This window comes from Taudactylus pleione, unplaced genomic scaffold (assembly GCF_031769625.1).
Source record: "Taudactylus pleione unplaced genomic scaffold, aTauple2 ptg000018l, whole genome shotgun sequence".
In the NCBI taxonomy this organism is placed as follows: domain Eukaryota; kingdom Metazoa; phylum Chordata; class Amphibia; order Anura; family Myobatrachidae; genus Taudactylus; species Taudactylus pleione.
In genome coordinates, this window is record NW_028284420.1 from 872274 (window position 1) to 1016452 (window position 144179).

General features: G+C 45.1%; 1 protein-coding gene across 2 annotated transcripts; it reads right to left on the reverse strand.

Moving 5' to 3' along the window:
* Window positions 1-2741: 2741 nt before the first annotated feature.
* On the reverse strand, window positions 2742-69209 carry CDC27 (cell division cycle 27). 2 transcript variants are annotated; one of them, XM_088442298.1, is made up of 19 exons: window positions 68989-69103; window positions 61882-61957; window positions 59944-60091; window positions 52273-52398; window positions 51247-51344; window positions 50694-50851; window positions 48914-49125; window positions 48576-48687; window positions 48361-48476; window positions 31445-31544; window positions 25423-25630; window positions 24463-24635; window positions 19121-19273; window positions 18389-18597; window positions 18109-18226; window positions 5803-5931; window positions 5623-5697; window positions 5042-5222; window positions 2742-4585 (listed from the first exon to the last, which is right to left on the reverse strand). In XM_088442298.1, exons 1-19 carry the CDS (start codon window positions 69013-69015, stop codon window positions 4503-4505), a joined length of 2502 nt encoding a protein of 833 aa, XP_088298424.1. In that variant the 5' UTR covers window positions 69016-69103; the 3' UTR covers window positions 2742-4502. The 2 variants fall into 2 exon arrangements, with proteins under 2 accessions (XP_088298424.1, XP_088298427.1); XM_088442301.1 differs by lacking the exon at window positions 61882-61957 and having other exon boundaries at window positions 68989-69209.
* Window positions 69210-144179: the final 74970 nt, after the last annotated feature.

Genomic DNA, 144179 nt, shown 5'->3' on the forward strand with positions numbered 1-144179 from the left:
GAAATAGGGAGACTGTGGGGTACCATCAGTTGTCTCGGGAACCCCTGCATGGGTGACGACACCACTGACTGCTGGGACAATCCCATCTGAGGGAACGCAGGTTGCAGAGCTAACTGGCCCACTAGGGTTGAAAGCGCTTTAGCGAAACAAGCCCAGGGCGGTTCCTGAACCGGAGCTGTGACAGTAATTGGCCACGCCAATAAAAAACACTGTCGACATAGCCCCTCCGAGCTACCCTCCCCTATAGGTACCTTACACGTAGTACACAGAAGCTGGAGAGGAAAATCACTCTCAGACATGATGGCAAGTATGTGACCCCTCTCACTGATACACGTTAGTATAGTGGGAGAACCGCCCTGCAATCACCGCACCGCAAGGGCTTTAGCAGAAGAAGAGCAGGGACAGTGAAAAGGCTGACAGTAGAAAGTGAAAGTACAGGCAGCAGACACATACAATGCAAAGAAATCAATCCCTGCACTATCAGCGCTGATCCTCAACTACGCAGACAGAGTCTGGTAGGACACAGCGCTGCATGCACAGACCTGTTCCAACGGAGAGGTATGCCGGGGGACCCAGACCACGATGCCACCGATCAGCAGCGTCCACCATGCTTTCTTGTAAAGATGGCCAGCGAGGAGCAGAGAGGAGGCCGGCCTGGGGGAGGAGTGCTGCCACAGGGCCAATCGGCAAGTACAGAGAGGCTGTGTGCAGCGGGGGAGGCACCGGCTGTGTACAAGGAAGGCGCGCTCCCCTGGCATGCAATTAACCCCTGGGACGCCGCAGCGCTACCGCTCAGCTGCAGTCTGCTGTCCCATGGAAGCGCAGGTCTGTAACCTGGCTCCACGCTGCAGCCAGTCCCCAGGGAGCCCCCTGCCTGGGGACTCCGGACCATGTTCCAGCGGGGACCCACCGCGGGACCCCGCTGCTTACCTGCTGTCCCCCTTAAATCCGGCCATGGTCCCAAACATCTGGGGTCACCGCTAGCTGTGACCCCAGATGCCTACCAGCATCCCCGGATCAGTGCCGGCGTTCTGGTACCGGCGGGGGTGTAGGGAAGACAGCATGGACGTCAAGAATGACTGTCCATGCTGTACTTCCAGATGGGCAGCCACAGCTGCCTTGAACAAAACTTCAGGGCTATCCTCCTTAGCCCCCCTCTCAACAGGTGCATCCGACTCCGAGCCGGGCACCAACGAAACTGAGATGCCTTGGCTCGGGGGCGGGGTATAGGAAGGGGACCCTAGTGCATCATGGGAGGCTGAAAACTCAACTCTGCCTGACGTCATCACCTATACCCCAAGGTATCCTGTGGATAGCCTATGGACCCTGAAGTAGAAATATGGATGGTGTCTGGAGAGATAGATATATATATATATATATATATATATATATATATATATATATACACACACACACACACATATATATATATATATATATATATATATATATATATATATATCTGTTTTATTTATTTATTATATAGTAAAACAAAACTACTTGCAAATACATACATATGTACAATATATATATATATATATATATATATATATATACACACACACACACACACACACACATTATATATATACATATATATATATACACACATACATATATATATATATATATTCTAAACAAGTACAATGGCTGGCACTCCACATTTATAGCACCAAGGAATGGCTCTGGTGCCTTCCACAATGTTCCCTAAGGAGCAGCACATGCAAAGTAAAAATGAATGGCGGCACTCACGGGTCTTGAAAAATAATGATACACAGACAACTGTGTCACTCTTGTTCGACGTTTCAGTCAAAGACTTTTATCATGTTCTAGCTTTCTCTGGTCCGCATCTTGGACCAGTCCCTGCATAGATCTTTAGGTCTCCCTGATAATTGTATTCCATGATTTCACGTTGAAAATAAGCAGAATAGATCGGCCTTATTTTTGGACAAAGAAGGTCCAGAAATCAGACAGCTCTTGAATAGAATCCCAACACCATATACTGTGATTAGACTAAAGAAATAACCTTCCTCAAAAGTCAATCCTTTTGCTTTGTCTACTGGTTAAAAACCATCTTGTATGGGGAGCTTAGGAAATCAGTGATGTAGCTCTGGACTTTGACTACTCTTTCCCAGTCATCTCAGATAGAAATTAAACTGCTGAAGATAAATAGGTCAGCTCCCTCACCGATGCTCATGGGAAGGCAGACAATCCAACATGCTATGAGTTTAACAGAAAGTTTGGAGACTAGACAACTTCTCCCAAATTTTTACCCTCTATGTGAAATCCAGGACCTGTAGATTTCCTCACAGCGCTCCTAGTAATGGCACCCTAATGGAATAACACAGTGCCTGAAACACAACACAGTGTTTTTAATATGGTGCCTGCAGACAACACAGTTCCTCACAGCGCTCCTAGTAATGGCACCCTAAAGACGTCATTTTTTAACAACGTGTCTGATCACAAAACACAGCATTTTCTTGAACACAGTGCCTGAACCACTGAAGAACCAGACCCTCTACCCATTTATATTTAGAATGACTGTAACCACGTTCACTGCAATTCATTGTTGTTATAAATAATCAACCACGGCAAAATAACTCTAAACAGGTCTCGGTTCGCAAAATGGATAACGCAGTGTTGTAAGATTACTGAAATTTAGTAAATGCACACATAGAGGAAAAAGTGGAATGAACGCCATGGACACCTGCTTAAGTATCAATTAAGTAACTTCTCCAGGAACATTTTTAAAAAGTTTTTATTTGGATTTTTCACATCCTTAAATGATTCGCAAAATATATTAAACAGGAACCTCCCAACCCAAATAATAGAACACTGTACACTTTCTGAAATAAAAAAGGGGAGGGGACAAAAATAAAAATAGGTCACAGCCACACAATAAAAGGGGTCCCGCCCCACCAGAGAGACCAGTGCCGCAGGGCAATTGTCCGTTACAGGGTAGCTGGCCTGGCTGGTAGTGACGGGCGTGTAATTCATTAGACATCATGCCAGTAATGTTAGAGGGAAGGTGATCCTCCTGATTTCACCAAATGCAAGATGACCAACAATGGACTTGCCCAGAGCACTGGAACTAGAAACCTAAACAGAGAGGTCGGTGACAATCTTCCTACAGAAAACCCAAACCCACTAGGTAGGGTAAATGAGAAATGGAATTTGAGGGCGTTATGTCAAGGGGCAGTCCAAATGTTATATAGCAATTAGCTTTTAAGGAGTATGCACAAAATTAAAAGTAGTGGGATGGTGAGAATTAAACGGAGGTAAAAAAAACTTTTAACAAACTGATATAAAATATGTTTATCTCACCAAGGTATACCCATCGCCTCTACACTGAAAGTAGCCATTTTATGAGCTAACCAATCACTGAGGTGTGACATGATGTCACTTGTCCCGAATAGGCTAAAAATGGCTACATACACTGTATGAAGGCAATTAGTACTATAAAGAGTTATCCCTTTTCTAGCAAAGCGTAACCCCATTGCCTGTACCCTTCTTTATTTTCTGGGTCTATCATCTTGCACAATAGCACATGATGAATGGTTTAGCTTGTAGAATACTACAAATATAACGCTTGTAAAAAAAAAAAAAAAAAAAATAGAGTAGAAAATATGCTGCGGGGGTGATTGGAAGATTATGGCTTGTCCCACTCCATAGCGATGAATTATGGAAATACCTTACATTAACCCAGGCCATCCATTTTAACATGTAGTTTGAGAAATCTAAGGTGGCTTTAAGTGTTGGATGAAGGCTGCAGGAAGGAGTTTTCGGTCTTAGGAAAAGATACACCCAAAGGGCAAGGCCTGGTGTAAGATTCCTGTAATGTATATTTTAAGGGGGGAGTAGGGGGGGATCTAACCTCAGTCTGTAGTTGAATGGTTTATGGATTCACTGTAAGGATAAGTCAGTCTGCAAAGAGTCTCTCATCAGATGACGGTGGAAAGTTTAGATTGCCTCAGCCTCTCTCGTCATTCGATTCTAGCGCTGAATAAATGTTATCCAAGCAAAAATTCTCCTAAATTCTGTCCTCATTGAGGGTGGAGGGAGGCACTGAATTTGAAGGTGTTGTGAAATAGCATCCCATCCATGAAGTTGAGGGTTTGGAAGGCTTTAACAGCAAGCTTCAAGTCTGAGAAGAGAGCCTTGTGACTCTTAATAATTCAACATCTTCTTCGGCATGAACAGGCCACACCTGGGGCTTAACCCTTGGAAACACTAGGTGCCTTAGAAAACTGGAAAATAAGCAGGAATCCAACAGAGTGCTATCCACATATTGCACACAGTCTTTAATTATCTGCTGGGCTTTAAAAATCAGAAGTCTAGGGGACGAGGAATGGCTGACAATAGTAACAGAGGCAATGATGATGATACAAAATGGCGGCCTTAGAAAGGCATCTGAGAAGGCAAGGGTGAGGCTGGGGTGGTGTTAAGTAAAATAACAGTCAGACACCCCATTGCCACATGTCCGGTGGGGAGTGAGGACCAGGTTAAAACTCATCACTCTCAGCTGCGTGCAATTGTGTGTCATCTGCATCAGTCATGCTGCTCTCCTGCGATTCATCAGTTCCCACTACAAAGAAACAAACAAAGAGAGACCCATCAATTGTCATGATAATGATGCCAGCACAAGCTGCCTGCTTCTGATTTGAGAAATAGGCAGCCAGCTCTTATTGAGAGGATATTAGAGCAGTGTCTGCATTTCTTTAAATAACCTGGCAAAGATGATAAAAATAAAAAAAAACACATTTCTATTTGTACTGCATTCAATTCTGTAGACTGGACATAGCGCCCTCTTCAGGCCATTGCTACCTGCTACAATAATCTACAGCTTTCTGCAGCAGGCCATTCCATACAATTTCATAGATTCATTATCGAGGAGGTTATATAAATTTTCGTTTTCCAAGGTGGATTTATTTGACCACTGGAAATCTTTATTACGGGACAAAGAACAGAATCTGATCACTGTAGAATACTAAGATGGTCTGACAGGTCCATGCCATTCTTAGGTTTCATAGGTGTTACTCACCTGTTTCATAAGGGTAGCACTCACTGACTTGTTCTTCTTGGGTAACAACCTCTTCATCGTCTGGTAGATAACGTTTGTCTATGGCCTCTTTGATCTGGTTGTTAGCTCCTTTGGGATCCAGGTCCATTGCCCAGGAAAAGTTCATCAAAGCCAAATGTGTCTGACCTAGTTTTTTATACACCTGAGGGATAGGAGTTTAGGAGAGGAAATAAATAGAGAAGGGATATATTTACTAAAGATCGATTTTAATCGATCAAAATCGATGTTTTGTTTCTTGGGCTAAATCACACAGTTACTAATACTTAAAAAACTAATTCAAAAGTTCACGGTTACTAAATGTGTAATTTAGCCCCAGAAACACAACATCGTTTTAAATCAATTTTGATCGATTAAAATAAATTAAAATCAACCTTTAGTAAATATACCCCGAAGATTCAGAGGATGGTTAGCACAGATAATGCTATACTGTAGATTACTCAGCTACCACTAAGGGATATTTATCTATTATTATTATTATAGGTGTGAAATTAAAGTCTTTAATGTTTGATAGTGAAAAAGTCAGAAAAGCAGCATTCTCTTACCTTTCCTATCAAAAAATATACTAAGGATTCCTTGGGGACAATTTGTTTCAGCTCCTCCAGCTCCTGCAGTGCAGACTGGGAAACAAATAAATAAATAAAAAAAAAAAGTAAAAAAGTATTTAAGCAGAAAAGTAATTTGTATTTCAACCTACATTTCAAAAAAATACCATGAGAACATACCTTATATTTTTCATTGGCAAACAAGATAGAGGCTCGATGGAACTTGCATAGTGGGTTTTTGGGATCAATGGAAATGGCTTTGTTAAGTGTATCCAAAGCCTTGTCTGATTTTTTGAGTGCATGCTGCACCTAAATAAAAAAAGAAAAAAAAAAGAGAAAAGGTTAAAAAAACTTAGGCTAGGAACATAAAATGGGGAAAATCATGCAATTTTTAATTGAATACCCATCTAGTAACCCTGTATTTGTGGAGATCACCACCGACTTCAACTCCAACACGGAATATTTCTTCAGGGCTGATAAGTTGGATACGTTTAAAAGCAATAGGCAGTTGTTAGACCAGCTTAAATGGACATGGCCACTTCTGTCAGCATTCAGTGTTCTCTGTACTGTTAGTCATGCACACACATCTAATACAGGCAAACACAGTCTGTGAATAACTCCCAAATACACTTGTTCCACATTTGCATCAACCAGTGAAGTGGAAACAACTTGATTTTTGTACTTGCCTTAAAATAACTTTCCCTCAATCCAATGGGAGACACTAGAACACTGAATAGAGTGCAATGGCAGGATCTTGGGTAATTTAAATTTACTTGTAAAAATTCAAGCTCCTTACCTTACATAATCCCATTGGATGCCAGAGATTCTTTTAATTTAACCCAAAAACAAAAGCGCACAGGACAAGAGGGGAGAACAATAATCATAAGAGCAACAAAGGAACAAAACACTGAACAAAAACAACAAGAGCATACAAATCCCATTGTGTGCAGCACCATACATCCAATACTAGCATTCTTGTTTGCAAAAGTATTGAATCTGTAGAATTGTGCTCACAAAAGACTTGGTGGCTGCCTGTAACAGCTGTTCAAGCCCATATCCTGTGTCGTGTAAGGGGGTTCCCACCGATCTGGTGGAATATGCTCTCACATTTTCAGGGACATGTTGTTCCCCAGTGCAAGCCTAGTGAATTGTCACAGTAAACCACTTGGCAATGGTTTGTTTAGATGCAGGCCAACCTCTTATGGATATTATTAAAAACCAACATGTCATCTATCAAATTCTTGTGCCCAATGGACAAAGTTTTAATGCACTTGAGAGTCTTTCTTCAGGAAACTTTTACTGGTCTAAAGCCAGGATCAAAATGTCCTGATTTAGATAGAGCTTGGAGAACAACTTGGACTGAAAAGAAGGTCTGGTACTAAAGAACAGAACAGTATTCATTGAAGGTCAGGAATGGAGATCCACATCCAGTCCTATAGGAACAGCAGTAACCAGTCCAACAGACAACAGGATTTTTGAACTTACCAGTAAAATCCCTTTCTCCAAATCCATGGGGAACACTGGAGTATAGATGGTGGTGTTGGGAGCCTGGCACTTTAAATCCTTGCTGATTTGAACTTGGCTTCTCCCAGTTTATACCCCACCTGACCTCAGCTTATATTTAATCAAGCCCAATAAGAAACAGAGGAGAAAGGAAAAACCGAAAAAGTACAGGAAGAAGATTCATCAATCTAATAAAGACACACTAGTTTATTACTAAGAACAAACAACGCAAACAAAGCCTGAGAACAGGACAGCGGAGGGGGGGCATCCAGTGTCCTCCATGGATTCAGAGAAAGGGATTTTACTGGTAAAGTACAAACATCCTGCTTTCTCCTTTGTCCATGGAAAAAATTAGAGTTATGGTAAACTTACCTAGATAACTCCTTTTCTTCGAGGTCCATAGGGTCCACAGGGATACCATGGGGATTATGATGGTTGGAGACCAGGCACCAAACAGGTAAGCTTCAGCTCCCAGGAGGTCTCTGGTCCTCCTCCATATATACCACGCCCCTAGCCATAGGACTTCAGTTTAGTTAACAAGCCTCAAGGCAGGAGAATGAAAGAAGAGCAATCGTACACCAGAAACACACTTACACAAAATGAGGGAATCTGTGACCGAAAGAAAAAATTACCCATGCAGCCAGGTGCGTCAGGGTGAGCGCCCTGTGGACCTCGAAGAAAAGGAGTTATCTAAGTAAGTCTACCATAACTAGTTTTCTACTTCAGGGTCCATAGGGGTCCACAGGGATACCATGGGGATGTCCTAAAGCAGTTCCCCTAGGGTGGGGGACGCTCCGGAGCAGAAAGGAGAACTCGTCCTGAGGGGCAAAACTATCAAAGGCATAAAACCTAAGTGTGGACAGAAGACCACGTGGCTGCATTGCACAATTGTTCAGCAGAGGCACCACGACTAAATGCCCACGATAGCCCTACAGACAGAGTAGAATGTGCCGTCACTGTGCTTGGGACAGGGAGATCAGCCTGTGTGTACACCTAGGAGATAGTCATCTGTAGCCATCTCACCAGAGTCTGCTTATTAGCTGGCCTTCCTAGTTTGTGAAAACCATATAATAGAAAATCAGATACTCTTTTTGCAACAGGGTTTGTGCGCTCCACACAGATATGGACAGTACAAACTACATCCAGGGAGGCTTCATCTACAGAAAGATCTGGAGCCTGAAAAGCTGGAACTACAATTTCATAATTTACATGAAAACGGGACACTACACCTAAGGAAGGTAACCCTCCCTTTATACGAAGAACAGCTTTATCCTGGTGAAAAATAAAAAAAAAGGAGAGCAACAAGAAAGCGCTGCCAATTCAGAGACTCTGCAAGCAGAAGAGATAGAGAGAAGAAAAAGTGTCTTCGCTGTCAACCACTTCAAATCTACAGAGTCTAGAGGTTCAAATGGAGGTGCTTGTAGCCCCTTAAGAACCAAAGAAAAATCCCGGTGGAACAAAAAGAACAAAAAGGAGGCTGAACTCGCAGAACTCCTTGGAAAAAAAAATTCTAACATCTGGTAATGAGGCAATCTTCCTCTGGGACCAGACTGACCGTGCAGAAACCTGTACTCTCAAAGTAGCCAGACGGAGACCATGGTCTAAACCTGTCTGTAGAAAAGCCAGTATCCTTGAAATCCTAAATACCTTAGGACCATACTTTCTGTGGGAACACCATTGACCAAAAGAATTACAAACTCTGTAATATATGCAGGCAGATGCAGGCTTCTGTGCCCTAAGCATTGTTTGAATTACAGACCTGGAAAAAAAACTCTAGTTCTTAGGATGGAAGATTCAAGAGCCACGCCGTCAAAGCCAAAGTAAGTCCGAATGACGGCAGGAAACCTGCGTTAGCAGATCCTGCCATAGAGGAAGAGGATACGGACTGTCTATTGACAGATTCTGTATGTCGGTGAACCAATAATGTCTGGGCCAAGCCAGAGCCACCAGTATTACTGTTCCGCCTTCCTGCTTGAATTTCCTGAGAACTCTTGGGAGGAGGGAGATAGGAGAAAAGAGATATGCCAGTTTTAAGCCCCATATTACTGCCAGTGCATCCACGAAGGTTGCTTATGGATCTCTGGACTTGGACCCGTACCTGGGGACCTTGTGGTTGTGACATGACACCACGAGATCCATCTCTGGTAGACCCCATTTATTTTCCAAGAGCTGAAAAACTCCCGGATGGAGAGATCACTCTCCGGCGTGTATGTCCTGGCGACTTAGGAGAGTCCCAAATGAGTACTCCCGGTATGAATTTTGCAGAGATGACGTTCAGCCCAAATCAGCACCCTTGTCACTTCTTTCATGGCTGCGTAACTTCTTGTGCCTCCCTGATGATTGAGGTAGGCCACTATTGTCGCATTGTCAGACTGGATCTGGAAAAGTGCTTTGTATACTGCTCGCAGTTCCAAAATGTTTATTGGCAGATGACTCTCCTGATTTGTCCATCTTCCCTGCAAGGTGTGACGACCTGTCACTGCTCCCCATCCGCGAAGACTGGCATCTGTGGTGAGCAACACCCAATTTGGAATCCAGAATGGGCGCCCTTTGTTCAGATGATCTTTTTTCTCAGCCACCACAGGAGGGAGTGACAAACCTCTGGAGTAAGAAGGATCCTTTGGGACTTTATTCGATGACAGGGTCCGTTCCACCTGGAGAGAATCAATCTTTGCAGAGGCCTGGAATGGAACTAAGCATGTTGAGGTGGATACCAGTGATACCAGGACCTGCATTGCTAACAGAATGGATACCCTATGCTTTCGAAGAAGCTTGCTTATTCGCAACGATAGGGCCACAATCTTGTCCTCTGGCAGGAATGCTGTCTGTGCCTGAGAATCCAGAAGAGCTCCCAGATGTACCATCTGCTGTGTTGGAGAAAGTGATTTCTTCCAATTGATGATCCAGCTGTGCTTTTGTAAGCAGGCTATGGTCAGATGAAGATGGTTTTGTAAAACAACCGGAGTCTGTGCCATTATCAGAAGGTTGTCCAGATGTGACAGAATTCTGACTCCCTGACGCCTGAGATAGGCTGTCATGACTGCCATTATTTCAGTATATACCCGGGGAGCAGTAGATAGACCAAAGGGTAGAACCTGAAATTGGTAATGTTGCTGAAGGACAGCAAACCTAAAAAATTGCTGGTGGCATGGTATAATAGGAACATGCAGATATGCATCCTGAATGTCCAGGGAAACCATGTAATCCCCGAGCTCCATTGCCAAAATAATTGATCGGAGAGTTTCCATTCGAAACTTGGGTACACGGATAAACTTGTTGAGGGTTTTTAGAGAGTCAGTATAGGACGATAAGCCCCATTAGGTTTCTGAACCAGAAATAGATTGGAATAATAACCCCTTCCCTGTTGAGACACAGGAACCGGGACTATTACCCCCGCCTGTAGCAGGGAGTGAATGGCTTCCTGAAGGGCCAAAGCCTTTACTACATCTGCTGGAGGATCTGTGCAAAAGAACATCTAGGGAGGATGCCTCCTGAAAGTGAGGGCATACCCCTGAGAGACCATTTCTCAGACCCAGGCATCTGTTGTTTGATGCCAACAATCCGCAAAATTGAAGAAGTCAGCCTCCCACCCTGGGATCCCCTAGGAGCAGGCCCGCAGCATCAGGCAGAGGGTTTGTCATCCGGTTTAGAAGCTGGACGCCTTGCCGGGCCAGACCTCTTAGTTTGTCACCTTGATATTTTGCGAAAACTAGACGTCTTAGAAGAAGGCTATTCCCTTGCTCGTCCCTGAGAACGGAAGGACTGAAAAGACCCTGCCTAGACTTTATAGTCACCGTAGATGGCAGACCTGCTGACTTTGAAGCTTTCAGAGTAGCTATTATTTTATCCAACTCTGCTCCAAAAGTACTTTTACATAGGAAGATAAAACTTCCAGCACATTCTTTGATCCTGTACCAGCTTCCAGGATCTTAACCTGCGTGCCACTATTGAAGCTGCTGATGCTTTAGAACAGCGGTTTTCAACCGGTGTGCTGCGGCACACTAGCGTGCCGTGGCCGGTTGTGAAGTGTGCCGCGGGGCTGTCAGAGCCACCGGACACATTTTACTGTACTTCAGCATCCCAGGCCACTGAGCTCCTCTGGGAGACTCAGGTGCGACCGGGTAGTGACCTGCAAAGATGCGGCGGTGTGACATCACAGGTCACGCACGCCGCGTTGTCCACTGCCCTCCAGCCTGCTCTGCCAGCCAACGCCCTGCGCCAATCAGCCAGCCAGCGCTCTGTCCAGGCAGGCTCTGCAGCCTGCCTGGAAGCCCGCCCGCACGCGATCCTGCTACATTGTGAGTGACAAGGGGGGAAGAAATGTGGGTTTTGTGGGGACCAGACATTTTTTTCTTCTTCGTGGGTACCAGCCATAGTTTATTTTTTCGTGGGAACCAGTCATGTAATTTTGCCATATGTTTGCCTATTTAGTGGGGAACAATGTGTTTTGTTTCTGTGGGGCCAGCCATAGGTTTCTTTTTCTGTGGGGAGCAATTCTGTGGGGCGCAATGTGGTATGGTTGTTTTTTTTGTGGGGAGCAATGTGGTTTTTTTTTTCTGTTAGGCCAGCCAATGGGATTGTTTTATTCTTGTGGGGGCCAATGTAGTGTGTTTTTTATTCTTGTGGGGGCCAATGTAGTGTGTTTTGTTCCTGTGGGAACTAATGTAGTGTGTTTTTTCATAGTCCGCGCACACCACATCGCCGGATAGTGTGCCTTGGCAATTTTAAAATCTTGTGTAGTGTGCCGCGAGTTAAAAAAGGTTGAAAATCACTGCTTTAGAAGCTAAAATTCCAGCATCTACAGCAGCTCCTCCCAGATAGGAAGCCGCTTCCCGTATATTGGAAATATACATCATCTGCTCTCTGGTAGCATTTGGTAGAGAATTTTCCAATGCTCCCATCCATTCTTCAACAGCTTTGGCTACCCACGCTCCAGTTACCCCATGCCTCATCCATGAGCTGTTCACATACAGGAAACTGCATTTTGACCACCTTCCGGTGGCGATTAAACACTGGAGCCTTCTTACTATGAGCTGGTTCATCATCCTGAATGTCTAGGATTGATTTAACCACCTTCACCAAAGGAGGAACATCCACTGTAGATGGATGGTCCTCCTCCCCCGAGCTAGACCCTGGAGAGGAACTTTGCGCATCATCTGAATCCTCTGATGATGATGTGTCTGAATCCATATGTTGAGCAGATTGATAAAAAGCTAACTTGCACTTAGGTGCCTTACTAACTACCTTTAGATGATGGCTATTCTAGTCAGAGTATGGCACCAACATCCTTCCAGGAAAAATGCGTAGAAGGTGCAAACATAGCATGCGCTGAACACCCCATCGAAGGAGGCATAGTGGGAGCAGCCATACGATCCACAAACAGCTTCATTATCTGGGACAAAGAGGCTACCCAAGAAGGCTCTATCAGGATGCAGTCTGGGATCATCCGCTACTCCCTATTGTGCTGGCTTCCCCTGATCTTGCTGGCGGTCAGACGCCGGGTGCAGCGGCGAGTGGCGCCAAGTATTCTCCTTGGGGTCTGCTAGGACTTCCATGTGTACGTCCTGGTTCCGTGGTCCGGTCATGAGCACAGCCATGTTGGTCTCTATCAGCTGACTAGTCTTTCATCCACTGGTGCCCTGGCCAGCTCTCAGCTGACTCCTTCCCCCAATGGACAGCTACCTAGGGGTATAAAGCAGGACTCCAGATAACAGGAAGGGGCCTGTTCAACTTCATTCACTCTTCAGTGATTGTGGCTATTACATCACTCCAGGCAGAAGATATGCTCTGGTGTTTTTCTGCCTTAGGATTCCCAGTGTGCTCATCCAGCTCTCATGCTGGCTTCTAGTGTTCAGCTCCCATGCGGATTTCTGGTGTTCACCCCTGACGCTGATTTTCTAGTGTCATATATTCCAGCTCTCATGCCCATTTCTGGTGTAAACTATTTCAGCTTACACGCTGATCTCCTGCGTTGTATTACTCAGCTTACACGCTGATCTCCTGCGTTGTATTACTCAGCTTACACGCTGATCTCCTGCGTTGTATTACTCAGCTTACACGCTGATCTCCTGCGTTGTATTACTCAGCTTACACGCTGATCTCCTGCGTTGTATTACTCAGCTTACACGCTGATCTCCTGCGTTGTATTACTCAGCTTACACGCTGATCTCCTGCGTTGTATTACTCAGCTTGCACGCTGATCTCCTGTGTTATATTACTCAGCTTACACGCATATCCTTTGTGTTATAGTTATTCAGCTCACACGCTGGCCTCTAGTGTTATTGTCTACGTGCTGGTTTCCTGTGAATTATCTCTGTCCTTGTCCTGAGCCTGGATTCTGGTGCACTCGGGGCCTGATTCAGAAGCGCTCGCAAAAAGCGAGCGCTCGCTCTGAATCAGGGCGGGCGCTGTTTTTTTTAGTTGCGGCCTCCCGGCCACTCGAATAGTGCCCCGACTCCCATACAATGCATATGTAATAAAATAACAATCTACTCTAAATCAACTACACAAACACAAAGAAATGGTGGGATATAGAGCAGTATATACCTTAACCAAGGGAGAGGTATACAGGGAGACCGATCCAAACCCTCCTCAGACTAACAGCTACAAGGCGCACTAAGCGTGGACCGTGAGTCTCATTTACACGTAAAGGGTAGGCGGAGCAACCCAGAAGCGCAAAATCTTTCGTAGTTAACCAGACCAGCCGCATATCGTGGCAGCAGAAGAGCCTGCTGCCGATCCCCGGCGTCAGACAATAAAGCCTCGGTGGTGTAGGGAGGACGCGGACAATCCCAGGCCCTGACAGCAGCGGCTTCTGGTGTGTCTGACAGCAGAAGTACTGCCACGCGCGTTTCCCTGTAAGCGAGGAATCGCCTTACCTGACATCTCCGTGCAGTCCAGGTCGCAGCATTGCAGCTAGCAAGCTTAGCTGCAACCCGCCAAAATCACCAGCCCAGTTACTAGTGTTGTGGCCCGGCAGAGGTAGATGCTTAGTACTGCCAACCCAAAAACAAAACTAAATGAAACAAAAAATAAATAAAAAGCTTAGGACTGCCAGAGCAGTCCCCTGTTACGAAGGTGTGTCTGGATCCTGCCGCACCAAACGAACAACTGAAGTCCTATGGCTAGAGGCGGGGTATATATGGAGGACTCAAGACATCCTGGGAGCTGAAGCTTTAACTGTGTGGTGCCTGGTCTCAAACCATAATATTCCCCATGGTATTCCTGTGGATCCCTATGGACCCTGAAGAAGAAACACTGGATTTACAATGCTGACATCCTAAAGCAATCCGCACAGGAGGGAAACACTGTAGATGCACGAAGCACTCTGCACCCAAAATTAGCCACCCTGGACGCAAAAGTGAAAATTGGAAAAGGTGTGCATGGAGGACCTTCTGGCAGCCTGACACAGCTGAGCAACCAACACCCCATGTCGCGTAGCCCAAGGGGCACCCACACACCTCGCGGAGTGAGCAGAAAACTTGGAAGGAACGGACCGTCCCTGGGAATTGTAAGCCTGATATAGTTGATTGGATACACCACAAAACTTGTCTGCTTAGAAGCTGGCCATTTCACTTGGTAGAGTCATAGATGATAAACAAGTTATCAGTCTACTGGTGCATCAAGGTGCTCACCACACACAATCGTAAAGCACGAACCACATCCAAGGCATGTACCTCAATAAAGGATAACCAGAACCACAATAGGCTGGTTGATGTGAAACCTATATTCATATTCGTATGCAGCTCTGCCTGGTCATCATGGAACTTTAAATAAGGAGGACTACACAACAAAGCTGCAAACTCAGATTCTCTCTTTGAAAGCTGCTTTCTTTTTAGCTATTGTCTCAGCCAAGAGAGTGACTTCAAATCCACAGATTCAAGTTGCTCAAACAAATCCGATTGTAGAAACTGTAGCACAAGGTTCATGTCTACGGAGCTGTAGGAGAACGAAACGAAGGCTTCAAATGGAGAACTCCCTGCATGAAGGTCTGCAGTTCAGCTAGCAAGTCTAGTCTTCTTCGGAAAAAGACAGACAGACAACACTGAAACCGAAACCTTTAGAGAGCCATGACGCAGGCCTGCTTCCTGGCCTCCCTGGAGGAACAGGAGAAAGTGGAAGATGGAAACTGATCTCTGTCACACCAAACCACATAAGCCCCCCAAATACGGTGGTAATGTGCAGCAGAAACTGGCTTCCTAGCCCTGAGCATAGTTGGAATAACAGCCTCATGAATATCTTTTGCTCTTAAGACGTAGGTCTCAATAGAAATGCCAGCCAAGTTAATACAAGTTTAGACACGTCGTGCTACCTTAACTTAAGCTTCCACACTGTGAGCAGCTGACCCATCCACCTCCTCCAGCACTGAAGACATGTCCTGATCCAAATCTCCTAGAAAGTCATCTTCTCCCTTGGATGGAACTTCAGAAGTAGATTCTTCCAGAATTGTAGGTAGTTGCCATACTGTGAAGTTTATATGTTTAGTTGAGTTGTCTGGGCTTCTAGAAGAGCCCTCTAATGACCTCTCCACCTGAACCAAAATACGTGCGCAAAAAGCGCACTTCTCACTTGAACCACTGCTCTCTAATTTCTCCCCTGTCCGGCCCTATTACTGCAGTCTCATTCTACAACACTACAGTCACCACAGCCCAAGCCACCACACACCATCTCAATGATCCAAACTCCAACCCTGGCACATAAAAATAGATTCAACATCTGTAAAAGTGCTCCTGTGCCACTTATACAATGAACAAAATCTCACTCCAATGCAGAAATACTCCATTATAAATGTGGCTGCCTTCTTTCTATAAAGCAGTCTCCAGAGCAAACCTATTTTAGGAGGACGAATATCTGCCCATTCGACCAACACCCGTGGTCTCTTTGCCAATCAACTTGCTTCTCTGACCACCTCCACAATTTTCTGATCTATACCCTCCTCCTCTAGTTCTTGCTCTCCTTTTAATGAAGACAACTTTTTCTCACTATTCTCTACTTGCTACACCACAACCTGTCCCCTCATCACAACACGGCTCTGAAAATACCTGCACAGGTTCCTTATTTCCTTTAGAATTAAATCCAAGCTTTACACCCTCACCAGCTTCCCCACTTTATAGATATCCGACTTTGCAATGAGATACGTTCCGCCTCACCCTCTGCTATCTGTATCTAACCCATGCCTCTCCTCTTTTTGGTATCTCCCTGCCTCCAAGACTTCTCCTGTGCTGCTCATCCCCTTATGGAACTCACAACCCCACCTGGCCAAAATTTTCTCCAACCAAAGTGTTTTCTCAAAATTCACCTCTTCATTATAGCTTATTTATCCCACATGATACTATTCCTGCTGCATATTCTACCATCTGCTTCCCATGACCATTCAGTGTGCCACTAAGCTCTTTTTGTAGACTGTAAGCTATAGTGAGCAGAGCAGGCCCATCTCAACCCTTTGGCTTACCTACATACCTCCTTCATCAACCTCATCTGTACTAGTTCTCTTTTTCTGTGCGACTGTATTTTTAATTATTTATAACTGTATGGTGCCTTACAAACAATTGGGGATATCCTATGGAAAAAATATCCAATATACCCTTTACATTAATTTATATTGGGATCAATCCAGAAGAAGTGGAAAACAGAAATTGCTTGACCATTTAAAAGAAATTAAATTTATTGTCATCTATCATCCTTATGTACCAAAAGTTCAAAACCATAAATATTTGTTTTACTAGCTTCCATTTAGAAATGGCAGCCATCTTTAAATCATGGTGGACAGTCATTTTCAGGTTTGTATTCAAATGCCAATATCTCCGGACTTGCAAGTTGTATAGAATTCAGAGAAAACTATTGTTCTCCACAAAACTTCTATTGATTAACTTAACTAATTTTTAATGACTGAAAAAGACTGCTCAATCAGAACAAAATAATTGTGCATAAATGACTTTTCAAGTTGCCTCTATCTCAGCTTGTAAAGAACTCTCAGGTTTCAGTTTTTGTGGGCGGTACATACACAGTATACCATCAATTTGTATCAATAAAAGCTGAAGTCTGCGATTTGTATCCAACTTTATGAGACTTTGAAAATTATGTTTTTTTTCTAAATCTTACCTATTTTAGAGCTAAATGTCTCAAATTCAGGGGTTCCCAACCACGGTCCTCAAGGCACACTAACAGTCAAGGTTTTAATGATAGCTATACTTGAGCACAGGTGACTTAATTACTACCTTGGATACTTTGATTTAACCTTCTTTGCTCAAGCATGGATCGCTCTAAAACCAGGACTGTTGAGGCACACATCCACTAGCAGACTGTGAAACGACTGCACGATTACGACACTGTAATTGTGATGTCGTTTCAGTCTGTGCTGTGCCTACCCTGAACGTTCAGTGTAAGCACATCAATCATGCCCGAACATGGGCAATCTGTCGTTATCGGCAGATTGACCAGCATGTTTGGGCAATGATTGATGTCAGAAACGCCTAGAAATTAATGTGCGTGATTTGTGCACGATTACTGAACGATTATGATGTCGTAATGATGCAATCGCTGAGTAATGTCGCGTAGTGGATACGCGGCATAAGTGTGCCTTGAGGACAGAGGTTGGGAATCACTGCTCTAATTGGCAACAGAGCAGAGAAATATTTTTTGACTCAAGGTTAATATAATAAGATACTGGGATTTAGTGGTGGTAACCAAGGAAAAAAAATATTTTTAATAAAATGGTCAAGCAACCAGAAAATTAGAAGTGGACCACTTGAGATGGACTGGCCTATTGTTATTCATTTCAGATCTCAAAAGTTAGAGTTAAAAGAAGAAGAGAGGCAACTTAAATCATTATTCTCTATTAGGATAACAGACCCATCAATTATGAAGGAATAAACACTGACATCACCTTAGAATTCTAAAAATTATTTTCTACTGCTCTAATACACTACAGTATGCATGAACTGCAGGTGACTCACTTTACTGGAAAACTGAAAAGAAACTCACCACTCCTATATGACACAGTAGTACTGAACTTTGTGGGTTGATATCTAGTGCTTTCTGGAAATGCATCTCTGCCAAGCTGAACTTCTCCTGCTTATAGTAAATCATTCCAAGACCATACCTGTGGCAAGAAGACAGGAGGGTATGTATTAATCAGAGTATGGATGTTTGGTATCATCTATACTGAGCAAGGAAAAGTACTTCACTGTTGTTCTGTGACAACAATAGTACTGCACCTTAACATAATAAATTTATTAGGTTGTTAAGGAAGGTAGAATCTCACCATGCATTGTAGTGTCTTGGATTAACACGGATGGCGTTTCTGAAGCAGGCAAGTGCTTTGTCCAGCTCCTCTGTTAGTACAAATTCATGGCCCAAGAGCGTGAAGGCATATGCATAGCCAGGATCCACCTGAATAGCCCGCTGGAAGAACTTAATGGCAATGTCATGTTCCCTTTGCAGACTGAAACAGTTCCCGGCAGCACACCAAGCCTGAAATTAGAGTGTGGAGCTAGCAGTTACCCAATTTAGCTTGTCCCACTATTTTCAATTACAAAGACCCATACCAGATAATCAACCCAGATATGTTTCCACATACTATTTGGACAACAGCATTTGCATAAAGATATTCTCATGGTTACCGCTCTTTAGCTTTTGTCAGCACAGCGGTTAACACTGTTGCCTTAAAGTGCTGGGGTCATGGATTTATTTCTGACCAGGGACCTGTTAGTCTGGAGTTTTTCTGTACTTCCCATCTTCATGTGGCTTTCTCCTGGGTGCTAAGGTTTCCTCCCACAATCCAAACACATACTGGTAGGTTGTGTTCATGTGGTAAGAAATCTAAATTGGGTCAACTGGCTGACAGGGCATGCTGGGCTTTTTACTTTATAAACAGCTGGGGCATTACATGGTATTTTGCTATTCTTGCTCTATACCGTTTCATAATGTACTTCAGACCCTTAACTTGTCCCTCCCGTAAACTACAGCTTCCTATTTAACAATCAGACCATAGTACCTCTGGGGAATTTTTGTCCATATCTGTGAGATCCTTAGAAAGCACAGACAGTGCAACATCTTTCTGTAAATGCCAGAGTGTGGTGGAGTAGATTTCCATGCCCTCGACGCGGTAGTTTTCAATCCTGCGCACCTCAGAGAACACACGCTCTGCCTGCACAAATGGAAGTACTGGCACTTAGACAACATGGAGAGACAAAATTAAACCTAAAATACAAAGTTATTTTTAGAACAATGGGCTATTAACAGACAATAGGCTAGAAAGTGAAAGCTAAGAAAACTAGAAAAATGCAATATAGCTACTAATAAAATAACTAAAGAGTACCTTTGCAAATCTGAGTTACTTCCTCATTAGTCTCTCCCCCCATTCTCATCCTACAAATGATGCGAATGCATGTGAATGAATGAAGATGGGCAAAGTCCCCAAATATGTGGTAACAGGTAATAACAAAATTAGGTAATTTTCCATATCATCCCATCATTTAATGTGTAATGGGGTATGTGGAGACACAAGTTGACCGACATGTGCCATGATAGGTTAGAAAGTAGAGAGGGAACCTCAAACTCCCAGCGACTAGTCCCCTGGTCGACATCTATAGTCAAGATTGTTCTATATAAATTTAATGCAGGATGTCTGTAGGTTGGCAATGATCTGACATCGGACCCTAACCTGCAATGTCTAAAAAAAAAAAAAAAGGGTACAAGATTCGGGGGAAAGATAATCATTTTCATTATGCTAATTTTGCCAATTCAAGATATGAAATGCTTAGTCCAGTGTACAAAGTCCTGACTGATTTTGGTGAGGAAAGGCGGGTAATTAACTTTAGATAGATGATCATGAGTTATCTAGGAGTCAACATTTGCTAGGAAGAATGGAGTGAAATCTCCACTGGAAATGAAAGTTCAGCTGTAAGAGTTTCAAGAGGGGTACATCCAGCATGTATGTTTAACTTGCATCAGAGGGGGATACAAAGTCAGACAACGGTTTAAGAAACCTTGGCAGCATTAAGCAGTTGTAGCTACATTAGTCTAATTGTAATAATATGCTTTCAAGAGATGTCCTCTTTTATGGAGGTCAGCGATATACGTTTCTCAATTGTTTGACTTGACATGGATCATATAAAAATTATATATATAAAAAAATATTGGGACAGCAAAATGGCTACTGACAGCCATTTCTATTCATAGTTCTTATGTGTGTATCAGACATGAAGTGGTATCAGGCATGAAATGGTACAGGAATGTGGAAGCAGACAGGCCATAAATCTTTTAGGCGTTGTCTACTGCGATATACGCCTGCGTTAAGTTTTAGAAAGATCTTATCAGTAGTTGACCAATAGGTCAATAGGTTTGAAGTAGGTTTATAGCCATATTAGTAAAGTTAGCTGGGTATGACAAGTAGGATGCTATATAAGCAAAGAACAAAAGAAGCTGCCAGTGGCCTGCCCTAAGCCTGGACCAGACTGCAGCTGGTGGCCAGGAAATTGTTCAGCTCTCCATTCTGAGAGACGAGGCTCCTGGATCGTGTAACCATTTATATTCCGAAGCAAAGTAACTATTATTCTTTTATATCTTATTTGTTGTAATAAATTGTATCTTTTTTCAAGATACTAGTTTGTGTGGCTTGATTAGCCTTCTGTATCCAAGAACCTTATTTCGTTCCACCGGGAAAAACAGAAGATGGAAGAAAACACAAGGAGCATCACTTACAATAAACCGTGCTGAAGGTGGTGGCCATCCACACACAATCGTCAATATTATAAATCGGCAACACTTATAAAAACAAAAAACATGAAACAATTATAAAAGATGTCGCACCAAAGACATTTGTAGATCTCACCATTTATACAATTCTCCTTTGCAGAATCAAATCTGACCCTGGCTGTTGTACGCAATAAATATTTTATCCCACCTACGGTGAAAAGTTGAAAGAATGCTTGAAGCGCCGATACTGTCAGCTGTAGGTGGTGGTGAAGTTCCTTTGGAGATCCTGCCAACAGCAACAGGTCGCCCAGGTAGGGTAACAGGCAGACCCCCTGCAGCCGCAGATGGGCTGTCTTTACCGCCATAATTTTGGTAAACACCCGAGGTGCAGTAGTGAGACCAAACGGCAGAGCCTGAAACTGGAAATGTTGTTGCAGAACAGCAAACCTGAGAAAATGCTGGTGAGCCGAAGTAATTGGAATATGCAGGAATGCATCCTGAATATCCAGTGACACCATTAAATGCCCAGGTTCCATAGCCAGTATAATTGAGCATAGGGTTTCCATCCTGAACTGGGGTACCCTGAGGAATTTGTTCAGGGACTTGAGATTGAGGATAGGCCAAGGGGATCCGTTCGATTTTTTGCACCAAGAAGAGATTGGAATAATAACCCGTTCCCCTCTAGGGCAATGGGACAGGTACTATGACCCCTGCGTGAAGCAAGGATTGTACGGCCTTCTGGATTTGTAAGGCCTTGTCTTTGTCCGACTGAAGGCCTGTGCAGAAAAACTGATCTGAAGGCCTTCTGCGGAAGGAAAGGGCGTACCCGTGAGAGACCACTTCTCTTACCCAGGTGTCTGTGGTGGTCTGACACCAGTACTCAGCGAACTGAAGAAGTCGGCCTTCCACCAGGCTGAGGGTTTGTTGTCAGGTTGGCAGCCGGACGTCTTGCACTCCAAGCTTGCTGCTTAGGCTTGGCAGTCTTCTTGGAGACTGACGGCCTAGGAAAGGACCTTTAGGTTTACCTTTGGACTGATAGGTCCAAAAGGACGAGGTACTAGATCCAGAGGGAGTAGGAGCAGAAGGCAGACATGCAGACTTAGCTGCTGCCAACTTATCCACAATTTTATCCAAGTCAGGACCAAACAAAACCTGTTATAAGTTAAACACCCTAAACCCTTGTTGGAGTCAGCATCCGCTCTCCAAGAATGTAGCCACAGGGAGCGGCGAGCTGCAATCGCCGCAGTCGAAATTCTGGAATTCAAGAGGTTGAAATCCAGAGCAGCCTCGTTAATATGTAGCTGAATCTCGGATGTTGTCCACTAGAGTCACCTGCTCGCTGGTAGTATCTGAAGACAAGGACCCTTCAAGGGAGTTCGTCCAGACCTCCATAGCCCTGGCTACCCAGCAGATAGCCATGGCCGGCCTGCAGGTTGCCCCTGAAAGAGAATATATGGATTTTAAACAAACCTCCACCTTCCTATCCGTAGTATCCTTTAAGGACGACATGGATGGCATAGATAGGGTTGCACTTTTAACCAAGCGCGTCACATGAGAATCCACTGCTGGGGAAGTTTCCCATGTGGTAAAATAGTCCTCAGCAAAAGAATATGCATTGGCCAGACGTCTTTGAGGCTGACAACACTTTCCAGGTGTTTTTCATGTCACTTCCTGGTGGTCTACCAGCTGATCAGATAATGGAAATATGGCAGCGGTCACCTTTATGTCCTTAAAATAGGCATGTTTGGACTTGGGAGCTGGAGGATCGTCCTCCTCTATTACCAAGGCCGCATCCAACCTGGAATATAAAATTTTTAATTAGGCTCCACCTCTCGTGCAGAGAACTCGGGAGTCAGAATCATCTGGAAGCTCCCAGTCATCATATGGTGTAGACTGAGATGACGGCTATTGTCTTTTAGTCGGTCTAATTTGGGGTGCACCCCCCTGCAGCATATCTGTAAGGGTCTGCACCGTAGTAGAAAACATATTCATCCATGGAGGATTAGAAACAATCTGTATGGGTGCAGCCGGCTGAAGCAGGCTTTGAGAGGGCACAATCGGCTGCTGTGGAAACCCCAACTGGGGAAACACAGGAGGGGTCCAAGCGTCCCGCAATGGCCGTCATTAGAGGGGCCTGGGGGAGCATAAAATCTCACACATAACCCCTCATGTATTATGTCTCCCACACCTAATCCTGCAGAACACTTTTTACACGACTGCCGGACAGGAGTCAAGGTTTGCACATCATCCTCACTACCAGACATAATGCATAGGATAGCGTGTACACTGTAGGTGACCCACCACACAGAAGAAATAAACTGAGGCTAAATACACACCTTGACAACACTTGTAAGGGTTCAGTGAGAAAAAGCAAATGGCTGACAGAAGAAAACAAACGCAGGCAGACAGCGCCATCAGAAAGTCACATACAATGCAGAATAAAAACACCTGCACAAATGGCAGTACTATTCAACTACACAGACTTAGTGTCTGGTAGGCTATAGTGCTACATACGGTGACCACACACTGGGGAGAGGTATGTAGGGGGACCCAGGCTCCGCGCTCCTCAGAAATATTTGCCAAGGAGAAAATGGCTGCCAGAGATCCTGGAAGAGGCATTCCTGTGGGAGGAGAGCTGCTGGAGAAGTGGGAGGCACATGGCAGAGGGCGCTGTTAGGAGTAGGGGAGAGGCACAGGGCAGGGGAGGCTGTCTGGACTTGGAGGGCGGTGGGCGCACAGTGAAAGGCTGGCTACATTAGGAGTACTTACCTCAGCTGGTCCGGAGAGAGCAGGGGCCCAGGTTGCAAGGCCGCAGCAGTGCAGTTATGCGCTGGCAGCCAGCAAGAAAGCGTCGGAGACATTTCAAATAAGGCACTGGCCGGCGAGCCAATCACAGCTCGCGGACCAACAGCCAATCAGGAGTGGCCGCTCCTGATTGGTTGCCGTTCCACGAGCTCTAATTGGCTCGCGGCTGGCAGCTTATTTTGAAGGCTGCCAGTGCCTGCGCCGCGTCTTCTCTGCTAATGCTGACCACCGGGCCCCCTCTCTCTCCTGGGCCCGGGACTACAGACCCGGCAGTCCCCCCCTGATGCCATCTATAAAGTCTAGCGAATGGCTAGAATCATGTTGCTAACTTCCAGCCTGTTGGGAGAGCTGTCCTCCTAACTAAAATGAACAACCCAACTTAAAACCTTCTCTTCCTCACCAGAGGAGCCGTCAAAATTCTCGGCACCTGGCAGGGGGAGGATGGAAAGTTTCAGCTCCAATAGTGTAACTATTGAGTGCCCACTACTCAGCCTCCCCTCTAAACCCATAGACTGCAGGGTCCCCCAGATAGAACTAAAGAGGAATAAACTGTAATATTATATTATATATAATACGATTCAGGATCATAAGTAAAAGTTAGCACACATACCCAACACAGTAGGGGCAAGGTTGGATAACACAAGATTAATATAGAATCAAGATTTACTACAATGAAACAGATTTTTTTTATAAAAACATTAACATTTATAGAACAGATGACACACAAAGACTTGGCAAGAATACGTAAATAAACCTCAACCAAGAACCACAAATTTCAGAGTGCATACTGGTATCTCACCACAAACAAACAAGATGTGAAAAGAAGAGACTTACCTGCAAATACTCTGCCAGCTCAAAATAGGCTCTGCCGATCTGACATAATACCCAGCCTGTGTTGTAGTGGTGGGAAGGGAGGTGGCTTAGGATATTGATTGCCTCTTTGCAGTTGTAGGAGCACAAGGCCACATAACCTTTACCCATGTCCCTCAAGAGGCTCATTAAGCCTTCTGGAAAAACAGAGTGGAACAAAATGTGAAAACATCTATTCTTAACCAATATACAATCTGTGCCTTTGTGTCATCCTGGGTGCTTTATTCAACTCCTTTTGTGGAACAACTAGTCCTCCCTCTCCCCCTAAACATTATACACTTCCACTATATGCTCCTTCCCAAACTAACACCGTTTTAATTCAGACACCTATTTCTTAGGGGGCGAATTAAATTGTTTTAGCCATGGCTATTTCTTTTTGGGGGCCTGACAAAGCAATTCAATTGTTGCTCCGCTCGGGTACGCATGGCTGCTGCACACTTTTCTGCTCGTACCCTCCCAGTGTGCCGAGCACAAATGTGGAATAAGTAGGCAGTTTGGGCACACAAAACAGGACTTTAAACTCACTGCTTTTGGGCGCATGCATGTGGCACTGGTGCCCTAATGGAACAACAATTGAATTGCTCTGTTGGGCACCCATTGCGTTTGGGTGCCCAAAAACATTTGGATTGCCCCCTTAGTCTTCATGTTACTACCAGGGGACTACTAATTTCCATTCTAGATATCCCATACTCTCAAAGTCCTAAACGTTTAAGATGTGCCTACCAACAGGCCTCTTATCTCAATTCCTTAACCAAGGTCCTTTTACCTGGTGTATCTACCACAAGGAAGGGCCTTCAATTGAGACTCCTTCACATATGCTTCTCTGCCCAGCATTCCTCTCCATAAACATAAGCATCATTGTGTGTTTCAGGATGGGCAGTGTCCAGTGCAGGAACCTACAGACTACTCAAGGAGAGTTCTTACCTGCTGCTGCTCTTTGTATAGTTAGAGCCTGAATCTGAGGGCCCACATTGGAGATCTTTCCTTCAGAGATGATAGAGGCATCCAACTTGCTTATTTCCAAACTCTCATTCAAATTGGTCTGAGTTACGCCACTTTTGTTTGTTTTGCTTTTGGTTTTACGATTTGGGATTTTGGGAGGAAATTTCATTTTCAGCTTTTTACTGTTTTCCTACAACAGTGAAACCAAACATTCTTACAAAGAATAAACACTTCTTTACTTATACCATACTCTACTTCATCTTATAGTGAGCCAGCGATAAAACCTGTAGCATTACATGTACAAAATTGTAATGACATTTGTAAATTTGTATGTCAGGTGGACATTCCACACTGGATTGTGTTATTTAGGGCTGAACCTTGTAACTACCTAATTTATACTAGGGTATTAAATATATTTTCAATACATGCATGGTTTTGTGTAATATATATATATATATATATATATATATATATATATATATATATATATATATATATATATATATATATATATATATATATATATATATATATAAAATCTATCCACAAATTGCTCTTAGCCAACATACTAACTATATTTTCACAGATGCTGCAATCTCATCTTCATCAGTCAAATATCAAAGTATGGATAATCATCACCTTACTTGGGGCCTGATTCAGGAGGTCCATGCAGTGGTGATTTCGGACACAAGCGGCTGATAATTTCAACCCGCGCATGTGCACGAGTTATACTGCGAATACGTTCCAATGGTTACAGCAAGGAGACAGTACAATTTTGAACACGAGAGTTGCGGATTTTAGAGAGCATTCCTGGTAGGTGGGAGGTAATGGGTGGGTGTCGCAGTTGCATAGAACGCCATGTTCAGCTGGCGAAATTGCACCTGCCATAGCGCTGGTGCAAACTTTGATGTAAATACGCAACGACATGGAATATCACCACTGAGAGTCTCAGAATAGGTTGCGGCATTAGCATAAAGGTGCAGACGTTTGTGGATAAAAATGTGGTTTTTGGAAAGACACAGCCGCGAAAAAAAGACGCAGACGCAACTCTGAGTCAGGCGCTGGATTTGCTTAGCGCAGCCAATGCTACCCTGTTCCTTGCAAACTATCTTGGTGCTGTAGCCCAGCCAAGAGGCATAGCCAGAAATGGATAGAGATGGAACCGTGGAAACTCTCAGAAGGCACTATGATCTTTCCCTAATTTTGAACAGGCAATTAGATGTCCTTGAAATCCACGGACACCATGAACTCATCCTAGTCGGTGCTTTAGAGGACTGATCACAAAGACATTGGAAACTTTGGAGATTCCAGGATCAGAATGTGTCAGGATCAGAATGTATCCACATACTGGATTAAAAAAAAAAAAAAAAAAAAAAAGAAGAAGAGGCCTAAAAGTAAAAAAGTCCAATCTATTCTATGCATCAGACCTGAAATGACCCAAAACACAATGTTAGGACACCAGGAAGACCATAGATCATGTCCGTGTGGGGACTGCAGGCTGAAATAGTACCAGCTCCTTACAGTTTCAACCACCCGAGATGCAGACAGGCTCCCTCCATGTGAGTTCTAGCTGCTACAGTGACCATCCCACTCCGAGAAGTTGGCCAACATTCGGAGTGGGTATGCGACTAAAGAAGATTCCAACCGCTGTACTTTCACTGCGGGCTCCATGCAACCCGTAGCAGCTGCCAGCAAAAGAGGCACAAACAAAAACCTGAATAAAATTAAATTTACAGCTGATTGAGGCAGCCCTAGAAACAAACTCCAGCTCCTGCAGGAATATTAAAAAAAAAAAAAGTATGTTCTTACCTGGTTAAATCCTTTTCTTTGAGCTCCATAGGGATTATGCTGGGGAATAGGCTGGCAGTAGAGTCTGGGGGCACCAAACAGTCAAACCTTTGACACTCCGGCAGCTGAGGCTCTTCCTCCCCTATACTCAGCAAGTTCGCAAGTCCAAGGCAGGAGTGAGAAGGAGAAGGAAGGCCGACACACACACACAGAAACAAACCTAAGAAAAGGACAGGGGAACAGGTGAACCAGGTGCGTCAGGGTGGGCGCCCTGTGTCCCCAAAGCTATTCCCCCTAATGGAGGAGATGCGAACAGGAAATCTTCCACCCGCAAACTGCATCCGCAGAGTCAAAGGTGTTAAAAGAATAGAATCTGAGAAACGTATTAGCAGAAGACCACATAGCTCTTCTGCAAAGCTGCTTGGCAGAGGTACCACGACGAGCAGCCCAAAAAGTACCTACCAAACTGCTGGAATGAGCCAGGGCAGGGAGGTCCGGGTACGCGTAGTGAATGGTCAATGAATGAATGCCATAAAGTACAAAAAGGGAATCAGACTTACAGACATCCCTAGTACGGTCCGCATTGATCCGTAACATCTAAAGAGGCCTCCTCTGCAGAAACATAAGGTGACTGAAAAGCCGGGACCATAAAACTCCTGACTGATGTGAAACCTGGAAACTACCTTCGAAAGGTAGCCTAACAGAGTCCGAAGAACGGCCTGGTCTAATTGAAAGGCCAGAAATGATAGTGCGCTCAGGTCTGACACTCTCTGGGCAAAGCAGAAAAAAAGATAGTCTTCCACGTGAGCCAAAGAATGTCCACTGAGTCTAAGGGCTCAAAGGGGGAAGACTAAAGACCCTAAAGCACCAAAGTCCCATGGAGCTACCGGAGGAACAAACGGGGGCTGCATGTGAAGCATTCCCTGCAAGAAAGTCTGGACATTAGGCATCAAGGCAATCTGTCTCTGGAAGAGAACTGAAAGGGCTGAAACCTGTACTTTCAAAGATGAAAGGTGTAGCCCCAAATCCAGACCCACCTGTAGGAAAGAGAGGACTCGGGAAAGCCAACAGGATCTGGGGTTAAGGCCCCTGGTTGAACACTAAGAGAGGTATGTACGCCAACCCAGATGATAAATCCTAGCAAAGGAGGGTTTACGGGTATTCAGCATGGTACGAATGACTGACCACGAAAATCACTTAGCTCTCAAGATGGATGTCTCAAGAGCCAACCTGTCAAAGCGAAATGAACCTGGTCCGAGTGGAAGCATGTGCCATGTGACAGTAGATCCCGCTGTAGAGGAAGATGCAAGGGAGAGTCAATGGAGAGGCCAATCGGGAGCTAAGAGGATCACTGTGCGCCTGCCAACTGCAACTTGCAGAGAAACCGCAGAATGAGTGAGATCGGGGGGGGAATATGTACATGAGATTAAAGGCCAACCGAGCCGTCCACAGGAAGAGCTCCCGAATCTCTGGTGCAAGAGAAGTACATTGATTGCTTGTGGTTGTGTCAAGACACCATCAAGTAGGCACAGCAATGAACCAGAAGTGGAAAGACGTCCAGATGAAGAAGAGCCCACTCACCAGAGAGAACGTCCTGGCTGCTTAGAAAGTCCGCTTCCTCCGGGAATGAACACCACTAACAGAGCCGGTAGATGACACTTTGCGAAGCTGAGAATGCAACTCACCTCCTTCATGGCGTCGTGACACAGAGTGTCGCCTTTATGGTTTGTGTAAGCGACGGCTGTCGCATTGTTGGACTGTACCTGGACTGGGCGATGCTGGAGGAAAGAGCCTTGAAGACAGCCCGTATTTCCAGGACGTTGACCAAAAGGTGGCTCTCTTGATCCGCCCAGCGACCCTGGAAGGACTGCTGGCAGGTCACTGTCCCCCATCCATGAAGACTTGCGTCTGTGGTGAGGAGGACCCATTTCTGAATCCAAAAGGGACAGCCCTTATCTAAATAGAACCACTGAAGCCACCACACGAGGGAGAGGCGGACCTCACGAGATAGAATGATTGGCTGTGGTTTGATATATTCCAGCGGGCCAGAACCTCCAAGTGAACCCAGGATCCGCATGCAGGAGTGTATTGACTCACGGCGGTGATGTAAGAACCTGCGAATCCTGTCCTGTAGTTCCCGAACATTGTTCACAAGGAGGAAGACCCTCTGAACCCTGGAGCCCGGCAAGGCCCCCAGATGAAGCATCTCCTGAGATGGAGTCAAGGAGGGTTTCCTCCAATTGAGGATCCATCGGTGAGATTGGAGACGATCTATTGCAAAATGGAAGTGTTCTCTGAGGACATCCGGGACAGGAGAAGTAGACCATCCAAGTAAGAAACCTTAGACCACTTATGGGCCGCAAATGAGCTGCCATGACTGCAAAGACTTAAGGAGCCGTGGAAAGACCAAATGGCAATCCCTGAAATTGGAAGTGTTCCTCCCAGACTGCAAACCAGAGGAAATGCTGGTGACTGAGCCGGATAGGAATATGTAAATAGGCATCTTGAATGTCCAAGGAAGCCATGAAATTCCCCGGTTCCAGCGCCAGAATGATTTTACGCAGAGACTCCATGCGGAACATGGGGACCCGCAAGTACCCGTTGAGGGACTTCAGGTTGAGGATTTACCAAAAGTTCAGCTTCTGAACCAAGAAGAGGTTGGCACAGAAGCCTGAGCCTCTCTGAGAAAGGGTTACTGGAGCAATTAACTTGGAAGACAGTAGAGAGTGAATGGAATTGGTATGATTCCCGTCAGCGGCAGCCCGACAGGAGCAGAGTGCGAAGCAGTGGAAGCCCGACAGCACTGGAAATCCCGATCGTTGATAGGTATGTACTAACCTAACCCTCCTTAGGGGTGCCTAACCCTAACTTCCCCCCCAAGTGCCTAACCCTAACCATCCCCTTCCCCGCTGCCTAAGCCTGTCCCCAGGGGGGGGTGCCTAACCCTTAGTCCACCCCGGGGGTGCCTATCCCTAACCCTCCCCCCCCCCTAGCCTAACCCTAACCCTCCCGGGGGGGGTGCCTAACCCTAAGTCCCCCCCGGGAGCCCTAAACCTAACCCTCCCCCCGCGGCTGTCCACTCGCGGCGCCCGGCATCACTACGATCGTGGTGCCGGGCGCCGGTCTCCCGGCATCGGGGAAATGCGGGCGTCTACATCTAGACGCCCCGGCATTTCAACCATGCCGGGATAAGACAGTTGGGAAGCCGGCTGCCGGTATTTAGGCAGTCGGCTTCCCGATTGCTTCCCGAGAGTGAATGGACTCCCGCAGTGCTTTTGCTTTTCCTGGATCCCCTGGAAGACCTGTGGAAAAAAATCTTGCCGGAGGACACTCCCGGAAGGTAAGTGCATAGCCCTGTAAGACTAAACTGCGTACCAAGGCATCTGTCGTGGTCACCATCCAGGCCTCGGAGAAAAGCCGAAGCAAGCCTCCCATACAGAGGTCCCCCAGGTGGAGACCCACCCAGTCAAGTAGCAGGTTTGTCAGCTGGCTTGGTTGCCGGGCGACTGGTAGACCAGGGCTATTTGCTTCTTGGCTTGGAGGAAGTACTCTGGAACCTAGAAAAAGACTGGCCTTTATTTTTCGCTCCTTTCGTCCGCAAGGAAAAGCCAGACACTAGTGCCTAAGGGTCTGTTGCAGAAGGATGAATCACTGTTTTGGATTCTGCCAGTGTGGCTACAATCTTGTTCAATTCTGGACCAAAGTAAGGGCCTTCTTGGAGTCTGTCAGCACACCAGAAATGAAGCCAGAGGACTCTCCTAGCCGACACGGAGGAAGCCGACACCTTAGAGGTTAAGATAACTGTTTAGTTACCAGACTCTACTGCCAGCGTAATTCCTGTGTTTTCCTAGGGAGTGAAGAAGAATCAGAAACTTCTGGCCAGACTTCCTTGATGTAGAAGGGTGGGAAGGTGCTTGGACATTTGTCGCAAATTTTAAAGTGCCCAAGCTCCTACAGCTGCGCTCTATACGACAGCATAATCGAGTGACCCCCATGGATAAAAGAAAATCTGATCACAAAATTTTTTTTTTTAAAGAGCTATAATTTAGCATAGTAAAGAAACTGATAGCTTAAATAAATCTACAGTCTTAATATTAGATTAGCTAATACAAAATAAAATACAAAAATTACCACCTAACCCCTCCCCCCCCCCCCCCCAAAAAAAAACAAAACAAAACACAGTTATTGTACTTATAGACTTCCAGCAAAATCTTACCTTGGTGGTAGAACTGTCACTTGTAAAAAGGCGGGAGCTACGTCGTGGTAATGCGTTAGGAGGGGCAGCTATTGTTGGGCTCAGTACCTGGGGTGTAGTGCTAAGAAAAGGGGAGAAAAAAAAAAAAAAAAAAAAACACACAAAAATTACCACAGAGAGGTAATGGGAGGATTTCAGCTATCCACCCTCATTAACGCAAAGTTCTTTACTAAGATACATTAGCCATACACAAATAGCGTGCCCACTAGACTATTTTAGTGGGACACTGCTCCCTGTCCGATTTCAAAAGGACCTTTTGGCGGTACCCCGCTAAAAGAACATGGTGGGTGCTGGAAAAACAGCGGTGCAGCAATCACCACCGGTGAATAGATGCTGTGCGCATATGCATAAGAAAGGGTAGAGCTTGGGAGCAGCCCTGCATGTCCGTAAGTGCTGGGCATGCCCCCAAAATTGATGGAAAGGTGAGATTTGGCGTGTTTTAAAGACATGTCCCTCTTTTCGTAGCCATGCTCCATTTTCAGTCGTGTGTTAGAGTGCCCTTTCTAGGTCCTGCTCTAGACCTAGAGTGAACACTACAACAACTTCCACACAGGTTAACAGTTGGGTTTTCTGTAAACAAGTGTTTTTCCCCAAACTAGGTAGACTAAAAAAAAAAGCCCTGTACTCCCTACACAGTACAACTTAGCTTTGACAAAACCTTTGAATAATGGACATGTGCACACACACATACACGCTATATATATAGCAACATATACATTGGAAAATAAGTACTGAAAACAGAAACATGTAGAGGCTTGTTAGTAAATGGATCTGCCATCTGCTAGGTTTCCTCAGTTTCCCCCCTCCCATTATATTTACCAGTCTGTTCATTCCGACAGCCAGGGATTGTGCTTTCAAATCCAGCACAACCACAGATGCATATTAAAAAAACCTCATCATCACATTGTCAATAGAATGCAATATTTCAATATGTTTTAACTATATGTCTGTGTGGGTTCGGTATGCTTTACTGCCGACAGCATTGCCGGCGGATCAAATCCCGGCAGCCCGACAGAGGAGGAAATCCCACTCGTCCTAAAGGCAAGAAGTATAAACTAACCTAATTCTACCCCCAAACCCTCCTTTAGGGTGCCTAACCCTAACCTCCCCCCCCTGTGCCTAACCCTAATCCCCCCTTCCCCGCCACCTTAACCTAAGTCCCCCCGGGGGCGGGGGGGTGCCTAACCCCTAGCCTGACCCTAACCTCCCGGGGGGGTGCCTAACCCTAACCCCCCATTTCCCTAGCCTGACCCCAACCTCCCGGGGGGGTGCCTAACCCCAAGTCCCCCCCGGGAGCCTTAAACCTAACCCTCCCCCCTCCGCGGCTGTCCGAGCCCGGCGTCCCTTCGATCGGGATGCTGGGCGCTGGTCTCTCGGCATCGGTAAAATGACAGGCGTCTAGATTCAGATGCCTGTCATTTAACCCTCACCGGGATTAAGCAGTCGGGAAGCCGGCGGTCAGCATTGTGTCCGCTGGCTTCCCGAACGTATACCGTCTGGGGAGGGAGAGGGAGATATATTTTTAGGGAATCGAGTGTAAGGGTGCTATCGGGAGGGATGTGTGAGGGAGTGGAGGAGACAATATAGCACATGGTATCCATTTTGGATAAGCCACATGGCCTATAAACACAGACTAATGTTGGAATGTGGGGGAAACACCCTTATCCTATTCCAAACTGTGATCAATTTAACTCCCATGATACTACAGTCTCCATAGACCACAAACATATGATACCTGACCTATTTGAAAATACAGTCACATCCATCCCTAAAACACTGATACCAGCCTATGATTACATCTATGATAATATACAAGCTTATTCAGACATTTCTGCAATACTACTATAAATACACAAATTGGATATTGGATGTCGATTGCTAAGGAAACATGGCAGTATGCGGGGTAGAAAAATACATCCTTAAGACACTGCACTGCTTGGGTAAGAGGGCACCATTGTATACAGCAAGATCTAACACAATAACCATCTGCTCGTAACCTGAAAAATACATACTACAAACGACTACAACTCTGATATATTTCAGGCCAAGACTCGATTATATAAAGTGCATCCGGAAAGTATTCCCAACACTTCACTTTTTCCACATTTGGTTATGTTACAGCCTCATTCCAAAATGGAATAAATTCATTTTTGTCCTCAAAATTCTACACACAATAACCCATAATGACAACGTCAGTGATCGCGAAAACCGAAAAAAAAATGTGGGTCCCAGGGACCCCTCACTTTGTAAAAATGGGGTCCTGCTCCACTCTTTTTGGGTCCCATCACATATTATGGGGGTTAAGGGCAAGCAGCAGTTGGGGTAGAGCTGGTGCTAAAGGCAAGGAGAAGTTGGGTTAGAGCTGGAGCCAGAGGGCAGTAAGGGCATACAGAACTGGGGATAGGGAGGGGTAAGAGCAGACAGTAGTTTGTGACAGTGCTGGGGCCAAGGAAGAGGTTAGAGGCAGGCAGTACGAAGGGTAGGGAGGAGGTTAGAGTAGATAGCTGGGGTACTATTGGGACCAAGGAGGAGGTTAGAGCCAGGCAGTGCTTGGGTAAGGTGGGCAGTGCACACATTAAACAGTCAGGGTAAATGGGAAATACACACAGTTACACAGTCAGGGTTAGGGGGTCTGCACACAGATACACAGTCACAGTTAGGGGGGGGTGGCCACAGCTTCACAGTCAGGGAGGTTTAGGGGGGGATGCACATGGTCACACAGTCAGGATTAGGGGGGGCTGCACTCAGTTACACACAGTCAGGGTTAGGAGGGGGGGTACAGTTACAAAGTCAGGGAGGGTTAGAGGAGAAACACATGGTCACACAGTCAGGATTAGGGGGTCTCTGCACACAGGGTTAGAAGGGGTGCACTCAATTACATTGTCAGGGTTAGGGGAGCTGCACCCAGTTACACAGTCAGGATTGAAGGGGGTGCGCACAGTTACAAAGTCAGTGTTAGGGGGTGGGGGTGGCCACAGTTACACAGTCAGGGAGGGTTAGGGTGGATGCACATGGTCACACAGTAGGAGTCAGGGGGGCTCTGCAGTGATAACACTGTAAGCTGTAAGTGACTGACCTGTCTGAGTTCAGGGTCTTTTCTCTGTCACCAGCCGTCAGAGCAGCACATCTGAGTCCTCCTGACCTCTGTCCCTGGATGCAGAGTCCATCCATTTTCTGAAGAACGCGTGGGAACAGAGCATGGTGTCAGGCAGCAATTAAATCAGATGCTGCCGGCAGTCATTGGTTGAGGAGACGCTGCCAGCAGCTATGGGTTCAGGATAATCCACCGGCGGTGAAAGGTGCAGGAGATGCCGCCGGCGGTGATTGGCTGCTGCTGCAGCAGCCGGCGGTGATTGGCTGCTACGGCTGCCTGGGGTGACTGGCTGCTGAGGCCGCCGGCGGTGATTAGCTGCTGAGGCCGCCGGCGGTGACTGGCTGCTGCAGCTGGCGGTGACTGGCTGCTGAGGCCGCCGGCGCTGATTGGCTGCTGAGGCGCTACAGGCAGCAAACTCAGCCAGCGTGTCCTGTGGGACCCGCAGGGATTTAAAAACCGGGTCCAATTCTTGCTGTAGCGCGTAAAAATGCGCTATAGCGCGTATTTTGCGAACCCTGCAACGTGTAAAAAGATTTTTTTAGATTTTTGCAAATGTAATAATAAAAAAAACAAAAAACACAACACTAAGAAATCACATGTACATAAGTATTCAAGGCCTTTGCCATGAAGCTCAAAATTGAGCTCAGGTGCATCCTGCTTCCACTGATCATCCTACAGCTTAATTGGAGTCCACCTGTGGTAAATTCAGTTGTTTGGACATGATTTTGTAAGGCATACACCTGTCTATATAAGGTCCCACACTTGACAGTGCATGTCAGAGCACAAACCAAGCATGAAGTCCAAGGAATTGGCTGTAAACCTCAGAGACAGGATTGTTTTGAGACACAGATCTGGTGAAGGGTACAGAAAAATATCTACTGATTTGAAGGTCACAATGAGCACAATGGCCTCCATCATCCATAGATGGAAGAAGTTCGGAACCACCAGGACTCTTCCTAGAGTTGGCCGGCCATCTAAACTGAGCGATAGGGGGAGAAGGGCCCTAGTCAGGGGGGTGACCAAGAACCAGATGGTCACTCTGTCAGAGCTACAGCATTCCTCTGTGGAGAGAGGAGAACCTCCCACAAGGACAATCATCTCTGCAGCAATCCACCAATCAGGCCTGTATGGTAGAGTGGCCACACAGAAGCCACTCCTTAGTAAAAAGCACATGGCAACCCACCTGGAGTTTGCCAAAATGCACCAGAAGGACTCTCAGACCATGAGAGACAAAGATTGAACTCATTATGGCATTATGTATGGAGGAAACCAGGCACCGCTCATCACCAGGCCAATTTCCATCCCTACAGTGAAGCATGTTGGTGGCAGCATCATGCTGTGGGGATGTTTTTCAGCGTCAGGAACTGGGAGACTAGTCAGGAAAGAGGAAAAGATGAACGCAGCAATGTACAGAGACATCCTGGCTGAAAACCTGCTCCAGAGTGCTCTTGACCTCAGAATGGGGTGACGGTTCATCTTTCAGCAGAACAACGACCATAAGCACACATCAAAAGGAGTGGCTTCAGGACAACTCTGTGAATGTCCTTGAGTGGCCCAGACAGAGCCCAGACTTGAATCCAATTGAACATCTCTGGATAGATCTGAAAATGGCTGTGCACCGACGCTTCCCATCCAACCCGATGGAGCTTGAGAGGTGCTGCAAAGAGGAATGGGCGAAACTGCCCAAAGATAGGTGTGTCAAGCTTGTGGCATCATATTCAAAAAGACTTGAGGCTGTAATTGCTGCCAAAGGTGAGAAACAAAGTATTGAGCATAGGTTGTGAATACTTATGTACATGTGATTTCTTAGTTTTTTTTTAATTTTTTAATTAAAATTAGCAAAAATCTCAAAAAAAAACTTTTTACATGTTGTCATTATGGGGTATTGTGTGTAGAATTTTGAGGACAAAAATTAATTTATTCCATTTTGGAATAAGGCTGTAACATAACAAAATGTGGAAAAAGTGAAGTGCTGTGAATACTTTCCGGATGCACTGTAGTATTCAAGAATGTATAAAACTATAAAACATTGTAAAACTAATCCCACTAGTCTCTACATTTAACTATTCCATCTCCATCAAATGTATCTATAGTTAAACTCCAATCCAACCAAAACTACCACATACATTATATACCACACAAACCACCACAGAACCAAATCATATAATTACACAGTAAACAGCATATACTGCATGCTGTTTATATTACACAAACTACTACAGAACTAAACCAGAGGTTCCCAAACTCAGTCCTCAAGGCTCCCCAATAGTGCAGGTTTTAAAGATATCCATGGTTGAGCACAGATGACTTAAGGTGCATACACATGTAACAAATTTTTTAACGATTTGTCATTAATGACATCGTTATCGATCAATAAATCGTTCAGTTTCTGAGTTATAACGATGAACGATAATCGTCCAAGCGCGCTCCTGTTTGTAGTTTTCCATTTCAGACTGTCCAACATAACGATTTTCATTAAGGGAAGGAACGTTTTTCGTTCATCATTGAAAAAAAATCGTTCATTACACTTCAAAAATCGTTCACTTTTTCAAGGGAAAATCTGACAGAAAATCTGAACGAAAATGGTTGGCTATAAAATAGTTATGTGTGTATGCACCATTAATTAGTATCTGTCAATTTGATTTAATCATCTCTGCTCAACCATGGATATCTCTAAAACCTTAACTGTTGTGGTGCTTTGAGGACGGAGTTGAAAAAAAAATTTCAGGGAGAGTGTGAAAGCAAAAGTAGGCAAGTATGGAATAAGGAAATATTCTGTAACAAGGTGCCTGCAGCTACTCACACTCTTTTAGGATTTTGGCACTAAGATATTCACTAGGTTTTTGCCCTCCCTCCTATTCCAAACATCCTGTGTATGCTTATTTTTTATAGCCACGTCCCACAGAAAAGAATCAGAAAAACACTCACTCCCCCCAAAAATATTTAAAAACTCTTAAGAGGAGGAATAGAGCGCAAATGAGAAGGAAAACACAAAAAACCCTGTTTGGGTGGTTGCACTTTGTTGCAAGATCTGGTGAGGGGTGCCGTCTCATAGGGGTAAACAGCAGCACTTCCCATACAGCACTAGTCCAGAGCCTTTGTACAACTATCCACAGCTAGTTTTATTTGGCAGAATAAAATATATGTAACATAACAATAAATCCTAGCCTATCCAGCTCTAACTAACATAACGTTCCTTCTCTCCGGGTGGAAGGACCCAACGTCCAACTTACAAACAAAACAGCACTAAGCTCAGCATTTACATCAAACAAAACCAGTGTCTCACAGCAGGCATCCAGACTGTTTCCCCAAGGCAATGAGAGACTGACCAGAGAAACAGACACACCATTTATCAGCCTTTCACAAGTGGTCTGGCATTCAAGGTTGCTCATTACCTGGTGATTACCACACACAGAGAAGTTAAGAACCTGGGACATATATACCTCCCATCAATAACTTCCTCAGTGCCTTTATCACAACTTACAGAATTCTGCTGCACAGCACCTTTCAAACAAAAAAATACTTTTTTTTTTTTTTAGCATGAAGTCTGTCAAAATGTACAAAACGACCATGTGGTTACTGACACAGCTACTTCAAGCAAGGCTCCGTGTAAAGCGCTCCACAAGGTGCCCACTAAATTGGAAAACCAGTACCCACTAAACTGATAAAAAAAAACCTCTTCATATTGTAAAGAATAGGCTTCCCCTCCTTAATGTAAATGGAGCAATTAACAGACATGATCCATCTGGCCCTTGATTGTTCACACATAGGCATGGTAAAAGACCTGCATATCACCAGTTTATCGAAACTCTAGGCTCATGCCAATAACTTATTTTATCAATCACAAACCGCTACCGAAGATGAATTTTGACTTAGTGCCCATAACACAATGTCTTGGAACTTAAAAACCATCTTGAAGGTGGCATGGCATGGTATTTGAACTCGCCAGACACGAGTACCTACAGCTCTGTAAGTCTTACTTGTACATCTGTGGAAAACCAGCATAAAAACCAGAATTTTCTACTTTACCTGGCTCTCCACATTCACTAGCGGGGTATATTTACAAAAGTACAGGTTTTTAGATGTTGACATGTTGCCCATAGCAACCAAATCAGGATTCTAACTATTATCTTCTAGACAGTGCTAGATAAATGAAGTAGAATCTGATTAGTTGCTATGGCCAATAACTCCACTATTCAAAACCCACACTTTAAAAAATATACCCCTAGCACTTCTTCCAATACCACTTGGCAGCATCATTTGTAATATCCAAGCATAAGATAACAAAGGCCTTTTGTTTTCTCACCAAGTTTTCCTGAAGAGAGTCCCCCTAGTTGTCTGTTCTAGCCAATGTGCAGCTAACAGCAGGTTCAACTATTTGGGTTTACTTATGACTGTTACTAGTCTATTGCCTAATGAAAGGGCGCCCTGCTATCTCTCACCCAACAGTGCTGCTTCTGGGGCCTAGGATTTCTCCCCGTTCCATATATATTTGCACAGTGTTTTGAGGACTCCCTCCTGGATTCCCATATTTTGCTGTGGACCTGACACTCTCTACTGCCACCACCACACCAGACATGATTATAGGGCCCTTCTAAAGAGTTGAAAAGGGGCCTACTAACAAGTTGCCCAGAAAATGGAGCATTGTTTTACTAGCCCCCATACCAAGACCATCCTTTTATTGCCTCTGGGACATTGATTCCACGCAGACTCATGTGGGGCAGCAACTCATCTACTGTCCTTTAACAGCTATTACTTGTCCATTATTACTAGGTACTAGTAAAATCAGAAGGCATATCTACTCATGAGCTTAAAATATCTTCCATTGACATAAAGTAATCAAATTTATGGAACCAGTCTTTGTGTGTGGTGGATTTATTAGAATTCCTAAGTATGGAATGACGGAGCGTGCTGCAATACTAAGATGGCAAAGCAAAGATTTCTTATACTTGGCCTCCGGTATTGGAGAGTGGTTGAGTAGCTAGAATGCAGGACCTGTAGGCACAGGGGAGCCTAGAATTTGATGGGATATAAAGATAATGTCAGTCCGGAAATTTGTTAAGCGGGCACAATCCCACCAAAATACTATGCAAAGAGCCTAAAGGCAGAGGAGCATCTCTAGCAGTAACTGGAAACTGATGGGAACATGGCGTGAAGCAAAGAGGGATGCCTGTACCAGCGCATTCAAATCACTGTTTCTTTTACAGTAGTACAAATGGAGCTGGAGTGAGCTTTAAGAAAAATAGTCTGCTATTCCTGGTCGGAGAAGGAGAGGCAAAATAAATTTTTCCCAGGCTTTGGCCCATGGTGGAATGGAAGAGGCCCGATTTGTTAATAATAATTGGTATAGGATAGATACTGTGTGGGAAGGGGAGTGGGGGGAGACACAGAGCTACTCGAAAGTAGTAAGGTCTCTCTTAGGTCAACACAGAGGTTAGGAAATGGCGAACTTGAAGAAATTTGCAAACATCGGAGTGAGTGATGTCGCATTTTTCTTGGATCTCAGAGAATTGTTTAATGATAGAAGCACTCACCAGTTGGCCAACTCTAAAGAGGTCCGCAGTGGTCCAGTTGGGGAAGTGGGACAGATTCATACCTAGTGGGAACCTGGTATTAGCCAGAAATGAAGTGAGAGGGCCAAAGCTCGAGGAGATAAAAAGGAGTGGCGGCTTAAGGACTTCCAGAAGGAAAAAAGTAGGAGATATCGTTGGGTGAGGAGAGATTTTTGGAAGAAAAGGTAGCCATGGTACTATTTCTGAGTGTTGCCTTATGAAGCAGCTTTCTAAAAGGTAACCCATTGCTTAAAGTCCCTGTTTCCGGTCCACTCGATGATTCTATTTAGATATACGGCATGATAGTAAGATTTACTATCCGGAGGTTGAAGACCACGTCTAATTCTTGGTCTTTTCTGAGACCAAATGAACAGTCTAATCAGTAAAGCCAGCGAGCAGAACCAAAATTCAGGCACAGCCATCGGTAGTGCCTGAAGGTCATAAAGCAATTTGGGAAGGGTGTTCATCTTTTCTACGCTAATTTTCCCTGGCCAAGAAAGCTGCTTCAGATGCCAATGTTTATAATCTAATGTCAAGCCCCTTTTGAAGAAAAAGAAGAAGACACGGCAAATTAAAGGATGAAGTTGAAGACCCACGACCTTCACACCGGTTTCCTAGCCCTAAACATGGTAGGAATGATCGCCCGTTGGACACCATGGCTTCTTAGGATGGCAGTCTCTACAGCCACGCCGTTAAATGAAGCAGACATAAATCCAGGTACATGAACGGACCCTGCTGCAGAAGATCAGACCACAGTGGAAGGGGCCAAGGTTTGTCTGCTAGAAAAAAAGAGATCGGAATACCAAACCAGACAAGGCCAATCCGGAGCCTCTGGGATGACTATGTACGACTTTTGTTTGATCCGCTTGAGAACCCGAGGGAGAAGCTGAAAAGGTGGGAACAGGTATACAAGGCTGTACGGACAAGGAATCAGTAAAGCATCTGCTCCCACCACTGCTGGATCTCTGGTCCAGGAGCAGTAAAGGGGTAGTTGAGGATTTGTCTGGGACGTCATGAGGGCCATCTGTGGCCTCCCCCATCGGTGAACCAGTTGAAGGAAGACCTTGGGACGAATGGATCACTCCCTGGAGTGACGATCCTGACGACTGAGGTAGTCCGCTTCCCAGTTGTCGACTCCCGAAATGAATACTATGAAGATGGCCTCGATGTGTCTTTTTTCCCACAGAAGGATGCGGTTCCCCCTTGTCGATTTATGTACACCACGGCCATGGCGTTGTTGGATTGTATCCGAACCAGAAGTCCTTGTAGAAGAGGAGCAGCCTGTATCAGGGCCCTGTAGACTGTCCGCAGTTCGAGAACGTTGATCGATCAGAGGGATTCCTGCTGCGACCAATGCCCCATGGAAGTGATTGTTCAAGGCACAGCTCCCCATCCGCAGAGGCTGGTGTCCATAGTGACCAGGGTCCATTTCCAAAGCACCGACCCGCTAACAGATGGTCCGTCCGGAGCCACCAGAGCAAGGACATGCGGGTCAGAGGAGACAGACGCACCAGCCGATGCATCTGTAGGTGGGACCCCGACCATTGAGACAGACGATCCAATTGAAAGATTCTGGAGTGAAATCTGCCAAATTGGATGGCCTCGAAGGAGGCCACCATCTTCCCTAGGAGACTAATGCAAAGATGCACCACACTTTTCTGGGTCTGAGCACCAAGCGAACCAGCTACTTGATGGCTACAGCCTTGTCTATTGGCAGGAAGATTCGAAGCAGGATTGTGTTCAGAATCATACCCAGGAACTGAAGTCTCTACGACAGCATCAACTGAGAATTCTGGAAGTTGACAATCATCTGTGTTGTATGAAAATCTTATGTGTAAGAGACACTTGGCGAAGAAGGACTTCTGCCGACGGAGCCATGATGAGCAAGTCGTCCAGGTACGGGACCAATAGACACCCCACGAGAGCGCAGATGAGACACCATGACAGCTATCACCTTGGCAAATACTCTGGAAGCTGATGAGACCCTGAATGGCCGGGCCTGGAATTGGTAAGGAGTCTCCTTGATGGCAAATCTGAGGAAAGCCTGGTGGGGCTCCAAAATCGGAACATGCAGATCGGCATCTTTGAGGTCTGTCTAATGACGCAAAAAACTCTCCTGCTTCTAGTCCTGCAATCACAGAATAAAGGGACTCCATCTTGAACCTGTGAAATGAGATACACTGGTTCAAGGATTTCAGATTTAGAATGGGTCTGACTGACCCACCCGGCTTCGGAACCACAAAAAGGTTTGAGTAAAACCCCTATTTTCTTTGTGCAGTGGGAACTGGAACCAGAACTTCGGCCAGCAGAAGTTCGCCTGACGCAAAACTAGTTGTTTCAAAGGATCGACAGGAAACCCTATTGTGAAAAATCGCACTGGAAGAGTGAAGGCAAACTCGATTTTGTATCGCTGAGATATCAGACTGCGAGCCCAAGTGTTGGGACAAGTCTGACTCCAAGCCTCCGAGAAGCGCTGGAGACAAGCACCCACCTTGGCATCCCCGAGGTGAGATGAAAGCCAGTCATGCCACAGGTTTATCTGCTGGCTTGGGATCTGGACAGCGGGCAATGGTCACCTGACATCCTCTAGCGTGACCTCCTCGACCTGTTGAAGAACCTCGAGGTCAACCCTGAAATCTCGCTGGAGCCCAAAAGGAGCGAAAAGGACCTTTAAAACAAGCGACATGGAGGAGGTGCTAATGAAGGTAGAAAAATACTCTTACCCTCAGTGGCCAGCGAGATCCACTTGTTCAGCTCTGGGCCAAATTAAATATCACCTGTGATAGGAAGAGCTTCAACAGGGTTTTTTAGACTCAGAATCCGCTTGCCAGACACGAAGCCAAAGTGCTTTGCGAGCAGCGACCACCGAAGCAGAGATCCTAGCGCCTACCTGGCCCGATATCTCTGCAGGAGTCTCCCAAGTATACTGCGGATTCCTGAATATTCTCTGCCAAGGTAATCAGATCTGCTCACAGAGTGTTTGACTTTAGACCCTCCGTCAATTGTGTCGCCCACTTCTCCACTTGTTGACCCAAGATCCGACCAGGGCCGGTCGGAGAAGTACACCTGCAGCAGTATAAATGGATTTCAGCGTAGTTTCTAATTTTCGCTCTGAGCTTTCCTTCAACATAGTAGCTCCTGAAACGGGTAACGTGGTTTTCTTCGACAGACGAGATACCGAAGAATCCACAGGTGGCGGAGTCTCCCAAAGATTTCTATTTTCTGCTGGAAGCTGATAAAGGGAGAAAAAAAAATGCCTAGGAATCTGGAATTTACATTCTGGATTCTGCCAGGCTGCCGCCATCTGTTCGTCTAACTTGGGAGAAACAGGGAAGATGACCGAAGACTTTGAGGGGTATTCAATAGGAAAGGTTAACTTCCCTGGCGAAGTTAACGTTTCATATCGGAGTTTTTTTCTGCGTAAAAGGTATGGTGCGCGCTCCCGCTTATCCCCGTATTCAAAATAAAATTAACGAAAACGGGAAACTCCGAAGTTGGATTTGTGTAAAGTTACAAATTTTTCCTTAAAATAATTGTAAGACCCCCCTAAAGTTGTAAAAACATGGGGGACCACTATGGGTACCCCCGTTTTAGCCTTTAATTGAAAGTCGGGGATTTAAATAGCCGCAGCAGGTGTTGTTTTTCTGACATTGAAGAAGTGATGCAGAAGAGCACTTAGGTTATTTTTTTCGTTTTCTTAAGTGGTCCCATCAAATTTGGGGTACATGAAAATGGGTACTAGCATATTTTTAAGTCCCTAAAGTCAGTTTTTAAAAATTCTGCATTTGTGCACCTGCCGCTATAATTGTATTCTAGAAAACATCTGCCGCATACTTGCAGAATAGCCCTGAACCTATTTCCCTATTGTTTAACAATTTTTTCCCATTTTTTTTGCACCCCAATTTTTACATTTATTTTTTGGGGTGTCCCTATTTTTTTTAAAACTTTTTTTGACACAGTTCTTTTTTAAATGTCAATCTCAGGGGTGCAGGCTATTTTTTTTAAGCCTGCACCCCTAAACCCCAATTCTGCCCTTTTTTTCGACACCTATTCAATGGTGAAAAGTTATCACCGTTTTTTATCAAAGACTTTTCAAAACTGCGATAAGTCTATGAAATTGAATACGGTGTAAAACTAAAACCAGTGATATTAACGCAAAAAACTATGTTATCGCACCCATATTGAATACCCCTATTTGTGTCTTAGCAAACAAGGAGTCATCCAACGATTCTGGAGCTTCATTAAGTACTTCCCTCACTGCCAGGATGAGTGCATCAATACCCTGCATTGCTTCAGGTTCCTGTGAGGAAGCCTCTATACATCGAATTCATCCAGCATCTGCCTGTCCTCAATTTTTGACAATTAAATAATAACTATAAAAGGAATAGGGCTGGAGACAGCCCCATGTGCACCGGCTCTCTCGGGCACATTCTAGAAACTGGGGCTGATGGGGCATAGGGGGAGGAGCCAGTCACACTTTTAGATTCTTAAAGTGCCAGGCTCTACTCAACCACCGTCTATACCCCACTGTCATGTAGCTCCAGTGTCCCCTAGTGGACGAAGGAGAAAAATAATTTGTTGCTGTTTATATATGAAGTCTGTTGAGTGCCCTCTCTCCACATTCAGTTCTTGAAGTTGATGTGTTGATAGCAGGAAAAATGGGCCAGCGTTAAAGGATCTCAACAAGTCTGACAAGGGCCAAATTGTGATGGTTAGATGACTGGGTCAGAACATCTCCAAAATGTCAGGCCTTGAGGGGGGCTTCCCGGTATGCAATGGTTAGTATCTACCAAAAGTGGTACAAGGAAGGGCAACCGGTGAACTGGCGACAGGGTCATGTGTGCCCAAGTCTCATTGATGCACGAGGAGAGTGAAGGATAGCCCATCAGGTCCGATCCCACAGAAGAGCTACTGTAGCACAAATTCTTGAAAAAGTTAATTCTGGCTATGATAGAAAGGTGTCAGGATACACAGTGACCTGTCTACGGCTATGCAGCAAGCTGTGATGCAAAGTGCCCATGCTGACCCCTGTCCACTGCCAAAAGCACCTACCCACTTGCTCCTCATCACTTTTGAAAAAAAAAAAAGTGGGTCCAAGGGACCCCTCACTAAACAATGGGGGTCCTACTCCACAATTTCTGGGTCCCATCACAATTTATGCCTCACTGCCTGTAGCATGTAAAAATGCACTATAGGACATATTTTGCAAAGAGAATCACATGGGGAGAAGGGAACAGGGGCACAGGGGTGGGAAGGCAGGGTGCACAGGAGAGGCAGAAGGAGTACAGACATGGGGAGAAAGGAACAGGGGGCACAGGGATTTGGGAGAGTACACAGGAGAACAAAAGGGGTACAGACAAGGAGAGAGGGGGAACAGGGGGCACATGTGGGAGGGCAGAGTACACAGGAAAGCAGAAGTGGTACAGACATAGGGAGAAGAGAACAGAGCACAAGGTGACAGTACACTATATTTAATATTTTTTTTTACAGCAGTTGCTATAATATAAACCTGTGTTAGCTGTGTAAAAACAAGAATACACCACAGCCTGCCCCATCAGTATTTTAACTACAGGATACCAGGGTCTGCTTCCTTATATTATAACAGGACCCTACAGCCTGCCCCACATGTACAATTGTTTGCTCCACTATTATTATAACAGGATACAAGTCAGTCTCCCCATATAATCATACCAGGGAACTAGTGGGTGCTGCAGCTGTATTCTAACAAGGCACTAGAGAATGCTCCCTTGTATAACGCAATAACATTAAGACACCAGGTTCTGCTCTTAATGTGCTATAATAAATATAAATACTGTTTACCTGTGTAAGGGAGGCCTGGGGGGAAGTTAGAAGGAAGCAAGGGAAATCAGGTGGTACCCACAACCGGCGGTGATTGGTAGGTGAGATGCTGCCTTCGGTGATTGGATGAGAATGCCGACTGGCAGTGATTGGCTGCTGCGGCTGCTCTGTGTGCGCCACAGCAGCCAGTCACCACCAGCAGCATCTCCCCAACCAATCACCGCCAGCCGCGATTGGCAGCTCTGCGACGCGCACACAGCGTGTCCTGTGGGACCCTGTCCCTCCCCTCCTGGATCGCGTAAAAATGCAATATACCGTGTATTTTGCGATCTCTGACTGTTTATTTCTCTCATCACTATGGCATACATGGTGAGTTTCCCCATTGTGCACTGGGTGTTGAATTACCATGACGCCATGCCTCGAGAGACCATTGACGACACTCGGCAGCAAAAATGCTTGGGCGCCATGGCTAATCTGATTCCCGGTGTTCAAGATGAGGTGTTCATACACTTTTGTACTCTGACGAAAGGGTTATCCTATCATTGAAACGTTGATCAGCTCTATTGCCTACAGAATTATTTGTGCTGAGTGTCGCCGTTGACACATAGTGTCCAACCAATATTCTCAGGAGAGTGCAAGAAGAAATCCGACTAAAGTGCCGCCAGCAATGAGGTTATCCAGCTTAGTGCGGCACTAACAGCCTTGCGGCCGGCACTTCTCGCAACTAAACACCCAGGTTAAGCTGGGAATACCGGCATTCACCGACTTAACTACTTCCAGTCTGAGTAATTATCGCAGTGAAATTAATAGCTACGGGAGCTCCCTCCCGATGCTATTCAACTCCCATTGAATTGAATTGCCCCCAATGAATGAGAAGTTTCCACTTCTTTTGTGTTAAAAAAAAAGGATAAATTTGGTACAGCACATGCATCTTATAAAAACATGACCCAATTTTGTGTGAGAACTTTCTAAAAAGTACTTCCATTGTCCAGTCAAAGCACCATGCACTAGCCACCACGTACTGGTGACTAAGTGGACCTTAAGACTGTAAGGATCAGATTTTAATTCCCCAATGTAAGATCCTGCAGTCACCAGGGTGACTCTTCTAGCTATTGTTTGTTTAGAAGGAGGTCAACTTTTTTGGGGGGAATCATAAGAGAACCAAAATATCAACAGTTTTCCAAACCTCACCTGTCCTCTTGACAAACATCTGCAAGACACTAACATTCAACATCCTTTGTAGATGTATTCTGACAAAAACCAGGATTCACTCAAACGGATGAGGTTGTAAAGCCACCAACTCTAAAGTCCCTTCCCAAGGTAATGGTAGAGAACTATACGAGACCTTCTTGAAAACAATTGCTTCAAAAGGCACACTGTTAAGGGCGGTCACACTTTCCTCAGTGTTAAATGATCCACGAGCTAGAGGAAGACACCAAGACAGACCCCCATCAACATCCTGAGAATGTCTCTGTAACCTGATCATTTTGGCCAGTATAGTGCCACAACAGTACCTGGAACCTTTATCTTGTCCTTGAGCAGAACTGCTCCATTCAAGATGCCATCACATCGATGTCTAGTTATCCCAGTTTATCCGTAATGTGCTAAAAACTATTGAATGTTCCCACTTGTCTGCTTCTGTCCCCACTGCAATAGCACTGTGAGACGGAATCGTGATGGGCTTTGTCACAAAAGAATTTGTCAAGGAAATAGGGCATATAGTATCACCCTTAAGATACTGCATGCACCAGAAGGTGCCCTACAAGTGCGAGGTCCCCAACCAACACCTGCAGCAGTTGCAGCTGCCTCTCTCCCAGGCAGTAGCAATCAAATGACGGGAGCAGGAAAGAAAACACACCAGGACTGCTATGGTTCCAAGATAAAGTTGACAGCTCCTAGTCACTACCACAAACTGAAAAGGCTAAGGTGTAAGGCAAGTGAATTAAATAATAAAAGTAGAGGCTGCCAATGCAGACTAGCAAAAAAGTACCAGTCATGTGGGCACTCTAAAAATAAATAAAAATGAGTCCCTGTAGAATGGATACAGAGAAGTGAGGATTACAATTATTGTGAATAAAGTGCCAGAATGGTACCCAGTGGTACTAGTATCTCCATTGGATAAAAGATATCTAATTACTTCTGAACATCTGTTACATATTCAACAATAAAATGATGTCTTATAATAGAAGATAATGTGATGTTTGACAACAATTCTTCCTTCTGACATTTAATGGAAACATACACCCAAATTGATTTCCATTTTTTCCCCGTTAACAAAAGCCTTGCAATCTACTGTATCGATTTCATATAAAAAAAGCCATTCTACAAATCATTGTACTTAATCCTTTCATTTCTGTTCTTATGGCACAACCCTGCCAACCAGTAGTTAACGACATGTCTGTGGTTTATTTTCTTTCTTTCAATAAGAATACCTGGTCTGAGGTCCAGAGCCCTGAGTCTGTACAAGAAGAACAGGGGTTACGTCCCTGCTGTTGCCGCTTTGTGAAAACACTGACTTTGTTCCTGCTTGGCTGATTCTGGTCACAGACTGGGAAGGACAAAAAGAAATAGGTCTGTAAGAATTATACCAACCAAGGCTAGTTTGACATGGGTTATTAGTGTTATAATAATAAGAAAAATTACAGACCTTCTTAGCAGGGGTACCAGAAGATGGCACATCGAGGACACAAGAGGAGTTGTAGGTTTGTAAGTATGACCCATCTCCTGGGCTGGGAGTTTCTAGTGGCAAAATCCCAAAACTGCAATATGACCAGTAATGAAATCAGTATAGTCTAGAGACCAATAGCTATTGCATGTTTGCTTTTCAAAGTTCTGTTCTAAACACAGGTTTAACTTTAGTCAACTCTAAGCTGCCATCTATAGTTATTACATGTTTCACTTGCAAATGCCCCAAAGGTAATAAAAGTCTCAGGCAGCACACAATGGCATTGAGGACAAAAGTTACGCCAACAGTAATGTCCATACCTGGGGGTGAGTGGGCTAAGTGCTGCCGGCCCTCCTAACAAGCTGCGTCCACTCTTTGGTTTGTTCTGAGCCTGTTTTACCAAAATAGACGTACCGGTTCCCAAGGGCAGAGAGTCTGGTGAGATAACTGTTGGGTCTATGTAGGACATCGAGGAGTCTGTGTTCAATGAGTATTTTATATTGGATGATTCCAGGTTCAATCTATTTAGTTCCTTCAAGAGCAAGAAACAAAGACAGCAATCTTTAAGTCTTTTGTAAACAAAGCTACTGCTAGTGAAAGGTAAAAATCTCAGACGATCTTTTCCCTTGAATTATTGGTGAAATGTACCAAGACATTATCCCCTTTTAAATAAGATATATAGGCTTCCTCCACCTCCACTGTAATCTCTACAACTTGTCAACAGAAGATAACACCAATGATGTGTTATGAGTAGCAATTAATCCAGTAAAACAATAGCAACTTTAACAAGCAGCAGCAATATGTTTCTGCACTGTGGGCCTGATTCAGACCTGCTCGCTAAGATGCATACTCTCGCTGCTGCCGATGGTATGCAGTGTGTATGCATTGTGCGCATGCGCATACATTAGCGAAAGTTCACAATGCATTCGCTTGCTGCACACAGACAGCCCAGCAGAGGGAATGACAGGGAAAGCCGTTTGTAGGTGGTAACAGGGTCTGGCCATTAAAAACGGGGGGAGCGGAGGTGCAAACGCAGACGTGCCTGAGCATCTCAACGGCGTTTTAGAGGTGTGCATAATTAAAAGACAGCATCATAGTACACATCACCTGGCTTGTTTTTACATTGAAGTGCTCGCAGTGCTTGCAGCAGGTTATGGCCAACCTCAAACGCTGCGATAGCATCCGATGTTACCAGTTGTATTGATGGTTGCATACACTACCTGGACATGACGTTCACAAGTGGGCGTCTAAAGACAGGCTGGTGGGTGTCTGCATACATTTTGTGATCGCTCTCTAAGAAATACTGGGCATGCTAATGCATTGCTGTGTGATAACACTGCCTACGCAATTTGCATACACATTGTGTGAGCGGCTCTGAATCAGGCCCTGTGTCTCCAGTGATGTAGCTCACGAAAGGTAAGGCAGTCCATGAAACTTAACTGGCCACCCACTCCGTAGTTTATCATCCAATATCAACAAATGGACAGATATAGCAGCGTAGGGGCCCCAAAACAGCTCATGTTCAATAATAAACCCATGAAAAAGAGGGAAAATCCAGTCACAAGTTGACTGCTATCAGGTGGCTTGTGTAAGTTCTTTCACAGCAAAACACAACAGACAACTATACAAGTGGTCAAGTTGAAAATTGAGTTGCTCATTGGACTTGCCAGGTGACAGGCAGAGGTAGCCCATGTGTGGCCAAATGTAGATCCCCTAAGAATCACTTACATGAGCAGTAGCTACCTGTCCTTAAATATTGGCTAGAAACCAGTGCATCAAACAGCTCTTCTTTCCTATCTGTTCAGAAAGGCTGCCAGTGGAAAGAATTTGCAGACAAATGGGGTCACAAGACTTACCCCAAGTCCCATCATATCAAGGGAAAAAAAATAAAAAATCATCATCATCGTGGAATTACCCATACCCAGCACAAGCAAGCAAAGTGTAAAGTTCAAGATCAACATTAACATTAAATACATCCTAACATTCAGGTTACCATTCTTCAAGGCTGCATAATAACAGTGCCCATTTATAAATGTCCCCAGCAATCTCTTCTTGGTCAACATGAAATTAGTAGCAAGCCAGTGCACGATATACACTTACTATAGTGTCTTGGGGTGTTTCCATTAATACTGTGTCGGCTTGCCTGTGGGATAGGATGTTGTGGGTGTTCACCATTAATGTGCAAGTATTAGGGAGGCAGCTACTAAAGTTCTGAAGGGAGGTCAGTTTGAAGGTCTGCTCAGGGTCTGGCTTTTCACCTATTGAACACAAAAAGAAAAAACAAAAAGAAAAAAAAACACAAAAACACATTTTGAGCATTCTTTACAAAAGTATTAAACATACATAAGGAATACAAATATACATTTATGCTATTAAAACATGCAAGGATTGGGAAGGTCTAGTCTAGCAAGCTATTTGTCTTGTGTATGCTTCTCAGTAGTGTACTACTCCCTTTTCATATAGCTCATCAACATATGTTGTAAATCTTGAGGTGTCTATATACACTTTGCTATGTCTATGTGTGCATCACTAAAAACTTCCAGCAGGATGCTCTCTCTCTCACTCGGTACAAGTAACTTATCTCCTTCATTTACAGCAATATCTTTCAGGTTAATAACATTTGTAAAACAAAATATGAAGAGAGCAGGCATACCTATTTCACATAACGATTCAAATGGGGACCACAGAAAGGGATTTAGACTAAGGCTCTTTTGGTAACATTCTGATCCTTTGGCCAACCGATCGGTTTTGCTGCAAAGACATTAATGGCATTAAAACATAAATTAGTGGGCACTATCAATTACTTTGATGTAAAGATTTTCAGAAACCGCATATTCTGGTGCCAAACAAAATCCTTAGGCCAAACCCGTCAACAGATTATCTAGTTATATTTGCTTTACTGCATAGTGCCTCTTGCAGATTATTTTATAAAGTGTGCTATGATCTTCCATGTGCAAGCTTCTGTCAGCTCTAACAGTAGGAGAGCTGTAAGGTATACAGGGAGTAAGCAAGGGATTGAGGAAAGTCAAGTTTAAAAGCTAGACCTGGTATGCACATTATTAATTCATATTTATGGACCAGGAAGACTTGATGAATTAAAGAAATATTGCTGAATGCCATCACTGGATTCTAGAATATTGCAAGACTTAACATACAGATGTGCCCTTGCTCAATACGCCATGCTGTGCAATATGCATGGCGTGAGTGAGCCGCCACGTCCCATGCAACTCTGCTAGCGTTGGGCATCCTTTTTGCCGAAAATGCAAGTTGCAATGCGATGCGACTAGGGCGCACCAGGAGACTAAGCGGATTCATTTGATATGTGACATTTTTATATCAGTGTGCAACGGAGACTGTAAATGGGGCTGGAAAAAAGCTACTGAATTGTAGCACTTTGCATGCTGATTGAGAGACTTAGTCGCACACAAATATGCAAAGGTCACATATCAAAGCACAGTCTCCTGGTGCATCTTCGAAGCATTGCACTGCACATTTTCAGCAAAAAAAAAAAAGATGCAAAAAAGATGCCCGGCGCTAGCTCTCACAGGAACAGGCAAGTCAAGAGGGGCTGTTTGGCGCGACTGCAGCAGAGACGAGTGGGAACACATCTGTACATAGTAGGTAACATCAATATTCATTGCAGTGCACAAAGGGAGACATAACTGGAGTTCTAGCTCACCAATATACATGGCCGAGCAGCGACAGTGTAAAGCAGGCAGAGTCTCCAAACTCTGTAACTATCTCCTCCTGGCTCTTTTGTTTATTCAGCACACCACCTGACAAGATCTGCTCACCCTCTGCCAGTCTGCAAGTGAAGAGGAAACAATGATAAACAGGCCTAAAGGAACAAAACAGATCTCTAAAACATGACAAAGAATGAAGGCGACAAGATAGTGATTCATAACAGAAGACAACTAAGCGGAGAAAGCCAACAACAAAAGGGATTCTGGCAGTCAGAATGCCGACGCCGGAATCCCGACTCTTGTCAGAATACCAGTGCCAGCGTCCGGATCGCTGGAATCCCAAAGGTAAGTACTGGGGTTAGAGAGAGGGTTAGGGTAAGAGGTTAGGTTTAGGCGGCAGGGAGAAAACAAGAGATATGGTAAGAACTTACCTTTGTTATCTCTGTTTCTACGAAGTCCATAGGGTCCACAGGGTTGACCTTGGGGTATAGGTTGGGAACCAAATCCGGGCACCACGCAGTTAAAGCTTTTAGCTCCCAGGATGCACTGGGTCCACTCTCCCTATAACCCCACCCCCAAGCCAGAGGCACCTCAGTTTGTAAGTAGCCAAAGGCCGGAGGAGGAGAGAAAAAGAGAGAGAAAACTGGAACACTCAATAACCATACTCACCGAAATGGGAGACGGAAAACCGGAGACCAGCCACACAGCCCATATGAAGCCAGGTGCGTCAGGGCGGGCGCCCTGTGGACCCTATGGACTTCGTAGAAACAGAGATAACAAAGGTAAGTTCTTACCATATCTCTTGTTTTCTACTTCAGGGTCCATAGGGGGTCCACAGGGTTGACCTTGGGGATGTCCCAAAGCAGTTCAACCAAGGGTGGGGACGCTCCTGTGCTGAGAGGAGAATCCGTCGCCAAAAAGGAAGCATCCTGAGAGGCAAAGGAAACCAATGCCTAGAACCTTAAAAAGGTGTGGACAGAAGACCACGTGGCCACCTAGTAAGGCAAAACAGCCGAGGCGCCACAGCGAGCCGCACACGAGGGTCACATGGCCCGAGAAAAAACAAGCATCAACAACAGGAAGGCCTACCCATGGGTAGGCCCCTGAGGAAGACCTACGAGGCCATCAAGCCAACATTTGGTTATAGGCCGGCCATCCTTTCCTGTGAAAACCAGAAATCTCAGACCACCAATAAGGAGTCCGATTTCCGTAAGGAACCTGAACGGATCACATAAATCCAAAGAGGCCAGACCACAGTCAATGAGGCCACACCAGCCGAGAGGACTGGGGACAGAATGGCCGTACCATAAGTTCCAGAATAATATGGAACCTGAAAACCACTAAGAAGAAACACAGGGCGAGAGCAACTCCCACCCTGACATGATGCCCTCCAGAAGAGGGAGCCACATGAGAACGCTCCCAATTCAGACACTCTCCTGGTTGATATAAACACCCTGAGAGAAAGAGAGAGCCTAAGCAATAGACCATGTAATGGCTATCACAACCAGCGGTTCCATTGACTGTCCCCGGAGGTAACGAAGAACCACTACTTACTCCCAAGGAGTCCCTAGGGAGGACAAATGGAGGCATAATCAAGAAAACACTCCAAAGGATGAACTGGATACCAGAGTGGAGCAATTCCATATCTTAACCATACTGACAGTGTAGAGATCCGCACTGTCAGGAAGACCAGGCCAAGTGTGAAACCCAAGCCAGCCGGAAGGAATGCCAGAATATCTGGAAATCCTGGACACCGGAGGATTGTATCGACACGTACAATACCATAAGATTTATGGCTGCCACAGTTTGTGGTAGGTCCCAGCAAAAGCTGATCCATGTGCTCTAATCATTCCAACGATGACAAAGCCAGGGAAGCCGTAAGACCACTGTAAGGACACAGTCAAAGACAAACGACCCAGGTCCAAGGCAAAACCAAGGACCCTGAGACAACAGGTCCGGGCAGTGAAGCATCAGGGATGGAGTATCGATGTAGAGACTCCGAAGATCCAAGTACCCCTGACATCTGGGGCAATCAGGAGCCACCAGCAGGAAAGCATCTCCGTCTCGATTGAAAACACTTCCAAAGACCTCGAGGAAGAAGGGAGACCGGAGAACACAGGTACACAAAGTGGAAGGACCACTTCACCGACAAAGAGTCGCTGAAGGTTGCTTCAGAATCCCCAGAGCTGAACTGTAACACCATAGTGTGATAAAGTCAGAAGGCCATGAGGGTCACCTCAGGGGGGCCCCCCCTGCTCACCAGGAGATGAAACCTCTCTTGGGGAAGAGACTAGTCCCCGGGATGCACGTCGTGACGGCTGAGGACTCCCGCTTCCCAATGGAGAGCTCCTGAAATGAACGCTGCCGAGATGGTCGGGAGGAGACCCTCGGACTATGTCCGAATATGTGACATACCTGTCATTGCCACCCAACGAACAGTGTTGCTAAAAAGGAAGCCACTGTCCTGACCCTGTCGGACTGAACCTTTTCAGGTTCACCGGGAAACAAGAGTTATGCCAGAGTAAGTTAATTGACAGGGTGGAATCGACAGACGTCCAACTGCACTGAAAAGGATTCGATCCAGACACTGTCCATAGCAAAGAAAACCCTGGACGAGATGGCCATAGCCACCCGGACAGGGACCGACTTGCCTCCGGAGAGAGCATCATCGTTTGAACAGTTATCCGACAGAAAAAACTCATTCCATCTGGAGATGAGCCAATTATGGAAAGGCCTGGAATGGAACTGAGCCCATTCCACCATGCATCCCAGAGTGTAAAGACATCTGTCGACTGCGCAGACAACCATGTACTCCTAATGGAAGAGAGGAGATTCCGTCTTACGCCAGAATTCTCAGATTCTGAGAATCCAGCAGGGATCCTAGATGAAGAATACCCAGAGAGGGATGCAGGGAGGACTTTTTCCCCGTTGATTAAACGTCTGCACCCTGAAGAAGCCACAGTCATCCTGACCTGGCCGTAAAGTACCCCGGTGATCCCGCTAAGAGCAGGAGGCCGTCCAGGTACAGGAGCATTGGGATATACTGAACAGAAGAACTGTCAGAAAATCCAAAACGCTGGTAAACCCCTGTGGGGCTGAGGACAGTCCCAACAGGCAGAGCCCGAAAAATTTTAAGTGTTGCTGTGATACAGCAAACCTCAGCCCATGCTGAGGAAAGGTCTCTGTAAGTACCCGTAGGCACGCGTCCTGTATATCCAGTGATACCATAAAGTCCCCAGGTTCCAAACATCGTATGATGGAGCATAGGGATTTCCTCCTGAGCCCAGGTAGCTTTAGGAACTGGTTCAGGGAATTGAGACAGAGAATAGGCCAAAGAGGACCATTCAGCCACCGCACCAGAAAGAAAACAGAACAACCAGTCCCTCACTGAGATAGTGGGGATGGCCTAATTAGCTCCGCTTACCGCAACAACTGCATAGCTTTCTGGATCTGTAAGGCCCTTGTAAAGAGGGCGTACCCTCCTACCCACGTAGCCGCGGCAACTTGACACTAATACCGGGCGAACTGAGAAAATCGGTATCTCCCAGTTGTAGGCCTGTCCCGTCAGGCTGAAGAGATATCCGTAGGTTCAGAAGCAGGATCGGCTGGCAGTCCAGGCCTGCTCGGTACTGGATATGTCGGCCCTTGTAGATGCCGACAGTCTACGAAGAAACAGACCTTTAGGCTGACCCAGAGGACAAAAAAGACTTAACAGACTTAGTCTGAGGCCTTGTAGTGGGCATAGCTGAAAGCGGTAAACTTGTCGTTAGTAATACTGCCAATGTTACTACAATCTTGTCAAGGTCAGGACCAAACAATATCAACCCTAAAGATGGTATCTGCACCTCTGCATTCCCAGAGCGCAGCCATAGGGTATTACGGAGGATACAGTCGCAGCCGGAACTCTGAAAGTTAGGAGACTGGTATCCAATATAGGCATTTCCACCTATGACAACAGCATATATTACGTGAGCGACCAAATACATTTGAACCCCCGACGTGTTGGAGGGGAAAAAACGTTACAAATGCATCAACCCAATATGCAATAGTATTAACCAACCATGCTATAGCCATGGTAGGATGGGTAACAACTCCTGAAAGCAAGTATACTGATTTCCGGCAGAGTTACCACCTACGGATCCGAAGAATCCGACCACGCAGGAATGGGAGGCGTAGTAACGTCTGTAATCAGACGAGTAACACGCCCATCCCCCCCAGGAGGGGCTCGTGATGACCCTCAGGGAATTTGGGACAGGAGGCCAAACACTGTTGTAACACCTCCTATCTGGCAACAGCCAGAGTCCCGCTATGCGATCCACCCGCTAGTCAGCAACAGGGAACCCGAAGGCACGCAATACTGAGGGTGTATGATACAGGTGCAGGTCAACATTCACTCTAACCAGAATGGACCTGCTACCAGCCCTAAAGCAGGGATAATAATACCTGAAATAGGCTTCCCCCCGTGTAAGAGGGAAAGAGCCCCGAACAGTACCCAGTTCACGGCAGAGCCAACTGGGAAGTAACCACAGGGCGTCAACCACGCCAATTAGCGTTTCGTAGAAAACGACATCCACCCAGGGTGGCTGTTGTGGTAATCCCTGCAAGGGGAATGACAGACTATTGTGGCACCAGGGGGAATTCATATACTGCGAAAAACCCCTGCAGGGAGCGGTAGTCTGTGTCACAGGGGAAGAGTGCAAGAAGCTGCGAGATACCCTGAGATGAAAAGGGCAGTATGGTGAAGTAACCCCAAGTGAGGTACAACAATGGGGCCCGCCCGGCGATCCGCAATTGAGAGGATCCCGAGAAAACAAACCGCCCAAGGGGGTCGTGAAAGAGGCCAGCACCAGATGACGCCACATACAGAACCCTTTATGAGTCAAATCCTCCGCACTAACACCTGCAGCACATGACTTGCAGGATAGTAAAAATGGGTGCAGTATAACGCTCTATCTCCTGGTCAGACATATCTGACCAATCTTGGCGGAAATATTAAGCAGCACTATACTGGTCCTGACTGATGCCAAAAATTAGCTGCAGGGACCCATTTTCAGCGTATGCAACACACAGTTCCATCTAAAATATGGCAACGTGCAGCACGCAACAGTATGTGACAAACCACACAAATATTAACAAGTATATAAATGTGAGGTCTCAGAACCACCCTAAGTACAGCTGTATTAGGGCAGATAAAGAAAAGGGATAGATATACACTGACAGGTGAGAGAATAAAGTACAGTCAGCACTAGCATAAGTCACATACAATGCAGATATATACATATATACATAAACATGTCATATAATATACTGCACTATTACACTGCATTCAACTGCCCAGATTCAGTGTCTGGGAAGGCTACAGCGCTGTGTACACTGACCTGATGGTGAGGTACGCAGGGGGACTGGACTCACTGCCATCTCCAGAGATTTCTGCTGCACCACAGAGATAAAATGGCCGCTGGAGACCTCAAAAGAAGCGTGGCCCGCGGAGGAAGCAGCTCAGCGACGCCAGACTATGGATACTGAAAGGCGCGCTGAGCTGAGGGGAGGAGCCGCTGTAACAGGGAAGGCTGCCTCCCCTGGCCGGCTATTAACCCCCGGGACGCCGGCTCCCTGCACCGATCGTTAAGTCCCTGGTGGTCTAGTGGACACACGGGGTATGGGGGGCCCGCCGCCACTGCCGGCGCCTCCGGTCTGTCCCCTGAGACCGGAGGCACAGGACTGCATTTGAAATGCGCGGATCACCGCAAGCGGTGATCCGCGACCTTACCTGCTCCCCGTGGATCCGGCAGCAGTCCTGGGCGCCCACAGAGTCCGGCTAGTACAGACTCTGGGGTCCCGCTGAGATCCCCAGATCTGTACTGGCGTCTCAGCGCCAGCGGGGTGACAGAGCGGCAGCTTAGACGTCCTATGGACAGTCCGACGCTGCCGCTCTGAAGAGTCCAAAGTCCATGGAAAAAACTTTGTCCCTAAAAAAATAAAATAAGCTTAGGGGCTGCTAATCAGCTCCCCCTGCGCTAACGGTGACCCGACTCCGGCCGGGCACCAACTTAAACTGAGGTGCCTCTGGCTTGGGGGTGGGGTTATAGGGAGAGTGGACCCAGTGCATCCTGGGAGCTAAAAGCTTTAACTGCGTGGTGCCCGGATTTGGTTCCCAACCTATACCCCAAGGTCAACCCTGTGGACCCCCTATGGACCCTGAAGTAGAAAGGGTTAGGTTTAGGCACTAGGGTGGGGGGGGGGGGAAGAGAGGTAAGGTTTAGCCACCGGGGAGGAGGGGTAATTACCTGGGGGCATCGGCATTCTAACCTGGTCGGGATGCTGGCAGGGCTCTCTTACCTCTATGCCTGTCTGTTATTACCCAGTTTTGTTCTATTACTGTTGTTTCCAAAGCACAACGGAATATGATGCATTATATAAGAAACTTAATAAATATATAATTATTTTTTTTTTTGTGTGTGTGTACTGGGTCTGAAGTATGCCTATTCCACTTCATATGTTGAAGTTGTGCACCTTAATCTGTGTATGGTTTGTGCCGTTTTGTTCTAGGTCACATAGCGATCTCTGGCATTGTCTAGGGGATGTGGTTCTAGTTTGTATCTACATTCTTTTAAATGCCATTATTTTTGTAAACACAGGTGAATTTTTTTTCCACACAGCATCGGATGTTGCCAAAACAACAGAACAGACACATTCTGCTTACATCACTGGCTGAGACCAATAGGGCGCACTTCAGAAAATTTCCGGTAATGCAACATTTCCTTGCTTACCCTTCTTAAGGTAAGAACTCAACGCTCTCTGTGTTAAGTGCTATGCTGGTGGAATTATGATGTGACTATTTTATGGTGAAATATACCAAGCCTCAGAGTGCCACTCATCATTGGGAAAATTAAACAATATTTATTAAGAGATGGCACCATGGCATATTTTTAATTGTTATAAGACAGCTGACCAATACAGGATTGCTGAAACAACAGTAGTCATACCATAACAATATGGGCCAAAAGATCAACTAGAAAATCAAATAGTGCAATAGTTAATCCTCTAGAGTGACATAATGAGTGCATAGCTCTTCCAATTTGTATATATATTTTTTCTATCTAGCAAACTACTGGTCTGTCACTCAGATCAGTCCAGAGTGATGCAGGAGAGGAAAGCTCAGCCCCACAAACACTGTTAAAAACATGGCGACTAAGGGGAGAAGACACTTTCATGTTGGACGGGATATAGTTTACAGACTACAAATATTTCAAATAGAACATTTAGCTCAACAATAAATTGAGCATCAATAAATGTGTTTCCTTGCTCATCACTAAACAAATTTTTGTGAGGTAAAAAAACCCCCAGAAGAATTACTGTAGTGGACCAGACAAGACATGATCCAAATGAATATGCATGCCTCCCAATTGATTCCACCCAAATCATCTATAGGTTGTAAGCTTGGATGAGCACGGCCCACTTTCCTTTGTCTTCTCTACATAATTATGCGAACAGCTCACTGTAATCATATATCTGCAAATTTATATACTGCCCGTACTTATGTATACTGTCATATGTTTAACCCTTGTTCTGCACCATGGAACCCTTGTGGGACCTTATGAATAAACAATAATAAAATATAGGAATAACAGAAACATGGGTAAGCGGGAGATGAGACTCATACTCACTTGTTAAGATCCACGCAGCATTTTGCAAGAAGATATTTACATTGAGGGGTGGCACAACTGTGGGTTTTCAGGAGCCGGTAAGCCTTGTATGCTTTTCCTGAGCGGTAATAACAAGTTGCTAGCAGAAATAATGCTTCTTCTGAATGCACTGTAAAAACAACACTAAATATTCTACATTCAAAACATACTGTATGACAAAAGTCACTCTGGTCTCTTACCCAGCCAGTACAATGTTCTGTTTAAGCAACACACCCTCCACATGTTGAGAAGAGCTGCCAGCACTGTCTGATTATACACCACTCTTTAGCTGTATGAAAAGCTAGGAAACATTAAGTGTATGACACCCCGGATGGTATTGGTTGCAGGCGCCTTTCATAGAATGGGAATCACTGCACTATTAAATATGGCCCTAACTCCGCCATTACAGCCCTGGTTTTAAGGATGTCCACGCTTGAGATCAGATGGTTAAATCAAACTGACCAAGGAACTGATTAAGTCACATGTGCTCAAGTGTAGATACCTTTAAAACGTGGACTATAATGGCGGAGTTTGGGAACCTCTGTAGTAGTGGGATTCTGAAACAGACGAGATTTCAGTGATTGTGCAGTTCAATTTAATGCAGCAATGTTTAGTAAGGCAAATCCTACCTGGACCAACTTGTGGTCTATAATATGCACTCTTATAGCGTATATAAAAGGTGCAACATGGGACTATTAAAACTCAATATTTTATATGGTTGGTGTATTCTTGTACTCACACCTAGAGGTGCCTGCCCAAAAAGGGTCATTTTAGGAATGTAGGTCTGAGTATACATGCCTCACAGTTTTTGTATTTTCATTTAAGTGTACTCTACCAGCAAGACTTTTCCAGGTCTTCTATGTTATAATATCGTTATGAGTTTTTGGTGATAAGCCTGAAGCTGCTATTTGGGTGGTGCTATTTGAGAAAGTGGCCCTCCTTTTTAGTTTTATAAGGCAGCATGGATCCATGTAGCCTGTGCCAAATTCTGGCCCTACCATCTATCACAACAGAAACTGAAATTCATCATACAAGGGGACATTTTTCCAAACTTCAAATGTCCAGTTTTGATGAGTCTGTGCCCACAGTGGCCTGTTTCCTGTTCTCAGCTGACAGGAGTGAAGCCGATGTGGTCTTCTACTGCTGTAGACAGCCCATCCATTTCAAATTGCTGTGTGTAACATTGCTATAACACATGGTTATTAGAGTTATTATCGCCTTCCCGTAGCTTGAGTATGTTTGGCCATTCCCCTCTGACCTCTCTAATTATCAAGGCATTTTTGTCAACAGAACTGCCCCTTACTTCTTGTTTTGCACAACATTTTCTGTAAAAGCTGGAGACAAGTTGTGCATGAACATCTCAGGAGATCAGCAGTTTCTGAGATAACCACTCCTGACACCAACAATAATTACATGGACATGGTCACTTTCATTACATTTTACCATTGTGGTCTGAACAACTAAAACTCTTGACCACGTGCGCAAGTTTCTATGTATTGAGTTGCTGCCACATGACTGATTAGATATTTGCATTAACGACCAGGTGTATCTAAATAAAATGGCCAGAGCTTAACAGCACTTAATGAAACTACAGTACACTTCATGTTGTTCTATATTAATGTAACAAAATAAAGCTACAAAGTGAAAACTGATAACAAAAGTTGTAAAGTGCACTGGCAATCAGGTTAGCAAATCTCTCCTGGTCCAATATTTGTTTGGAACGTCTTCGTAAATCCTAATTAGTTTTAGATGCAACACTGTTGGTGAAGGGCTATGTAGGCTCAGCAATGATTTAAAATAAGGTAATAAGACAGGGTAGAAATTATGAAAAAGTGACAACTGCAACTATTCAGCTTGTCCAGTAATACTCTGACAAATTATTCCATGGGTGCTACAGTGTATAAAGATTAGATCACATACCTTCTGCATAAAGTCTTTCGGCCAAGAATACAGCATCTCGATATGCGTAGTGATTCAGTGCTTGCCATATAGCAGCCTGGATGTGCGAGACACAAAAGGATATTGGAGAAAGGCAAAATTAGCAGAACATAAAAAGAATGGAAAAAGCAGAGGTTTTCATACAGTCCCAAGAGCTAAATAAACACAACTTTGCCACTTTAATGGATGCAGTGCTTAGCTTTTAATGCATGCTACACAAATGCAGATTTGGGCTACTAATTTGGTAATTTAACCAAATCTCTGAGCCAGGTATGGATGCATCAACTGGTTCCATACATAGATAGAGTATCAGGATTTAGTCTGTCACAGATTATGAAGCCAAATCACAGATGCATTTCGATCTTTGAAAATGACATTCCTCTTTAATTGTTATTTGCTAAGTTTATATGCCAGTCAGTTTCATGCATATCTGTGGGATCCGGTAAATAAGCCAGCAAAGAGGATGCCGGCGCTTAGAATACCGGCGCCGGAATCCCGACACCTTTTAGAATCCCGTCACTCCGAAGGTTAGTAGCGGGGTTAGGGTTAGGTTGCGGGAAGGGGGATGTTAGATTTAGGCACTAGGGTACAGGTTTGGGTTAGTCAGTTAGTCAGGGAGGGTTATGGGTAGGAGAAGGGTTAGGATACCTACCGACATGTGTTGTTAACCTAACCCTGTCGGGATGCAGAGTGCCGGCTTTCCGTACCCAACCCATGTCTGTTGTCCTTTGCTAGTCAATAGAGAAGTTCAAATCTGTGCAATGAATACAATAGTTTCTATATAGAAGATTTGCAGTTTATTCTCAGGTAATGAAAATAAACCAATCTGCCTGGAAGACAATTTACACTTGATAGATTTCCCTTCAATTTCAGCATCATTTATTGGCTCTTTACACAGCAAAAGTTCAACAATAGATTTCTACAATTAAATTTTCGAATAGCATTTCAGTAAGATGTCCATGTGTACATAGTGTTCATTCTAGCACCCTGCATCTGTTAAAACCCGTACAGTTCCTCTTGCCTGCATGTACAAACCCAAGTGTTTTTAATGTATCCCCGCTATCCCAAGCTAAAAACAATGCAGACCTAAATCCTGTCACCAATTTGGTAAAGAAGCCATCAAACAAAAAAAAACAAACTCAGAATATTCTAATCACAGTTGTGAAGGATGCAAACTGAGGTATCAGTAACAGACCAAGGTAATGGCAGCATCATTCTGTGTGTTGTGGATGTATAACTGAGGGGTCTGTACCATGACTAAAGGTAACGGCGGCATCATTCTTTGTGTTGTGGATGTAAACCTGAGGGGTCTATATCACGACTAAGGTAATAGCGGCATCATTCTTTGTGTTGTGGATGTGACCAAGGTAATGGCAGCATCATTCTGTGTGTTGTGGATGTAAAATGGAGGGGTCTGTACCATGACCAAGATAATAGCGGCATCATTCTGTGTGTTGTGGACGTGACCAAGGTAATGGCGGCATAATTCTGTGTGTTGTGGACGTGACCAAGGTAATGGCGGCAGCATTCTGTGTGTTGTGGAAGTGACCAAGGTAATGGCGGCATCATTCTGTATGTTGTGGATGAGACCAAGGTAATGGCGGCATCATTCTGTGTGTTGTGGACGTGACCAAGGTAATGGCGGCATCATTCTGTGTGTTGTGGACGTGACCAAGGTAATGGCGGCATCATTCTGTGTGTTGTGGACGTGACCAAGGTAATGGCGGCATCATTCTGTGTGTTGTGGACGTGACCAAGGTAATGGCGGCATCATTGTGTGTGTTGTGGAAGTGACCAAGGTAATGCGGGCATCATTCTGTGTGTTGTGGATGAGACCAAGGTAATGGCGGCATCATTCTGTGTGTTGTGGATGTGACCAAGGTAATGGCGGCATCATTCTGTGTGTTGTGGATGTGACCAAGGTAATGGCGGCATCATTCTGTGTGTTGTGGATGAGACCAAGGTAATGGCGGCATCATTCTGTGTGTTGTGGATGTAAAACTGAGGGGTCTGTACCATGACCAAAGTAATGGCGTCATCATTCTGTGTGTTGTGGACGAGACCAAGGTAATGGCGGCATCATTCTGTGTGTTGTGGATGAGACCAAGGTAATGGCATCATTCTGTGGGTTGTGGACGTGACCAAGGTAATGGCGGCATCATTCTTTGTGTTGTGGACGTGACCAAGGTAATGGCGGCATCATTCTTTGTGTTGAGGACGTGACCAAGGTAATGGCGGCATCATTCTGTGTGTTGTGGATATAAAACTGAGGGGTCTGTACCATGACCAAAGTAATGGCGGCATCATTCTGCACATTGTTGAGGGGAAGAAAATGCAGTGATTCTGATGTAACTTGTTGATGTGTTCTGTGTGGGGAGATATAAACTCCTATAATACTACCTTCACACATCATATCCCCACAGAAAACAGCAGTCACTGACATGGCCTCCCTCTTTCAGCCCAAGCATTTTTAGAACACTAGCATAGTCATCCACAAAACCAGATACAACCATCATATGATAATTTATAGTGAGATATCCACCAAATTGCATTTAATATTGCCCCCTAAAGTATCAAAATAGCAGGGGCTACATTTACTAATGGTAGTTTCTAAATTGATCTAAATAGATTATTATGTTTCAGGGGCTAAATCGCATATTTACTAACATTTAAAAATCAAAATAAAACATTGTCTATTAGTAAATGTGCGAGTTAGCCCCTGAAACACAACATCGATTTAAAATAAATCAAAATCGATTAAAACTGACCATTAGTAAATTTATCCGCAGTTGATTGACAACCACTATGGCAACTACTATTAAGATTCTCATTTCCCTAACAAGCGAATCTAACTGGTAATTCTACATCTGCTAAAACGTACACATTTCAGAGCTCTCTACGTATGACACTACAGGCTAGACAGGTATCACCAGAATTGCAGGAGACTGGGGAATCAGACTGCATCTGCTCTCAAATTAATTTCAGGCAATTTTCTTTAATATTTAATTCCTCTATATTTGTTCACAACTATTTATTTTAACTCTGTCCCAATGCTAAAACAGCAATTCCCTCCTTTATGATTTCAGAACTTTATGACAGCTGCACAACACTCCCTATTTCCTCTTTTAACAGAGTTGCTGGGATACGCACACTAACATGAACATGCTGTTTGAGGCAACAAGGGCAGGAAATGAAGATACAAACTGGATTTATTTACAGTAAAATACACATGCAAAATGTATTGCACATTGCTGGATTTGTCAGGAATCCTTTCAGAAAAGTAAATAGTCACGCAGATATTTTCAGAATTTATTCAGCTATAGTCCTTACTCGTCCCCTATGAAAATTATGGAAGGCCTTGCCCAACCTCAGCCATTATGTATACAGTATTTCTTAAACTGTCGCTGGGTGGCCTGCAGCGCCCTGCTTCCTGCTGTGCCTCCTTCTGTCCACACCTTCCCCCCATGGGCTACAGTGTTTCCGCGGAGTGTTCAAAGTTTTGGGGGGGGGGGGGGGGGGTGTAGTCAGCAGAGGGTGAATAGATGCCGTGCGCACAGCATCTATTCACAGTACGAGGAGAGCATGGGTGCTGCCCAGCATCTCCGTGAGAGCACCCTTACAGTGATGGAAATGTTGGACGTGCCATGAGGTTATACCCTCCCCCAATTGTCCACACCCCCTTTTCGGGCACACGCAGAAGTGCCCTGCTTCTTGATTGGCGCACTGTCTGATCATGAAGTTAGAATATAGGTTCACGGTAACTAGGTTGACAGCATTTTCATTGTGCGGGTATCGTAAATTTAAACATGCCGCTTGCCGACAAGAGCCACATGGTCAAAATTCTCTAAGTAGAATTACAGATATTATACTACAGAACTATGGGCCGGATTCAGGTCAGGACGCTGTTGTGGCATTACTGAAACTGCGCATGACCCGTTCTGCGCTTGTGCAGAAAGGATCCTGCGACCTTGCTTTCTGATCCCTCAAGCCACAGAAGGATTGTCAAGCTGCGCTGTTTGGGGCGCAGAGTACCTGGCTAGCGTTCCCAAAACAGAGAGTGTATTGCCCCCGTTTTCCTGGAGTGCGGAGGCCAGGGTCTGTGTTGGTGGATGCAGATTTCCTGGCTTTGTAGCTGAAGCTTACTCAGCCTGGCCGGATGTCACGAAGGCAGCAGCACCGAGGTAACATCTACAGACGGTACACTGGAATTGCTATCAGGAGGCGTTCACTTCCTATAGACACCTCCTGCAGTATTATTTTAATATTTGCTGGACAGTATTACAGAGCCACTTCCTATGCAGATAAAAAAGTACTTTTCTGTTTGATGCAAATAAAAATAAATTAACTAAAATTTTGGATAGGAGATTTTGTACCCCGATTATACTACAGGCCTGATTCTAAGTTGCACTCAATGCCGATGTTCTCAGAGTTCAGCGGGTTATTTTTTTTTGCCTAAAATCCCTAAAAACTTCTAGAGCACATATGTTGCACTGTTAGCGTTGCTGTTTGAGCGGGGCGCCACGCCCTGCCCTATTTCTAAAGGGCAGAAAGCACCCTGCCCTCTGGCGCAGCGCCCTGCTGAAACAGCCTGCGGGTTCTGTCCCCTCCCGTGGGCCGCAGTGTCCCGCGGGTGGGGAAAACGGCGAATCTGGCCCTACATCTTCTATTTAATTTGCTAACCATTTTCACACTCCAATAATGGGCAGTGATTGCAAAATACCCGCATCCCCAACCAATCACTGCAGCATCTCTTTGTCCAATAGGCACCTGAGACCTCCGGCTCCCGGTCACATATTGCTGCCAGCCTCTCTGTCCTGTCTCCTCACGGATCACTGAGTGTAGTCAGTCCCCAGTGTGAGGGAGACGGGGCTGCCATTTAGAAACCAATGCCAAGCCTGGAGACTGCCCCAGTCTCTCTCCAACGCTACCACTGCTCCTCTGGATCAGGTAGGGCAGAGCGCTGCTGCAACTATGAGGTGGTCACGCCTGCTGTCAACGGGAAGCCACACGCTACTCTGACGCTGAGGAAGAGGCAGCTATCGGCAAGTACAAGACACAGGTCTGAGCGTAACCGAGATGAGGAGGAAAGGAGGGGTGGGGGTGGGGTGTTTGTGCGTGTCTGCGGGGGGCACTGCGCGGCCCCTGGGTGTAGGGGCACTGCGCGGCCCCTGGGTGTAGGGGCACTGCGAACATCATATTGCTCCATTTAGTGCCCCAGCACTTACAACAATAATTTCCCTCAATCTACACTACTCTTCCTCCATGACTGCCCCAGTTTTGACACAGTTTATCCACCATCAGTGCCCTACTTGTGGTGGAACAATTACCTTCGAGTGAATAGATGACATACGCATTGAATCGGTTCATGCTGCAGGGAGAGCTTTGGGGCTGCCCAGCATCTATTTGAGTGCTGGGCATGCCCCCTACATTGATGAAAAGGGGGTGCATCTTAAGGACATGCCCCCTTTGTGAGTGACCACTCCCCCTTATTAGGCAAGGTGCAATAGTGCCCTTTTTACCCACCATCGCCCTGCCCTACTCCAGTATTAGAGTGAACTCTATTCCTCCATCACTGCCCCTCGTCTGCCTCCATCACTACCGTCATGTGTCACACACTTCCTCCATATCGCCGCGACTCTCCCTCCAGGACTACCCACATCTGCCAATGCGCTTCCTCCATCAATGCCCCTAGTCTGCCACAGCAATTCCTCCATCACTGCCCCTCTACTGCCACTGCTCTTCCTTCATCACTGCCGATTGTCTGCTACGGTGCTTCGTCTATAACTGCCCCTAGTCTTCCACTGCTCTTCATCACTGCCTTGGTTCTGCCTCCATTACTGTGCCTTATTTGCCACAGCTCTTCCCTTAATCACTGCCACATCTGCCCCGCTCTTCCTCCATCACTGTCCCTCATCTGCCACGACTCTTCCTCTAGTGTTCCCACTAGGTTGTTTTAGCAGGGCACTGTGCCCTGCCCCATTTGAAAACACTAAAATGCATCCTGCCCTTTAAGCGGCTCCCCGCTGAAACATCTGGAGGGGTGCCGTCCCCACTTGCGGGCCGCATTGTACAGCTGGGGTGGGGGGAGTCGCAGGGAAAGGTTTGGGGCTGCGCAGCATCTCCGTGAGTGCTGGGCAAACCCCCTACAGTGAGAAAAAAGGAGGTGTCCTAAGGACACCCCCTTTTCAAGTGACCACCCCTCTATTCAGGTGCACGTAATAGTGCCCACTTTTCTTCCTCCATCACTGCCCCTTGTCTGCCATGGCTTTTCCTTCATCACTGCTCCAGTCTGCCACACTTTCTCCATCACTGTCCCAGTCAACTGCGCTCTTCCTCCATCACTGCCTGGTTTGCCACATTGTTCCGCCATTAGTGCTACAAAGTCTGTGCTTCATTAGTGCCCCCATTTTATCTCTTATTGCTCCTGTATGCCCAGCTCTTCCCACACTACTGCCCATTTGCCCTGCTCATCCTCCATTACTGCTCTTTTGCCCTGCTCATTTTCCATTTAGTGCCCCGTTGGTACACTCGCTCACCATTGCTACCAAAGTTTGTTTTGCGGTCGCTCCATTAGTGCCCCCTTTTCCCCCCATTATACCATTTGCACTGCTTTACCCCTGTCTTGCTCCATGAGTGCCCAGGTTTGACCCATTCTTATTACATTTAGGGTACCCATTACCCATCTCTTTCTCCATTAGTGTGCCCGCTTACCCTGCTCTCCCTCCATTGTCTCCCATTCCTTCTTTCATTTAAACACATTTTCTAAACCCCATCTTTTTACCCCTTTCATCAAAACTGTAGTGTCCTTATCACTCCCCTCTAACCCTGGCCTTCCTCCTATCACCGGAGCCAGTCATACTACGCTTCCTCCCCCATGTCCCAGACCTGTTCTCATGTTCCCCTCCCCTCTACCCCGGTAATATGTTAATTATCTGGGCTCTCTCCTGTCACCACTGCCTACACACACACCCAGTCATGCTCATTCCTCGCTGTCCCTAAAGCGGCTGCCTCCCCTCCCCTCTCCCTATGAACATCACCAGGCCTTAAGCCTCGCTGTGTAGTAGGCTGATATGCCGGCTCGCCAGTTACCTGGACGGGTTCTTGCAGCACCGTCATTCTCCGGCCTCCAGCGTCCGCGCTCTCTCCCGCTGTCGGGGCCTCTCTCCCTGTCGGCAGCTCTCAAGACGTCACACGGGCGGCTCCGGCTCATTTAAACTCACAGCGACCGTTACCGGAGAGGCCGCCGGAGAAGGCCGAGTTCCGTCGGATATAACCGAATGCTGGCGAGGATAGCCGAGCATCAGCGGAAATACACGATTGCCTCCGGAGGTAGCCGAAAGTATGAGGCAGTGTCCGAAACACGCCGAACTGTCACGGAAATTGCCGAAGTGTTTTGCTGTGCATTCGGAAATAGACGAGAGCTCCACAGGCAGTGACAGGATAAGGATACATCGCCCTCTAGCAGCAATGATGAAGAAAGACTCCTTTGAAAGTGAGGAGCATATATTTGTGAATCTGACTATTAATATATGATACAATGCATGGCTCCATATAAAGGAAACCAAATGTGTTACAAAGTATAGATGAAGTTACAAATTAAAGTACTAGTAATGTTGTGTGGCAGTGGAGAATTTTCCTGTTCCTACACACCTGTAAGCGCTAAAATAGATACAATATAAGTTCATATTTAGATTACATATAGGGGTCTATTTACTAAGCCTTGGAGAAAGATAAAGTGGATGAATGATGCGCACTCCTGCGGGTCGTTAACGATATCCCCAGTCATCTGTACATGCAGTCCAATCTGGGGATATCATTAGTGATGCCATGCTGCCGAATGCAGCATGGCCCCGCTACCCGCCCGCCGTCGTTCGTTGTTGCCGGCATCAGCAAGTATGTATGCACTTGCCGATGCCGGCACCCCCGCAGCGCACGCTGCATCCGACATTGCTTTGTAAACACATTGTCCAGTGGGTACGGGGCTTTAGAAGCTTTTGCATGGGGAAACCTATTTAACAAGTATCGCAGTGGTATCTCAGGATGGCAATAATACAATTAACCACTTAACTGACAACATTTTTTTTTCTAAAAACCGCTCCGAAATTGTCGGGTTTTTTGATGAGTGCATTAGGTGAAGAACATCTATTTCAACTTATCCAAAATGATTTCATAAAAAAAAAAAAATTTTTTTTTTAATATTTGTAAAAAATAGTTTTTTGAATCATCGGAATACCACCATTGAAACATCGCGACCATCGCGACTTTCCATGTCACGGGCTTCAGGCTCCAGGTACACTTGGGGGTAAGGGGGGTAGTTAATTTACCTTTCTCCCAGCGGGTACTGGCCATTTACCAGTCGTTTTTACAGCGCCGGACCCCCACGCCAATGTGGGACTCCGGAGAGGTAAGTAATTCTATGGGTGCAGGGTGTGCGGTGCGGGGCCCCCCTGTTCCCAGGGGCCAATGTACCCCCCCCCACCCTGCATCCATTATAGATACGCCCCTGCTCTGGCGTCTGGGTCAGCGTGACCCAAGCTGCAGCCCGGACAGTGTGAGGTGGTATAACTCTGTAACTATCCCAAGTTGCATACGCAGGGCCCAACACATGTGCAGTTTCCTAAAAATGTATAGATTTCTATGCATCCAGAATTGTGTGCAGCTCTGAACCTGCTCACACACTCTAATATATTTTACAGGTGGATGCCAATGATGAAACTCTGACTTTTGCTGTAAGCGGTTTATGTAGTCATACACATACATCACTAATATAAGTGTATGGTCCGGGTGCCGGTTTATTTTTTTGCAGAGACCCGGGGATGCTAGAGAGACCTGCGCCAGGATGGAGGTGAGTATAGGATCTTTTTTCACAGGTATTCCCATTGGATTTCCACTTGGAGAAGGGGACCGATAGTCGGGCAGCAAGTAAGTATATGTGAGTGGAGTAGGTAGGTGTATTTAGTAAAGTTATACTTTGTATGGTGTGTTGTGGTTTTTCCACAATTTTTTTTACAGCGTGGGTTCGGGTGCCTGCTGGCACTGGTAGTTCCACAAGTGCCAAAGGGCAGGCATGCTGGCACCTGTAGTTCCACAGTAAAGACAATAGTTTCTAATTTTTATACACTACTATTATCCCCGTACCCAATGCTCCAGGGGTGCGGGGGAGAGCCCCGGGCTTCAGACTAAGGGGGTCATTCAGACCCGCTCGTGAGCAGCAGTACGCTCGCAAGCGTGTCGATGTTCCCCACTGCGCATGCGCACGACGGAGAGAGCTCCGTCGTGCGCATGCGCGAGACCCGGGGAGCGACTGGCTTTCCATCGTTCCGGGTCTTGCACCAAAGGGGGCGTGCTGTCGATGTTGATTGACAGCACGCCCCCTTTGGTGGGTGTGCCGGGGGCGTGCCTGCTAGACGGAGGCGTTCCCATGGGAACGCCTACCGTCTGAAGCCGGCCCCACTGACATCACTAGTGATGTCAGTGGGAGTGATTTTGGCTCTGATAGAGCCAAAATCACTCCAGGGCTTGTGGCAGGGAGACCCTACCGCAGGGTCTCCGTCGCAAGTCCGATGGTCAAGACCATCGCGACCATCTTTTTGGCCGCTCGCATATGCTGTGGGTGGTGACCCACAGCTATACGAGCGGCCAGGAGGAGGGCCCTGATTCAGAGCGAGTGCTCTGGTCAGAGCGTTCGGCTCTGAATCAGGCCCTAAGCCCGGGGTGCTCGGGAAAGGGGGGCCCCTACCTTCCCTGAGATCACTGGCTTGGGATGATAATGCTTTGGCTGGGGTGACCCGGTGATAGGGTCCCCTGGCTGTGGCATTACACCCTGGCCAAATTTGAGTCCGGTGCTGGTTTTAAAATAGGGAGACCCGTACACAATTTTTCCCCCTTATTTTTAAAACCAAAACAGGCTTAGCAGCCCAGTGCTGGTTCCTAAAATACGGGGTAATCCCCATATTTTTAGGGACCAGGACTGGCTGAGCAGTCCGGGGCTGGTTAAGCTTTTTGAGGGGAGGCCCTACGTCATTTTTTTTTAAATATTAAACTTTTTTTTACAGTTAAAACACACAAGCAGCTCACTGATATATGCAGGCTGCTTGTTGGGGAGAGAAAACACTGCAAACTCGGTGAGTAATCTCATTAAAAACTTGCACCTTGGGTGAGAAATCTTGATCTGCTTCACTATAGGCCAACTCAATCTTAGCTAAACTCGCTTCTTAGTAAATTTGAGAGTTTCAAAAGCATAAAATCACCCGAATTTTGGCAAAGCAATTCGAGTTTTAAAAAACCCTAACTCGAATCTACCCATGATACTTTTCAGAGCTTGCTCATGTATTGTGTTATACAAGGGGTTCCATATAAGTGGCCAAGAGAATCCTTATAACAATACATGTAACCATAAGGATCTTTGTGCCATACCAATGCAGGGAAATGGCAATGATTATACTATTTGTATGTATGATATCGGTATGTACTGTAATACCGACAGACGGGGTCCAGGCAGTCAGAATCCCGACGCCTGGATCCTGACAGGGTTAACATGGTGGTTGGTATGCTAACCCTCTCCCTGTCCCTACCCGAACCCTCCCTCTCTGGTGCTTGAACCTAACCTCTCCCCTAGTGCCTAAACCTAACCTCCCCCTCCCCGCACCCTAAACCCCCCCCTTAGTGCCTAACCCTCCCCCTAGTGCCTAACCCGTAAGCTTAACCCTCCCCCCCCACCCCGCTACTTACCTTTGGCACCCAAGCGGTCCGGATGCCGGTGCTGATAAGGTTAGCGTATGTGAGGTTCTGGTTTTGTTGTGGACCTGGGGTGGTGATAGGAGCAGACACAGAAGCAGATTTAAATGAAAAAGTGGAACTTTTAATGAGTGGCTTAGTAGACATGGAAATGGCAAAAGAAAAAGTCCCGGTATAGCACAGAAGTGCACTTGAGAACTGTAGTGAAGCTAATGGGAGAATGTCCAGATAGTGACAGGCAGGAACAGTCCAGTATGTAGGTTTTGTGAGGCTGAAGTGAATTTGCAGGCTGAAGTGAATTGCAGACTGAAGAAATAATGTCCAGAGGAAATCCAAGTGGAGGCAGGGTGCAGGGTAACAGCTGACACTGGTACTCAGGCAATGGGAGAGGTAATTGGAGGAGGCAGGGGAATCCAGCAGTGTAAGGAGCAGATTAGGTGAAACAGGCTTAGGCAGAGATTAAACAGGCAGGCGGACAAGCTCAGGAACTCTCTCTCAGCTCGCACTGAGAAACATGTTGCACTGGCAATGCAAGGGAGCTCTGAACTCTGAACTCCCTTAAATCCCCAGTGCTCAGCTGTGATTGGTCAGAGAGGAGCATGTGACACACCAGGAAAGGGCGACTAGGTCACATGCCTGGAGTCAAGATGGCGGCGCCCATGCCAGAGCAGAACAGAAGCACCACCAGGCCTAACCAGACCAGAGAGACAGTATGTCCGCACAGGGCTACGCACAGCCAATGCACCCCGCCAGGCACCAGCGCCACCGCCAGCCATCCCTCGCCAGAGCGTCCTCACAGGTATCACCCGCCGACCACCATGCCGAGAAACCCTGGTCGTGACAGTGTATATATATATATATATATATCTCTCTGATTTCATTACATAATGGGGGTAAGGTGCAATCAGGGAGATTGCTAGACTCTTCAGTGAGTCAGGGATATTGCTACTATTTCAGGGAGTCTCCTCTCCCTGACAATCAGGGAGACTTGGCGAGTATGCTTAACTGACAATTTTTTTCCCCAAAAAAAGAAAAACGGTCAGAAATAGTTTAATTGATCAAAACTGTAATTATAATGTTTAATAAATATATTGTACTGTGCAAAAGTAGAAGGCATGTGTGGAAAAAATGCTGTAAAGTAAGAAGGCTTTAAAATATAGAAATGTTAATAATTTATTTTATCAATTAACAAAATGCAAAGTGAATTAACAGTAGAGATATCTAAATCAAAATTAAATCAATATTTGGTGTGACCACCATTTTGCCTTTAAAACAGCATCAATTCTTCTAGGTACACTTGCACAAAGTCAGGGATTTTTTAGTATTATAGTCAGGTGTATGATTAACCAATCATACCAAACAGGTGATAATGATCATCATTTTCATATGTAGATTGAAACACAGTCATGAACTAAAACAGAAACAGCTGTAGGAGGCTTACAACTTTGTTGGGGAACAGCCAAACTCTGCTACAGAGGTAAGGTTGTGGAAGACAGTTTCATGTCACATGTCATACACCATGGCAAGACTGAGCACGGCAATGTAGTTGTACTGCATCAGCAAGGTCTCTCCCAGGCAAAATTTCAAAGCAGGCTGGGGTTTCAAGATGTGCTGTTCAAGCTCTTTTGAAGAAGCACAAAGAAACTGACAATGTTGAGGACCATAGACTCAGTGGTCGGTCAAGGAAACTTAGTGCATCAGATGAAAGACACATCAGGGTATATTTACTAAAGTGTGGGTTTTTAGAAGTGGAGATGTTGCCCATAGCAACCAGATTCTATAGTAAATATACCCCTACATGTTTATTTCCCTTCGAAATCAGAAGATGTCCAGCAGTGTCATCAGCGCAGAACTGGCAGAAACCAGTCAAGTACACCCATCTACTGTTTGGAGAAGTCTTGCCGGAAGTGGTCTCCATAGAAGAATTGTGACCAAAAAGCCATACCTTCTATGTGGAAACAAGACCAAGCGACTCAACTATGCATGAAAACATGGAAAATGGGGTGCATAAAAATGGCAGCAGGTGCTCTGGACTGATGAGTAAAAATTTTAAATACAGTATATCGCTGTAACAGAAGCCAGTTTGTTCGGTGAAGAGCTGGAGACCGGTACATTAATGAGTGTCTGCAGGCAACAGTGAAGCATGGTGGAGGTTCCTTGCAAGCTTGGGGCTGCAATTCAGCAAATTGAGGATTTGGTCAAAATTAATGGTGTTGTTAGGGTGACGAGGCTTCCTACACCTAGACCAAGGTATGAGAAACTCTGCTCTTGTATTTATCCAGCTGGCTGTGGAGATAAGTAAACTCAGCACACACTGTGACTAATTCAACTCAGCTCTGAGGGAGTTCCTCTTTAAGCTGCATTTTATAAGTTCAAGAAAACCGCTGTGTTACAAGCATTTGCCAAAAATGGTTAACAGCAAACTATACATTTCGTTGGTTAACAAGTACATAAGATGTTTCAGAGGGTCTTCATTCTGTCTTGTCTTCACGGAGTCCAAACTTAGGCCCTCATTCAGAGCCGCTCGCTATTTGCGGTCGTTCGTTCTAAAACAAGGGGTGGCTATTCAAATGAACCGTTCGCTAATTGCTGTCTGTTCACGCCTCTAAGTCTGAACGAGCGAGCAAAACTTGCGGTTGTAATTTTGAAAAATATGCCCCCTTGCCGCTCGCACCATACGTCATGTCCGCTATTTATTAGATTAATTGAGTACATCGAAAAGCGTATGAACTGCTCGCTATTCTTGTGGCTGGTTTTTTCAACCGCTATTTTGCGAGCAGTTCTGAGTAAAAAAAAACCAAGTGACGTGGTCAATGACGCTGCTGTATTAATTATGCACTCCCTTAAAACGCCCGTTTTGACCTTTAAGCACGCCTGCGTTCGAATTCCACACCCCCGTTTTTCAAGCACCTTCCCCTGTTACCACCCACATACGCCTCCTTCTGTCACTCAAAATAGCAGGCACTCGCTATATAGCGAACAAACAATTTTCGTCCGCACTGACTGGTTCGCGCATGCGTATTCAAATCCGTACGCATGCGCAGATGTGCGAACATCGGTCAGAACGAACGAGCGGCCGCTTACGAGCGGCTCTGAATCAGGGCCTTAGTGTCCTATTTCGGGAGTTCAGCCTCTGTATCAGCTACTGGTTCAATGTCATGATTTTTGTGTAAAGGAAAATAGGTTTCTTCCTAAGTACTGACGAAACTTTGCTTTAATAAACCATCTACAAATTATTATAGACCCTCACAATCCCCTCTTTTTATTAAAACATAGTATCCCTCCCTTATTGGAGTCATAGTAATTCCATAGTCACCCTAATGATGCTATGCAAGTAGATGCGAGCATCATTCATTACTAGAATACCAAGAATCCCGGCGCATCTTTCCCTAGAAAGAGGGGTTTCTTCCAACATCAGTACTACAGAAAACACATTTCTTCTTAGGTGCGATCAATGTAATTCTTTGACATGCTAAACACACTTTTTCCACTCAGAGGCACTCTTCTTATGTGTGACAAAGAGAGTCCCTACCAGTGTAGATGTCTTATTTACCATTTTCCAAAAACTATAGGATAGATACAAGGTTGTCTTAACAGCAGTGTGGGCCCTGGGCAAAGCAATGCACTGGGGCCCCTACCCACCCATTTACGGGAAAAAATGTAAATGGTCAATAAAATTAAACCCTCCTGCATGCCCACCAGACCTCCCACACATGCAGGGAGACTCTGTCTGACTGGTCTGAAGCCAGCGGGTGAAGTGAAACTGGGACTGAGGTGAGTACTCGTCACTGGGGGGAGATTGGGTGGGGGAGATTAGATCAGAATACAGTGCACCGGCGGTCGGCTTATAAAACTATCACAAATTTACCAACTGACCACGTTTGCAGGGGGTGGGTTGGTAGACCCCCTACAAGCTTTGGGCCCTTGGGTAACTGCCTAACAAGTCCAATGGAAGAGATGGCCCTGGATAAATAGTAATTCCACAGAATGAGCACAATAATTATAACTATTACTTGGTGAATGAGACCACTAAACATCCTTTTGACTTAAGGTGAGTTACCTGTGAACACATCCCACCATTGGTGCTGTAAATTGTCTTTTAATTGTGTGGCTACTTCCGCCAATTTCTCTGCTTCTACAAGTGTCTGCATTTGTGCATGATGGGCAGAATAGTTTACTTTCTGCAAGTGGTGAGCAAGTTTTTCTATATTATTGGCATTAATGATACTTTGGAGATTAACTGTAAGGTTATAGGGAGGTATCTCAGTCACCTGAAATTCAAACTGTACATCTTGTCTCTTCGCATAGAACACATAAGTAGTGTTCTTCCACCTGAGGTGTGTAACGTTAAATAAGCATCCGGAAAAAGGATTTGGTAAATTATAGAGGGACGTTGTATTCATATCTTATGTGGCTAGGCATACAACCTGAGGCTCCACCTCTAAAAGCATATCCACCTCTTTATCATGAAATTCCCAGTTGCATGCACTGGTTGGGTGTTCTAACTTACAAGGCTTATATAGCTGTGTTTGCTGAGGACATACTAATCCATCATCAGTATCAGTACACAGGGATAAGTCATGTGTCCTATTACTGGTGTCTATGTGTGTACCTCTCATCTGGGGAGTCCACAATTGAGTGCCTCCAGTAGTTGTCTACAAGGGGACTGGTAAGATGAAATACTTACACATCACCTGTCTCTGTGTGACATTATACACATGAACTAAACCTGTGCAAAAGTTGTCAGTACACAACATCTTACCCTGAATTTGTATCCATAAGGAAGATATATTAAACATCCTTCTGTATGCTTGTTCGTTACCTGTTGTTTCAAGTGGGTTCAATCTAAAAGATCCCAGATGGGTGGATTCCCAGAAATTATACTTAAATAAACAAACTGAATATAAAAGTGTAAATTTAATACAATACTTAGCTACAGTTGTCGATTCATTCAGTATATACAGCAATCACATCAGCAAATCCAGGAGCCCTTCTCTCAGCATCTAGAGACTGGATTATGTTCAAACATCCTGGCACTACTGCAGTCAGTGTTGTCCCAGGAATAAGGCTACCTCTATACTGACACAGTACAGCTTATATACTGTAGGTTGTTTCTGAGAGAAAAACTCCTGAGTAGGCATTTTAACAGGTATAAAGATAAGACAGTAGGGGGGCACTGTTGCCTCAATTATGAATATTGGAATTCATTTCAATTACAACATTTATTATTTTTATTTAGATTAGTTTGAAGGTAACATAATGTTTAATTTATACTAACTGTCTGGTCACATAACTAAATATTTGCAATGGCTAACTAGTTAGCATTCTAAAACATATTGACATATACTTGACTATGTCACAATCTGTATATGTTGCAAAACCGACTGAGAGCACTGAACATCAAAATGGCTTGAAAACTCTATTTTGGTTACTCTTGATACACTCCACCCTTGCTCTCAGGTGATATTGCACCATATACCTTCCAAATGACTCCTGTGTCAGTAATCATCTTAACAGGATACGATTTAACAATTTCTACACTAGAACAAAATTTTCCTAATAACCATATACCACATTTGATCACCAAATATATTGCTAAAAACATTATTAAAATATATCCTATTAAATGTAAGATTCCCATGAACCACCCTTTGATCCCACAGAACCAATTAGCTGGATCTAGCCAGGATAGCCATCCTGTACCATCTAGATCATACTCTGAGTCATTGTATTGTGTGCTTGATCCAAGTGTCCACATTTTTTAAGCATAATGTACAGTAGCTGAACCAACTGATTGTTCCAGTCATTAGTCATTCCATTTAGAGCCCTTGCTATTTTCTTTGCTCCAGTAGTTGTATAATTTCCATGTTGAGATAGGTCAGTCTCCGGTACAGTCATCCACACTGTAAGAATCACTTCCTCCATCACCGCATTAGATGCCCCCGATCAGGTCTTTGGTCCAGCAGATTGAAATATGGCATCTTGATGGTGGTCTATGTAGTTCTTGGATACAACCTGTGTGTGGAAAAAGAGATATAATTAGTATCACGTGTACAATTCCAGTGTCTACTTCCAATTCACATGGTACTTCTTGGAGAGTGTAGACGCAAACTGTGATAACTAGATTTTTGTAGACTCTTTTTTACCTGGATGATAATCTTGTGTGGGGGTGTTGGTGGTACTGGTGTCAATATTTTCTGAAAGGGTAACATGTCTTCCCCCACAGCCATTTAATTCAAACTGCACTCTACCTCCCCAAGGACCTTATCCCATCCCCTCAGAGTATTTGTGGGCATCTTTTTCCTAATCTTGTCCTTGAGTGGGTAATTCATGCATTTTATTAGGAATGCTGTCTGAGGGTAATAAGGTATATGGTACACCCAATACACTCCCTTCTCCTGAGCCCAGGCATGAACTTGATGTCCAGTGAAGTGGGTACCATTATCCGATTGTATTTCTTGTGGTAAACCATAATGTCTTTGTAGGTCTTCCAACATCTTCAGAGTGGCTTTCTGGTCTGTGGATTGGCTTGGCCTTGTTAGTAGGACACCAGAATAAGTATCAACTGCAGTACATGTAAACTTTACTTGTCCTTTTCCTTGTGGTAAAGGCTCAATAAAGTGCATTTGCCATACCTGGCTGGCCCACTCCCCTCTGTAGATGGAGCCCACATCACCAGTGAATTTCTTCCTGTAGTTTAACAATTGACAAGTCTCACACTTTTCCACTATTTCTCGGGCGATTAACTGTGTCATTGGTATACCCTATCTCTTGGCCAATGCATAGGTACCTTCAGCTCCTCAATATCCACTTTGGCCATGGGCCCATTCTCCAAGATTATACAATTCCAAATTTTCAACATCAATTAGGGCTATAGCGTGCACTTGAACCAAGGCATTGGCAATCTCATTTCCTTCCAATCCAGTGTGAGTGTTCACATGCCCTATGTGGACTCTTCCTTCATTACAACAGGACCACACATAGGGCCTGATTCAGACCTGCTCGCAAGATCTATGCACTCGCAAGCGGGTCGATGGTGGGGCAGTGCGCACGTGCAGCATGCGCAATGCATGTGTGCAAGCCCCAGAGCGAGAGAGAAATGCTCTCGCGCCGGGGCTCACTACAAACGTGGTAGCTATCGATGTTGATCAACAGCTCGCCCCGTTTTGTAGGCAGGGTGGGGGTGGCTGGACAAACAGAGGCATTCCTGAAGGAATGCCTGCCTTTGTGGGCGGCCCTACAGACATCACGAGTGATGTCAGTAGTGAGCTTCCGGCTCTATTAGAGCTGGAAGCTCACTGGGGCTTGCGGCAGACGAGACCCTACCACAAGGGTCTCGTTGGAAGCCCAGTGGTCACGATGGTGATTGCTAGCCCCTCTTGTCTCAACCAACCAGCCACTGGTAACTCGGTCCTGATGGTGACTGGCTGACTCTTGGTTGTAGTCACCACATGCTGCAAGGCAGTATAAGCCGCTAACAGAGTCTTCTCCAAAGACGTGTATCTGCATGGTACAGGGGCATATTGTTTAGCCCAAAACTCTATGGGAATTTTCTTCTCCCCACTGTTCATGCTCTTCTGCCATAGACCCCAAGACATTCCATGAATTGTCACAGTTACATCCAGATAAAATGGCTGATCTGACTGTATTGGGCCCAGAGCATTATGTGCCTTGATAGCTTGTTTTGCAGCTTGAAATGCGTCTTCTTGTTCATTGGTCCATACAAATTCAGACTTCTTTCTGGTTACATTGTAGATTGGTCTGAGAATGAGTCCCCAATGAGAGATCTCCAATATCCCAGTGTCCCCAGCACTTGTTGAGCTTCTTTCATTGTGGTGGGAGTCTTTAATTGAGCAATAGCATCCAACATAGGCTCTGGAATCTTCCTCTGCGGACCAGTCCACATCATGCCTAGAATCTTTACAGTTTGGGCAGGACCTTGTACTTTGTTCTGGTTAATTGCCCACCCTCGATCTTCCATGTAGGTGGTCAATTTGTGTAGATCTTCAGTTACCTCCTCTGCGGTTGCCTCGGACAACATAATGTCATCACTGTAGTGGTATATCTGACACTTCAGCTGTCCGGTCAGTCTCTCCAGGTCCCTGGACACAAGACTATGGCATATGGATGGGCTGTGTTTCCACCCTTGAGGAAACACTTTAGGAGCATACTGTCTCCCTTCCCAGGAAAAGGCAAACTGGTCTTGACTGCGTGGATCAATAGCAATAGAAAAGAATGCATTAGCCAGATCAATTACTGCATGCCATTCAGAAGAAGTATCTTGAATCTTCTGTACAATTGAGATCATGTCAGGAACTGCTGCAGTTAAAGGCTGTGTGGTTTCATTCAAAGCCCGATAATCCAGTCATTCTCCATGATCCATCAGGTTACTTCACTGGGAACACAGGGGCATTAAATGGGCTGATGGCCGGTCTGAATAATCCTGCTTCCACATAGGCCACCAATGTCTCTGTAATGTCTTTGTGGCCACCTGGTTTGCGGTGCTTCATGTGCACAGGGGTGTCAGGGACAGGGATATACACAGGGTCCCATTTAGCCTCACCCCTCACTACAATTTCACTGGCAAGAGGGTGCATGTCCTTATGGCACAACCAAACACATAGGTGCCTGAGGGGGTGTCTATGGACTGTACCTTCAAAATATCCATACTAATGATATTGTCTGGCAGGTCAGACACCAACACCTCTGCATGGAACCAAGGCCTTTTGCCTAGCCGCATCTTGCAGTGGCATCATGCATCCCATGTTTGAGTACCCCCCAGGCCTTCTACTGCTACCCATGTAGTGGCACTAGCTGGTACTTGTGTTCTGTGGAACAATGAGACTTCAGCTCCAGTATCTAACAGAGCTGTACAGTATGTAACAGTAGCCCCATTATCCCACAAAATTGCACATAACACATAAGGGCGTTTGTCTCTGGTTGTAATGTGCATATCTGGTATTTCACAGGCTGTGATCTCCTTGCCTGTGAATCCAGAGACTCGCCTTTCAGTCATAAAGGCTGTGGTACAATCCACCCTCCTGTTTTTTGAGTATCTTTTGCAGGGCGTGTCCCCAAAAATGAGTCTAGCTCTGCCCTTACCTCAGCATAGGGTGACAGCATGGAGAAGGGACTCCGGGGAGGAGCAGTTGGAATCACTTGCTCTGCTACTTCCTCATCTACCTCACTCTTTGCTATCTGCTTGGTGAGTGTTGTGTTACCACCCTTCTTCTTCAATGCTAACCACATTTTTAACAAGACATTAGTCCCAACCCTATCTATTTCTTTTCTTGGGGTACCTGCATTCAATAACTCGAAAAACATCTGTTTGCAGGATGCTTTGTGACGTGTATTACTCTTGGCCTGGGGTCCCTTTGGCGTTAGCTGTCTCTGTTGTGGTGCATCTGTCCCTAAATGTCCCAATTGACCTAACATGTGGCTCAATTGCCATACAGTCATACTAGCTGAGGCACCCACCGCTAAATATAGAGGGGCTTTCATGTTTGTTGGTGCTGACTTTACAAACACATCACACATCTCTTTATCCAACACACACAAATCAGGACCACCCCAGAGGGTTAGAGTAGCGCCTGTACCATCCGTGGTCACCACTTTCACAAGGCCTCACACACATCTCAGTAAACGCAATCTACGAATACCTTTTGTGGTGTTATGCCATGGGGCGGTAGGTATCAAAGACATTGGAGTTTTAACCACTTCACATATGGCTGCTCGTACTCCTATCAGTGGGGTCCATATACCACTCCTACTACGATACATCTGCAACTGCAAACGCACCCGGGGATCTATTGACAAAGTTCCCATTTGGGCCATCTCCCTGGCATTTAACTCAATGGACACTCCTCCCTCCTCCCACAGTCTGAGTACTCATTCTAGAAGGGATTCATTAGCCCCCTGATCTCAATCAATAGATCTCTCTGTTTCCAATCTTCCATTGCCACGGAAGCCCGCTGTCTCTGAAGCAGTGGCTTCCTGCTCCCGTACCCCTTGTCTCGTCCCTTGTATGTTTACAGATTCGGGGGAGTTTGTATTTAAAGGATTCCTCACAAACATTTGTACCCCTCCTCTTCCTGTTGTAGCTGTTGTCCTATCATTTTCTACCGCTGGTAACATGGAAGGTTGATTATTTGAGTCCATAGCTATCCCATCTGCTAGGACCTGTTGCTGCTGCTGTCTACTCTCCTGTGTGGATGTACAGGTAGTATGCCTAACAGGGCGCTATTCTACCTCAGAATCACTGTCTAGCTGTTCCCAATTCTGAGCAGTAATCAATGTACGTATTTGTGCAGCATCAGGTCTGATTTTTCTACCTTGCTTGTTCTTACTGTTCATTCTGTTTATCACATATTGTTCAAACTGAGTCTGCAATTCACTGGTACAGCGTTCCTGGGGGCCGTACACAAGTCCTCAGTACAGCATTCTGTTCCCTTAGCGAATCTCGCTCTACTGACATTTCCTCCATCTGTGAGACCAGCTCACAGACAGCGAGATTTAGAATTGCAGCCACAGCTCGACTCTCATTTACAGAATACATACTTAAATCAACATTTGTTAAAACTTCTAAAGGTGTTACAGTTCTGATTGGTTGCATGTATTTACAGGCAGTTTCCATAATGTCAGCCCAGGGTACGGATCTAGTCAGCCATGAAGAAAAACTTGCCCTCTTTCTTTTCTGGGGGTCCAAACGGGATCTCCTGTTTCAAGTGCGCACTGTTTCAAGTGCGTTCAATCTAAAAGATCCCAGATGGGTGGTTTCTCAGAAATGACACTTAAACAAACAAACTGAATATAAAAGTGTCAATTGAACACAATACTTAGCTACAGTTGTCGATTCATTCAGTATATACAGCAATCACATCAGCAAATCCAGGAGCCCTTCTCTCAGCATCTAGAGACTGGAATATGTTTAAACATCCTGGCACTTCTGCAGTCAGTGTTGTTGCAGGAATAAGGCTCTTTCTATACTGACACAGTACAGCTTATATACTGTAGGTTGTTTCTGAGAGAAAAACTCCTGAGTAGGCATTTTAACAGGTATAAAAATAAGACAGTAGGGGGCACTGTTGCCTCAATTATGAATATTGGAATTCATCTCAATTACAACATTTATTATGTTTATTTAGATTAGTTTGAAGGTAACATAATATTTAATTTATACTAACTGGTCACATAACTAAACATTTGCAATGGGTAACTAGTTAGCATTCTAAAACATATTGACATATACTGGACTATGTCACAATCTGTATATGTTGCAAAACCGACTGAGAGCACTGAACATCAAAATGGCTTGAAAACTCCATTTAGGTTAATCCTGATACACCTGTCATTAACTGTGTTTGTGCTTTGCCCTTTTGCATATGTTGATGCATGGTTCTATGAGAACATTCAGTCCAATTGAACAGTTTAGAAACATTTGTTGACAGGTAAAGTATGTTAAACAATGTGCTATTGAACACCTGTAAAAATTCATTATCCCAAGATATACTGGCCTGTAATGGGGTAAATACTGTAGGCATCCATGTAGCTTGCAGTGTAGCTAATCTTCTCATATCTTCTCCTGCATTATTAATTTTGCTGGCTAAAGTTTCTATATCTACACTATTAAGTAACCCTATACCTGTACCTTATGCTCCTAGCAATGTATCATACCATTCTCTCTTCTGCCTTTTGGATCTGGGAGGAAAGAAATATTGAATCTTAATATAGCGGTTTGTATTTGGGTAGCCACATTTACACAAGTGGAGGGAACTTTAACTAGCGAGTCATTCCTTAAAGTGGGTTTGTTATTTAGGATGTACATCCTCGTCATCATTACTGAATTATTTGGTAAGTGCGTGGCATTAGTGCAAACTAGCAGTACACCTCTTTCTATAGTTGTTGGGCTTCCTATGGGTATACCAGGGTCCATACTATTGACACACTGAATACCCTGTGCCCACGTTTTCATAAATCCTTTATAGCCCATAAACTTATCAGTACAACACTTAATTTTTATTCCACTTATGATAGTAATGTTATCATGCTCCCTCGGTGCCCAGTAGAGATGCCTTATATTATTTTGTCCCAAACTTTTTATATATATTGAACCTCCTGACCAGGTTACATTCAATTTGTGTAGCTGGTAAGTCTGGTTACCATAGACTACCCTAGAGTACTCTATTTGTCCTCCTGTTGGCCCCTGGTGTGTGTGCCATACCCCTAGACTAAGTATAGCCAACATTATTACACAAAAAGGATTCATGATGGTGGTTCAATCTTGACCATCAACTTCTTGCAATGTGAGGCGTGTATCCACATGCTTTTCCCTCCAATTTTTACTGAAGTTGGTGTAGTCAACAGAACCTGAGACGGCCCATCAAATCTTGGCTCCAGAGACTTTCTGACGTGTCTCTTAGTGTATACCCAATCGCCCGGTTCCAATGAATGTACACCAGGTACCGCTTCTGGGTCTGGAATGGAGGAGAAAACTAAAGAATGGATGTTATTCACTTGTTTACAAAGAGTAGCTACATAGTCTGTCAAATCTGCATGATTGTGCTGCAACTAACACCCTGCCTTAGGAGGTCCCAAGAATAGTAACTCATAAGGTGACAACTTATATTTTTTTCTAGGGGTGGTCATACAGAATATAAAGCTATGGGCAGACAGTCCACCCATGTCTTGCCTGTCTGTACCATCATTTTTTGTATCTTTAGTTTGAGGGTACCATTTAGTCTCTCTAGAAGCACACTGACCTGAGGCCTATAAGGGGTGGGAAAGGCTTGTTCAATGCCCATATCCTTCATGATATGCTGCACAATTTCTCCTGTAAAGTGTGACCTTCTATCAGACTCTATAGTTTCTGGTATGCCATATCTGCAAATTACTTCACTTATTAATTTCTTGGCTGTTGTTTTTGTAGTGGCTTTGGCAACTGACCAAGCTTTTGGCCAATTAGAGAAGAGGTCTGTACAGATGAGGGCGTACCCACCTGAGGCAACTGAATATAGTCTATCTGTAGTCTCTGAAATGGGTATAATGGCTTTGGTGTATGCCTTTGTGGTACTTTTACTGTCTGTCCTGGATTGTGTTTCCCACACACCTGGCATGATGCTACGTATGCTGTAGCTGCTGCATTAAAGCCTTGTGCTATCCAGTGCTGGAGCACCGTGTTAACCATCCTTTGAATTATGCCCTGGACTGTGGGCCAGCTGGGTCATCAGGGGATATAGAGCCCTTGGGAGGCACCACCTGGTGGCCTTAGCCCAATGCATATTAACACATGTGCTCCCTTTTTCTCCCAGCTTTTCTTTTCACCTTCTGTGGCCTGTTTTTGAAACTGGTGTAATGTCTGTATGTCCATGGGGTGTTTCTTTGAGTCTGTTTCTATACCATAGAGGGCTGGGATAGGTAACAGGGCAGCTTGCTTAGCCGCAGCATCTGCTTTGGCATTCCCCTTGGCATCAGCTATTTTCTTCTTGTTGTGTGCTTGCACCTTTAAAATGGTTACTCTACTTGGAAGCTGTAAGGCTGTAAACAACAATCTATTGAGATCAGCATGCTTAATGGGTTTACCAGCTGAGCCCAAAAAATCCCTACTCTTCCAAATAGACCCGCAATCATGGGCCACACCCCAGGCGTACCTGGAGTCAGTGTAAATGTTTGCTGTCTGATTTTCAGCCATTATACATGCCTCAATGAGTGCCCTCAACTCTGCTTCCTGTGCTAAGCAGGAAGGTGGGAGTGGTTGCTGAATCAATACCTCATCTAAGGTGGTGACTGCATACCCTGTTCTTGGGGACCCTTCATGATAATATCTAGAGCCATCTACAAACAATTCCCAGAATGGATTAGATAAGAGAACATCTGTCACATTCTCTAGCTCCTTCGTGTTCATTTTCATAAGTTCAAGACAATTATGTTCTGGAAAATATTGATTTTTGATTTTATCTGTATTTGTAGTACATTATCCCCCACATCATCCTCACTGTTGTGTTCCTTATTACCATTACCTTGTATGTTGTCAACAGGTATGTGTATGCCTCCCTCACTATTCCCCTCTTTTGAATCCTGCATTGGAAGCAATGTAGCAGGATTCAACACTGTGCATCTTTTAATGGTCACATTGGTAGGGCTTAGTAGGGCTACCTCATACTTGGTTATCCTGGCTGCAGAAAGATGCTTAGTTCTGGCCTGGTTAAGTATTTCTGTTACTGATTGGGGAACCTGTATTATCAATGAGTGGTCCAGCACTAAATCTGCTGCCTTGTCTTTAAGAAAACCTGCAGCTGCTACTGGTTTTATACAAGAGTTTGCTCATTTGATTATACTATCAAACTGCACTGAATAATATGCCAGAGGCCTTTGTTTACCACCTTGTTCCTGCACTAATACCCATTGACCATGTAATTGTGTTTCATGACAGAATAGCATAAACGGTCTTTCATATCTGGGTAATCCTAATGCTGGTGCTTGTGTAACTGCAGTTTTTTATCTGCATAAAAGCTTCTTTCTGTTCTGATGTTAATGTTGCCATTTGTATTTTGTGTCTGTCAATGCATCATAGAGGGACTGCATTATGAGAGATGCGTTGGAAATCCATTCCCTGCAATACCCTATTAGTCATAGAAATCCTCTGAGTTGCCTGGTGGTAGTGGGCTCTGGCACTTTCTGTATAGCTGATATCCTATCTTGTGTCAAATGTCTTGTAACTTGAGAAATACAATGTCCTAAAAGGGTGACTTGTGCTTGAGCTGTTTGCAATTTTTCTTTTGACACTCTGCAATTTTGTTCACACAGAAAAATAAGTAATGATTTGGTTTCACTTTGACACTGTCCCTCTGTATCTGCACATAGGAGCAAATCATCCACGTACTGCAACAACTGGGTGGTCTCAAACTGTGGTCTCCACCCTTGCAGTATGATGGACATAGCCTCTGTAAATGCAGATGGAGAGGTTGCCCCTCCTTGGAGTAATCTAGTCCAGCAATACTGTTTGCCCATACTTGTAAAAGCCAAATAGAGCTGACACTCTGATGTAAGAGGTACAGAAAAAAATGCAATAGCTAAGTCAATTACTGTGAAATGAGTTGCTGTTGCTGGTATTTGGTTTAGCAAGGTGTGTGAATTAGGCACTATAGGTATATCCACCAACAACCATTTGTTTATTCTCTTTAGATCATGCACCATCCGGTATTTCTGTTTACCATCTGCCCCCACCTTCTTTTTCACCAGAAATAAAGGGGTGCTCCATGGGGACCTGCATTCGCTTATAACCCCTGTTTTCTGATATGCAGTAATCTGCTGCTATATGGCCTTTTCCTGGTCTCTGGTCAGTGGGTATTGTTTAATCTTTACTGGCACTGGTTTTAAGGTGAGTGTTACCGGTTGTACATCCAGTAATCCCACATCTGTTTTACCCTTAGACCATAATTTTTCAGGGACCCCTGATAGCCAGTCAGGGACTATCACTTCTATCTGTGTCTGGTGCTGCAGCAAATATATTGCTGCTGCTAGCTGATATTGAAGATCCTGTCCTGTTTTTCCTTTCAGTATTGCATTACCATCCCTGTACTCAATGGTAGCTTGTAATACATTAAGAATATCTGCTCCTAATAAATTAACTGGAAAGGATGTGGAGGTCAGGAATTCTACAGGGACTTTAATTTCTCTGACCCCACTGCAACTTTTATGGGCTTACTAACATGTAAGAATATGGTATGTCCTGTTAGTCCTGTTCCAGGAATTGTCTGATTTGTTACATATTTCTTGGGAACATATTCTGCCCTTAAAATGGTTTGGCATGCATCATAGTGTCTATTATACAGTCAATTTGTTCCCCCCCAGGTAGTGTCAATAGTACTATTCCCTTGGGACCTGAGATATCAATAGTGGATTGTGGGGGACCTGGCACTGGATGGCCTATTCCCTATGGGCTATGCACTGTTTGAACCCCTACTCCAAATTGTTCCATTTTCTCTGCCCATTCCTTATATTTCTGACAATCCCTTCTCATGTGACCTGCTTTATGACTAAAAGAAACATAACCCTCTCCTTTTTGCTTCTTCTGGTGATACTTTCCTATTATCTCTGGTCTGTCTAAGCTTTGGTACCTTATAGGGACCATCCTGCATCAAATGAACTGTCACTCTCGGAACCTGACCTTTCTCTCTTACTTTCCTTTTCCTTTCTTCATTTTGATCTTCTATAGCTCTTAACACATCCAGTACAGCTGGAAGTGACATAGTGCCTGCTTCTGGTCTCTTTTGCTATAGTTCCACTCTCAAATTTTCAAGTAAGCCTCCCAAGAAAGCAGTTCTAGGCAACCAGTCATGGGTAGATTATCTTGAAAAACCCTATCTAAGTGTGACTGGTGTGTTTGATCATAATAATTCTTCACTGACTGTCCCACTCTTTGCCTGCCTTCAGGCACAGCAGGCATATGCTGCTGTTGCTGTTCACACCACCTCCTTAACCTAGTAACAAAGAGTGTTCCTGACTTAGGAGTTTTTCTGTTATCTGTTCTTGTGACTGCCACTACTCTTGCATCACCTATTGGCAGAGCTAGTATTTCTGTCAGGCTGCCTGTTCCCACTGTCATCCTACATATTTCCTGCAAATCTGCCCAAGTAGCTCCCCAAATAGCTCCTAATCTCTCCACATATCTGTGGAGAGCCATTGGATTCTTTTTGGTGTCTGGGGCTTTTTTTTACAATATCATTCATCTCTGCTGCCTTCCAGGGTCTATACTGATTTTGGGTTCTTACTCTTATCATAACTGCTGCATTCTGGTTCAAACACATCCTGTGTAGTTACAGGATAAGTCTCTACAGATGTGTTTTGGTATGGGGGTGGGCCTGTCCCTTTCTGAAAGTATATCTGTTCACCCCCACAGTGTTCACAGCTACAAGGATCATCATTATTACCTGTGGCTTGCTTTTTGCACACCTGTGTCCTGTGTCTGTTTTTATTAACCATCCAAGGCATTAAGGTGCCTGACCATCCTTGTATGGGAATATGGCTGAAATTTTCTCCTGCGTACGGCATTGGAGGAGGTGGTGGTGTAAATTGTGATAAGTGTGGAGGTGATAGATAATGAGGTGATCTGGTTAAGCCTTGCTGATCACATGGTTCCCCTGGCCAGGGCACTTGATTCCCACAAAATGGGCAATTAGTGTTAGCAATAGGTACACATTTATCACATACTGGGCATTTCCTGCCATACCTTACTGGTGTGGTAAATGGAGCCAAACTTGGGTACTTTGGGCTTAAATCAGGGGCTGTTGATTTACAAAAGGGGTCATTGGAACAGGTCTCACAGTATTTGGACCACAATCTTCCATAAACTCAGTGTCTTGTGTTGCCTTCTGTTATTTATGTATTTCTTTGGATACGTTTAACCAAGCCTGTACTTGCTTGCCAACTTTATTACACTCCAGCCAAGCTTTTTTTTTTGCAATGGTTTTCCATCTTACAGGATCTAGGGAATCCACACTGGGCATCCCTGCTTTCTGTAGTATCTCTTGAATATTTTTAAGTGCACTTTTTCCCTCCCTGGACATCACTCGTGATGTCAGTAGTGGACTACCTGCTCTATTAGAGCAGGAAGTCCACAGGCTTGCATGAGTCAAGACCCTCCCGCAGGGTCTTGACGCGATAATCGTGACCATCACCAGGCTGCACGCACTAGCTGTGGGTGGTCACCCACAGCTTTGCGAGCGGCCTGGAGACCAAAACAACCACAACAAAAAATTGCCCTGATTCACAGTGAGTGCTCACAAACAGCGAGCACCTCTGAATCAGGCCCTTAGTGTCCTATTTCGGGAGTTGTCAGCTGTTCCTCTGTATCAGCTGCTGGTTCGAACTCATGATTTTTCTGTAAAGGAAAATAGGTTTCTTCCTAAGTACTGATGAAACTATGCTTTAATAAACCATTTACAAATTATTATATAGCCCTCACAGTGTCCTCAATTGCGTGAAATAGAGGCAGGTACTTATCCATCATGCAATACCATCAGGGAGGTGTCTGATTGACTCCAAATTTTATTCTGCAGCAGGACAACGAACCCAAACATACAGCCATTGTCATTAAGAACTATCTTCAGCGTAGAAAAGAACAAGGAGTACTGGAAATGATGATATGACCGCCACAGAGCCCTTATTCAATATCATCAAGTCTGTCTGGGACTACACGAAGAGACAGAAGGATTAGAGCAAGCCTACATACACAGATCATCTGTGGTTAGATCTCCAAGATGTATGGAATAACCTCCCTGCTGAGTTCCTTCAAAAACTTGTGCAAATGTACCTAGAAGAATTGATAATGTTTTGAAGTCGAAGAGTGGTCACACCAAATATATATTTGATTTCGATTTATCTTCTGTTCATTCATTTTGCATTTTGTTAAATATATTTTATTTATATTTTATTTAAATATATATATATACCTAGGGGGAATTTTGCACTCATTATAAAAATTCCCACCCAGCAGTGGTAATGGTAATAGATCACAGTGGCAGTCCCCACCCCCAGTGTCAATGGCCTCAATGTATTGGTACCCCTCTACTCAAGCATGAAAGGTTGTGGAAGATCAATGTAGAACCAGAGACAGATTGAAGCACAGATGACACACCATAAGCCAACCATAAAGAACTACCTTATTAGGAAAGCAACTCAGAAAAGGATCATTACCCCATAGGGGTGAACAGGGATCCAAACCATCAACACCTAAAAGTGAGCTGCCAATCAAACCTTGCATGCCTGCACCAGAACGGGTAGACAACCCACAAGAGAGGAATCTGTAGGTAAAAATTGCAGATGGGTAAGAGTTATATACAGGTCAGTGGTTTTCATGTGTAGTGCGTTATCATTCACAATGAGTGATTCAAACTTGTTACAAATGATAGATGGTGCTCAAGCCAATCAGCTCCCAACTGTCATTTTTCTAACAGGAGAGGATGGCGGCAGATGTAGGAGCGGGGATTTGGGTAAGTGTTGTGTTTTGTGTGTCTGTATAATATATATGTAAGGGGCACTACTGGGGCAACTATATAAGGGGCACTACTGGGGGCAATGTATAAGGTTCACTACTGGGGGCACTGCAAAAGAGGCACTACTGGGGGCACTGTATAAGGGGCACTTCTGGAGGCACTGTATAAAGGGCACTACTGGAGGCACTGCATAAAAGGCACTACTGGGGCACTGTATAAGGGGCACTGCATATGGGGCACTACTGTGGGTTCTGTATAAGGGGCACTATTGGGGGCACTGTAGAAGGGACACTGTATAAGGGGGCACAGCATAAGCAGCACTACTGGGGGCACTGCATAAAGGGCACTTCTGGGGCACTGTATAAGGGGCACTGTAAAAGGGGCTCTACTACTGGGGGCACTGCATAATGTGCAGTACAACATGGGACATTGCATTAGGGGCACCACTACTGGGGGCACTGCTACTGGGGACATTGCATAAGGAGCACTTCTACAGTGGGCATTGTATGAGGGGCGCTACTACTAGAGGCATTGCATAAGGGGCACTACTACAGTCTGGGTCCATTAAGGTGCATATGGAATGGAAAGGAATTTTCCCAGAGTGGTGAGAAATGGTGGTATGTCATGTTGACATGCCCCATTTTACAGTGATCACGCCCCATTTTCAACCACTTTTTCGGCGTGTGCATATACTTGAGGGGGGGAGCTCCATTTTTCATCTTGCCCTGGGCTCCAAATACCTTAGTTATGCCACTGCCTCCACACAAGAGGGAGGCAAATAGCCAACAGTAGATAGGTCATTAAATGACCTTACAGCTTACAAAAAGCCTAACAAAAAAGCCTAAAATGTGTCTTATACAGTTCAATCCGGAGGCCACCCACTCCAGGAGCCTTATCATTTTCTCTTTTAAACATCTTACACATGTCATTATTTGGGTGCAGGGATCAATCTTTATACTATTTGCCTGCTCTTCTTGAACTAGCATTTTAATGGCCTTTGGATTGTACCCTAGATGGTGTCATACATATAGTAAATATGTTCCTGCTTAGTGGTATTAACACCTTCATTACTATTTAACTGGTACAGTTGATTTGTGATTTTTCTTATGCAAGTGTGTGTCTACCATTTGGAATAATACATTATTACCTTTAAATGTCACAACATGTCTTTGCTTGGTAAGCTTTTTCACAGACAACAGATTGGTGTCAAGATTACTCACATACAAATGTGTTTTCATACACTGTTGCTCAAGTTGTGGCAAAAAGCCTCTCTCGGTGCGCCACGTCCCGGGCAACTCAGCCGCACCAAGCATCTTTCTCACTCAATATATGCATATTAATTACATAAATAAAACAGCTAAGAGCTAAAGACTACATTGCTGGCTTGCACTGATAAATTTGATGTGCGACATCTATGTATCTGTGTGTGACTGAGACTGTATCTGTGTAAGAAGGGCTCCGTTAGAGTGGACATGGCTTTTTCTTATGCCAAATTCCATTGTGCTTCATCTATAACTTTTTATGTGTTTAAAACAAATTTCTGTGCAGTTATAGTCCAGCTTCTCTAGTAAACTGTGTGGGTGGTGTTTTGCTGCATCTGCAATGCGAATAAGATGTAAAATGTAATGAAAAATACAGTACGTTACTCCTCTCAGAAGATCTTAGTTGCAATTGGGCATCTCAGATGTATGATGACATATCTGTATTAGGCAGTCTTCATCATAAGCATCTTTCTGGTAAATGTTGGAGAGACTGGACAATAAATATAACATACTCCTATTCCTTCTAAGACCATGTAATAACCATTAGCCTTGGCTATTCCTTCTGAATAAATTTGAGAAAAAAAATTCTTATAATTTGCTATATGACTTGTTGCTCCTGAGTCAATACACCAATAATTTATTTCTGTGCCTGTGTTTGTATTGAAACCACATTCAGCATTAGAAGTATTTTCCAGCTTCTTTACAGTTCTTTATAGCACTCTTTGCTTTTGGCTTTGCATCTTCTTTATTTAGCTGATTCATTCTGGCTTTTCAATCTGCATTTAAATGACTAAGGCCCTGATTCAGAATTGGGAACAGAGTAAGAAATAGCAAATAACTATGTACCTAAACAGATCACTGCAAGGGGTGCAAATACATCCTTTTTTTGCATGCAGGGTAAATACTGGCTACTTTTGCATATAGCCCATAAATGCTGGACAGCTTTATTTTTACACTACAATTTAGATTTCAGTTTGGACACACCACTCCCACATCTAAATCTCTCTGCACATTTTAAATCTTCCCCACCTGCAGTGCAGCATGCTTTTACCAAGATGCATAGTTACTTGCTCTATCTTCCTTTATTCCCAAATATCAATAAGGCCCTAGATTTCTTGTACTCAAAACATTCAGGTGTTTCAGGTCTCTGATTAGTGTTTTTAACAAAACAGTCCTGAACTCTCAGTGCTGTATCATGCTTATTTGCACTTTCTATTTTGCGATTTAATTAATTCACAAGTTTCACTTTAACCTACTCTAATGTCAGTTTATCATCTGGTCTAGCATCAAGTGATGCTACAAGTGTCTCATAGCTGTATAGGAGACCACTGAGTAGTAGGGTTGCTCTATGAAAATATTTTATTTTTTCTATGCAGCACAGATGTTCTACCATTTCTAAGGTACATCTTATATTATCTTGCATGTGCTATGCTGTACAACTTTCTTATTAAATAAAGCTTATTGCTTAAGTTAGCTTTCATGTACATTTTCTGCAGCAAATCCCACATTTATCTTATCATTATATATAGTGAAAGATATTGTACTCTGGGCTTTCTCAGTTCATTCCTCTGTGACTGGGCCATGCTTAGCCTATTGTTTACATTTCCACATTCTGTACCTTCTCTTATAAGCAGCATCTTTACTTTGAATTTCCATATCTATTATGTCTGGTTATTCAGACTTATCTGCAGATATGCTATATAGGAGAAGCAGAAAGTATAATCAAACAGGGACTCTTAATTTAAGTATAAACAGGATCAAACACATGCAGGATCAAACACAAAGCAAATTTTAACATGCTTTCAACATAGAGGAGAAAAGAAGGAACATCTTCTTTAGGGTTGGGTACGTGATACCGGCGCTCATGATCCTTGTGGACAGAATCCAGATGCTGGCATCCAGACAGGGTTAGGATACAGACACCTGTTGGTCAGTATCCTAACCCTATCCCTCTCCCTCCCTCCCACTGCCTAAACCTAACCTCTCCCTCTAGTGCCTAAACCTAATCATCCCCCTAGCACCCTAAATCTAAACCCCCACCCTTAGTGCCTAACCCTAATGCCTAACCCCTAACCCCACTACCTACCATCGGGATGCTGTCGGTGGGATTCAGACAGGTGTCAGGATTCTGGCGCCTGCATTCTAAGTGCTGGAATCCCGCACACTGGGATTATGACCGCATCCCCTCCTATAACAGGGTTTGGATGAAAACATCCCCCTTAGCTACTTTCTTATAGCTAATTCTTTCAGCAGCTTGAAACTGATGACATCTGCATTTATAATAAACAGGGTTGAGAACAGTGTTTGCAATATCAAAATTATACAAGCCTAACAGTATCATAAACTTATACTGAGACAGAGCCAATAGAGGCACCTAGCACACCTGAGTATAAATGCTGAATTATCTGCATCTGTCCTGTCACATATTTCAATGAATCTCAGTGCAGAAATACTCTGAGGGCTCTGTCATCCAAATAAAGCAGTGCTAGCCCCACTCCTTCAAACAGCAACACACTCAATCCCCAAACACTTGATATAGCACAGCATCCGGCCACTCTCCAGAAGCCACTTATCAATGTTTTATATGACTCAGAAGGAGCATACCATATTGAAAATTGGATTCACTGTCAGGTTCAAGTGGCTGATCATTAGGGAATATAGTCATGTGACCGGCAGCCGTCACAATCCCGACAGCAGAACGCTAGGCTAGGGTGTTATTATAGGTGTCGAAATACTGATGCCTTTCATAATCACGATGCCGGAACGCTGAGGACATCCCGAATGGAAGTAAGTCTGGGGCGCCCTTAGCATTAGCCGCGGGAGGGGAGGGTTAGGGTTAGGGAGTTTAGTGGGGTTAGGGTAGGGAGATTAGGGTTTGGTACCCTTAGGGGGGAGGGTTAGGGTTAGGCACCCCCAGGGAGAGGATAGGGTTAGGCACCCACCCAGGAGGGTTAGGTTTAGGGAGCGGTAAGAGGGGAGGTTAAGGTTAGGCACCCCCGGGGGGTAGGTTAGGGTTAGGCACTAGGGGCGAGGTTAAGGTTAGGTACCACTAAGGGAGGGTTAAGGTAAAGGGGGGACAGGGGAGATTAGGGTACTTACCTGCCTCTGTCGGGATCTTGATCCTGTCGGGCAGCCGCTGTCAGGAATGGTAGAACAGCTGCCGGCATTTCAATCTCATTCCAATCATGAGACCTAAGGTATTCTGGCTGAAGGAAACCATGTACATCGAAATGGTAAGTGGGCTTGAAATTCTAGTAAAAATAACACATATCATTGTGTATACTTTGTAAGGTGCTGCGGAACACTTGTGGCGCCATATAAATAAGTGATAATAATAATAATAATAATAATAATAATAATACAATCATTTAATTCCTCTACTAACTCTTTCCTTGGCCCACTCTTCCAATATGTTTTTGGAGTGTGAGAGGAAACTGGAGCACCTGGAAGAAGACCATGCAATCTTTTGGAGTACATATATGAGGCAGTAATGGTAAGCATTATGCCAACTGTGCTACACATTTCTAGTACCTTTACCATTTCTAATGATTTGGGCATGAGGAGGATGTGGTAGTCTATTGCAAACTTTAAAACCATAAATTCAACACCAGACTATCATTGTTGAGAAATCTGATCATAGGCCCTTGCTCATTTTCAGCCCTGGGCCTGTGTAGCACTTAATCCGGCCCTGGATGGGCATGCATCATAGTCCACTTATATGTATCTTCCTGAGATGCAGAATGGATTATGGGCCTGATTCACTATGGATCGCTATTGTGATCTCAGCTTTGATTACACATGGAGGTTTGCTGTGAAAATACGCTAATGAATGCAATCGCAAAGCTGTCGCAAAGCCAGCATAGAGACTTTATATGTGCCTCTTTTATTATTCCCTATGCATGGTCAATTCTTATCAATTCCATTAGGTGTCAGCCATTCTACAGTATTACCATTTAGAGATGAGCGGGTCTGGATCTCAGAGAACCGGATCCGCCCCAACTGTGCCATCCGGGATGTAATCAGTGTCCGGCTCTGGTTTTCCCGTCTAACTCATATCCCAAAATGAGGCAAAACGTCATCAATCGGCTATCAGATTCTCGCGGGTTTTGGATTGTATATGCCCACGGTGATCGGCACCATTTATTTGCTGTTAGGGCTGTGCTTTGTCCAAGGGGGGCTGTATTGTCCAATACAGTGGTGTGCAGGGGTGTGTGGTCCAATACAGGGGTGCTGTGCTGGGCCGTGTTGTCCAATACAGGGGTGTGCTGTGCTGGGCTGTGTTGTCCAATACAGGGAGAGTGTGCTGTGCTGTGCTCTGTCCAGGGGGCTGTGTTGCACATAAAGGGGTTTGCTGTGCTGGGCTGTGTTGTCAATCCAGGCAGGGTGTGCTGTGCTGTCCAGGGGGCTGTTATTTTTATTTATCATTGGTTTGCTAATCCAGGGGTGTGCTGTGCTGTCCATCAAGGGGGGTGCTATCCATCTTTTGTGCTGTCCATCCAGTGTGCTGTCCATCCACAGACTGTAAAAAAAAAATTAAACTAAAAGTTTTTTAAAAAATGTAGGGTTAGGCAACACAGGGGGGAGGTTAGGGTTAGGCACCCCTGGGAGGATTAGGGCATGGGAATGGGGAGGTTAGGTTTATGCACCCTTTTGGGGCTTAGGGTTAGGCACCACCAAGAAAGGGTTATGGTAAGGGGGGCGGAAGAGGGGAGGGTTAGCCTACTTACTAGCTGGCAGGATTCTGAAGAGTCGAGCTTCCAGTGTCGGATTTTATATTGTAAGTGGTAGTGCAGTGAATTCATAAAAAATATTTTGACACTGTAAGTGTAAATGCAGTGTAATATTCAACACTTATTATGACACTAAGTGGTAGTGCAGTGTATTCATAAAAATATTATGACACTCTAAGTGGAAACGCAGTGTAATATTCAAACGTATTGTGACACTAAGTGGGTAGTGCAGTGTATTCATAAGAAATATTTTTTTTCACATTGTAAGTGAAAATGCAATGTATTCAACACATATTTTGACACTAAGTGGTAGTACAGTGTATTCATAAAAAATATTTTGACACTAAGTGTAAATGCAATGTAATATACAACATGTATTGTGACACTGTAAATGGTAGCGCAGTGTATTCATAAAAAACACTTTGACACTGTAAGTGGAAATGCAGAGTAATATTCAACACATATTGTGACAATGTAAGTAGTAGCGAAGTGTATTCATTAAATTATTTTTAACACTTAATGGAAACGCAGTGTGTTATTCATAAAAAACATTGTGACACTGTAAGTGGTAGGGCAGTGTTTAATTAATAAAAGATATTGTGACACTGTAAGTGGTAGGGCACTGTTTAATTCAGAAAAAATATTGTGACACTGTAAGTGGTAGGGCACTGTTTAATCCATAAAAAATATTGTGACACTGTAGGTCACAATATACCGCAGTGTAATATTTAAAATTGGTACAAATTGACATGTGTCCTGTTCCCCACATACTAGTGCTCGAGCTGCTGTCAGTGCCACCAGTCATGACGATACTAGTCCGTCTACGTCATCTACTAAAGCCGATGCCCAAGGGCATACAGGGCTTAAGTCAGGGCATCTAAAATCAAAGAAGCAATTTTTTACATTGGTAAAGAAAAAAACATCAAAAGGGAAAGTTAGCTGCAGAAAGACATAAAATTGGCATTATGCCTTCCACCACACAAAGTGGCAAGGAAAGGCTAAGGCCTTGGCCTTTATTTATGACTGGTGGTTCTGCCTCTTATGATGATGTAAGCCCTTCTCCCTGTAGACATTTCAAAAATATGAAAATTGTTAAGGCACAGGAACCAACTTTACACTCAGAAATGTCACAAATCCCTGAGGAGAGTCTAAGTGTGTTGGCAGATGCATGTGTGAGCCTGACCTTTCCAAAACTGTACTCGAAGAGAAGCCTCCTTCCACCACTTGTGCATCCTCTGGAAATGTGGGGATGAGCAGCACAAGTCAACGTGCTGACATAGTAATTGAGGATGTGCACCAGGATGAGGAGGTTATTTGTATAGCTGACGCTAATAAGGATGTTGATGATGAGGATGGGGATGTTGTTTGTGTAAATCAGGCCCTAGTGGAAACAGTTGTAGCCCATGTCATGCCTGGGCATAAAACAACAAAAAAAAACCTTTTATGTGTGGAATAATTTCTACCCACATGTGGACATCAATTGTCAAGCCATCTGTACACATTGTCATGCCAGAGTAAGTAGAGGTAGGGACCTTAACCATCTAGGAATCTCCTCCCTGTTACGTCATCTACAGCGCATCCGTCAAAAGTGTTTGCAAAATTCAGAAACTTTGGCTAAAAAAGTAACAACAAGCAGTCCAGTGTCAGCTAGCTCCCTTCTCTCTGCTATATCCAAGCACCTGGCATCTTCACCACCAACACCTTCATCAACAGTGGGTGTTGGTGGTGAAGATGCCAATGGGTTTTAGACAGTAGGCTTTAGACAGTTAATTGTGGTCCTGTGTCCCTGCTACCAAATCCCATCTAGGTTCCACTTCACTAGAAAAGTAATCCCCATCCTGTACAGGGACATTAAAATAACTTAATTAGTGTCCTCCAAAATGCCGTTGTGCCCACTGTCAACTTAACCACAGATATGTGGACAAGTGGAACAGGGTAAATGCAAGATAACATGTCTGTAACAGCCCACTGGGTGGGTGTATTGCCTTCAGTGGCACCAACAGCAGCAGCAGCATCTAAGAAACAGCAGCTCATTCAAAAGCAGGCTACTCTGTGTATCACCGGTGTCACTAAGAGGCATACCACTGACAACCTTTTAGAAAAACTCAGGGAAGTCTTTGCAAAATGGCTTACCCCACTTGAACTCTCCTTGGGATTTGTGATTTCTGACAATGCCACCAATATTGTGAGAGCATTACAGCAGGGTGAATTCCAACACGTCCCATGTTTTGCTCACACAATCAACTTGGTGGTGCACATTTTTTTTTTAAAATGACAGGGCCATGCAGGAGATGTTCTCTGTGGCCTGCAAAATTAGAATTAGAAGATCCGCTAAGTATGTCAGAATTGTAGATCAAGTCCTTTACTCGCTTCGCCAGGATCCAAGGATTGTCAGGTTCTTACCAACGGATCAATACATTGTGGCAACCGTGCTGGATCCTAGGTTTAAGACCTACATTGTGACTTTCTTCCCAGCGGACACAGATCTGAAGAGATGCAAAGAGCTGTTGGTAAGGAAATTGTCAGCTGAAGCAGCACGTGATGCAGCAATGGCTCCTTCTTCAGTTTCTCCAGCAAGGTAACCCACTAGTGATGCAGATGAGTCAACACAACCAAGTTTTTACAGCTGGTCAGGTCTAAAAGAATTGCCTACAATTAATGAGACTTCTACAGTGACTCCATCTGATACGGTCACCATTCAAAGAATGGTTGATGACTATTTTAATGATAGCATCCAAAGGCATGTCAGACAGTCCGTTTCACTACTGGCAGGAAAAAAAAGGCAATTTGGAGGCCCTTGCACAAACTGGCTTTGCTTTACTTGAGCTGCTCACCTTCCAGTGTGAACTCAGGAAGAGTTTTCAGCACAGCCGCGAACTTTGTCAGCAATGATGTAGGAGGCTACTTCCTCAAAATGTGGAAAAGATGATGTTCATCAAAATGAACTACAAATTTCACGAGGAAGACCTTTACCATCAATTACATCCAAAAATTACAGAGGCACCTGAGGCTGTAATGGTGGATTCCAACGGGGACAAATTAATAATGTGTGAAGATGATGTACACACTGATGAGGATGAGGAATCAGATGATGATAATGACAATATCTTGCCTCTGTAAAGCTAGTTTGTGCACAGAGAGATCATTGCCAGTAATGTCAGCTGCCCATTGGTAGCTTGTTTTGTGGGGGCCCAAACAAACCAATTGCTTCAGCCACAATTGGCAGTCCCTGTCGCTAAAGTGATTGGCTTGTTAAACTGTGAATGTCCTGTTTACTATATACAACATAAGGGTGGATGGAAGGGCCCAAGGACCATTCCATCTTGCACCTATTTTCTTTGCATAAAGTGCGGTTTTTGGGCATTGCTGCCTGATATTTTTAATTTTATAGTTTATTAAACTGCCATCCTGTCTACCACTGCAGTGCCACTCTGTGCCATGTTGGAAGCTGAACTGCCACATGTTAGTGCCACCAACTGCTGTCACTTAACTTAGTTAGCCAGCTAGCTCGATGCAACCTTGTGGCCTAAACTGGATTAAATCAATATTGTGAGCTGTGAGATGGTCAAAATTGACTGGAAATGTCTGCAAATAAATGTTATTGAAGTTAATAATACTGTAGGAACAAAAGCAGGCCCAAATTATGTGATTTCAGCTGTTTTTATGACTTTTTAGAAAAAATACAGATCCAAAACCAAAACACGCAAGGGTGGTTTTGTAAAACCAAATCCAGATTCAAAACCTTGAAGGAGATACAGAACCAAAACCAAAGCACGGGGGTCGGCGCACATCCCTATTAATATATGGTAACTGACAATTTATTGTTTTTTTTTATAACTGCAACACAATATTAATGCTCTACATCTGACAAAGGGACTGATTCAGAGATGTACGTTCATCCGATGATCAATGTACATCTCCGATTGTTAGGGGTCTGCGCAGGACCCATGTGCAGAACGGGTCCTACGATTACGCCCGCAGATCCCACCCCGTAGCATGTATGGCATGCTGCGGCTTTGGGGGGGCAGAGGGGGGGTGTGGCTGGTCACTGTTTTCCGGGAGGAACAAGGCCAAGGTCTACGTCAGTTTCCTGGCCTCTTATGCAACCAGCTTCAGCTCCTGCAGCCTGACCAAAGAAGCAACCATCAAGATGGTTGCGATGGCGATCCTGATATTGCAAATGTAGAAAGGGGGTGTCTGACACCTCCTTCTGCATTTGCATTAAGATGGATGGAATTGCACAGCTGCGTATGTGCGGCTCTACAATTCCATCCATCTCTGTATCAGGCCTGAAGGGTGCTGCAAGCAGGAATCTTTACAGTAGAGTGTCAATTTAATCTCTTCACATCAGGGGGCAGCAAAGCACTATTCTTTTGTAAATTACAAATCCAGCTTCCCTGACAGCTGGATGTTTACTATATTGCTGGCAAGGGTGAAGAAGATTAATTTGTCTGCTAGGTTGTGCGGTTTATTTTGGCACATAACAGATCTGACAGTAACTACACTAGGAACAGTTTTAAAAACACTGGTACAATGGTGACAGTAAACTAGGTCAAAAGCTGATATAGACTAGGTTATATGCTTGGTGCAACATAATTATAACTGAAAGTAATTTTTTTCCCTCCATTGCACATAGGGCCTGATTCAGTAAGGATAGCTATTGATTGCAATCGCAATGCCGTCACAACACAACATAAGGACGCCCCCTTTACCTTACACACATCCGTAATACTTAGCAAGACTGCGAAACCATCGTTAACATCGAGTACCATCACAGCCTCACACACACTTGCACAAGGTCTGACCTTACTCAGGGATTGCTAAGCTCATCGCACGCAGTGAAAGCCCAAGCTGCGTATGGCATCACAGTGGCTAATATATGCACGCCCCTGTAACGGCGTCCAAACGCACTGGCACGCTTGCTTTTGCCGACCTCCCCCCATCATCACCCCCAAACAGTACTTCCTGTCAATCACTCTGCAATGGGTCTGCGTAGTCCCGATCGCAGTGGAGTCTTCGCGCACATGCATGCACAAAACGCAACAATCAGGCGATAGCGTGCGTAATCGCAGTTGCGATCGGTAGTGAATCAAGCCCATAGTTACAAACTATCCCTAATTGTCTGCATACAGGAAGGTATATAGAGCAATGCTTATATTTTGATACAATCTGTAGACCATAGCAATTTACTTTAGTTTTCTGGCTTCTCAGCACAGAGGCAAAACTGGATAACAGAAATATAGTGCAAAATTAATTAAAAGTAATGCGTGTACTGTACAGTTAGAGAGAAAAATTATGCTTATCTGAGTATTTTCTTTGTGGAAATATGCTTGTTCCATAATAACCAAGTAGGATTTGTGCAGGCTGACAAAGACACAATCACAGACTAAGGGGTCTATTTACTAAGCCTTGGTTGGAGATAAAGTGAAAGGAGAAAAGGTACCAGCCAATCAGCTCCTAACTGCCATGTCACAGGCTATGTTTGAAAAATCGCAGTTAGGAGCTGATTGGCTGGTACCATATCACCGTTCACTTTATCGCCTAACACAGCTTAGTAAATAGACCCCTAAATCTATCAGAGCCAAAAGCACTCCCACTGACATCACTAGTGATGTCATTGGGGCTGGCCCCAGACGGTAGACGTTCCCATGGGAACGCCCCTGTCTGGGCAGCCACGCCCCTGGCATGCCCACCAAAGGGGGCGCGCTGTCAATCACCATCGACAGCACGCCTCCTTTGGTGCGAGACCCATAACGATGGCTTGGCCGTCGTTATTCGGGTCTCGCGCATGCACACGACGGAGCCTCCTCCGTCGTGCGCATGCGCACTTGGGCAACATCGTCCCGCTTGCGAGCGCTCAGCCCAGAGTCACAGTTGCAATTGACATGCATGGTCTCGAGAAGTTCTTGAAAATGTATTGGGCATTCCTGGGCGGTGATTGGGAGGTGACAGAAAGGTGGTTGTGCGGACACATAGAGATGGTCTGTGTTATGGTCATGTTTTGGGCATATCACTGATAGTGGTTGTGAAGTCAGTTGTATGATCTCTCACATTGGAGGCCATACTCTGATGGGGAATTCTGCAGCTAGCCTGGGGCTGGTGGAAGTATCGATGGTGTGACTGGTGGTTGCGTATAAAGCACCACATAGTGGATGTCTCTATCCTTGCACATTCAGACACATGGGAAGGGCTGTTAGCGCCATTTGCATTTAGTCTAGGGGTGAGCGGGTTCGGATTTCTGAAATCCGAACCCCCCCGAGCCCCCCGATCCGAGTCCGATCCGAGTCAGGCTCGACTTTTCCCGCCTGACTCGGATTCTGAAATCGAGGCAAAATGTCATCTTCCCGCCTTCCGAGTCTCGCGGGTTTTGGATCCTATATAAGGTACCCGCGTCGGCGCCATTTTCTCACTCGGCTGTGGACAGTGAAGAGGGAGGGTGGGAGTTAGGGCTGGCTGGGCTGTGTAGTGTAGTGTAGTGTAGTGCAGAGTAGTGTTGTGCTGTGCTGTGCTGCGCTGTGCTGCTGTTGTCCACTGCTTCAAAGTCCATAGGGGCTGGCTGTGTTGTGCTGTGCTGCTGTTGTTAATAGGGGCTGTGTCCACTACTTCAAAGTCCATAGGGGCTGGCTGGACTGTGTTGTGCAGTCAGTTGTCCATAGTTGCTGTGTCCACTCCAAAGTCCTGTGCAGTGTCCCAGTCCTAAAGGGGTGCTGTAGTGTTGTCCAGGGGGTGCTCTGTCCATCAGGGGTGCTCCCCCCAAGTGCAAAAAAAATATTTTTTTTGTGTTTGTGAATTGTGTGCGCAGTAGCCGCACGTGCATCAACAAAGTAGTGCCAAGCGTGCGCCTGTGTCATAAGTAAAGGGCCGGCTGGCTTGACCGTTAAAGGGTGCTGTAACCCCCAAAGTACACTCCAGTCCAAACCAAAAAAAAAATTATTTTCTGTGTTTGTGAATTGTGTGCGCAGTAGCCGCACGTGCATCAACAAAGTAGTGCCAAGCGTGCGCCTGTGTCATAAGTAAAGGGCCGGCTGGCTTGACCGTTAAAGGGTGCTGTAACCCCCAAAGTACACTCCAGTCCAAACCAAAAAAAAAATTATTTTCTGTGTTTGTGAATTGTGTGCGCAGTAGCCGCACGTGCATCAACAAAGTAGTGCCAAGCGTGCGCCTGTGTCATAAGTAAAGGGCCGGCTGGCTTGACCGTTAAAGGGTGCTGTAACCCCCAAAGTACACTCCAGTCCAAACCAAAAAAAAAATTATTTTCTGTGTTTGTGAATTGTGTGCGCAGTAGCCGCACGTGCATCAACAAAGTAGTGCCAAGCGTGCGCCTGTGTCATAAGTAAAGGGCCGGCTGGCTTGACCGTTAAAGGGTGCTGTAACCCCCAAAGTACACTCCAGTCCAAACCAAAAAAAAAATTATTTTCTGTGTTTGTGAATTGTGTGCGCAGTAGCCGCACGTGCATCAACAAAGTAGTGCCAAGCGTGCGCCTGTGTCATAAGTAAAGGGCCGGCTGGCTTGACCGTTAAAGGGTGCTGTAACCCCCAAAGTACACTCCAGTCCAAACCAAAAAAAAAATTATTTTCTGTGTTTGTGAATTGTGTGCGCAGTAGCCGCACGTGCATCAACAAAGTAGTGCCAAGCGTGCGCCTGTGTCATAAGTAAAGGGCCAGCTGGCTTGACCGTTAAAGGGTGCTGTAACCCCCAAAGTACACTCCAGTCCAAACCAAAAAAAAAATTATTTTCTGTGTTTGTGAATTGTGTGCGCAGTAGCCGCACGTGCATCAACAAAGTAGTGCCAAGCGTGCGCCTGTGTCATAAGTAAAGGGCCGGCTGGCTTGACCGTTAAAGGGTGCTGTAACCCCCAAAGTACACTCCAGTCCAAACCAAAAAAAAAATTATTTTCTGTGTTTGTGAATTGTGTGCGCAGTAGCCGCACGTGCATCAACAAAGTAGTGCCAAGCGTGCGCCTGTGTCATAAGTAAAGGGCCGGCTGGCTTGACCGTTAAAGGGTGCTGTAACCCCCAAAGTACACTCCAGTCCAAACCAAAAAAAATATATTTTCTGTGTTTGTGACTTGTGTGCACTGTGGCTGCACGTGCATCAACAAAGGAGCAGCGCCAAGCGTGCGCCTGTGTCCCATAAGTAAAGAGCCGGCTGGCTCATTTCTTAAAGGGTGGTGTAACCCACAAAGTGCACTACTCTCCAGCAAAAATAAAAAAATATTTTCTGTGTTTGTGTGCGCTTTAGCCGCACGTATATATCAATATAACATAAATGGAGGACCAAACTTTCTCCGATAAAAATAAAATAGGGAAAGATCAAGAACCACTTCCTCCTAGTGCTATTGCTGCTGCTGGGAGTTGTTCATCATCCCAGAGAGGAAGTAGGAACATCACTACTTTTACTAAACAATTGACCCTCCAACAGTCCCTAGCGATGAGGATGAAGTACGACAGCAGTCATCCTGAAGCAAAACGTATAACTGAGGCCTTGACTGCTATGTTGGTGTTAGACGTGCATCCGGTCTCCGCCATTAGTGCAGTGGGATTTAGACAATTGATGGAGGTAGTGTGTCCCCAGTTCCAAATCCCGTCTAGATTCCACCTGCATCCTCAAAGCAGCAGCGACAAGCGTGCGTCTGTCTGTTAAAGGGTGGTGACACCCTCAAAGTGTGCTATACAAACAATAAAAATATTGTTCTTTTTTTTTCTGTCTTTGTGAATTGTGTGGGCTGTAGCCGCACTTGCATCCATAAAGCAGCAGCGACAAGCGTGCGTCTGTCTGTTAAAGGGTGGTGACACCCTCAAAGTGTGCTACACAAACAATAAAAATATTGTTCTTTTTTTTTCTGTCTTTGTGAATTGTGTGGGCTGTAGCCGCACTTGCATCCTCAAAGCAGCAGCGACAAGCGTGCGTCTGTCTGTTAAAGGGTGGTGTAACTCTCAAAGTGCTCCAAAAAATAAAAAACTATTTTTTTAATGTGTTTGTGACTTGTGTGCGATGTAGCCGCACTTGCATCCTCAAAGCAGCAGCGACAAGCGTGCGTCTGTCTGTTAAAGGGTGGTGACACCCTCAAAGTGTGCTACACAAACAATAAAAATATTCTTCTTCTTTTTTCTGTCTTTGTGAATTGTGTGGACTGTAGCCGCACCTGCATCCTTAAAGCAGCAGCGACAAGCGTGCGTCTGTCTGTTAAAGGGTGGTGACACCCTCAAAGTGTGCTACACAAACAATTAAAATATTCTTTTTTTTTTTCTGTCTTTGTGAATTGTGTGGGCTATAGCCGCACTTGCATCCTCAAAGCAGCAGCGACAAGCGTGCGTCTGTCTGTTAAAGGATTACAACGGTGACAGCATCCAAGTAGGCATGTCAGACAGTCCGTACCTGTACTGGCAGGAAAAAGAAGCAATTTGGAGGTCCCTGTACAAACTGGCTCTATTTTACCTGAGTTGCCCCCCCTCCAGTGTGTACTCCGAAAGAGTGTTTAGTGCAGCCGGGAACCTTGTCAGCGAAAGGCGTAGGAGGTTGCTTCCACAAAATGTGGAGAAGATGATGTTCATAAAATGAATTATCAACTCTTCCAGGGAGACCAGCCTCCAGAACGTACAGAGGGACCTGTGGTTCCAGCGGGGACGAATTAATACTCTGTGAGGATGAGGATGTACACACTGAAGAGGGTGAGGAATCGGTGGATGAGGAGGATGAGGATGACATCTTGCCTCCGTAGAGCCAGTTTGTGCAGGGACAGATTAATTGCCAGCTTGTTTTGTGGGGGCCCAAACGAACCAATCATTTCAGCCACAGTTGTGTGGCAGACCCTGGTGCTGAAATGATTGGTTTGTTAAAGTGTGCATGTCCTGTTTATACAACATAAGGGTGGGTGGGAGGGCCCAAGGACAATTCCATCTTGCACCTCTTTTTTTTATTTGCATTATGTACAGTTTGGGGCCTAGTTTTTCAAACTGCCATCCTGTCTGCCACTGCAGTTTCACGCCTAGATGGGTCACGTGTTTGTGCTGCCCACTCGTGTCGCTTAGCATATTCATCCAGCTACCTCGGTGCAACCTTTTGGACATAAAAACACTATTGTGAGGTGTGAGGTGTTCAGAATAGACTGGAAATGAGTGGAAATTAAGGTTATTGAGGTTAATAATAGCATAGGAGCAGAAAAACCTACAAATTCTGTGATTTTAGCTGTTTTTATGCTTTTTTTCAAAAAATCCAGATCCAAAACACAAAACCCAGAACCCAAAACACGGAAGGGCGGTTTTGGCAAAACCAATCCAGATCCAAAACACGAAGAAAGATCCAGATCCAAAACCAAAACACAATACACGAAAAGTGGCCGGTGCACACCCCTAATTTAGTCACAGAAGCAATGCTAGCAAAAGTCGCACACACGGACTGTAATAAATTGTGGTTTCATAAGTAAACTGCCCCTGCCTAAATTCCATTGAATGCAACAGCTGCCAAAGTTTGTGTCATGATGAGGATATCCCCTATTAATGTTATAGAGCTGGAAATATACATTCCATTTCATTATATAAAAGGTATATCTGATTACATCATCACATATCCGCAATATTGTGTAGACAAGTCAGCAGCAATTGCCAGCTTCATTCATGGTATAACAGCAGCTGTTTTTCTCCCTGCCAGCAGGAAATATGCAGCTTGACTGCAGTGATGTCACAGTGCTCACTATGATCAGAGCAGGTCAGTCATTATGACATCATGTGGACAGGGATAAACCATCAGAGCACAGGCACATCAGTGATATTGCTGGAGCTGATGCATCTTTTGCTGAAGCTAAAGTCTAACCCAGGAAGAGCCAGCTACTGTAGTGTGTTATTACAGGATACAGTCAATATCCCGACACATGGGTTGACGGTGTTTAGAATACCAGTGCCGGAATCCCGACCCCCAGCATCCGAAGTTAAGTAGCGGGGATAAGGGGAGGGTTAATCTTCGTACACACGGTGTTAACGATTTCCCTTGAACACCTGAACACTCCCGGACAAACTATATTGTGCAGAAATATGGAGCGATTGTCCAAACGATCAAACAATATAGATGGGTCGTTAATTACTGCAAATCGTTAACGATATATCGTTTGTCAGCAAAAATGCTGGCACAAAATGGTGGAGGTAGTGTCCAGGAAAGTGACGACAAATCGTTCATCGTTCATGAAATCATTCATCATGCATACACATGGAACAATGGGGTAGATGTATTATAGCGGCACTTAACGTATCGTAAAAGATTGGTTGTGATCTTTCTGCATGTTCAAGGGATCACAGACCACGACCAATGACAAGCGGGAAATCGCATCGGCATTGTTATCGTGCCTAGACACACCACTTTTTAAACGATTTGTCGTTCCAATCCATCGAAAACAGCAATATCGTTTCAAAAATTGCACCGTGGGTGCACACCTTTAGGCAATAGGGGGAGGATTAAGGATAGGCACTAAGGGGGGGATGGTTAGGTTTAGTGTGCAGGGAGGGGGAGTTTAGGTTCAGGCATTAGAGGGGGAGGTTCGGTTTGGGCACTGGGGAGGGAGGGTTATGGTTAGGGTTAGGGAGAGGGTTAGGGTTAGGATACCAACCGACAGGTGTCGATATCCTAACCTTGTCGGGATTCTGACCACTGGGATCCCAATCGCTGGCCTCCCATACCCAACCCATTATTACATATATCAATTATCACTTTGTTCAGAGCGCTATAAAAGCTGGTGCCTTTCTGATCTTTTCTATTTGTTTTTTTGTATTATTTTTTTTTTTACATTTTCCATCTATTTCGTGGATGAGTAGATATAGAAATCTTCGTAAGTAAAATGTTTGGGACAGTAAAACTAATCTAAGGATCATTTTAGAGCAGTTGTCCTTTGACGTGGGAGGAAATATCAAAGTGGTATTTGTTGATGCTATATGTGTGTTCTATTTGGCGGTGATGATGAGTAAATAGTATACACCAGCAGATACGCCAGATGTACTATGCAGCTCAGGACTTAACCAGTAGTTTGGTTTATTGTGCAGTGGTATGTTTGTACAGCCGTACTCACAGTTACATAGAGTCAGTGTCCTGGATCAGTCAGTGATTCTATGTGGGTAGCAGTGCATATACAAGCAAGCGGTTTGGCTCTTTTGTGGTCTTTAGCCAATATATATTGCAGGGTCTGCTGGAGCTGTGTGGACCACATCTGTGTTTCACTCTGGTGCTCATACACAGGGCCTGATTCAGAACCGGTTGCTCTGACAGAGCGCTCGCTCTGAATCTGGGCCGGCCTTCTTGTTTTTTAGCGCGGCCTCCTGGCCACTCGCATAGCTGTGGGTGACCACCCACAGCTATAGCGAGCGGCCAGGAAGATGGTCGCGCTGGTCAAGACCATCACGACCATCAGGCTTTCGACGAGACCCTTGTGGTAGGGTCTCGTTGCCACAAGCCCCAGAGAGCTTTCGGCTCTAACAGAGCCGAAAGCTCTCCCACTGACATCACTTGTGATGTCAGTGGGGCCGGCCCCAGATGGTAGGCGTTCCCATGGGAATGCCTCCGTCTGGGCAGCCACGCCCCCGGCCCGCCCACCAAAGGGGGCGTGCTGTCACTCAACATCGACAGCACGCCCCCTTTGGTACGAGACCCGGAGTGACGGTTTGCCCGTCGCTATCTGGGTCTCGCGCATGCGCACAATGGAGCCGGCTCCGTCGTGCGCATGCGCACTGGGCCACCATCGACCCGCTTGCAAGCGCATAGCGCTCACGAGTGGGTCTCAATCAGGCCCACAGTTACAAGATGTTTCAGCACATTCACAGAAGACTAAAAGGGTGGCCATCTAGGTACAGGAAAAATGCATCCCTAAGGGAGCATCATGGAGGCGGTGCAATAGTGCACTCCACATTTGAACAACCCCCCTCACTGCAAGCTTCTCCATGTTACACAAATCTTTCTTACTTCAGCCTATAAAAAACTGAAGGTTAAACAGGCAAAAACTTTTTTAACATTTCAGGTAATTCTAGTACACATTTTTTTTCTAGAAACATCACCAGTGACTGTGATATAATTCCTTTGGTAAGCATGTCAGCAGGATTCTTCTCACTAGCTATGTGAACCACACCAACAGATCCTTTCTCTACTAGTTCACGGCTGTTGTAAAACTCAATGTTGATTTGTGCCTTCCTTGTTTATGAGACTCAACTCACTCAAAGGGCGGAATTAAACTGTTTCAATCCCCCTTTGCGCCTGATGGAGCTATTCAATTGTTGCTCCTGTCAGACGCAATCAGCTGCCGGCACCGGCATTTCAGCTCACCCCCCCCGGGGAGTGTGAGCTGAAATGCGCGAAAAATGACCCATTTGGGCGCCCAAACTGCACTTTTCGCAATTGTGCCCAGCACTGTAGCCATTTTACGTGGCTAAACCCAACTTCTTTGGTCGCAAATGACGCGAAGAGCGGCATCAAGTGAATAGTGCCCCAGATCTCCTGTCACTTTAGACAATTGAATACCGCGCTTAGTCTCTTTGGCTATTTTGGATTTCCTCTCACACCAGTCATTTCTTGACTTTGCCTCTTGGATATCTTCGGGTTCACAGAACTTAACATTTGCAAACTTCTCATAATACCTTCTTGGTGGTTTTTCACTGTTTGACCTTGCAGAAGTTCTTTTTCGTGGTTGGATGTCCATGCTGGTAGCTTTTGGCTCAGATATACTGTATCTCCAGCTGCTGTCATATCCAGTAACACGTACATGTTCTGCATTTACAACTGCAGCTTTGTTTCTTGAAATACACAGTCGAGTCACTCTATTATGACCATCAGCTAATAGCCAGAGTAACCGCCATGTGCAGCACGGACAGCAGCTAGATGAGCTGGGAGTGACTCATTAAGGTACTGGTAGGTTGGCATAGGTATCTGGAGCCATGCTGACTGCAGTGCATCCCACAGCTGCTGGAGAATGTGTGGTGGAGTATCCATAGAGTGAACACACCGATCAAGGTGGTCCCACAGATGCTTAATTGGGTTCAAGTCCGGGGAATTAGGGTGCCAGGGAAGTGCTTGTCCAACCACTGTCAGACATTTCTAGCCATGTGACATGTCGCATTGTCTTACTGGATGATCCCATCCGCCTCAGGGAAGACAATCAGCATGTATGGGTGTATATACTCTGCAAGGATGGATACATAACCAAATCGTTTGAGGTGCTGTCACGGACCTACAGCCGATCTCTCCAGATACGCCAATCTGAGAATCGCCGCCCGTGACTTATACCAGTTAACTCAGCGCATGTAGTTATTAACTCCGGTATCTGCCACCAGCAGAAGACCAATTTAACGCTAAAGCGTAAGGCAAGCTTCTGCTCTCACCTGTACACACAACTTATCAATATTTAAACATAGGTAACATGCCAAACATGAGGTGTTTTTGTCATAAAAACACAGATTCCAAGAACTAAAATTAGTGTAGTTTAATTCAAGTATAATCTTCAAAGCTTATGTACAAAAATTACAAAGGATATAAAGATGTTACAAAAAGTCACAAACACAGTTAATCACAATTTCAAATAAACCACAAAAATAATAAAATGGGAGAAAACAAACCATTCAGATCGCGACGGATAGAACAGCTTTGAGGTGAGGCCTCCCCAATGAGTTCAGGTGCCCTGTGTCTTGTTGACAGCCTCAAGCAGAGAATCACCCCTTCTGACCAGTGAGCCTGTATTTTATCCTGCTTTTCCAGCACCCCTCCTCACCCCCCTCCCTGGGGTAATTTTAACCCTTGTCAGCTCAGAGTGTATTGTCCCTCTAGCTGGACTACAGGGTTTCTCTATCATTTGGGCAGGGGTTTATTTTAATTAATGAATCATTGCTCACTCCATCCTGTTTGTAGCTCAGAGATTAGGCCTGTGCCCAAAGAATTGGACACTTCTTACAGATGTCTAGGGAAAAGATTTGACACCTCGCTGGTCATTCTGTCTCTCTTTGGCCTGCAAGCCTGACCCCCTGTGAGGTTATAACCAGGCTCCATGCTTTGATCCCTGCTTCCAGTGAGGAAACCACAGACATTAACAACTTGTACCCTGAGCCTAGGGCAATAAGTAAACACTAGCCAGTCCATTAACTCTCAGTTATACAATTTGAAAAGCATTTCTTCTGCAGAGAATAGACAGATGTACATACAATGTAAACAGTGTCATTGGACATTTATGGCTGAACAGGAACACAACTTCCTATAACCCCTCTTTCACCTTTCTGTCCCTCTTCAATCTTGTCATTTCCTATACACAACAGTACATATACATTTAAAAGGGAAAGTTACGGATTCTGCTGACGAAATCATGTGCAGTTCTGCCCATGCGGATGCAAAATCCGCTTTATTGCTATACCTCCCCTTTTTAAAATCAGCAGGGGAACAGTTAGCACCTCATGCCACAGTCTCCCATGCTGTACAATGGTAGCTGTCATTACCCTGCCTGGATGGGCTGAGCTAACAGTTCCTCCATCCTGGGCAGGGGGTAGGCATTAATCACTGTGGGTTTACTCAGACTCCTGTAGCCCACCCAGAACCTGATGCCTTTATCCCTCTGTCCTGTCTCCACTGGACGGGGCTTACCATTTCCACATATAGCACCTGAGAGCAAACATAATCCATGTCTCATATTTTGGGACCTATATCAGGATAGACAGCTCACCCAGACATCATATTTTTACAAATGTGGTTATCGTCCTCTTGGGTTGCTGGCTCTGGGGTTTCCAGGGGTACAGGCTGAGACTCTGACAGACCCTTCTTGGCAGTGTTAGCCAAGGCATTACCATCTATCATTACCTGCATGTCCTTGTCTAGCAGCTCCAGGGGGCTGGACATGTCTCTACCCTTAGGAACCATCTCAGCACAAGGCAGTATTTGCCAGCCTGCTGTTTCTGATACTCCAGAAATACTACATGTCCCATCAGAAACATATGGGGAACATAACTTGTTCACTATAGATTTAGACATCATGTCTTGGGGACCAGACTCCTCTGTCCCTATGTTTTGACTGGCAATCTCCATACTATCAAGAGTAGAGTCTAGCACATGAGTTACTATATCAGGCTTCTCATTGCCCATGGCAACCAGTCTAATGAGCTCCACTCTGGTGGGTAGGGACGCTACCTTCAGGGTGTCAGCAGCCACAAATTTTGGTATACCTGTGGTTGCTAACAAATCCATGTTCATGCTCCTAGGGATGCCTGCCTCAAAAGGTAAAAGAAGGTTCTGTATCATCCCATACAGTGAGACATACAGCAACCTCTGTTTTACACCCAATCCTATCCTGTCCCTGTGCTGTGCTGCAGACAGACCCCTGTTCCACCTGAATAGCTAAGCTTTTCACAGAGGGCTCAAGAGGTGGGCGGAGATTTGCCTTTGTGTATGTGAGTGAGTTGATGGCAAGAAGGGGGGTCAGGGGGGAATCTGCAAAGTCACACACGTCCACCTTAAAAAAATGGGAGGCTGTGTGACCTCAGTGGCCACTGGCACCTCCCTCAGCATCACATAACCTGAGTCCTGGCTCATACTCTGACTGCCTGGCTCTGATATATTTTTACAGCAAACAAATTGCCACCTATACCACAGACATTCACAGAATTATTTGCCAGCTCAGGGGAACGGTTTCAACAGGCCATTTTTCAACATAGACCTATTATCATTTCCCTTAGTATCATTACCCATGCCTGGACGAGCATACCTGAGGAGAAATAGTGTTAGCAGACATCAGGATAAAAGGACATACATCTTGAACATTCAATGAGTTCACCAGATCTGTCTCCCGCAAAACATTAGTAGGCAAATTCACCTCCCTAATGCTTTGCCCTGCTTCCAAGTCCAGATACTCTCGAACCAGGGAAAAAACAGTTTTACCTTCTAACCCAGTCGCATGTGTGACAGTACTCTCCCTAAACATATCACTATTAGGGGTTGCTTCATCATTCCACACTATATCGGGTTCCTTGCCTAAGTCCACATAATTGTGAGGGTCACCTCTAGCACCTATAAGCCTCTCACCTCCACATATCCCCATTCCATTAGAATATGCACCATCCTCAGCAGACATATCATTCCCACAGTATCAGCATCAACTACCTTAACCTGATCTAGTGCATTTTCCTTGGGTACCTGTAAATCAACACAAGCATGTTCATCATTACATGGCATCATTGTCCCACTCTACATGTAGACATTGCTATTTTATCAGGCTCACTTGCCACCTGGGAAGGAATGAGGGTAGTGGGAAAAACTGAAAACATTGCATTGGGTAAATCACATTCATTGATAGTTCTAAAATGACTTAGGTCAGTCCCAAATAACACATTTGTGGGTACATGGGGCAGCACACCCACCCCCCAGAAATCGCTGCCCACCCCCCAGTCCAGGTTTACCCGGGCCATGGCTACTCCTGAGTGGATCTCCCTGACCTCACATATGGCCATTGCCTTTCCGGGAATAAAGTTCTCTGAGTCCACTAATGTATGATTCACTAAAGTCAGATCTGTCCCCGTTTTGCATAGCCCCACAGTTACCTGCTTTCCTACGACCACGGCTTGCAGATTCTCGCTGACACCCTCCTGGGACCCTCGTGCATACAAAACAGTGTGCACGGGTTTCGTTGGTGAGGCCCCTGCAGGAGAGGGTGTCATCTTCTTCTTTACCGGACAACTGGTACTGAGGTGCTAAGGATCATGACATACACAACACTGGCGGCCCGTGGCCCAAACCGGTTTTCCCCCCACCCACTTCACTGGTGCTGGAACAGGAGTCGCAGTTCCAGTAGAAGGCAATGGAACAGCTCCTCCAGGTCGCTTCTCCTTCCAGGTGGGTTCCTCCAGTCACCATTTCTTCGCAGCCTGAGGTAGTAGGCTGCTCACACTAACAGCCTGTCCCAGCAGAGCCCACTGCGCCTCGGGTTGTGATAACTCAGTATCATATTCCACAGTGGCTGACTCTGGTGGGGTTACCTTTTCCTCGTGGTGCACCCGTGTAGACTGGGTCATTGCTTCTTCAGCTGGAGAAAGCAGTTGTTGCAGGCGATTCCTTTCAGCATCCACCCGGCAACACTGATCTTGCCAGAATGGAGTATCGAGCTTTCCACCATCTTCTGCATCTTCCAAAGCAAGGTGAAAACAATACTCCAGGTGGTCCAGCAGTTCCGCAGAACTCATCTTATGATCCAGGTACAGAATCGCCCCACGATACGGGCTGAAGGCATTGCATTATTCATCCTGTGCCCACCTGAGCTGCCTAATCATCTTGCTGCAGGTATTGTTACTTCAGGAGAGACCTTACAGCTGACATTCATCAGCTAGTTCCTCCGTACTCATCACGGTAAAATAGTCCTTGGTGTCTTGGAAAGAACACCCCAACTGAACCGCTGGTGCTGTGATGGATTGGCTCTCGGCAGCCTCCCTAGCTGCCACACATCCTGCAGTCTCCCTGGAACTAACAGAGGGGTCAGATCTCTGTCTACTGTCTGTTATAATGTCCAGGGCTGTCTGATTGCCCAAACCACCGCTAGCATTTGCCGGGCTTTCTCCATCAAATTCCCACTCAGGGAAATGCTCTAGATGGACACAGCTAGCATTTGCTGGGCCTTCTCCATGAAATTCCCACACAGGGAAATACTCTGCAGCCTCCAGATCCATAGCAGGTCTATGCTCAGCAGCCTCCAGGTCCCTGGCAGCAGCTTCCAGGTCCCTAGGTGCTCTGCGTTCAGCAGCCTGCATGGTATCGAACTGCTTTACAAGCTTCAGCACCATCTCAGAGTCCAGCTCTTTCACATACTTAAAGACTAAGGGGGTCATTCAGACCCACTCGCAAGCGGCAGTACGCTCGCAAGTGGGTCGATGTTCCCCACTGCGCATGCGCACGACGGAGGGAGCTCCGTCGTGCGCATGCGCGAGACCCGGACTGCAACAGCCAAGCTGTCACTCCGGGTCTCGCACCAAAGGGGGCGTGCTGTTGATGTTGATTGACAGCACGCCCCCTTTGGTGGGCGTGCCGGAAGCGTGCCTGCCAGACGGAGGCGTTCCCATGAGAACGCCTACCATCTGAAGCCGGCCCCACTGACATCACTAGTGATGTCAGTGGGAGTGATTTTGGCTCTGATAGAGCCAAAATCACTCTAGGGCTTGTGACAGGGAGACCCTACCGCAGGGTCTCCGTCGCAAGTCCGAAGGTCACGATGGTCAAGACCATCGCGACCATCTTTTTGGACGCACGTATATGCTGTGGGTGGTGACCCACAGCTATACGAGCGTCCAGGAGGACGCTCCATTTTAATGGAGGAGGGCCCTGATTCAGAGCGAGCGCTCTGGTCAGAGCGTCCGGCTCTGAATCAGGCCCTGAGTCTAGATAGCTCTCCAGCTTGGAGATATATTCCATATCTCTCGCTCGTTTGCTAATAGAGTCCACATCTGCGTCCGACGTTACACTATTACTTTCTGCAGTAAATAACAATCCAGTACAGGGTACATCCCAGACTACTGCAGTAGCCCCAGCCAATGCATTTTTTCCCTCAGCTTGGTGTCTTGCAGAACTCCCCTCTGCCATGGAACTCTCTCTCTCTGCCAGGCACTCAGCTCTGGCAAGCTCCACGGATGGATGGGTAAGAACAGAGTTCACATCAGAGTCCAACTTTCCACTATTACTTCCCGCAGTAAGTAAAACCCCAGTACAGGGTACATCCAAGGCTAATGCAGTAGCCCCTGCCAATGCACTCCTTTCCAGTACTGACTCATTGACATTCTGATGCTCTGTATCGTAGTCCATTAGATCCCGGATCAATCTCTTCTTAGAATGATCCATCCAGACCAGACCTTTCTGCACACACCGCGCTACCAGCTCTTCCTTCTTGAGCTTTTTGTACTTTGTGGCCATTGTTCGGCAAAAAAATTAAATAAAATAACAGGGTAGGGGAAACAGAAATTGCTTTCACTGTGTGACTTTTTACTAATATAAGCTTCGAGTTCTGGAATCAGGTGAAATTGGGTTCCTCCCTCGGAGTACTCCCCTTTTCACTTAAGTTTTTATAAAAATAAAACACTTATTATTATCCCACCGCTGCAAACCAATTGTCACAGACCTCTGGCCGATCTCTCCAGATACTCCAATCTGAGAATCGCCGCCCGTGACTTATACCAGTTAACTCAGCGTGTGTGGTTTTTAACTCCAGTATCTGCCACCAGCAGAAGACCAATTTAATGCTAAAGCGTAAGGCAAGCTTCTGCTCTCACCTGTACACACAACTTATCAATATTTAAACATAGGTAACATGCCAAACATGAGACGTTTGGGTCATAAAAACACAGATTCCAAGAACTAAAATTAGTTTAGTTTAATTCAAGAAATATCTTCAAAGCTTATGTACAAATATTACAAAGGAAATAAGGATGTTACAAAAAGTCACAAACACAGTTAATCACAATTTCAAATAAACAAAAAAAATAATAAAATGGGAGAAAACAAACCATTCAGATCGCGACGGATAGAAGAGCTTTGAAGTGAGGCCTCCCCAATGAGTTCAGATGCCCTGTGTCTTGTTGACAGCCTCAAGCAGAGAATCACCACTTCTGACCCGTGAGCCAGTATTTTATCCTGCTTTTCCAGCACCCCTCCTCACCCCCCTCCCTGGGGTAATTTTAACCCTTGTCAGCTCAGTGTATTGTTCCTCTAGCTGGACTACAGGGTTTCTCTATCATTTGGGCAGGGGGTTTATTTTAATTAATGAATCATTGCTCACTCCATCCTGTTTGTCGCTCAGAGATTAGGCCTGTGTCCAAAGAACTGGACACTTCTTACAGATGTCTAGGGGAAAGATTTGACACCTCGCTGGTCATTCTGTCTCTCTTCAGCCTGCAAGCCTGACCCTCTTTGGCGTTATAACCAGGCTCCACACTTTGTTCCCTGCTTCCAGTGAGGAAACCACAGACATTAACAACTTGTAGCCTTAGCCTGGGGCAATAGGTAAACACTAGCCAGTCCATTAACTCTCAGTTATACAGTTTGAAAAGCATTTCTTCTACAGAGAATAGATACTGTAGATTGTACATACAATGTAAACAGTGTCATTGGACATTTATGGCTGAACAGGAACACAACTTCCTATAACCCCTCTTTCACCTTTCTGTCCCTCTTCAATCTTGTCATTTCCTATGCACAACAGTACATATACATTTAAAAGGGAAAGTTACGGATTCTGCTGATGCAATCATGTGCAGTTCTGCCCATGCGGACGCAAACTCCGCTTTTTCACTACAGGTGCCTTCCACATGGATGAGTGGGCCCAGAGAATGCCATAAAAACATTCCCCAGACCATAACGCTGCCACCACCAGTTTGTGTTCTTCCAGCAATGGTTGCAGGGTGTTTGCTCTCCAATGTTTCTCGCCTGACATGCCAACATCCATTAGTTCGATGAAGCAGAAAACATGACTCATTGCAGAAGGCAATCAGCGGAGGTACAATTCCAATACAGGCATGAAAATTGAAGCCGAACACTTCACAAACTGCGCTGCTTCAGAAATACTGCCACCCTTGGCCCAAAAGCCAATAATCATCCCTTTTTGCATCTCGGATAAATTGCCCCTTTTACCCATGACAGCAATGAGTGATATGTGTGCAGACGGCCTATTGCACACCTTATACAGTGCAGAAAGTATTCACAACGCTTCACTTTTTCCACATTTTGTTATGTTACATCCTTGTTCCAAAATGGAATAAATGAATTTTTGTCCTCAAAATTCTACACACAATACCCCATAATGACAACGTGTAAAAAGTTTTTTTCGTGATTTTTGCAAATTTAATAAAAAAAAACAAACTAAGAAATCACACGTATATAAGTTAGGGGTGTGCACCAGCCACTTTTCGTGTTTTGTGTTTTGGTTTTGGATCTGGATCTTTCTTCGTGTTTTGGATCTGGATTGGTTTTGCCAAAACCACCCTTCCGTGTTTTGGGTTCTGGGTTTTGTGTTTCGGATCTGGATTTTTTCTTAAAAAATAAAAAAAAACCGCTAAAATCACATAAAATGGGCCTTTTTTTGTTCCTACGCTATTAATAATCCCAAATAACATTAATTTCCACTCATTTCCACTCTATTCTGAACACCTCACACCTCACAATATTGTTTTTAGGCCAAAAGGTTGCACCGAGGTAGCTGGATGACTATGTTAAGCGACACAAGTGGGCAGCACAAACACGTGGCCCATCTAGGAGTGGCACCATGGAAACCCCGCTGCTAAGCGTTCATTGGCTGAGAGAGGTCATCTCCCGTCTCTCAGCCAATGAATGGCTCCCTCCATTGTAGTCATTGGTGGGAGCCGCAAGGTTATTAAAGTTTACCCTGCGGTTCCCACCATTGACTACAATGGAGGGAGCCGTTCATTGGCTGAGAGTCGGGAGATGACCTCTCTCAGCCAATGAACGCTTAGCAGCGGGGTTTCCATGGTGATACCCCGCCGCTAAGCTCTCATTTGGGAAGTACCGTTCTATAGAACGGTACTAAGTTCGTGGATCGGGTTTTCGGTTTTTTTTTGCCAAGTCCGGGGATGCCTACTTTTTTACGAAGAGGACAGAACCTCGCATAGGAGATGGTGAGTATGTTCTTTTTTCACAGGTCCCCTATGGATACTTTACCGGACAAGTGGACCGATGCTACAGGGTTACATAGGTGAGTATGTGTACATGTGTGTGTGTGTGTGTGTGTGTGTGTGTGTATGAATGTTTAATAAACTTATACTGTCACGGTGTGTGTCCTGTGTTTTTTTTAAACATTTTTTTACATGTGAACTACAGGTACTAGTGGGCCCTTAATGCCCTGCATGCTGGTACTTGCGGTCTCAAGGACCCGTCAGTGCTTTGTGTCAATGACACAGATGCAAGTAGCATGGATCTCCTGGTCCGTGCGTGCACCTGTGTCATTGAAATACACAGCAGCACAGACGGGTCTCACTGACCCATCTGTGCTCTGTGTCACTATCAATCACACAGATGCATGTAGAACGGATCTCACAAGTCCGTGCTACATGCAAATGAGCACCGTAATGCTGATTGGCTGAGAACCGTGACAGACGGCTCTGTCAGCAAATCAGCACTTTGCCCATTAAAGGCAAAGGCATTTTTTTTAAATGGCCGCTCGAGGCAAAACCTCGAGATCCGACAGCAGATCTCGAGGTTTTGCCTCGGGAGACGGATCCGGGGCAGACAGGGAGATCCGAGCTTGGGCTCGGATCGCCCCGGATCCCCTAAGTTCGGGTGGGTTCGGTTCTCAGGGAACCGAACCCGCTCATCCCTAATATAAGTATTCACAACCTTTGCTCAATACTTTGTTAATGCACCTTTGGCAGCAATTACAGCCTCAAGTCTTTTTGAATATGATGCCACAAGCTTGGCACACCTATCTTTGGGCAGTTTTGTCCATTCCTCTTTGCAGCACCTCTCAAGCTCCATCAGGTTGGATGGGAAGCGTCGGTGCACAGCCATTTTCAGATCTCTCCAGAGATGTTCAATCGGATTCAAGTCTGGGCCACTCAAGGACATTCACAGAGTTATCCTGAAGCCACTCCTTTGATATCTTGGCTGTGTTCTTAGGGTCGTTGTCCTGCTGAAAGATGAACCATCGCCCCAGTCTGAGGTCAAGAGCGCTCTGGAGCAGGATTTCATCCAGGATGTCTCTGTACATTGCTGCATTCATCTTTCCCTCTATCCTGACTAGTCTCCCAGTTCCTGCTGCTGAAAAACATCCCCACAGCATGATGCTGCCACCACCATGCTTCACTGTAGGGATGGTATTGGCCTGGTGATGAGCGGTGCCTGGTTTGCTCCAAACATAATGCCAGGCATTCACGCCAAAGAGTTCAATCTTTGTCTCATCAGACCAGAGAGTCCTTCAGGTGCATTTTGGCAAACTCCAGGTGGGCTGCCATGTGCTTTTTACTAAGGAGTGGCTTCCGTCTGGCCACTCTAATATAGAGGCCTGATTGGTGGATTGCTGCAGAGATGGTTGTCCTTGTGGGAGGTTCTCCTCTCTCCACAGAGGAATGCTGTAGCTCTGACAGAGAGACCATCATGGTCTTGGTCACATCCCTGACTAGGGCCCATCTCCCCTGATCGCTCAGTTTAGACGGCCGGCCAAATCTAGGAAGAGTCCTGGTGGTTCCGAACTTCTTCCATTTATGGATGATGGAGGCCACTGTGCTCATTGGGACCTTCAAAGCAGCAGATATTTTTTTTGTACCCTTCCCCAGATTTGTGCCTCGAGACAATCCTGTCTCAGATGTCTACAGACAATTCCTTGGACTTCATGCTTGGTTTGTGATCTGACATGCACTGTCAAGTGTGGGACTTTATAGAGACAGGTGTATGCCTTTCAAAATCATGTCCAATCAACTGAATTTACCACAGGTGGACTCCAATTAAGCTATAGGAACATCTCAAGGATGATCAGTGGAAACAGGATGCACCTGAGCTCAATTTTGAGTTTCATGGCAAAGGCCATGAATACTTATATACATTTGATTTCTTAGTGTTTTATTTTTTAATTAAATTTGCAAAAATCGCAAGAAAACTTTTTATATGTTGTCATTATGGGGTATTGTGTGTAGAATTTTGAGGACAAAAATTTATTTATTCCATTTTGGAATAAGGCTGTAACAACAAAATGTGGAAAAAGTGAAGCATTGAGAATACTTTCAGGATGCACTGTATACCTACCAAGTCAGCACATGGCACGTGACGTACTTCATGGGCTACGCGCTGCCGACATCAAATGTAGGAGGTGATAATGTGACTTGACTGTGCATAACATATGTTGATTTGACAAGCTTTCTAGTGTTTGAATTCCAGAGTCTGTATCCTGACATCAGAAGTTGGACAGAAGTTGGCTGGTGTGCTAAAAAAGTTGTCAGCTTGGCTGGCCTGATGAAAAGCTGATTAAGTGTGTGGGGCTCCATTATAGTTGGACAGACAAGTTGGACGGTTGGTCAGTTGGATGGTTGGAGGAAAGTTGGTTTAGTTTATGGCCAGCTCAGGGCGGATCTAGACTGTTCTTTTAGGGGGGGCGATATAATGATTATTCTGACTCCTCCTCCTTCCTGTACTGGTACCTCCCCTTTCTGGTCCCAACTCCTCCCCTTTACAGGTTTTTTTTGCTACAATGGCTATTACAATTTATATATGTTTATATATTCACTGTATGTGTGTACATGTACTGTATAATGCAAATCAGTCTATTCATTATCACTTAATTTCTACAAAAGTAGGTGAAAATTAATATTTTCACCAGCATTTGTAGAAATTAAGTTTTCGGGCCATTCATCAAGTAGGTAAAGCAGGAGATATCACAGATATCTCTTACTTACCTTCCTCTTGCGGAATGGCCCACTGTCCCCATACACTAGTATGTGGACAGATTTCATCAAGATGGGAGCAGTCGCCATCTTCAGATGGCGTTTGCCTTCATTCGTGGCTTGCAACCATAGGGAAGGAGTCCTGGGTTGCAAAGAGGGATCCTTTTACGATCCCTACACCCCTGTCCAGCTCCTTCCCCCGAATGCCGAGGCTCATGTGCGCATGTGTAACCTGTAGGTCACGCATGCACACTAGTGTAGTGAAAAGGTTCACTGGTCCGAAAGGAGCAGTGAAGAGTTTCGGGGAGACAGCTGATTTTCAGATCAGCTGTCTCAGTGCTGAAGCAATGATGAATTGCTCCAGCACTCACGTTGAGTTAGTATGTTCAGACCCCAATAACTAACTTAATGAATAGACCCCAAAGTGTGCTAAATGCATTTATACAAAGCCAGAGTCTACAGTAGGGGTGCAATGATGAGAGCAAAGCTGCCTGTCACCAGCACACTGCAGGGCACCCATCTCTTGGCATCTCCCATCCAGGACATACCGTATATACTCGAGTATAAGTCGACCCGAATATAAACCGAGGTACCTAATTTTACCACAAAAAAATGGGAAAACTTATTGACTCGAGTATAAGCCTAGGGTGGGAAATGCAGCAGCTACTGGTAGTAATCCCCCCTCTGGTACTGTCCCCAGTAGTAATCCCCCCCTGGTAGTGCCCCCAGTAGTAATCCCCCCCTGGTAATGCCCCCAGTAGTAATATCCCCCCCTGGTAGTGCCCCCAGTAGTAATATCCCCCCCTGGTAGTGCCCCCAGTAGTAATACCCCCCCTGGTAGTGCCCCCAGTATTAATCCCCCCCCTGGTAGTGCCCCCAGTAGCAACATCCCCCCTGGTAGTGCCCCCAATATTAATCCCCCCCCTGGTAGTGCCCCCAGTAGCAATATCCCCCCCTGGTAGTGCCCCCAGTATTAACCCCCCCTGGTAGTGCCCCCAGTAGCAACATCCCCCCTGGTAGTGCCCCCAGTATTCCCCCCCTCCCTGGTAGTGCCCCCAGTAGCAACATCCCCCCCCTGGTAGTTCCCCCATTATTAATCCCCCCCCTCTGGTAGTGCCCCCAGTAGCGATATCCCCCCTGGTAGTACCCCCCGGTAGTAGCCCCCCCAGTAGAAAGAAATGTAAAAAAAAAAAAACACTTACCTGTAACCCCGCTCCTGGTGCCAACGCTGCTATAGGCTCCTCCGCCGCTTTGCATAATGGGAGAGACGTCGTCATGACGACGTCTCTCCCATTACCCACTGCGGGAGCCGGAAGATGGCTCCCGCAGTGGGAGCAGCAGTAGCCGCTGAGAGTCTGACAGACTCTCAGCGGCTGCTGATTACACCAAACACATAGCTGCCGGCTCCGGCGGCTGTGTGTTTAGCAGTGTGTAGTGCTGACCGAACTCCGTCCGGTCAGCGCTACACACGCGGTGCAGGCTGTGTCACAGTGACACAGTCTGCACCGCGGCCCGCATGGTACGCTACTCAGCAGCGTACCATGCGGGCATGACTCGAGTATAAGCCGAGGGGGTGCTTTTTCAGCACAAAAAATGTGCTGAAAAACTCGGCTTATACTCGAGTATATACGGTATGCAGGCAGTTCCCTCTACACAATGCCTGGAACACACAACACCAGACCCTGCTAAAAGTAGGCTCAGGAAGGAACCATTAGGCATGTGCCAGTCCCGGACGGATGCCCAGATCTGCAGCTGCTTAACTTGGTGAGGCAGATCGGGGAGTACAACTACATGCTGCCAGGTTTGCAGAGAAAAGGTGTAGTATGGACAGAAAAGCTGTAGTGTGGACAGAAAAGGTGTGGTGTGGACAGGGAGGGAGAGAGAGAGAAAGGACAGGATGCTTCTGCTGGCTGATGCTACATGCCAAACTCCTCTCTGCTAACTGCAACTTAGCCACTCCATGAGCAAAACTTTCAGCTGCCTGTCACCCGACCCACTCCCACCCCCAGGAAAAGCCCACCGCACTCTCGGCCTGATTCAGAGCCGCTCGTAAGCGGCCGCTCGTTCGCTCCGAGCGATGTTCGCACATCTGCGCATGCGTATCGGTCGTAATGCGCATGCGCCAACCAGTCATTGCGGTCGGAAATCGAGCGCTTGCAAAATAGCGAGTGCCTGCTAATTTGAGTGACAGGATGAGGCGTTTGTGGGTGGTAACAGGGGAAGGTGCTTGAAAACGGGGAGTGGTGATCCGAACGCAGGCATGCCAAACGGTCAAAACGGGCGTTTTAAGGGTGTGCATAATTAACAAAGCAGCGTCATCGACCACGTCACTTGGTTGTTTCTTAGCCTGAACTGTTCGCATGATTGCGGTACGAAAATCCTACCACAAGCACTGCGAGCAGTTCAGATGCCTGTCGATGTACTCGATTAATCAAATAAATAGCGGAGATGACATAGGATGCGAGCGGCCAGGGGGCGTCTTTACAAAATAGCGAACACATGTTTCGTTCGCTCACTCAGACATAGAGGCGTCAACAGACCGCAAAGAGCGAGTGCTCAATTTAAATAGCCGGCCCCTTTTTCTGAACGAGCGATCGCAAATAGTGTCAGGCTCTAAATTAGGCCCTCTGTACCTGGATGGAATCCTGGATTGTGCAGGAACTATGTGCCCTTTGCCCTAGGCTGGGAGCTGGCTGCACAATGCACACAGGGCCTGATTCAGACCCACTCGCGAGCGCTATGCGCTCGCAAGCGGGTCCATGGTGGCCCAGTGCGCATGCGCCCGATGGAGCCAGCTCCGTCATGCGCATTTGTGCGAGACCCGGATAGCGATGGGCAAACCGTCGCTCCGGGTCTCGTACCAAAGGGGGCGTGCTGTCGATGTTGAGTGACAGCACGCCCCCTTTGGTGGGCGGGCCGGGGGCATGGCAGCCCAGATGGTAGCGTTCCCATGGGAACGCCTCCCATCTGGGGCCGGCCCCAATGACATCACAAGTGATGCCAATGGGAGTGCTTTCGGCTCTGTTTCAGCTGAAAGCACTCTTGGGCTTGCGGCAATGAGACCCTACCACAAGGGTCTCGTCGCAAGCCCGATGGTCGCGATGGTCTTGACCATCGTGACCATCATCATGGCCACTCGCTATAGCTGTGGGTGGTCACCCACAGCTATGCGAGCGGCCAGGAGGCCGTTCTGCAAAACCAGAGGGCCGGCCCTGATTCAGAGCGAGCGCTCTGTCAAAGCGTCCGGCTCTGAATCAGGCCCACAGTAGTTAAGCCCCCACCTCCATTCACAGCACAGACTCATCAGTCACACAGCAGACTCGGAGGGCCTGTACAGAGATAAGTGGAGGGCACACAGACACAGCGTCTTCTTCAGTGCAGGAGGAGAGAGATCATGATCAAGGATGACTGTGGTACTAGGGGGCCATCGCTCCAATCGCTCCCCCTGGATCCGCCACTGGGCCAGCTTTAGTGTACCATATTTTTCCTATACATTGTGGGTCTGAACAGGAGTTGGGAGCAAAACAAACAAAGGTGTAACATAACATTGCATCTTGGCATAACCATGCTGCACTGCAGGCGGGGCAGATTTAAAATGTGTAGAGTGATTCAGACTTGGGAAGTATGTTTCCTAGCTCACATCTAAATTGCTATGTAAAAATAGCTGTCCAGCATTTGTAGGCTACATGCAAAAGCAGTCAGTAATTAATCTGCATGCAAAAACAATAATTAAAAACAATAAATATAAAATGGATTTGCTAACCTTGCAGTGCAACATGGTTTGTTCAGGTGCAAAGTTACTAATTTTTTATGCTTTGCTCCCAACTCTTAAACATACTTTATAAATCTCCTCTCCTGGAGAAGCACGGAGAGGAGATGCAGCTGGGCACGTCGGGGTCCCTCGATTCCCGGCAATTATCTCTCCATCCTACCCAATTCACTAGTGAGTGTGATGCGGGAGATTTGGACACTTTCCCTGAAAATTCAGGAGCCTCCCGCAACTTCCAGGAGTGTATGTAAGTATGCTCTTAAAGAGCCCCCCAAATAATGCATTATAAAGTACAGTAGATATTTAGTGCCTGAAATAGAGGAGCACACTAATGCAGCCATGGCTGCGTTTTTTTTGCAGAGTTGCAGCGGTGATAATATTCAAATGATAGTTTCAGCCTCCCCATTATGCACTAGCATTAGAGATGTGCGCCGATCCCCGTGTTTTGGTTTTGGATCTGTATCTCCTCTGGTTTTGGATCTGGATTGGTTTTGTCAAAACCGCCCTTCCGTGTTTTGTTTTTATGTTTTTGGATCTGTATTTTTTCTAAAAAAGTCATAAAAACTGCTAAAATCACATAGTTTGGGCCTTTTTGTTCCTACAGTATTATTAACCTCAATAATATTTATTTCCACTCGTTTCCAATCATTTTGACCACCTCACATCTCACAATATTGTTTTCATCCAGTTTAGGCCCAGAATTTGCACGAAGCTAGCTGGCTGACTAAGCGAAGCGGCAGCAGTGGGCGGCACAAACATGTGGCAGTTCAACTTCCAACATGGTGCATCAGGAAACAAATGTTTTTATTATTCAAGAGGCCTGAGGGAGTTGGAGTATGTATGTAGTTGCAGGCAGGGGCAGGAAGGGTTGATTGGTAGTCAATTTTATTTACATTTTTTGATTCCAAAGTAAATTTATGAGGGAGAAAGGGAGGGGAGGCATTTACAAAAAAATATTTTACTCATTCATATCAGTCCTTGCCCCAGAAGAATCCTTGAGCACCATGCCTGCTGCTGGGAGTGGATTTTCATCCCAGAAGGGGGCCAGGAAGACTTCTAGTAGTGCTTTCCAAAACAATTGACTGTTAAATAATCCTTTGCAAAGATTTCACTTGAAAAGCATTTCCCAACCTGTACAGGGACATTAAAAAAAACATAGTTAATGGCCTCCAAACTGTCGTTGTACCCACTGTCAACCAGCACTGATATGTGGTCAAGCAGAACAGTGCAAATTAAAGATTTCAGATTCAAGGCCTTACGTTGTGTCTTTCTTGAGAATCCTGCGCCTGCTTCTGCTTCTAGGAATGGATTTTAATCCCAGAAGGGGACCAGGAAGAGTGCTTTCCAAAACAAGTGACTGTTAAATAATCCTTTTCAAAGATTCCACTTGAAACTTTTTCCTAATCTGTATAGGGACATTAAAAAACACAGTTACTATGGGGTCTATTTACTAAGCAGTGTTAGGAAACAGAGTGAAAAGTGATTAGGTGCCAGCAAATCAGCTCCCATCTGTCATTTTTCAAACACAGCCTGTGAGATGACAGTTGGGAGCTGATTGGCTGGCACCTCATCACTTTCTTATCACTTTTCACTCTGTCTCCTAACACTGCTTAGAAAATAGACCCCTTAGTGGCCTTCGAACTGCCGTTGTACCCACTGTCCACTTAACCAGAACAGATATGTGGACAAACAGAACAGAGAAAATGCAAGATTTCAGCTTTAAGGTTTAAGTCTTACGTTGTGTCTTTCTTGAGAATCCTAGAGCACTATGCCTGCTGCTAGGAGTGGATTTTCATCCCAAAAGGGATGAAGACATTATTTCTTCTTACAAATGGACACAGATCTGAAAAGCTCAAGTGGCACGGGATGCTGCGTTGGCTTCTCCTTCAGTTTCTCCAGCAAGTGCATCTGCTAAGAAAAAACTAAACTTTCAAAACACCCACTGGTGATGCAGTTGAGTCAACACAACCAAGTTTTGACATCTGGTCGGGTCAGACTCAGAATTGCCTACAATTAATGACACCTCTACCGTGACTCCATCTGATACAGTCACCATTCAAAGAATAGTTGAGGACTATTTAACATTTTTTAATGATAGCATCCAAATAGGCATGTCAGACAGTCCATTTGACTACTGGCAGGGAAAAAAAGGTCATTTGGAGGCCCTTGCGCAAACTGTCTTTGCTTTACTTGAGATGCCCACCCTCCATTGTGTACTCAGAAAGAGTTTTCAGCACAGCCGGGAACCTTGTCAGTGATCAGCCTGAGACTTCTTCCCCAAAATGTGGAAAAGATGATGTCCATCAAAATGAACTACAAATTCTATGAGAAAAACTATCAATTACGTGCAAAAATTACTGAGGCACCTGTAATGGTGGATTCCAGCGGGGACAAATTAATATTGTGTGAAGAAGATGATGTATACATCACCCCAGATTCTACCAGCACCCAAGCCTATATCGTCATCCCATCCTGTGTTGTGTATAAATTACAGCTGCGCTCCCTGTTAGCTTGGGGATTCATTGTCCACTTTAGTGGACGTGAGCTCCATTTTAGTCCATATCACCACACCCCCTACACATCTTCTGACCTGGGCTACAGGAGGAGCTGCTGCACCCTGGAATACGGTTGCATGGAGTTGCCCCAATGACTCGCTGAAATTCTGGTAGAGGGGCCATGGGTAGGGAGTAGGGACACTATAATCAGAGAACCCACTTTTAGCTGCTTTATTCCATTTTTTAAACCATATCCTCTATTTTCACCTTTTGAAAATATGTTTATGTGAATCTCAGATGAGGAATTTGTGATGTCATTATGTTTAATATATAATGCATGTTATTTAGCACTTTGTTGTGGTCTTGTAGTCGGGGTGTAGACTAATCATTTATTCATGATTGAGGAAAGAAGTGAAAAGTTGCAATTTTTTATTGCTAACTTTGTGTTATTAAATTGTAAAATTGTGAAGTTTCCACTTCCAGTGTCACAAGATTTATTCATGAATAAGAAAACACTGCGCTACCACTTACAGTGTGATAATTTTTTTTTACGAATACACTGCATTTTCCACTACCAGTGTGACAATATTTTTTAAGAATACACTGTGTTTTGCACTTACAGTATGACAATATTTTTTATGAATACACTGCATTTCCACTAACAGTGTCAATATTTTTTATGAATACACTCCTGCCCCTGGATGGACACAGCAGCCCTTGCCCTGGCTGGACACAGCAATCCCTGGATGGACACAGCAGACCCTGGATAAGCACAGAAGCCCCTGCCCTTGATGGACACAGAAACCCCTGGATGGACACAGCAACCCCTTGATTAACAACTCAGGCAGCACCCATGCGCAGCTATGTTGCTGATAAGTGTGGCTAACGCACACACACACAGAAAAAAAACACTTAATATATTTATTTTTACCACTTGGGGGGAGAACACCTCTGAACTAAGCAGCAGCCCCTTGATAAATGACACAGGTAGCACCTCTGCGCAGCTACGTTGTTAACAAGTACGACTAACGCGCGCGCACACACACACAGGAAAAAAAAACTTATTAATTTATTTATTTTTTAAACTGGGGGGGGGGAGAGCACCCCTGAATGAGGCAGTAGCCCCTTGATAAATGACACAGGCAGCTCCCCTGCACAGCTACATTGTTGATAAGTGTGGCTAACGCGCACACACACAGTAGAAAACACTTTTATTAATTTCTTCTTCTTTTCTTTCTACTCGGGGGGGGGAGCTCACCTGAATGAGGCAGCATTTCACTGATAAATGACAAAGGAAGCACTCCTGTGCAGATGTGTTGTTGATAAGTGCGGCTAATGTGCGCACACACACACACAGAAAAAAAACACTTTTATAAATTTCTTCTTTTTTTTTACACTTGGGGGAGAGTACCCCTGAATGAGACAGCTGCCCCTTGATAAACAACACAGGCAGCATCCCTGCGCAGCTATGTTGCTGATAAGTGTGGCTAACGCATACACAGAAAAAAAAACACTTTTTTTTATGGGCAACAGCACAGCCCAGCCAGCCCCTATGGACAGCAGCCAGCCAGCCCCTGTGGACAACAACCAGCCCTTATGGACAACAGCCAGCCTCTATGGACAACAGTCAGCCCCTATGGACAACAGCCAGCCCCTATAGACATTAAGCAGCCAGCCCCTATGACAAGTGACAACCGTAGCCAGCCCCTATACACAGCAACAGCACAGCACAGCACAGCACAGCCACTATGGAAAACAAGAGCACAGCCCCTCCCTTGCTTCCTCTTCACTCTCCACAGCCGGAATGAAAATGGCGGCGAGTGTGGGGAACCTTTTATACAATCCAAAACCATGAGAATCCGACAGCAGGTTGATGACGTTTTGCGTCTCTTTGAGATCCGAGTCAGGTGGGAAAATCCGAGCTGGTCTTGGATCCGACTTGGATCAGCAAAATTTGGGTGAGTGGGTTCTCTGTGAACCAAACCCGCTCATCTCTAACGGCAGGGCCGCAACTAGGGGGGGCTAAGGGTACACGAGCACCGGGTGCTGGATCTGAGGGGGTGATGAGACGAAAGTCTCTCCAGACAAGGAAGCAGTGCAGTGTGCGCAGGACACAGACAGAGCGGCATGACGACTGCTGCTGTGACCAGGATGATGAGCGCTCTGAGGGCTGTTGGTGGCTCTGGCTCAGCAGCACGAAGGTGATGTGCGGGATGTGAGCGGGTGATGTGGGACTTATAATGCACCGGCAGTGGCGGCGTATCTACAGTCTCTGCAGCTGCTGCGGTGGCTTGGGGGCGGCGCCGAATGAGGGCTGCGCCGGCCTCATTGAAGTGAGGAGAGTGCAGCACTATTGACTGCACTGCCGCCGGAGTGACTGTCAGACGGAGCGTGGGATCCGGTAAATCACCGTCTGGGAGTGATACAGGGCTGGATAGCGGCTGCTCCGCTCCTGGCTGTGTGATCTATTCAGCGAGAGCTGAGCTTCCCTGAGGTGAGGACCGTGTGTGGCCTGCAGGGACAGGCAGGCGGTGCTGGGCTCAGCGAAGTCAACAGGCTGCAGTGCTGGCTGCTGGGCGCTGGCACATGAAGGGAAAGAGAGGTGGCTGGTAGAGAAAGATACGGGGTGGTAGGGATAAGACAGATGAAGGGGGAGCGAGATGGCAAGAGGGTAGAAGAGAGGAGGGAAGAAAAAACTGCTGGGCACAAGCTAGTGCCCACTACCTTGGCAGGTGAAAGGTCCTCAAACCTAATATAGTAATATTTGCTAAACAAGGTGCTTATAATATATAACATTAGGCTGGTCGGTGTTCCCTATAGTTTTGTCCTACACAATATGATTAGCGTTCACCTTTGTAAATTGCAATAAGTTGTTCCATTCTCAATTTCTCATGCAACCAAATGCATATCATACTGCTTAAAACTATAGCTTCCTCAAACTTTTACATTTTCATGGTAGTTTTTTATATCTCTGGTCAATATCATATCATGTTTGAGTGTGCATTAAAACTTGCTCCCTAAGACATTTTAAACATCATCACCTGAGATAGAGGGGGGCCTCCAAATTACTGTCTTGCCCGGGTGACAAAAATCCTAGTTTCGGCCCTGCTAACGAGCATGTGCCGGTATGTGCAAGCCCTCAGATGCCTACTTTCTCAGCCCATGCATGGTGTAACACCGCCGTGGTTCAGAACTCTCAACCACCACTGTCTGCACTCTGGCTAAATATTGCCTCTGTGGCTGCAACTGTGCATCTGAGAACACAGCCACTTTCTCTGACACACACAAGGCTCTCATATCATGCCCATGCTTTTTGGAACAGTGGATTAATGTCAAAGCAAGAACCACAAAAAAACTATACTGATTATTGTTCTCTTTCTTGTCATTTCAATAAAATCTCTGTTTTGGCCATCTTGAGTAGATTTTATTTTTGCTGAGTAAAAAGACTATGGTATTTTCTGGACAAGGTATAATTTGTGTAGCTACTGCATAGAAAATGACTGATATGGATGTTGTAGTGTAACCAGACCAATAAAATGCCTAAATAAACTCAGCACAGGTGTGAGAAAACCATCAGCAGTGAAGAGATTAAAGGAAAGTGAAGTGTACCATATAATCCCAAACTGTCTAGTTCCTGGCTGAGCGACACAGTCTCGGGACTATCCTGAAGGAATCAGGACAGATGAGAGTTAAAGTTATGTTATTTTACTGACCATCATGAAGCAATGTACAAATGGTATCAATCAATATAGACAAGAGACTGTATATAAATTATATCAATCAATATAGACAGGATACTGCATATACAACTGGTATCAATCAAACAAGGAATAAAGTATGTCAATGCAGCTTGGAGACTGCACAGTGCACCCTCAAGGAGAAATAACAGGAATGTATTGTAAATCAGCAAAATGAATTATTATTCTGTTTTCCATTATATTTTGCCTATGATAGATATGTAAATACAAGAATAAACAGATTCCTCCAGTACACTGCAAATAGGCCAGCAAAGTGATTTACATCCTACATGATAATAGCAATGCAGAGATCTCAGTTGCATACATTTGCAAATATACGGTAAGCCACCAGCCGCAGCAAGGCGTCTCTGTTCTGGGGGGCACCCCAAGATCCTCCAAAATGGCACTACAAAGATCAGCATACCCTCCAGCCACTGATCCCATACATGCCTCACAGAGGGCTCAATTTACCACAATCTGCATCTCAGATGTAGATGTAGTAAATCCGCAAGGATTCACAATGTAATATCTGAATACCATGCAAGGACGTATCAACTATCGCATGCAGGGCATACTTGCCTACTGTTTTTTTTTCCTCCCCGGGGAGGAGAAGCAGGTGGTTGCCAATGGGAGCGGTGCCTGATGTGTTGCGTCATTAAACCCCGTCCCCTTGTGGTAAATTTCCGCAATTAGCCCATATTTAAATAGGGTGCGGGGCCAAATGACACAATTCTTGTAAGCTCCGCCCCCTACTCGAGACCCCCGATCGCCGTGGAAATTCTCCCCATTCTGCCCACTTCACTAGGAAGTGGGCAGGAATGTGGGAGAAGTGCCTACTGTACCGGGGGTGTGGGGGGTTACCCAAAATATCATGAGCCTCCTGCGACTTCCTGGAGAGTAGGCATGTATGATGCAGGGACAGAGCTTGCAAGCAACCTCTGTCCATATGAATCCTCTCCGAACACTTCTCAGGGTATTGTTCACAAAAATACCCTGAGAGTGGTACTGCGCATTCAACGCTGTCATCGGTTCATTCAACCCCCCACCTCCTGCAGTTTGCAAGTACTCTCTTCAGATGATCAATGACCTGGTGAGGTCCTTGTGATGCGGTCATGTAATGACGTCTGTGTCCCCGATAATCTGATCTATCTAATGACGGCTGTGTCCCCGATAATCTGATCCATCTAATGACGGCTGTGTCTCCGATAATCTGATCTATCTAATGACGGCTGTGTCCCGATAATCTGATCCATCTAATGACGGCTGTGTCCCCGATAATCTGATCCATCTAATGACGACTGTGTCCCCTATAATCTGATCCATCTAATGACGGCTGTGTCCCCGATAATCTGATCCATCTAATGACGGCTGTGTCCCCGATAATCTGATCCATCTAATGACGGCTGTGTCCCCGCTAATCTGATCTATCTAATGACGGCTGTGTCCCCGATAATCTGATCCATCTAATGACGGCTGTGTCCCCGATAATCTGATCTATCTAATGACAGCTGTGTCCCCGATAATCTGATCTATCTAATGACGGCTGTGTCCCCGATAATCTGATCCATCTAATGACGACTGTGTCCCCGATAATCTGATCTATCTAATGACTGCTGTGTCCCTGATAATCTGATCCATCTAACGACTGCTGTGTCTCCGATAATCTGATCTATCTAATGAAGGCTGTGTAATCTGAGGATGCAGCACAGCATTTCAGTTTACAGATCTAATGACTGAGTCACAGCTATCAAATGACTAGGTCACTGAACCACTCACCGGATCACCCGTCTGGGTGCTCACTGACCACAGGCTGCTCACTGAAGCCTACTCCGGGCTCTACTTTCCCTAAGCAGGCTAAGGCATGTAGGTGAGACAAGAGAAAACCCTGCTTAACACCATCTTCAGGTGGCGTTATTATGACAGGGTTTTCACACTTCTCTTTAGTACAGTTGAAGCAGATCACATTACAAGTATAGGAAATTAGATTTGCTTACTAAAAATGTGCAAATTTAAATGCTTGGAGGAGTCTTTTACTCCCATTGACCTTTGGTGCTATTTTCAATTTGAGATGGATGGATGAAATATTTATGCGGGGCCTACGTCATTTTTGTGTAGAGCACTGGAGCCTAATAATGTAAGAGGTTTAGTTCCAGAGAGCTCACAATCTAGATAGAAAACAATTTACATGGGCTTATTATCCCTGCTTTTGATAAAAAAAAAGTCCTGGTGAAAAGCCTGCAGAATCATGACAGCTTGTAATTATTATAAATAGCTAGTGTTCACCTTTTAGATCAGCAATCTGCAATTACTGTAACATTCAAGAGAAATTAGTGTAGTAATATAATGGCCATTGGGTGTCAGCAGTATTCTTAGAAAAATAAGAGGCTTCATTATTTTCCTGTTGTTGTACAACTTTGTACTCTGGGCCTGATTCAGAGACAGATGGTAATGCAATCGCAATGCATTCTCTCATGGAGAGAATATATGGTAATGCCTGAGAAAATATGGTAATGCCTTCCAAAGCAGAACAGAGCATAGAGACGCCCACTGCTGCCTTCTCATATCCATCAGAATCTACTGCGCATGTGTGGGTCTCCAGCAAAATTGCCCTTGCGCCATTTTCCCGGGGACATCAGTATTGCTCATATGCAGAGTCACTGGGAAAATGGCCGCAGCCATTTTCCCAGTGATTTTTGCTGCTCTGCAGCGTTGGCCAGGCAGCACTCTGGTGACTACGGACAAAGTAAGTATAAAATTATATGGGTGCAGGGTGGGCAGTGTGGGCCCCCCTGCACTGCCCACCCTGCACCCATTATAGATACACCCCTGATACAGACCATTCTTGTTTATTCAAAATTATCTTTTGCAATTATAGGATCCTATATGCAAATACAGTCACTGACCATTATTGCTGATTTGAGCTTATTCCTTAAAGAATATAAATTTATAATCTCAGCAATTTTCTGATGAGGCACCCAAATTCTTTGATAATAGCATCCATCTACATCAGATTCTATATACTCATGTATTAAACTATGTCAATGGGCTAAATCGGATTTTATGGCGATAATCTGATGATGTAAAGTAAATACATTTATATTGTATAAGTTGCACCTTTAGAGCTGATGACGCACTGGAAGACGTCTGTCACCTTTGAGTAAAGGGGAGATGACTAATTGCCACTTACTGAAATGGCTGGGGCTAGGTTAGTAGTAATAAATGTTTGAGAGCAGACTGCCTGCAACACGTTTTCCTAGGATGTCAGTCTATACCAAGAGCTAAGTGTCTTAAAAAGGAGCATGAGTCAAATTCTATGAGTTCAATTCTATGTATCTTTTAGCACCAAATAGGAAGAAATGTTGGTACCGTCCATTATATATAATATATTTCAGCTCTGTCCTGGAAAAGAAATGAGGTCGTTGATGACTTGGGAACGTTAGTTAAATTGTTTAGCGGAAATGCCTGATTGGTGCAAAGTATCCAAGTTATCAATGATGACTGATGACTTTCTAGTCCCAACCTGGTATGTAAACACAATAATTTTCAATGCCTTCTTTGGAAACTAATACAAACTTACTATGTTGGAAATCCACGTTGAACCACCAAGATAAGTAGACCAGTTGGGAGGCTAGGTAATAAAAGTATACAACATTTTAACTGTGCAGACATTAGAACTTTATGACATTATAACGTTATTTCTCCTAAAGAGTCATGTATAAAGTTACAATTTTCACACTGTTAAAATGCTGTGAGTAGAATTTTTACCATGTTGGGATCTTGGCGACGGCTATCTCGTATCTACAGAGTTGCTGTCACCATAATGACTGCAGACGTCCAGACTGCATCCTGTCCAGATTAGGCTGATAGTTAAAGACCAGAGTCTGCCAGGTATATCACAGCATTGTCTATGTCAGTGGTCCTCATCAATCATTTTCCAACTGTATACCCCCTGAAAGGCCATCTGCATTATTTGTATCTCCAACATTTGTAATGCATATAATTATTATTAAATAAAATGTTTATTCGTCACTGTATATAACAGCAAATAATGTGTTGTAAACATAATTTAAAAAAAATGACATAAGCATAGATTGAATTGTGCAAATGGAATCAGTATGTAATCTCGACAGCGGCAGCCCGGCAGGGGTGAAGATCCTGATCATTAATTAAGGTAAGTATTGCTAACCTTATTACCCTCCCTAACTCTAACCCTCCCTTAGGGGTGCCCTACCCTTACCTCCCCCCCAAGTGCCTAAACCTAACCCCCCCTTCCCCGATGCCTAACCCTAAGTCTCCCGGGGGTTGCCTAACCCTAACCTTCCCTCGGGAGTGCCTAACCCCCCCTTCCCCTAGCCTGACCCTAACCCTCCCAGGGGGGTGCCTAACCATAAGTCCCCCCGGGAGCTCTAAAATCTAACCCCCCCCAGCGGCTGTCCGCACCTTTGTTCAGTATGCCAGGCTTCAGGCTTCCGACGTAGGTCTAATGACAGGCGGATTTTGACGCCTGTCATTAGTACCTTGCCGGGATTAGACAGTCGGGAAGCCGGCGGTCGGCAAATATATTTCTCACATATTACATTTTATGGGAAAAAAAAGATATACATTAACACTACAGTATACTACATATACACTTTCTGATACAGGTATACAGGGATAGACTATTTCATCTTTTCATCATCAGGGTCCTCCTGTGATGCATGAGACTAGAGATCCCCAGGACACTGCTTTCCCTATGTGTCTAATTATCAACTGGATTCCAGCCCCCTTTACAGAAAACTTTTTAAACACTCCTTAACGTCACAGCAAGTATACCTGGGGGTTGGGTACAGGATCCCGACAGTCAGAATCACGACACCGGCATCCCGACAGGGTTAGGATACCAACATCTGTCAGTAAGAATCCCAACCGTACCCCGAACCCTCACTCCCTGCTGCCTAAACCTAACCCTCCCACCTAGTGCCTAAACCTAACCCCCCACAGCCTAAACCTAACCCTCCCCCCTAGTGCCTAAACCTAACCCCCCAACAGCCTAACCTTCCCCCTAGTACCTAACCCTAACTCTCACCCTATTGCCTAACCTTAACCCCTAACCCTCCCCATAACCCCTGGTGTGCCGTGCCAGGATTATAACTTGTGTCGGAATTCCAGAGCCGGCATTCTGAGGGTCGGCATCCCAACAGCCGGGATTAAAACTACATCTCATCCCTGGTTGTGCTAGTGTTACAGGTTGAGAACCACAGAGCTTTGTCATACTTGCTACTTTTAAATAAAGACTTCAGAACTATTGTGATAGCAAACGCACGGCCAGGCACCATATTGGGTGTGTCCCATAACATGCAAGGGGTGTAGCTAATGCCACTCAGGTGTGGGCAGCACCACTGGATTGAACCTATAACAGAGTGTGCAGCATGCAGCCAGAGGGGGTTTGTGTATGGGTGGCATGCCGCCATAGGCTGTATAGCTTAGCAGGGCTAAATAGAACATAGGAAGATTGCATTATTAAATTGGTTCTAGTTTTAAATTTGTACAAGCAAAAATGGAACCCCATAGTATACACTGTGCCTTCATAGTGCCCTGCAGTATGTACAGTGCCCCTATAGTACTCAGCAGTACACACAGTGCATACATGCCTACCCTCCCGGCAGTTGCGGGGGGCTCACGATTTTTCGGGTAACACCCGCACCCCCGGAAGGGAAGGCACTACCACCAGATTCTGACCACTTTCTAGTGAAGTAGGCAGAATAAGTAGAATTTTCTTGCGTTGGGTCCGCGAGTAGGGCCCACCCCCTTATTTAAGTATGCACCATTTGCGGCAAATTGTCGCAAGGGGTCAGGGCTTAATTACGCGACCTGTGTCCCCGCCCCCAACACCTCCCACCTGCTTCTCCTCCCTGGGCCTTTGCAAGTATGACACAGTGCCTCATAGTACCCTGCAGTGCCCCATACTACCCCACAGTGTACAGTGCCCACATAGTACACTGCATCATATACAGTGCCCCCTTTGTATCCCACAGTGCACAAGGTGCCCTCACAGTACCTGTACTAAACACAGTGCCCCCCTTCTACCACCTAGTACATAATGTGCTTCCTTAGTATAACACATTATATTTGGCCCCATAGTACACTGCATTACACACAGTAGCCAACAGTACACATCTTGCCACCCATGGTACCCTGCAGTATACACAGTGCATCCATTGCACTACCTAACACACAATGTGCTCCCCTAATACAACAAACTATTTGAATTGTCCCGATGGTACACTGCAGAACACACAGTAGCCAACAGTACACATAGTGCCACCCGTGGTACCCTGCAGCATACACAGTACCCCAATAATAATCGCTATCTTGCATTAACATAAAAAGAATCCAAGTTGCACTTTGTAAAATAGTCTATATGTATTCCACAAATTACTAAACAAAGCAGAATTATAGATAAATGAGAAAGGTTAGTGCATAGCTTTAAAAGGAGCACATGGGCTATATTTAAATTATTTTTTCTTTATTATTGTGTTTTGGATGCTGACTTTGATATACTGCTGTGAGTAGAGAGAATCTGATTTGTTTCCTTTTTTTATAATAACACACAGAATAACAACATGTGTTAGCTTCAGTACAGAATTTCTCTAATAAAAAGCAGCTTTAAACCACTACTCATGGGCAGCCAGGGTATAGTCAGACCCTACAATGTCACCACATTCTGAAGATACAATAGTGAAGATAAAAAAGATGGGGCAGACACAATCCAATGTGCTCAAACTAATCTAAATAAATCGTTACACATACACAATAATATGACAAAAGATCCAGTACATCCCTTGTGACAGATGGGTACAATCATTTGTAGTCATTTTGTTAATATCGTTCAGACTTCTTGAGGTACTTTGATTCTTTCACTCAAGGATGTATGTGGAAACAACAAATAATACAGGAAAAACAAGGTGTAGTTTGTTTCATTCATGTGAGTTTAACAAAATAAAATAAAAGATATCCATTCTTTTCTGTGCACAGAAAGGTTAACAAGCGTACCCCACTCACACTAGTTCAGAGTGGTTGGTATATATAAAGATTTCTTTGCTGCTGTAGCTGGTGTACCCCACTCACTCTTCTTTAAACTCCCCCTTAAGAACATGGTGCTAGGCATACTCCAACTCACTGTGTGTGCTTGCATTAGATCTGGGGGGCATTGCACAGGACGTCTGAATTATTGCACTACCTCCAACCACCTTACCATTCACTAAAAACATCCTTCATTGCTGCACGCAATTACTGCTGCTGGTACATTTAACATTGAAGTAGCACCCTCTACTCTACAGTACTCTTCTCCCAACTGCCATCCTGAAATTACCCAACTGCCATCCTTAGGGTGGTGGAATAGTCTTCTCAAATTGGGACTGTTTTGCCTAAATAATACAGTTGGGAGGTGTGAGTTTTTTTATGTTGTTCTCAAACACAGAAATGCCACTAACCCTCCTCTCCCAAAAGTTCATGCTAACATCATGCTAGTCCAGAGTTTAACAAACTCCTCTATAACAGGCCAGGTTTTCAGGATATCCATGCTTGAGTCCAGATGCATATACTTGTGTCTTTTGCTTGCTTTGCATTTCTTGGTATGAAGTTGAACATGGCCTATTTGTTGCAAATTTTTTTTTTCATACTCTCGTCAATCAGACGGCAAATATGTGCTATAAACGCTATAACAAAAAGCAGGAAGAAGAAAAGTGGAAACGCAACAACAGAAATACATGCAAAGACAAATCACTCATTTGTTCTCACCTTTGAATGATTTTCAGAAGTCTGTTGACTTTTACAATAGTATTAGTGGCTCTCCGTTCCTTCTGCAGCAAATTATTTTGCCCCAAAAGGCAATGGGGTTCCAGCACGGGTGCATCCTCTTCCCTACTCTATTTTTAGCAATGCTCATGCTTTAGATTCCATGTAGAAAAAAAAATCATGTGTTAAAATTCTTGCTCATAAAAATTCAAGCTGTGGGACAGCGTGGGAACATAACAAGTAGGATTTAATTATTCAATTTGCTGCTAAGCTAATGACTTCAAGTAATTTATATATGAAAGCAAGTGTGGGAATTGTATACGTTGGGTCACGATTGTCCAAAAACTTTCTCCTGTCTGTGTTGCTGTACCACTGAGCAGAGAGTAGAACTCTCTTTGCCATGGTTCGGTCCTGTATTTCCCTGGAATGGGAATAACTGATCAGTTGCTACTAATTATTTAAGTAATTATAAGCAAATAAAACGATTGAAATAGACTGCTTTAGGTCTGATGCATTAAAGGGCAAAAAAATAAAAAGCCTATTACGCTTGAAAATAAATGATAGGGCTTCTTTCCTACATTCAGAAAAGGGTTATCCCCACTGGTGGCAAGATTTGTCATCCTTTGCTGGCTATGGCTTCCCCATGCATGAGTAAGTATATTTAACAAACCTCACCACTGTATCTATAAGTGGTACATAGTACCTATAATGGCTGCATAGTGTGCAGTGACCTTGGGGTCAGGGAGGCCCACACCGCATACACTGCACCCATTGAATATACTACCTTGTGGCCGCATATATGTCTGAAGAGCCGTATTCCTGGTGAATTTGCCTATAGGAGCATACACGCTAGACGATATGCTCCCTGAGCGATATCGTCTAGTGTGTCCCTGGCAGGGTATGCTCAATGTCGTTCATGACATTGAGCACACCCGCTGAACGATATCGTTCAGCACCGGGCTCTCTCCCCCATTCCCCAACATGTAGCAACCTGACAATATATGAACGATAAAGACGAACGACGTGCAGGAACGTTCATCATTTAGATAAAAAAATGGACGATAAAGTGAATGACTGAACGATAACGATATCGTTATCGTTCAGTCGTCCACTTTAATCGCCCAGTGTGTACGCACCTTATGTGTAGTAGACTGGCATACGCACAGGGAGGAAGATTGAAAGTGCGGACGGATTAATCTGTCTATTAATAGGCCACTCTTTCCTTGAATACAGTAACTGGTGGCATGGAACAAATCCATTCCGTGGGAGTGTCATGGGAACATCATGGGTGTGTACGCCAACTTCCTTGCTTGTTTGGAGGTGGGGAAGGAGATCGGACGTCTGTTATTCTAATGGATCTTTTGTATGCAGTAAGGGGTAGGTATAAGTCCCGATACTAATGATGATGGATGTGGGTGCAATGATAGTGGGCGGCGCACCCTTGTACATGAAGACAGACAGATATTTGGCATATTCGCATTAGCATAAGGTAGTAAGCAGGCTATCGTTGCTGTGCGGGAAATCAGCCGCAAATGCACCGGACTCTAAAACAGGCCCTCTGTGTGCTTTACTGCACTCATTGTGGTGACAAGTATGCTACACAGAATATGGGTTTGGTATAAAAGATCTACAGAAAAAAAATAGACAATGTCTAGATAGACACCAAATGGTAGACAGCCAATAGGTAGGGACAAAAGGTCGAAAGGCACAACAGGTCGACATACAAAAGTTCGACATCGATGAAGATAGACAGGTACAAAAAGTTGACAAGGTCAAACCTTTTGTCCCTGTCTACTTATTGACTGTCTACCAGTTGGTGAGTCATTCCATGGTGACTCATGTTACAAAGTGAAACAGCAAGTTATTTGCATGGATATCAACAGCAAAAGGAATCTATGTGAAATTTATTTTACTTACTGAGAAATAATAAGACAGTCATGCTTTAAAAAACTGTATACAGGAATTAATAATTGTTTGCTATGTCACTTTGTAACTTGAGTTACCATGGAATGACCCTGGTGTATATCTAGACATTATCGACCTTTTTACTGTAGATCTAATTACTGGAACTCACAGAAAAAATTACAGCAAATTGGAATGGCTAGTATTCAAAAGCTAGTGCAACAGTCAGCAGGGCAAAGCCTTTTCTGATTCAACACCTGTAAGAGATGTAGACTGAGGGCCTGATTCAGAGCCGGACGCTATTTGCGGACGCTGGTTCAGAAAAAGGGGCTGGCTATTTAAATTGAGCGCTCGCTCTTTGCGGTCTGTTGACGCCTCTATGTCTGAGCGAGCGAACGAAACATGCGCTCGCTATTTTGTAAAGACGCCCCTTGGCCGCTCGCATCATACGTCATCTCCGCTATTTATTAGATTCATCGAGTACATCGAAAGGCGTATGAACTGCTCGCTATTCTTGTGGTAGCATTTTCCTACCGCAATCATGCGAGCAGTTCAGGCTAAAAGACAACCAACTGACGTGGTCGATGACGCTGCTTTGTTAATTATGCACACCCTTAAAACACCCGTTTTGACCATTTGGCACGCCTGCGTTCAGATCTCCACTCCCCGTTTTCAAGCACCTTCCCCTGTTACCACCCACAAACGCCTCATCCTGTCACTCAAATTAGCAGGCATTCGCTATTTGGCGAGCACACGATTTCCGACCACACTGACTGGTTGACGCATGCGCATTACAACCCATATGCATGCGCAGATGTGCGAACATCGCTCGGAGCGAACGAGCGGCCGCTTACGAGCGGCTCTGAATCAGGCCCTGAATCTTGTACTTTGGGCCTGAAACAGACCCGCTCGCAAGAGCTATGCACTCGCAAGCAGGTCGATGGTGGGGCACTGCGCACGTGCAGCGTACACAATGCGTGTGCACAAGCCCCGGAGCGTGTGAGAAATTCACTTGCTCCGGGGCTCGCTACAAACAGGGCGACTGTCGATGCTGATGCCGTTTGAGGGCAGCCCTACTGATATCAGTCATGATGTCAGTAATGAGCTTCCTGCTCTATTAGAGCAGGAAGCTTACTGGGGCTTGTGGGAACGAGACCCTACCACAAGGGTCTCGTCGCAAGCCCGATGGTCGCGACCATCACCTGGCCGCTCGCAAAAGCTTCACTTTTTCCACATTTTGTTATATTACAGCCTTATTCAAAAACGGAATAAATACATTTTTGTCCTCAAAATTCTACACACAATACCCCATAATGACAACGTGTAAAAAGTTTTTCGAGATTTTTGCAAATTTTATAAAAAAATAACAACTAAGAAATCACATGTACATAAGTATTCACAGCCTTCAAGTGTTTTGGTTTTGGTTAAGAATTTGGTTTAAAAAAAAATGGATAAAAAGTTTTTAAAATCAGCTAAAATTATTTTTGCAATCCAAAACCCAAAATCTGAATTCCA

Excerpts from the sequence above, each read along its gene's own strand:
- CDC27 (XM_088442301.1), bottom strand. The coding sequence starts at position 69,109 with ATGAGCCGGAGCCGCCCGTGTGACGTCTTGAGAGCTGCCGACAGGGAG. Across the intron at positions 18,598-19,120 it reads TGGACAAAAATTCCCCAGAG|GCTTGGTGTGCTGCCGGGAA; the intron begins GTACTATGGTCT and ends CTCTAATTTCAG. Across the intron at positions 18,227-18,388 it reads CCAAGACACTACAATGCATG|GTATGGTCTTGGAATGATTT; the intron begins GTGAGATTCTAC and ends TTCTTGCCACAG.